Source organism: Lutra lutra, chromosome 1 (genome assembly GCF_902655055.1).
Source record: "Lutra lutra chromosome 1, mLutLut1.2, whole genome shotgun sequence".
Lineage (NCBI taxonomy): Eukaryota > Metazoa > Chordata > Mammalia > Carnivora > Mustelidae > Lutra > Lutra lutra.
The window spans coordinates 2189727-2322959 of NC_062278.1; the positions used below are offsets into that span (position 1 = coordinate 2189727).

At 57.7% G+C, this 133233-nt stretch overlaps 1 protein-coding gene and 1 pseudogene across 4 annotated transcripts; one reads left to right on the top strand and one right to left on the bottom strand.

The window, feature by feature from the left end:
- Nucleotides 1–16800: 16800 nt before the first annotated feature.
- Nucleotides 16801–99084, bottom strand: AGPAT3 (1-acylglycerol-3-phosphate O-acyltransferase 3). Of its 4 annotated transcripts, none has more exons than XM_047718864.1 (9): nucleotides 98932–99084; nucleotides 34789–35015; nucleotides 28517–28686; nucleotides 27824–27985; nucleotides 26815–26968; nucleotides 26142–26244; nucleotides 23696–23771; nucleotides 19368–19566; nucleotides 16801–18829 (listed from the first exon to the last, which is right to left on the bottom strand). In XM_047718864.1, the coding sequence occupies exons 2-9, from the start codon at nucleotides 34964–34966 to the stop codon at nucleotides 18741–18743; spliced, it is 1131 nt and encodes a 376-aa protein (XP_047574820.1). In that variant the 5' UTR covers nucleotides 34967–35015; nucleotides 98932–99084; the 3' UTR covers nucleotides 16801–18740. The 4 variants fall into 4 exon arrangements, with proteins under 4 accessions (XP_047574820.1, XP_047574847.1, XP_047574838.1 ...); XM_047718891.1 differs by lacking the exon at nucleotides 98932–99084 and adding an exon at nucleotides 80648–80907; XM_047718882.1 differs by lacking the exon at nucleotides 98932–99084 and adding an exon at nucleotides 56360–56508.
- LOC125093551 (uncharacterized) lies at nucleotides 60134–61172 on the top strand (annotated as a pseudogene).
- Nucleotides 99085–133233: the final 34149 nt, after the last annotated feature.

The window sequence follows — 133233 nt, forward strand, 5'->3', positions numbered from 1 at the left end:
ATGATTCGTTTGCTTTTTGAAAAAATGTTTAAGATTCGATTTAATTAACATAGAGCGTATTGTGAGTTTCAGAGGTGGAGTTCCGTGGTCCATCGGGGCGTGCGGCACCCAGGGCCCATTCCACTCTGTGCCCTCGCGCACACACTAACTGCCCCAGATACTTGCCCGACTCGGAGAGTCACACATACCAGACGCTTCATTGTGGACGTTGAGGACTTCATTGTTAGTAACAGAAAACCCAGCTTCTCCCCCTCGGCTTTTAAATGAATTTGGAGGACTGCATCCCTAAATGGCTGTGGTGTGCCCAGTCCAGTTCTGGTCGGCCCTAAGGCCTCCCTCCAGGGGATCGGCCGGCTGTCCCTGGCAGACCGGGCCAGAGCTCCAGATGGCTTTAGAACCTGCTGACAAGGTGTCCTGTTGGTGGGTGGCTCACTCTGGCCGGTTGCTCTCCCTGTGCCTCTTGCTCTCGGGCCCCGAGGGCTTCTTCCCAGAGGCCCGGCAGTCCCCACAGACCCCGGAGCCCTCCCCGTGCCCTCCTGTTTCTTCCTTTGCAGAGATCTCTGCAGACCCACACAACCAGGGGAGAGGGCGAGGGGAAGGAGGCAGACGATGTCCTGGCGATCCCAGCCCGAGCTCTTGTGCCTTTCTGGCTTCGGGGTGCAGGAAGGAGCTCCTTGATTATTTAAGGGGCGTTCCCATGTCCCATGGCGAGGGACGCAGAGAGAAAGGCTGACCTTGCTAATAGGAGGAACAGTCTAGTCCAAGGCAGAACCAGGACAAAAAGCGACAGTATTCAAGGCTGAACACTGATGAGTAAAGTGCTCGTGGGGAGACCCTTCCCACACAGCCACAGGGCACCTCTTCCCGGCGGGGGACGCGAAGCCGCGTTGACTGTCCACTGAGCCCCCGCGAGAGCCTCAGAGACTTTCCAAACTGAAAGAGTAATCCAGCCGCGTCTTCCGGTCGCGCGCGGCGGTACCGGAAATCGATGCCAAAACAAGGACACCCCGAGGCCTTTCTGCTTAGAATCTACACATTTTCTCAACACCTCTTGGGTCCAAGGGCAACTATCGGCCAGAAGGTACAACTCACCAGCACGCAAGACAGTGGGAGCACAGTGCTGCGGGCCCCTGGCTCACGCCTTGCGGCAAACGCGCAGCCTCGGATGCAAACATGCCAACGTGTTCACAAGGGAGAGCAAAAAGTGAACGCAGCACCGGCGTGGAAGGCTGCAAAACAAAACGTAAATCAATGGCAGGAGAGCAGACGTCACTGGTGGGGAGCCAGAGCCCGGGGACGCGTGGCCGGCGCGGCAGGAGCAGAGGACATGGGGAGAAGGTGCAAATACGCTGAGCGTAACCACAGAAACGAGGATGAGTGGCTGCAAGTGACTCGTCTGTACTGATTTAATTTAAACAACTATTTGTTTAAAATAAATCTTAGGGGCGCCTGGGTGGCTCAGTGGGTTAAGCCGCTGCCTTCGGCTCAGGTCATGATCTCGGAGTCCTGGGATCGAGCCCCGCATCGGGCTCTCTGCTCTCTCGGGGAGCCTGCTTCCTCCTCTCTCTCTGCCTGCCTCTCTGCCTGCTTGTGATCTCTCTGTCAAATTAAAAAAAAAAAAAATCTTAAAATAAATCTTAAAGTGGGATGAAATTTAATTTTCTTTTTTTTTTTAAGATTTTATTTATTTATTTGACAGATAGAGATCACAAGCAGGCAGAGAGGCAGGCAGAGAGAGAGGAGGAAGCAGGCTCCCTGCTGAGCAGAAAGCCCGATGCGGGGCTCGAACCCAGGACCTGGGATCATGACCTGAGCCGAAGGCAGCGGCTTAACCCACTGAGCCACCCAGGCACCCCTGAAATTTAATTTTCTAGGGAAAAAATGGAGTCCGGAAAATAAAGTCTAAACAGGTGATTTCCAAATCTTAGAGAAAGTTGTTAAAGCTCTTCCTCCCCCCAAAACAGCCCCTAACTCCGATGGCTTCCCAGGGAAAGTCCGCCCTCTCTAACCTACTCCCAAGCTGAGAAAAAGAGAGAGGGGGACCTGGGGGGCTCCATCGGTGAAGCGTCTGCCTTTGGCTCAGGTCATGATCTCAGGGTCCTGGGATCGAGCCCCTCATCAGGCTCCCCGCTCAGTGGGGAACGTGCTTCTCCCTCCCTCTGCCTGCCTCTCTGCCTGCTTGTGTGCACGCTCTCTCTCTCTGTCTCAAATAAATAAAATCTTTTTTAAAAAAAAAGAAAGAAAAAGAGGGAAAACTTACAACTCTTTTACATTAAGGAAGTATAGTATTAAAGCAAAACCTGATAGAGACTGCACAGAGAAAGAAACCCAGCAACCAAAATAACTTACAAGTATCAGTACGAGAGTCTTGCAACTATTAGTGAGTAGAACCCATCAGCATGTGAAGACCAGCGTGTTAGCAGATGGACTCTGCTGCCAAAGCAAACAGGCGAGTTAATGTTAGACAGTCTGCTCATGCGGCGCATCAGGGGAAGAGATCGAAGAGAAAACGCTATGATCGTCTCTGTGAATTCAGAAAAGGCATTTGCCAAACTCAACAATCATTTCTGATTTTTAAAAAATGCTTAATGAAATGACAACGATGGGTTCTTCCTCAATACATCAACATATGTAACGTTATAGTCATATAAATATCAGCGCAGGGTCAGCTCCATGCTTAACACCGAGGCTCTGGAGTTACTCCCTTAAAGGCAGAAACAAGACAGAGATCTTTGCATCACCAAGGCTGGGGAGGTGGGTGGACAGAGGGAGAAGCAGACTCCCTGCTGACCAAGGAGCCTGATGCGGGACTTGATCCCGGGACTCTGGGATCATGAACTGAGCCAAAGGCAGAGGCTTAACCAAATGAGCCATCCAGGTGCCCAAAGCATCCACTTTAAATAAGCACAAGTAATAAGAGGATTTAACAGGTTACCTATAATATTAATATTACTCCACATTAATTAATTAGTACCCTTCGTCTACGTCTACAGTGATTGATAGATAATGCGTGTGTGTGTGTGTGTGTGTGCGTGCACGTGCACACCATTCAAAAGATATGGGGGAGAGGACCCCATAAAGACAACAACCAAAAGAGAAAATGCTGGGGCATACGTGTAGCAAGTAATATGTAAAACACGTATGGGGAGAACCTTCAAAGACCCCAAAGTCAGCTTGCCCAGGTGAAAACATGACCCATGCTCTGGGCTGGGTTTGGACGGTCAACTCCCCCACCCTGGATTCTAAGTTTAATGCAATCCTTACAATCATTACTATCAACAGGCTAAGTTTTCCTCTGCCTAGAATGGCTAATTTCAGAAATGATATTAGAAATAAAGAAAGTGTAGCCAGGAAAATTCTAGGAAGGAGGAGTCATGCTCACACTCTACAAGGCAGCTCTCGCTGAGAGCTGAACAAGTTGGGGTCGTGTGGACAGTGTCCTGCCCGCAGGCCAGCAGAACGACATCATGAGTGAGAAACAGACCTGAGTACATGTGGGAATTTAGCATGTGATCAGGTTGGAACTTCAAGTCGAAGGTGAACGGGGACCTAAATGAAAGTCTTCGGGAAGTATTAGGAAAGCCCAGGACTGAGACGTTGAATAAAGAAGTAGAAGTTTTTTTCTGTTCTTTCTCGACTGTTTTCAGGAGTAGGGCCACATTGGTTCAACAGGACAAGACCTTTCTGCCCATTTATCCCCACCACCGCCCAGGCTCCCCACATAGCAAGACGCTTCTGTTACAGCACAGCAATGTAGCCGCCGGATCGAGTAGTGTTTCCATGTGCTTGCAGGTTTACACGTGTGTAGCTCGTTGAATCCCAGCTTATCCCCCACTTTACTGCTGTGGATCTCCTTATCAAACGGAATCGATGCTCATCTCACAGGGCTTTGGTGAGGCTTATCAGATATTTGAAAACAAGTCAACTCAAAGACAGGCATTAAATACATTCTGTTGGGACAACTCAGTATCCAACTGGAAGAAGATCCCGTTAAATCCATGCTCCTAACTCTGCCCCAGGATATGGTCCAGGGAGATCAAACATTTGCATGTAGAAAGCAAAGCCATGAAATTATTAGAAGAAAATACGGTGAACTCCTCTACCCCTGGAGTGGAGAAGGCCTTCCTATGATATGTCAAAATCCAGAGACCAAAGCATAAAAGAAGGACAAGTCTGACCATAAAAATAGAAACATATGCCAGGAGAAAAACATCATAAACAAAGTCAAAAAATAAACAGGTTAAAAAAAAGGGGGGGAGTATACATCACAAAGAATGAAATCTTTGTAATAAACAATATATAAAGAGTTACTGCAAATCAAGAAGAAAAAAACCAACCCAATAAGAATAGGTAAAGACGTGAGCCCCCCACCTGCGACTTCAGGTCAGATGCCAATCACCATCAGCAGGTCCCAGGGTTTCCTCCACTTCCAACCACCCGCTACAAATCAGGGCTCCCACGACCCCTCCTCAGGTCGGACCAATCTGCTAGAGCAACTCACAAATCTCAAGGAAACACATTTGTGGGTTTATCATATACTAAAGGATGTGATAAAGGGTGCAGGTGAACATCCAGATGGAGAGGTATATGGGGCGGGGCTGGGAGGGTCCCGAACACAGGAGCTTCTGTCCGGTGGAGTTGGAGTTCATCACCCTCTCCGTGGGGACCTGTGCAAGTTGCAGTGTGCCGCCACTGAGCGCATGTGTATCCCTGGGGGAGGGAGGAGTGGGACACCTGCAGACAGGCCGGATGTTGGGGTTTCTCCCTGTGTCCGGGGCTATGGGGTGAGTGTGTTAAGTACTCAGAGAAATGAAATGGGCTGTTGAACTCCTCCTGTCATTTGAGAACGCTCCTGGGAAAGGGGTGACTGTTCTCATTGGAACTTTATGCGGAAATATCCAAACTAAATAAAACCAGCCGAGTTTGAGGGTCTTTACAGTAAAGAGGTGCCTTCAGGACTTTCTTAAAACCAGGTAGGCCCTTTCCCTGGAGGTTGGGTCCCTGTGTCCCTGAGGGACGAGGCCTGAGGCTTGGAAACTATGGGAAGGGCTGCAAGCTGAGTCTTCTCAGGCCACAGTCCCTTGCACTTGGGGGTCCTGGGCGGTGGAAGCCCCTCGACTCCCTTGCGAGCCTGTTTGCTCTGGCCTCGGTTCTGCCACCGGAGGTCCAGCCCTGCGGGGCGGGGTGGGGGGTGCTGTAGCATGATCCGGAGTCAGCCGGCAGACATCCCTTCGCGGCCCTGGCCAGGGCCTCCCAAGGGGCGCCGGAAAGCAGGCACACACATTCCCATCCCCTGAGAGCCCGCGCTGTTTGCAGGATCATGTGCAGGCCCATGAGATGCAGGTGGCCGGCTCCGGGGCCAGACGGTGGCCGTGACCTTGTCAGCCTGCTGAGCCAAGTCGGAGTGGACTCCTGTCGCAGGAGAACACGACCCCCTACTCATCTGGGCCTCCGTTCCCAGAGTCTGCTGCGCGTTGCCCCGGCTGGACACCCAGACCCCGGAGAGTGGGCGTGGCTGGGAGCGGAGGGAGGCCCCGCTCTCCCGGGGTCCAGGCTCTGCGCCAGGCACTGGGGTGCCCACAGCGAGCGCTTCTGCGCGGGTCCCAGCGACATCCTGCGGGAGAGCAGACCCTGGGCAGCTGGGGCAGCCGGGGAGCGGGAGAGCCGGAGAACTCTCCTCCTGGGAGCTGTGGCCCCAAGTCCGCTCAGCGTCCCACACTCCGGGGCCCCTCGGGGTTGCAGGAGCCCAGTCCCGCGGTCTGAGCTGAGGCCGGCGCTGGCGCTCGTGGGGAGCCCCCTGGAGAGCGGGAGGCGGGACGCGCCCCCGCGTGGGTTACTGATGAGCAGAAAATGGGGAAACAGAGACCTGGGCCTTCCCAGCCGCGGGATTCGTCCTGATGCCAAAGGCCCGGTGCAGACCCAGCCTGCGACAAAGCCCCCCGCGCAGGGGAGGGGCAGACTGAAGGAGAAACTGACTCCAGGCCTCCCTGAGCCCTTCCAGAGAGATCTTGGGGATCGATCCTCCCGAGGCCGCTGAGGAGCTGGCAGGAGCCGTGGTTATGCATTTTTAAGTGGCCATTAGTTGGGGCCACCTTCTAAGTGGGTTATGTGGCCTTGGAGGCTCCGGCTGGGGGGCAGGAAGGCCCTGGGCTGGTGGGAGGTGGTTAGACCTCCACCGAGGATGGCCTCGGGGGCCGGATCCCCAGGTCCCTGCCAAGAACAGGACACTCTGCTTGCCTCACTCTGATACACGGTGTCCCCAAATGACTTCTCAGGCCCGGCTGGGGAGACTAGCCTGAGCGTCTCCATGAGCTGCGCTCGCGGCCTGGTGCCCTTGGGCCCCTAAACAGGATTTGACCTGGGGCCCCAAATGAACTGATCTCACTCCCTACACACTTGTGAATCTTAATTCTGCAATTTTAAAGTAAATTTTTAAAGTAAATTCTGCAAATTTAAAGTAAAGTAAATTTTAAAGATGCTACCGGTTGCTTTGTCTTGGGGTCCTCAAGTTCCCCTTATTTTAATAAAATTTTAATTACAAGATGTTTCTTGGATGTGAATGAAAATGGCTTCAGCCGGTCAAGGGTTTCAGGCCCAACACTGACAGGTGTGCCCTCGGCCCTCTCTCGGAGCCTGTCGCTGGGGCCTGCGTCACCCCGCAGCCACTGTGCTGGACGTCACGCCCAGGACCTGACTGTAAACGTGAGGGTCTCCCGGTTCACCCACGAGTAAGGGGTTTTGGGATGTGGGGACTCCAGGGCTAACACAGAGATGGTCTCGGGAAAACTGGATGATTGTTTACCTTAATTGAAAGGGAAGCAAGGGCGCCTGGGTGGCTCAGTGGGTTAAGCCTCTGCCTTCAGCTCAGGTCATGATCTCAGGGTCCTGGGATCGAGCCCCGCATCGGGCTCCCTGCTCAGTGGGGAGCCTGCTTCCTCCTCTCTCTCTCTGCCTGCCCCTCCTCCTGCTCATGCTCTCTCTCTTTCTCTCTCTCTCTGACAAATAAATAAATAAAACCTTAGGGAAAAAAATCAGAAGGGAAGGAGAGCTGCAACGGGCGGGAGTCCTGTGCTAAGGACAAGCCCTAATTAGAATCAAACGGGACCTGAGACTCGGGCGGTGGTGATGTTTACTAGATAAGCCTGAGGGTCTTGAAGTCCACAGCCCCCCGACCTGGGGGCCAACAGGAGCAGCCTCCCTCCCCCCCATAAGGGAGAGCATCCCCTCTTCCCTGGAGAGCCACAGAGACCTTCAGCTGGTCAGACGTCTCACGAGGCCCCCCATGCCACTGGCCTCCACACTCACAGAACTGTTGGGAGGAGAGTCGGGGCACAGGGTCCTGGGATTTTGGAGTGACGCTTCAGAGAGCTTAACGGCATGTGAAAGCAGCCCCTGAGTGCTCCTGGCTCCGGGTAGCTGCCGTGGGCCTTGCCAGGGAGCAGCAAGTACGATCGGAACCGGCGCTCCTGGGCGAGGTACGGCAAAGCCACTGGGCTGCAGTTGGGCAGGAGCGTGTCATGTGAGGGCAACGGGGCATCTGCGGTCAAGCAGGGACAGGCTGGAGACCCACAGACGGAGGTCCACACCTTCCATCGCCTGTGCCGCCCTCATGCCTGCCCCCCAGCGCACACCTTGGCCTCATGGTGTGCCCGGCGCACCTGTCCGCAGAAAGAGCCTCCAGGTCTGATTCACAAGAGGCTCCACTTCATAGGGTGGTGCCAGCCACGGGTCCCCTGCGTTGTACCCCAGCCCGATCCACGTGTGTCCCCAGAGGCCCCTGGGGCGAGGAGGCCCTCCCGTGGGCAGGGCTGGAGGGGATGGATATGGGGGAGAGCCACATGCGTGGTTTGGCTTACTGGTCACGTGTCTGGAAGCAGCAACACTGGAAGACTTTGGGGGAAAGGAGTGGCAGGACGTCTTTGGGGACATGAATCACTCTAGGGCTGGGGAAACACACATCAGAACCACAGTGAGACCCGACCTCACTCCAGTCAGGACGGCTGAAAGTGACCAGTCGGGAAACGACAGGTGCTGGCCAGGATGCGGAGAAAGGGGAGCCTCCTGTACCGTTGGTGGGAACACAAGCTGGTGCGGCCACTCTGGAGAACAGCGTGGAGGGTCCTCGGAAAGTTGAGAATAGAGCTGCCCTACGACCCAGCAATCGCACTACTGGGTATTTACCCTAACGATACAAACGTAGTGATCCGAAGGGGCACGTGCATCCGAATGTTTATAGCAGCAATGTCTACAATAGCCAAACTATGGAAAGAACCTAGATGTCCATCCACAGACGAATGGATAAAGAAGATGTGGTATATATACACAATGGAATACTATGCAGCCATCAAAAGAAATGAAATCTTGCCATTTGCGATGACGTGGATGGAACTAGAGGGTATCATGCTTAGCGAAATAAGTCAATCGGAGAAAGACAATTATCATATGATCTCCCTGATATGAGGAAGTGGAGATGCAACGTGGGGGGCTTGGGAGGGTAGGGAGGGAAAAATGAAACAAGATGGGATCGGGAGGGAGACAAAACATCAGAGACTCTTAATCTCACAAAACAAACTGAGGGTTGCCAAGGGGAGGGAGGTAGGAAGGATGGGGTGTCTGGGGGATGGACATTGGAGATGGTATGTGCTATGGAGAGTGCTGTGAAGTGTGTAAGCCTGACGATTCACACACCTGTACCCCTTGGGGCAAATAATACATTATATGTTAATTTTTAAAAAAGAAGAAAGAAAAAAAATTTCTTAAGAGAATTCTTATGAAGCAATAAGAAAAAGGCCACCACCACAGTGGGAAGCAGAGGGAAGCTACAGAGGGGACCCCAACACTCACATGCACCTGTCACCCTCCTGTCCCCCAGAGCAGACAGGAAGGCGAGGGCTGAAGCCATGTCCTCACTCAGTTTGGACATGGGAATGGCACACACATTTGAGGAAACAGAGGTAGGATCTCGGAGGCCCCCAGACCCCAGCCCTAAGCTCCCTCACAGAGCAGTTCGGATACAAGGTTCCCGGCTGCATGGCCCAGGGCGGCAGGCGTCCGGCAGGACTAGGGATGGACTCCACCACCATCACACCAAGAAACTATACGGCAGCAGGATGACATGCGTGAGTCCCACAGCGACTCTGGATCAGCCGTGGGCGGCGGGACGACCGGTCCATGTGCTTCCGTGTGTATCCCGGGACACGATCCAGGAGGATGGACTGAGGCTGCCGGGTGCCAGGCTGACCGGGGAAACTGAGTGCTCAGGCTTTCCTCCTGGGTTGTGATGACACTGAGCTAATGCCCAGAAGTGCCCAGAACGGCACGGGGCCAGCGACGTTACCACTGTCACTGCCCTTCAGGGATAAACACACCCGTGGGAGGGAGGATGGAGAGACGTGTGTGCGTGTCACATGGCAGGCCAGGGCGTGTGAGGCTTCAATGGCCTTGGGGATGGGCCCCTGGGGGTTTTTCTTACTATTTTTGTTTGAGACTTTATTCATTTGAGAGAGACGCACAGATAGAGCAGAGAGCAGGGGAGAGGCAGAGGGAGAGGGAGAAGCAGGCTCCCCACCGAGCCAGAGCCCGACATGGGGCTCGATCCCAGGACCCGGAGACCATGACCTGAGCGGAAGGCAGACACCATCTGAGCCCCAGCCGCCCCCTCACTAGCTGGACATCTCTGTGACTGCTCCAGGCACCAGAGTCCGTGGCTGCTCACGTGTGCTGCACCGCTTTCACTTTTTCCTCCGGAATGTTCCCCTTGGGGCGTCTTTCCAGCACCATCCCTGCCGCCCCACCTCGGCCTGGCCCTCTAGTCTTTAGGGGGACAGAACCCCCCCCAGTGGGGGGACGACCCCGGTCGAGTGTGCTGTCTGGGGATTTGGGTTTCACCACGACATTCCCCGCCCTTCCCTGTGCCGTGAACTTCCTAAGCCTGTTCTGGCAGCTTCCGTGCAGGTCGCCTTCCCTCCGTCCTCCGGTCCCCAGCTCAGAGTCCTGTGCACGGACCAAGCCATGGGGCACTCAGCGGGACACTGGAGGCAGAGAGGCCCAGGCCTTGTCCCCCTTGCCCCTAGGTGCCGGCCTGGGAGAACTTGCAGAAGGCTCCCGGGCATCGGGGACCCGTCCAGACGCCGCGCTGAGACGTTGCCAGACACAAGCTCAAGGCTGTGTGTCCAGGATGACCCAGTTCCTCCGGAAATGCTCAGGGCTGCACGGAGACTTACTGTGGTGCCCGCCGAAACCTGGGGTAGGCAGAGGGGGCCCTGGAGCCCCTCTCGGACCAATTCCCCAGAAAACTCTGTGTGTGTGTGTGTGTGTGTGTGTGTGCGCGTGCACGTGTGTGTGTGTGTGTGTGTGTGAGAGAGAGAGAGAGAGAGAGATAGGGAGGGAGGGAGATGAAAGTGTGAATGGGAGAACAACTGTCCTTCCAGGTGGCTGCCTGGGCATTTTACAGATGATAACCCGCTCGCAGGCGGAGTCTGGACAGTCAGATAAGGACTGGAGTTTACACTGCCCGCAGGTCCTGCTCTGGCTTTCCTGGGCACGTTTTAAAATGACCACTCAGGGGCCCCTGGGGGGCTCCACTGGATGAGCGTCCGAATCTTGGTTGCAGCCCAGGTCGTGTCTCAGGGTTGGAGGATCGAGCCCCACGCGGGGGCTCTGTGCTCAGGGGGAGCCTGCTGGAGATTCCCTCTCCCTCTGCCCCTCCCCCGCCTCAGCCACCTGGTGGGTAACAGGTGCTGGTCCTCTGCTGTCTGCCTCCTGCCCACGTGTGACCTGGGACCAAGGAGAGCCCTCCCCGGTTCATCTAGCGTCTGCGGCGGGGCTCTGTTTAAGGAATAAACCTGTGGCTCCACTTCCTTCGTGGGGCTGGACTGAAAGCGCCCATCCAGACAGTGGCCCGTGGGTCTCAGGTCCCCGAAGGCTGCCGAGGTCAGGGTCTGTGCTGCTCCTTCCACAGATCGTAATTCAACAGACCAGCTGCAGCCTCATAACACACCTTGCGATTCTAAACGCTTCTCTGCTCTTCGAGACGCCCTCCGTTCCCCGCCCAGAACTGGCCCCTCGAGGACCCGGGAGCAGCTGTGCCTCCCACCCTCGGGGCTCCCGCGCTCTCTTCCGGCCCCCCTGGGAGCGCAGGCTGGACCCCGAGCGCGCGGGCGCCTTGCTCCCAGTGCACCACGGCCTCTGCCCTGGGGGCCCAGAACTTGCTTTCTCCTCTGGGGGGTGGCAGGTAGCCAAGCCAGGTGGCCTGGTGGCACGGACCCCCTGCCCCGGCCCACACGCCGCCGTCTGTGCCTCTCCCCTGCACGCCCACCCCGGAGAGTCTCTGCCTCTGTTCCAGGGAGGCGGGGCTCGGGTCACCCTGGGGCTCCCCCTCCTGTGGCAGCTCTCCAGGACCAGCCTTCACCGCCTCAGCTGCCGGCCAGCTCTGCGGCTCTCCAGCAGTGGCCCCGGCTGGCTGCTCCTTGTCTCCTCCCTCTGCCGCCCCCCCTCCACCAGCCTGCCCTGTCCTGCGGGGAGCCGCTGGGTTGACTCTCTCCTGCTGGGAAGGGGCTAGAACCACAGCAGCCAGGGTGCCTCCCGCATGGCCAACTCCCTGCTTCTCTCTGAGCTGGGGGAGTGGGACAATGACCGGCTAGGCCAGGCGGCCTCAGCAGGTGCGCAGCACACAGGACCCAGGACCTGCTTGACGGCTGTCACCCGAGGTCTGTCTCCCATCCTGGCTTCCCACAGCCCAAGACAGACATCCCAGCTCAGCTGTGCTCTGAGGAAAGGGCGGCCTTTGCCCTTGGACTGTTTGCGCGCAGGGTGGGAGTGGGGAGCGGCAGGGGTGCGGCGTGTTCGGCTCACCCGTATTCCCTCCGTGACAGGACCCCCTTTGGGATTCTTCAGGCTAAGACCAAGCCATGATCTGTTTCTGCGGTTGTAAACAGAGGAAGAAACGCCTGCGCCAAGCCCCAGGAAAGGGGGCTCCCAAAAGTCAAAGCAGGGGACGCCTGGTGGCTCAGGCCATGCTCTCGGGGTCCAGGGATCAAGACGCTTGTCGGGCCTCAGCTGGGAGTCTGCTTGTCTGTCCCTCATGGCTGGAGTCCTTCACTGGGACACTGCGCACGTCTGAGGGCTGTGCGTGGGGCCAGGGTCCCCGGAGGCCCTCTGGTCCCGCACAGTCGTTGAGAGCCTGGCCAGGCGAGGTGCGCTCCGGCCGTGCAGCTCCCGGGAGTCCTTACGGGTCTCTGGGCCCGGTGTATGCGCTCCCCGCCCCCCTCCCGTGACGGAAGGAGAATCCCTCCCCCAAGATGCCCCCGAGGGACCCTTAGATCCTCAGTGGTTTCGCAAACAGCATGGAGCAGGCTATCCTCGCCCCCAACTCCAGTCTCAGTGTAAGGTCACTTAGCATGTGCTTGTCTATAAGGACCCCCCCCTCCCAGGCCCCCGCACACAGCAGCCAGCTCCGAGCACTCTGGGACCTCAGGGAGCCCCTCCCGCACCTGGCTAGGGCCTCCCCTGCCACACTCAGCCCTCGGGAAGGCCGTGTGCAGGCCTTACTGGACCCCGCAGGTGTGATCTTAGGGGGTCGGGCCCCCCTCCAGACAGTGGAGAGGATCCCTTCAACCACCTGCCAGATTCTCCTGGGGGCAGAGCTGAGAACGCCGTGCCCCTAACCCCCAGTCGTCCCACCTGCCGGACACCCCATGCATTCCTTCCGCCCACTGTCCCCAAAACGTGCTCCTCCTGGGGTGTTCCCATAGCTGCCGGGTTCTGCCCTGGAGTGGACAGGGCTGGAGCCGGACCTGATGACGTCACCCACTTCCTCGGAGACACCCTAGGACCGCTGGGGCTCTTCCCTGGGTTTTTAGCCTCCGGGGAGCACTTTTGTCAAGAGGAGCTTCTGTTTCCGGAAACTCCCCTACTGTGTGGGTTACCTGGACTGCTCAGCCGTCCTGGGCGTCCTGTGAAACATGAGGAGACGTGAAAAGAAGGATGATTTCCAGACCATAAAGTTGGGATTTCCTACCATTTCCTAGTGGGATTGCTCTTAGAGCAGCACCCCTGCTTCCTCTTACAGCCTGGGGTGTGTGTTGGTGTGTGGACATGTGTGCACCCTGGTGTGTCCGTGGACACACAGAACTGCATGAGCAAACACACGCGTGTACCTGTGTCTGCATGTGCTGGTGTGTTGCGTGTGTGTGTGTGTGTGTGTGTACATACGCCCCCCAGCTTCTTACATCAGGTGGCCAGGACCTGGTGCCGACGAACGGGGTCTCCCCCGCAGAGCCAAAGCAGAGGTGGGGTGTGTCCCCAGAGCAGGTGCGCCTCCTGATGAAGCATGGCCCACCCCCCGGGTGACCCAGATGTGCGCGAGACTCTGTGGAGTCTGAGGGTGCCTTCCACAGCTGCCCGTCTCTGCCAGTGGACAGTCGTGCTGCACCAGGACCCAGCACATGAGCAGAGCTGCGTGCGTAGGGGACGAGGGCCTGGCCCAAGCCTGCCATTCCCAAGCACCAAGAGGTACGGGGCCCTCGGGTTTTGTCTCCTGGGAAAAGAGCATCCCCTCACCCCAGATCCCACCCTCTGTGTGTGTGTGTGTGCGTGTGTGCTGGCACACGTGTGCTCTGAGGACCAATGTTTTTATTTTTTAGAGGTTTATTTATTATTTGAGAGAGAGCGAGCATGCGGGGGTGATGGGCAGAGAATCTCCAGCAGGCTCCCTGTTGAGCGTGGAGCCCAATGCGGGACTCCATCTCACGGCCTTGAGCTCATGACCTGAGCCGACACCTGGAATCAGAGGCTCAACCGACCGAGCCCCCCAAGCGCCCCTCTGAGGACAACATTTTTAAAAACAAGTCTAGACGTGAGACTTGAGGGAGAGCCTCTCTGAGCCTGGTCTCAGGTGGCCTGAGCGGAGCGTGGACGTGGCCCTGTCCCCACCGCCACGGCCACACGGGAGCAGAGCAGGAGGCACATCACGGGCGCTGCTCCCTGAGCACAGGTGACACCAGGGTTCTTTCAGCTCGATTTATTTCCACAAGACAGAAGTGAGAGCCTGGGATAGCTCTCGGTTCTAACAAGAGTTCTTTTCTTTATAAAGAAGAAAAATTGTCCCTTGATTTTCTCCACAGAATGAATTTGTTGTTACAAAAAAATAATTTTTGATATATACATGCCTACTTTGGAAAACCTTTTTGTTCTTGATGGCTTTTAAGACCCATGTTTAGGCAGAGGGCCACTGGGCACGTTCCCCGGCTGATTGTCCCCTTGCCCTTGCCGGATGGCCTCTCTCCTTTCCGATTTCCCCTTCCTAAAGCATCTTACATGAAATGGAGAAGCTTGGGAAGCGTGACCTGCAGGAGGCCCCCCGAGGGGGCAGTCCCTGTGGGCGGGTGGCCCGGGGGCCCCCGCTTCCCGGGGGGACGCGGGCACGCTGGAGACAACGTTTACCCTGTGGATGTTTCCTCCCTCTCGGCGACAGCAGCAATGTTAAGAGACACACATGGCGCCTGTAGCATTTTATCTAGAAAGTACCACTGTCAGGGCAGGTGCAGACACGCCCACGTACAAACCAATCGCCACAGAGCATGGCGGACACAGCCAGTTGTTCAGGACGCAGACTGGTAAAGTCTCAGGTAGCTCGCCCATCCCCACCCCACCCCCACAGGCTCCCATAGGCCAAAAATACCTCTATCCTGGACTACATAAAGCTTGTGAGTAGCAAAACTTGTAAAAATGAAGTGTACAAAAGGAAACGCCCATATAATACATTTGCACCCTGTAGAGAATTCATCACTCTTTGAAACGGGCCAACAGGCAGGCAGGACCGATCCATCAGTTCGGGAACGGAGCCCCGACGTCCATCACATGCACCGAGCTGGAGGTCCGCGTGGTTTTCCAAAGAGAGAGGCTCATTCACAGTTACAGTATTTGGAGACCTTCTCTGTGGTTCAGAAGCCAGTGGCATTTCCCGGCATCTAAGTGAGTCACATTTGATTGTCACAACGTACAAATCTCACAGGTCTGAGACAATACATACAGGCAGACCAGAAGCATTTCTTCGTGGCCTCAAGTAGCTCAGCTTAACTTAACACGGCTTAGTGCATTTCAGGGCCTTATCGTTCGACGTCTGTCCCATCACTTTTGAAACAGGAAGTTAAGAAACTGAAAAGTTGATGAGAAAAGAAAACTCCAGGAGGACGTGTCATTACAGAGCTTAAAAATGTTAAGCAATGCCATTGTCTTTGAAAAGAATATTTGGCTGCTGACCGGGCTGGCTGGTGTCCACCTCTCTGGCCATCTCCTAGGTCCCCTAAAAGTACTCTTGTCCTTAACGTCCCTGAGCAGCTCATGGGGATGCCACCAATTTCACGGAATTGGACGGCAGCAAATGCTCATGTTAAGACTGAGTTCATGTGTGTCCACCCCTCGGCCAAGCAGAACACAGCGTGCCATATTCTACCCCCACCCCTTCCCTGCGCTGGGGTGTCCTGGCCCTGACAGGCGAAGGTGTGGAACCCGCCCCGGGGCCCCGGGCGCTCACAGAGGCTCACTTTCCATCAGGAGCTCACTCGCTGGAGAAAGGAGCGGGCACCTGGGCCACGGACACGCCGTGTCCAGAGAGGAAGCGGGTAGGCACGCCAGGCCCACTGCTGTCACCCCAAGCCTGGTTAGACTGGGGAAGTGTTAGAAGCCACGGGACACCATGGGATGCCACGGGACACCGAGCCCTGCATGCTGGGAGAGCATGCAGTGGTCAGTGAGAACTTGGAAGCGTGAGCTGACGCACAAGCTTGGACAGCTCGGCTGAAGATGAGTGGGCTGGAAAGATTCTGCGTGGCTTGTCCTGTCCGTGTCCCAGCGGAGGAAGCGACATGGAGCGTGACAGCCCGGAGATTGCCCCGAACGGCGCGCCCCACTCTTGGCTCAGCTCAACTGCGATGCTAACTAAACGCGGGGAAGGAAAGGTTCCTGTGCCTTGGAGGGGGCATAGGAGGGACAGACGAGGGGAGACTCTAGGTGGATCGGGGACCGCGCGTGCGTTGTTTACAACTAAGTGTAGTTTACATTGTTGCTTTATGTTGCTGTTTGTGATTTGTACATTCGGAACTCCTCTCTTCCATTAGACTCTGTGCTTCTCGAGGACAGGGACTGTGGGGACACCTCAAGGAGGGCTGTGCTGCCACCAAGCACTGGATGGCCAGGGTCACTTCTTGCTTTGGATGAACTGCAAACGAGGACATGCTTTCTGACCAGCTAAGCCCTTCCCCAGCACCTCCTGGCCTGCCGGCAGTGGGGACAGTCGCATACACTGCTCTCTCGGAGTCCCCAGGTGCTGGTAGTGGCCACAGGCAGCTTTGAAGTCCCTGGCACTCCCCAGAGGGAGATTCACAAGCTGGGGCCCTCCCCCCAAGGGGTAGTGATGACCTGAACTGCACTGGCTGGGCAGGTCCGGGGTGCATGCGTGGGAGGTGTCTGGGGGCCCAGCATAGGTCTGAGCCGAGAGATGAGCACCAGCAGCCCCCAGGCTCCGAGCTCAGCCTATGGGGCACCCTCAGGGGATGCCCAGGGCCCGGTGCCTGAGTGCACCCCAACCACAGCCAGCCCGCACAATCCAAGCATTCGGCCTTAATTTGGACATTGACATCAGCAACAGAGAAGGCTCAGTTGTGGGGCATAAGGAGAAAAGAAAAGCACTATTCTGATTGATTTAAAAAAATTAAAGGAGTTCCCCTCTCTGTTTCCCTTCTGAGGTGGATGAAAAGCAATCCATCCCCCTCCAAAAACAAACAAAACCCCCAAGCATTCATGGTGTAGACTTTATTGCTCTCGAGGTCTTGGCACTAAGTGCGCAAGCTCATCTGTTAGATGGGAAGGGAATCGCTGAGATTTCACACCCACTGGCCCTGGTCTCCATGCCGGCGGGACTCTGCGCGGCTCGCTCAGCGACCCCGGTGGGCTCACCGGGTGCGCAGCAACCCCGAGGGCAGAGAACTCATCAAGAGCTAGGGGTTAACGGGTGGGAGATCTGAATCTGTGTCTTGCAGGTGATGCGTCTGGGCTCCGGGACATCCCAGGGGCTGGGGAGTTAGTGACACACACAGATGGGCACACTGCAGAAGGGAAAGCAGCCTAAGGCAGTCCCTCCCTGCAGTGCGGGGTCTGAGCGGGGAAGGAGGGGAGCTGTGCTTGAACACAGGGGGGCTGTCCTGCCTATGCCTCGTGGGGGCGGAGCCCCACCACGCCGTTCACCACAGCAACCACCCAGAATCCAGCAGCGTCCCCCTAGAGAGCATGTGCTGTCTCCAGAAACCCTCCCAAAACACAGACTTTGGTCCAATGCATAGGTACTCGCCTAATTTTGTTTCTATCGTTCCCACGCCTCTTTCCTCCACCTCCTCTCCTAGAAAATTCCACCCGCCTCTCTTGGGAATGCTGGTTCCAGGCCACCAGAGCCAACACCGCTAGTGTTCCTTCCCTTGCTAAACAGGGCAAGGTGAGCGTGACTTGGAAACAGCACGTCTGAGGCTTAGGAAGGAAGTCCCTCACGGGCGCGGCGGGCAGCCCCGGGATGCTTGAGCTGAGCCTGGGGAGCCGGCTGCGGGGGGCCCCCCACGCTCCTCTTTCCACCAGCCCAGCGGCCCTCGCCCCACGCCTCCGTCTGCGGAACACGCAGCTCCCCTGGGGCCACGGACCCACGACAGGTCACGGAGAGACACCCCATAGCAGGGGCGGGGCAGCTGAGGGTGAGCAGTACCCCCATGCCCCCGGGGTGACGCTGGCCACACGGGAGCAGGCCACCCCTGGGACCAGGGCCTGCTTGGGAAAGGGAGGCAGGCAGAGTGCGGGCGAGGCTCCCCACGGCTACTTCTCACCAGGGAGCCGAGAGCCGCCGATGGGCCGACTAAAAACAAAACCTCCAGAAGCTGAGGAGCTCCCAGTGAGCAGTCTGCAGCCAGAAGAGGTTTGCTGGTGGCCGCCCTGTACACCAGCATTCAAGGGCCCTGTGGGGTGCAGGGGTGCAGCCCCGTGGAGGCCGCATGGGGAAAGAGGGACGGGGGCTCCAGCAACCAGGGGAAGGGGCCCCTTAACTATAAAAACAGACGCAAGGTACCTGTGCACGGGGTTAGGGAGGAGGCGGGAAAGCAGGGGTCTGACCGCGAAATGGGGCTACCCGTCCATCCGACACTCGGTGTGCTCGGCCCCCGGAGCGCTCCGCGCACCCAGCTCGCGGGCGAGCGCGGACCAGCGGCGCTGGGCACTCTGGGGGCCTGGGACCTGCATGTCCCCCTTCCTGGGAGGACAGGGAAAGCTCTCTGAGGGGAGGGGAGGCGGCGAAGGGCCAGGGTGTGTTCCCAAAATAACCGATTGAAACAAAAATGGGATCTAAGTTTAAGCAGAGAAAGCGTCCAAAGGCCCCCTCTGGCGGCAGAATTCTCTCGAGATGACATCGGGGTGGGACCCGTGACCCGGGCGTGGCCACCCTCCGCCCCCGCACACACGCGGCCCCTGCGCCGGGCTCCGTGGTGGACTCGGCCCCCACGCAGGGGTGCGGCCGGAGTCTTCCTCTGCAGGGGCCTCCGTCGGCTTCGCTCTTGGCTCAAGGTTTCCTGGTCAATATTAGTCACCAGTTATTAAGAAAAATCGTTTCTAAGGGTCTTTTGTTCCGGTCTGTGTGTGTTGTTCTGTGTCTAATCGAGTTAATGGACACCACCGTCAGGTTACGTGTGCGCCATCACCGCTGGCAATTACTCCTTTTTCTTAAATTCCTGGTTTCCGTAGCTAGAGCCTTTTTCTATTTCAGTTACTCCTATCAGCCGGCGGACTCCAAAGGATGCTTTAAGACAGGAGAAAGGCAAGGTTAGACCGGCCACTTGGCCGTCCAGTCGGAAAACCGGACGGTGGGGTAGGGTGGTCCTGACCTTTTGCCTCTGACCTTTCGTGGGGTCAAGCCAGCCCTCTCCCTGCTCCCTCCCCGCTCCCACGCAGGGCCAGCCTGGTCTGGGGGGCACGGGGGGGGGGGGGGGGCCTGGTGGGAGAGAGCCTGAGTGCCCGACCATCGACCATCGACTAAGGCTCCAGGGGCATCCTGAGGGCCCAGAACTGTGCACAGGACTGTCAAGTAATGGCCTTGTCCTCAGAGACCCCCCAGACCGACCATCTTGCAGACCCAGGAGCCCGCCCCCAGCAGCAGCACACGATGCCACGAGAGCAGGTAGGCAGATGGCCCTGGGATGCACGACCCTGCGACGTAGCAGACAGAGGCCAGAAAGACTCTGGGGGGACCCCGCTCCCGACGGGCCGGCCACCTTGACGGCTCCCAGGCTCCAGCACAGAAGACCCCCAGCCCGAGCCGCGTCATTCACATGCGTTACCTGCCCCAACAAACCCCAGGAACATCAGGATCAGGAGGGGCGAGCCACTGGCAAAGACTCCCAAGACACAACTGAAGAGAGGAGACAGGAGGACTGTGGCCCAGGACAGGAAGTTCAGGAGCGTCCAGGGCCGGCGCGGGGGTTTGAACTGCTGTCCTGGGAACGTGCCCTTCTGGTTGTACATCTCTTGCAAGGCGTCCTGGAAGAGTCAGGAGAACGAGCTGCCACTGGCTCAGCCCCACGTCTACACCTGGGAGTGGTGGAAGGATCCTGCTCGCAGGTGCTGGGGAGGGTCCGGGAGGTGAGCTCAGCTCGCCCCCTGCCTTGAGGATGGACGTGCCACAGTGCCTACATGGGCTGTGGCTTCTTCCAGGCAGCAGCTCCGTACCCTTCAGAGCTGGGACCCAGGCCGGGAAGCGTAGCTGGTACACACACATGCGTCCACCCGGGACACACGGGGCTCGCGCACGCTCAGTCTGGCTCACTGAGAGGACACGCTGGGCCCAGCCTGCCGAGCGGCTCTCCCGGCTCTCAGAGCTCATGTCCTCTCCTTCTCCCAACTCCCCACCTGACCCACCTCCTCCCTCCCCTTGCAGGGCTCTGCTGGGACAGACAGGATCTCAGCCCCCAGCCTCCAGACCCCCAGCCGCATCCAGCCGGTGCTCCCTCCCTGAAGCCTGCCAGGCACTCGGTCACCATGGCCCAGGCTCACGTGGCCAGGGAGGAAGAGCCCTGGAGTGAGGACTCCATCCCGCTTCCCTCCCCGCCCCACTGCCCGCCACTCCCTGACTGTGCAGCGGGACAGAGAGCAAGAAGCCGGGAGGCCCGGGACGCCCCCACTGCCCAGCCCACACCCCCCACCGGTCCGCTCCCACATCTGCGGAACAGGGGAACCACACGGCTCGATCTCTGTGGTCCACTTCCAGGTTATGCCTGGCGCCAACGGGAGCCGTCGATGCGTCTCAGAAGCTGTCGCATCCGCTCAGAGCACTGAGTCTGGTTACAGCTGGGTCTGCACCTTGCCTGAGCCTGAGCACGAGCCCCGTGTTGGGGGTAAACTTTAAAGATTTTATTTATTTATTTGACAGAGAGAGATCACAAGTAGACGGAGAGGCAGGCAGAGAGAGAGAGAGGGAAGCAGGCTTCTTGCTGAGCAGAGAGCCCGATGTGGGACTCGATCCCAGGACCCTGAGATCATGACCTGAGCCGAAGGCAGCGGCTTAACCCACTGAGCCACCCAGGCGCCCCGGGGGTAGACTTTAGATTAAAAAATTAAGTTAAAAAACGTCTGGGGGGCTCAGTCGGTTAAGTGTCCAACTCCTGGTTTCAGCTCAGTCATGATCTCAGGGTGCTGGGATTGAGCCCCGCGTTGGGCTCCTTGCTGAGTGTGGAGCCTGCTTAGTAGTCTCTCTCGTCCGCTGCCCCTCCCTCCCTCCCTCTAAAAAAATAAATAAGTAACATTTTTAAAAAAGACCTTCTTAAAAAAACCTGAAAGGAGTGAATTAAACCTATTTATGTCGGTGTTGACAGATATAAACACGATAGTGGCTGACCAAAGAAAAAATAGAACACCTTGATGTCCTTAACGTAAATTAAACCGTAAGTGACACAAAAAAACGACTAAAACTGTTACCATGTATTTCAGTAGTATAGAAAAGCATGGCAAATAATAGAAAAACACGCCCCAGAAGTCATCTATGTCAAAGCTTGTCCCTTGCTACATCTGTGTTAGATGATTCTAGAAGGTGAACCTTAGGAACAGAGATGAGGCCCCTACTCCGGCACCTCCAGAGGCTGCTGGGTCCCGGCTGGGCCCTCTGTCCTCCCTCCCCCGACACGTTGCAGGTGCACCCAACAGGCGTGTGCGTGGGAACACAGTCCCCACGTGGCCCACACGCGCACCGCCGCCCGCTGTGTCGGCACACTGCGTCCGCACGATCTGGTTCTGCGGGCGAAACGCGGTGGTTCACTACGACTGCACCATCGCAGATGAACACACACACTGTCCTGTTTCCTAATAAGCGGTTACGTTATCCTCCCCTTCTGTTGAACAACACTGTTGCACACAATTGTCTATCATAAGCGTTTTAAACCCTCACAAGCTGCCTGGCTTCGGAGACGGACTGTCTTCTGCAGCTTCCTGTGGTCAAGATCTGTCTGCCTTTCTCTCTACCTACACGCGAATGCTTAATTTCTTTCCCAATAGGCTTTATTTCTCTTCTGGAGAGACTCATCTTGGAAATCAGACATTTTATCTGAGATTTCAAATGCAGGAACATGGAGTCAGTGATACTCCTCCCATGTCCCCTGCTCCTTGGCTGGCTTTTCTTTTCATTTCTGTGGATGCCGTCCCTCTTCTAACAGGACAGCCTTGCCCACCGTTTTCTACTTTGTTAGTATTTTTATTTTTATGTTCTTATTTTTATTTATTTTACTTTTTTATTTTGTTAGTATTTTTAAAGGAAAAACATTTGGTACAGTTGATAAACGCTTTTGTAGCTTTGCTTTCTGTTCAAATGATGAATGCTTTGTTTATTATCTTCTTTGTTCTATTCTCTCTGGGTTTACTCTATTTTTAATACGTGTATGCATACGTGCATGTCAGTGTGTGTGTGTGTGACTATTAGGATAAAACGTGTGTAAGGCATTTACAAGAGGTCCCAGCACATAGTAAGGTGTGTCTAATGTCAACTTCATAGTCATTCCATCGTGGGAATGACTTCTCTTCTCTCTGGTTATTCTAAGATCTCACAGTCTTTCGTGTTCTGCAATTTCACTGCTAAGTAGGGGGATGGATTTCTCTCTATTTCCCCCGTTCCAGACCTGTGTTTCTGGAACCCAATGGATTCCAGGAGCTCGAAGTCGTCATCTCTGACACCTGCACTCCACCGCTCTTGTCCCTTTCTGAACCTGCCAGTAGTCACAGAGCGGACCTCTCGGTCTATGCTCGGCGTCTGCTAAACTCCCTTTCCTGTTTGTGCTTCTGCCGTGCTACCTTCTGAGTAATCTCCTCTCATCTTCCAGGCCACTCTCTCTTCCACTGTACCAACCTGTCATTTAACCTACCGACATGTCACCGCCAGTGACTTGGTTTTGGCTGCCTGTAAATTCTACTTGGTTCTTCTCAAACCTTTTTCTCCGTGGGTGTTCCTCTTTTTGGGTCCTTCTTCATGCTCAGTCACTTCAAACGTACTGATTTTAGTCTCTGCGGATCCACTGACTAACGTTTTTGGGGACTTTACGTCCTCTGTTCTGTGTCTGTGCGGCGCGGCACACGTGCTCTGGCTCTGTGCTCATCTCCCACGGGATTTCACCCGCGGAAACCTGCGTTTACCTGCGTTTCTCCAGCCCTCTGTGTGCTTTTCTCGAGAACTCTGGAGTGGTTTGTCTAGAACCACTTGTTGACATTTTGGCTCTGCTCTCCCTGAACTATGTCGCTGGGATAAATTCGAACCCCAAACCCCTCTGAGCACCGACCTGTGATTACAAGTTATCGGGGAGACCTTGTTGAGACCAAGAGGAGAAAGGGGAGCGTCAAAGTCTTTTTCCTGTGCGGGCAGGTAGGTTTCTTTTAATTCACTGTGCGAGGGCAAAACTCTCGAAAGTTCCTGCCTAGAACGAGGTCAACCTTTATCTTCTGTTTCCGGGTGGGCATTCAAACTCAAGACTCCAGGGTAAGGTTAAGGGGACCAGCAAACGCCATTGGAGGGGTGGGGCATTCCCAAGTTCACAGGCTCACCACCTGGTTTTCAGCTCTACATTCTTTTTGGACTCTTAGAGATGTCCCTTATTTTCTTAAAAGCTCACCCGTGCCTTTAAAAGGGTATCTGTTGTATGTAGAAAGGTTCTTGTCGCTCTCTAAGCGCCCCCAATGCTGAAGATGAAGATATCGTGTCCTGTGTGTTCGTATGTATAAAACAAGCTGGTGGAAGTTTCAGGGCAGGGCGAGCTGCGGGGGGAGGGGAGAAGGATCTGTGCTTGGCACACGGATCTCTTCACGTTACCTACACTGCGTCTCTTGCGTAATAAATCACACACACACTATGTGCAGGCTGCAGATCTATCCACTTTTACGAGAAAACACGAAACCATGTGATAAAATGTTGCCAGCCACAGTCGTACGTCATCCTTTCTACTTTTCTCTAGTGTGCTGAGTTCTCACAAGTCAAGAAACATGCAAGATGCTGGAAAGAAGGTGGAAAGTGGTTGAGAGCCGCATGGTTCTCCCTCTCCAGACGTCCGCGTGCACGCCCCGCCTGCCCCCTGAGCCGCCCCTCCGAGACCTCTTCCCGAGACCCCCGGGGAAGAGGAGAGCCGCGTGCCTTTACCTTCTCCTGGTACAGTTTATGAAGCCACTGGGCCGCTTCCTTCTCATCCAGTGGGATCTCTTCCAGAGGAAACCGCCTGTTTGGGGAAGAAGATTGAAAGCCAAGTGGCCTACCCGTGGGGAGGATATCAAACAGGAGAGGGGTCGCCGCTGGATGGGGGTGGTATGCTGGCCCCGCCCTTCCTGGTCGCGCCTCACTCTCAAGTTCCAAGGTCACGAAGACAGCAAAGACATCCACCCCAGGCACAGAGGAACCAGGCCCTGCAGGACCACGGGGGCCACAGAGGGAGGGGTGCTCATGAGCACTGTAAGGGAACAGATCACGCCACTTCCACCGAGAAGGGTGCACATTTGTGAGCTGTGGCAGGACTTTTGGTCTTTCTTAATAGTTCATTCTTAGGAAATAATCAAATCTGACAGTGTCTTCCATCAGGCCAAGAGGACTGTGTTTCACCAATGAGATCTACTTGCTCTGAATATGAGAAGCAAGAGAGATTCAGAACTTTAATCTGAACTCACAAACAGTTGACTCCGGAGAAGACACAGTTTATTTATAACCCTAATCACCAGGGGATTACCGGCCCAGGAGCGCACGTGTCTTCCTGGGGGACAAGCGGGCGAGGGCAGGAAGGGCTGTCCACGGCAGCCACAGTCCCTGAGGCCGCCCGCGGGGGCGCGGGGGACACGTGTGAGGGGGAATGACCTTGGCGGTGTTCTTCCCGCAGGGCTGCCCACCCCTGGGAGCAAGGCTGGTGCCGCTCTCACGCAGCCTCTGGAGAGTGCTGGACGTCCACGGGGAGTGAGGGAAAGGCGGACACAAAAGTACACAAAAGTGCTCTAACTCCGCAGACCCACGGCGAGGAGACCAAGTCCGGAAGGGTGGTCTGCTGAGGGACGCAGCCCACAGGCTTCCCACCCAGCTGACCACACTCCTCTGGCTCCGGTCTGTGCCCCGCCCTGGCCACACCCAGGCTCTAGTGTCCGTCAGCCACGCGCAGAACAAAGGGTATAAATTAAGAATTTAAAAGCATGATACAAAACTAAACTATGAGCGTCTGTCTCCCGGAGCGGACTCGAGTCCCTTGAAGGATGCTGACCCCACACGAACTCGGGGAGCCTCAGGCCACCACCCCTGGATGCCCTTGGCCTTGCCCCCAGCGCAACTTCACCAGCAGGGGAATAGGAAAAGGACTCTAAAGAGGAAACTTCCATGAGCCCAAGGAAACTTTGGCTTGTTGATGAAAAGCATGTTCTGGACTCACTGGAATATTGCTTTCCTCAAAATTTCCCAAATGGTAAGTATCGCAAAACGGCACATTGACACTTTTAGACATTCTAAGAACATGTCTGTTAAAATAAGGTTAGGTAAAGTATAGTTTCAGGCTTTCCGCAACAAAGGGGGAAATGAACAGTAAGGCTCAGGTCTTCTCCTGCCGGAGGTGACGGTCTCTTGGAGGGGCAGTGCCACCGGTGGGGTGGCCGTGAACACAGGCCTGGAGCCGGATCAGGAGGGCTCCCCCAACCCTGCCACCTGCCGGCTAGGACCTGGGCCCCTCATCCCCCGAACACCCCGGGACCAGGGAGGGTGAGCACCGGCACAGAGCCCACCACGGCTGTCACTGTCCCGGACCACAGCATGTGCTCTCATCTGAACCACAGCCAGGGCTGGAGGCTGCCAGGACCAGCAGGTCCCAGGGAAGCTGCCCGGTCCCTGATGGCTCCAGAGAGCTAAGGGCAAGGACCCCGCCTCTGTCCCTCCTCTGAGCCGATCCACTGCAAGCTGCAGGAGGAAAAAGCCCCCTGGCTTATTCTTAACATTCACAAACTCACTCCTGCATTGGGGGGCGAAACTGCTTTAGATGGGGTCACGTGAGGAGGGCCTCTGAGAGCTCTGGGGGCCAGGCTGAGCGGGGCAGAGACCCAGTCAGAGCTGGTGGGTGACAGACAGGGGAGCTGACCCCACACGTGGTTTAGGCACACACCGGCCGGTCCTGCCTTCCTGCACACAGTGAAGGAACCTGGAGGGGCGGGGCTGGCAAGTTCAACTGAGCTGATCCGGACCAGAGGAGGACCTGGAGGGGCTGCCCACCATTATGCTTTGAGCTGAAGTCAAAGTCAAAACCCCCTACTATTAAGAACCCCAGGCGCAGGGCTGGGACAGCTCCCCCAGCTCCCACTTCTGCCTGTGGGAATCTGAGTTGTGGTCCAAGCTGGAGCCAAGCCCCTTTTAAGGGGCCTCTGTGCTCTCTGTGGCAAGAGAGGCTGCCCCTCCCTCGGGGCTTCCAGAACATTCTGCCTTCACCCCGCACACACCCCTTCCCCTTGTAGGAGAGCTAGTGCTTGTCGGGTCTGTCCCCGTGTGTGCAGTCCTGGGGCGCAGGCTGTCTCCAGGCTGCAAGGGAAGGGCCCGGTGCCAGGGGCTGGGGACGCGGGGAGGGGCGGCTCACCTCACACACATGTCGGCCTCGTACTTCTTCCCGTAGAGGATTCCCAGCAAAGACGGGTTCTTATTTCCTCGGAAGTTCAGCGTGACGTCGTAGACCGCTGCAACTGCAGGGATGGGGGGCGTCAGACCGGGGCCTGCGCCTGCACCCATGCCCGCACCTGCACCCTGCTCAGCCCTGCACCCGGCTTGGCCCTGTACCCGGCTCGGCCCCACACCTGCACAGGACTCAGCCCCGCACCCCGCTGGGCCCCACAGGCTCCTCTCTGCATATAGTATGCAAATGCTCAGTACTGCATTTACTGACATCTGTGTTCAGATTTAGGGTCTGGCTGCTTTCTGTTTGTTCCCCGTGTTCTATGTCCTATCTTTGATCTTGCCCCCTTTGACATTCATTAGATAGACGTATTTTTTTCCTTTATAATAAGGCTTTCACTTACATAACTTTTTCACTCCATTAATCTGTCACCTGTTCCATCAACCAGCCTTCTGTTGCCTCAGAGACGCCAGGGCCAGCCGACACACGGTCACTGTGCTCACCGGCTCCCCGTCCCAGCCCCTGCCACCCTCACTCTACGCAGCCCGGCCGTCTCTTGCGTAGCTTTGGACACATGACTTCCTGGTCTAGCTGCCCGCAGAGCCCAGAGCGCGCACAGCCGTCCCCGGCTCGCCCTCACCTGTCCCTCGCAGGCACTGGACCGCCGTGGTGAAGCCCTTGGTACGAGGCAGCAGGTGGTACTTGAGGACGGGGAGCCCCTTGGACAGGGCCACCTCCATGCTGACACGGTGCTTCTTCTCCGTGAAGCGTGTACCCTCACAGTACAGGAGAAACTGCCACACGAGAGGGGACAGGGTCACCCCAGGCGACGGGCTCACAGAGCACGTGCTGCTCAATTTGCAGCGAGGACGGAACACTCTAGTGACTGGTGGGGCATCAGGTACGAGACTTTATTTAGGGTGCGACCCACGCTCCAGCCACGCACCGCCCCTCGGGGAACAGCTGAGCCGTGACACTGATTCTCAAGGACCGAGAAAGACCACTTTCCGGAGGGAACGCAAACAGGAAGGTGTCCTGGGAGAGGAAAATCGGGTCTCTTATCCCTCTGCCTCCCGGTGGGAATTAGAAATGCCACTAAGTAGCCAGTTCTCAAAGACCTCCTGCCAGAGACCAGAAAGCTCAGAAAGCTCAGAAAGAGAAACAATGTTCAAACCAACCTACTGCCATTGTTTCCGATGGGGGGGGGGTGCGTCAGACTCCTGGAAGGGACTGGAAACACAGGCGGAAGCCCCCGCCCCAGGGGCCTGAGGGGTGCTTGTTCTGAAGGGCAGGCTAAGTCTTCTTTGAAGTACAAGTTGATCCCCAGAACCAGAGGGTCCCTGGAGTCTGCTCTGCAGCCTGGCTCCCCGGAAGCCCCCCCCTCCACCCAGCCAGGAGCTGGGCAGGTGTCCCAGGGTAGCGGATGCAGGAAGGAGGACTCGGTCCCTCTCCAGGTGGCTTCAGTGGGGCTCTGGGTCTGCACTGGGGCAGAGAGAAGCGGGTGAGCCGGGAGGGGCCCCCCAGCCTGCAAGCTCAGAGGGGGAGGGGCCCGGCCTCACTGTGGCCTTGCTCCCAGGGTTGGGTTCTCATGGGCTGCAGCGCAGGCGCATCACAGAGGCTGTGCGGGGTTGGGAGGCCAGAGCACTCACCCACATGTACTCGGGGTAGTCGGACAAGCGCTTCAGCCCCTCGATGACAGTGTCCCGGTCCTCCTCCCATTTCCGCTTGCAGAACACGATCTCCAGGAAGTACCACGTCCAGCCGATGAGGGGCACGTAAAGCAGCTCCCTCTTTGCGAGGACTTTGGAACTCTGGAGGGAGGAGGCAGGTGGTGAGAGTCAAGACCCTCGAAGGCACCCCTGGGACCGGCTTGGTGTTTGGTGACTGCGTCGTCAATGAGGCGGCCCTGCTCTGCACGTGCCTGCTGATTTCCGCATGACCCCAAGGGGCAGGCATGCCATCTGACAGACAAGGAAACTGAGGCACAGGCCTGGCGGAGGGAGGGGTTGCCCGCTCTGGCCGTGAGGACCAGGGCTCCCCAAGGGTGACCTGGGATGGCCCAGTATGGCTGCTTTGTCGGCAGTGCCTGCTCGGCCAGCCTCAGGAGGCCCTGCCATTTCCCTGCGACCGCCCGTCCGGCCAAGGGAGCTCTGGGCTCTCGATGCGCAAGGTTCGCTGGAGGAAGAGCAATAGCCTGAGCTCAGGACAAGCTCTGGAGAGCTGAGGGCTGACCTGACCTCAGACTCTGGGCTCAGAGGACTCAGGGGCTACACCAGAAGGGAAGAAAACCCCAGACCCCATGTCACTCACCCCCAAATCCCCCGGGACCCCACACTGCTCACCCCCAGCACGCCAAAGCGCTCACACATGGTCCACCCGCAGAGGAAGTCAATTTCGAAGTTGTGGTTGAGGATGATGACCACGTGCTCCTTGCCGAAACGGTCAACCGTGGCCTGGTCCGTGAACAGCGTGCATTCCGTACAGGACCACCACTCCAGCAGCATAACCAGCTCTGCAGACACGGGGGAGCGGGGTCAGCAGGTGTGGGGGGCTGGGCTCGGCTCCAGGCCCCCGCTGCAGGAGGCGCCGGCCAAGCCCGTGCTCAGGGGACTTTACAGGACGTTCATCCAGGGTGGGACTTCCGGCTACAAATGAGTTTTGATGGCTTATATTTCATAAATTTAATTTTAATTTTCCAAAGTTATAATGATCTTTTCTAAGCCCAAGTCAGGGAGAACACAAATGGAAAGCAGAAGTGGAGGAAAACCGTCATCTTAGATGGACGCCTTCCCGTCCTATTATGATTCCCACAGGTGCTGTGATTCGAGCGACAATCACATTTTATCCACAGAATGGGAGGACAGAGGTGGGTGCACACACACAGCCAGCCCCAGGGCCACTGTAGTCGGCAGTGTGGCAGTGCCCACCGTGGCCAGGCATCCCCAGAAAGGTGACCCCACAGACCGGGAAGCATGATCTTTGGGCTCAGGATCATTGCAGGGAAGCCCTGTTGTTTTTGTGCTGGACACCAGTCTACCCATCTTCTGATGGGACCGGCCCTCAGGGATGGAGGCCAGGACCTGGAGAGTGGGTTCCATGCCTGACTACCTGGGCCTCAGTTTCCCCATTTATGGAAAGGAGGAAATAGTGCTTCCTTACAGGGCCCCTGGACTGCACGGGCCACAGCTTGTGACATTAACATCCATGAACCAGAGGACTGGGGCGGGTCTCTCTTTCCCGATGGGCACCGCCACCAGCCCGGGCTGAGGACCAGCCTGGGCCCAGGTGAGGGCTGCCTGGGCTCTGTCCCCGACATGCTGCTTATCAAGGCTCCCACCTTTCTTGTCTGTGAGATGGGAGAGGGACGGAAGGTCTGTCCCAGACAGAAGGTCTGCCCCTCGATGATACCTTGACACTCACCAGTCCCTTCCACTCAGGGGAAGGCAGGGTCAGTGGAAAAGACCACCTGTCCAAGGCAAACTTGGCACCAATGACTCTGCTTAGCCTTGGATGATTTTATCCCGTGTTCTTGAGCCTGGAGAAAGGCTCAGGCGTGGGAGACAAACGCCCCTAACGGACACTTGTCCCACAAGCCCCGAGAAGATGCTCGGTACCATCAGTCATCAGGATGGGACCAAACCACAGTGGGACACCCCTCCCTGCTCCTCGGAAGGGCAGTCCCTGGCCACGGATGGGGGAGATGGCACACCGCCCGACACCACTGGGAATGCACGGCGGGATGGCTGCTGGGCACTTTCTCGGTACTGGGGGTCCACACGGTGCTTCTGGATGACCCAGCGATTCTACCCCAGATCCCTGTGGGGATCCATGTGGCCCGGAGCCATGCGGCAGCCAAACAGAAGAAACCACCCAAGTGTCCACAGAGTGATGCATGGCTGGGTGACCACTGTCCGGCCACACCGCACCATGTGACCCAGCCACGACCTGGGCCGGCCCGGTAAACAGTGTGCTCAGGGAGAGGCGGTCCTGAAAGACTGACCTCTAGGAACCGTATACTGTGAAGGGGTGAATTTACTCTCAGGAAAGCAGTTGAAAAGAGGAGGAAGGAAAGCAGAGGCCACAAGGCCGCTTGTGCATGTAGAAGTGCCCCCTGCTGACGGGGCCCCCGGCCACCTGCCCCAGCGAGACACGGAGACACGGAGACATGGCCGGCAAGGAGCCCTGCTCCCGCTCCCCCCCGCCCCCACTCTGGCTCTGGTTTAATTCAATGGCAGCAGCCGGGGCAGGGCCTGGGCAAAGTCACAGGGTCACAGGGGACCATGGGGGAGGCTGTTGCTCTGAAAGCGATTTGTGGGGAATGGGCCAAGGTTTTTTCCATTATTCTAGTACAAACACTTGTGACGCACCCTCTTAACACACCCTCAGTGCACAATCCTGTGCCGTTTCAGCTGGGCACAGGGCTGGACGGCATCACAAACCCTGTGGCTCTCCAGGTGTGGCCCATTTCAGGTCCCTTTGGACATGGAACAGGGCAGGACATGTCCTGGGACCAGCTCACCCATACAACATCCTGAGGTTTCGTCTGCATGATCCCAGGAGGCCGGAGTCCCTGTGTAAAGGCGGGATATTGCCCGCTGTAGGCTCGGACCGCGCTGTCTCTACGTGTTCATCCACTGGCGGACAGGTGTCCCCACCGCGGGCTCTTGGAACGATGCTGCCTCGGACAAGGGGAAGCTCTGCTTCCTCATCCCTTGTCTGAGAGGCCCCAGTAGGGCCTTGGCCTCCTGACTCAGGGCCACCAGGGGCAGGGGTACAGGCTGCTCGGCGGCCCCTCGCCCGCTGTGAAGCCCCACCTGGAAGAGGGACGTCTTGGCTCCCACCCTGTAGGAGATCCAGGGCCCGTCGGCCTTGCGGGCAACGCTGCGTGAACACGGGCTCTCCCAGCTGTGCTGGTGTCTCACCGAGGTGCCCAGAGACCACAGATGGAGGGAGGGAGAGACAGACAGATACCCTAGATGCCCTACAGACATTTTCACGAGGATGAGCCCGAGGGTCACCTGTGGGGAAGCTTGGTCTCCACTCGCAGAGGGGAGGACGGGCGGGGTGGCCCTGCCCATCTCACCAGAAGACCGGCAGCCTCCCTGTCCGTGGCGTGCGGTGACATGCAGCCGCTGACCTGTCTTCCATGCCTAGGGTCCTGGCCCAGCGGGGGGACATTCTGAACAAGGAGTTTGGCTGGCTCCTGGGCCCAGCGCTCATTTTTCCGTGGGGCTTCCTTCGTTCCGAATGAGCCGGTGCTCTCTCACAGCCTCTCACACGCTGCCTGCCGCCACTCTCAAACACCCCACGTTGACTCGGTCTGGACAGTGCGGCTGCAAGGGAGGCGATGCTCTTTTCCAGCCCGGAAGGTTCGGCATGGCCGGGTCAGTGGGAGCCCAGGGCCAGACGGGGGTCACACTGGGGATGCACTCAGGGCGCCAGCGGGGGCAAGTGGGGGGGACACGCCAGACCTCACAGCGTGAGAGCAAGAGCACGTGTCCCACTAGACACAGGACGCTGGCTCAGGGTCACTGAAACGCTGCTGTGATTGTCGCCTCACGGCCATCTGGGAAAGCCTTCCCCTCCGTCCTGGCCAGAGGGGACGCCTGTGCAGCACCCCCACTCCAGCGGGCCCCTGGGGGCTCCCCCAGCCTCGCGCTCAGCAAGGCCGGCGCTGCTTGGGCTCAGGGTCGCTCCCCGCATGAGGGCCGTGCTCCGGGCTGCTCACCGACCGCAAGTGCTTTTCCGTGCTTTCGCCCAGTTCGTTGTCTTTCTTATAAAAATGGATTTGTCTTTGGTTTTTTAACCCATCTTCCTCCGAGAGTTCTCCCGTCGGGCTGGTGCGTGTTTCCTACCCAGCTGTCGTCAGTGACATCTGACGGAGCGACGGTCACTCTCCTGGCCACACCGGAAGGAGAACCGGGACCAGTGGGGCTGGAACTCTCGCTCACCCCCCTCCCCCGCCCCACGCACCAGGCCTCCCCCACTTCCGCCTCACAGGCCAGCTTGGTTGTCACTTCATGGGCTCGCGTGGACATAGCTGCTCCCGCTTCCCCGATGACTATCCTCCCAGCACCTCAGACCCTGCCTTGATGATGCAGCTTCTGCTCTTCCTGAAGAACATTCTCGGGGCAGGAATGTCGGGTGTGCGTCCGTGGGCCGTGAGCGCCGCCACTCTGGGCCGGCGTCGGACTGCTCCTATGTTGCCCTCGATTGAAGGACCGCGGTCAGCCCATCTGTCCGTCCCACCGACACTCGGGCTTTCCTGTCTGGGCGCTTCGCACCTGCTCTGTGTCTCCGCGCTTTGTGGCCTCATGGGGCGGGTCCGAGCGTGCGTGTCGCTTGCTTTCCCTGCTGGGGACCCGCTGTCCTCTGGGAGTCACGGCACCACCACCTCGTCCCCCAGGGGGACCCTCTCCCGGTGCCACCTACCATATCCCCTCCACAGACCTGGCTGCTCCCCCTTCCTCCTTTCAGCCCCGCGTCACCTCCCCTCCTGGGTCTCGGCCGCACACTCGCATCGGCTGTGCCGGGTCTCCTGCCACGCCACGTTCATCCACATTCAGCAACTACAACTCTCCCTTAGGGAAGTGTTACTTGATTCTCCTTGTTGCCGTCCGGCAGTCTTTCGTCTATGTCTCCTGCACGTTCCTGTCCCCCGGCTATGGGCTCCTATTTGCTCTGTCTTCATCCGTGAGAGTCTCTGAGCCGAACATGGGAGGCGTCTCCCCCAGATCTGCGGACCCCAGGGGGCGCTGCTAACCTGCTCCCCCAGCCACGGCTCCGGGTCTGGGTTTCCATCCGGTCCCTTGCCCTGCAGCTGGTCCAGCCGGGCCCTGGAAGTCAAGCTCAAGGTTCTGTGCCAGTGCCCGGCTCTCTGCTGGGGGAAGGGGCAGGGCTGGGAGGCCCCCGTTATGAGCTGAGCCCCCAGCCAGGCACTAACAAGCCGGCCTCACCCAGGACCGAGCTGGCTGGAGTTTTCCCCTTATGACCCTGCTGCACGTGGAGGCCACAGTTTAGTTTTTGTTAATGAGTGTTGGCCCTTTTGGTGAGGTTTCATTTGACTCTGCTGTACTCATGAGCAGCTCATCGGACGTTCCACGCGACAGGAGTTTCAATTCTCCCTGCCCCACCCCTACAAAATCCTCTTTTATCTAAAACAGAAACCAGACCCTGGGAACTGAAGCTACTGCGCGTGTGAGACAAGCTGAAGCCCCGGGCCAGCTCGCTGCTCTCAGCCGAGGCCACGGGGAGTCATGGTGTCCAGCCTCCACGGCCATCCTCCCGTCTCCACCCCCGAAGCTGGGAGGCTAGGAGAGCCCCGTTTTCCATAGGCTCTAAAATGGGTGTTGTTTTCTCTTTATGATAAGGGAAACATGGTCTTATGCTAAGAAATGTAAACAGCACAAAGTCAGACATAATCATAAGTAAACGTAAATAATAAAAAGAATAAGAACCAAACAAGGAGTAAATTAGTGAAAGTAAAACATAAAAAAAGTGAGAAGTAGAAGTCCCTTGTTCCTCCACTCCCCAGGACTTTCAGTTTCCTGGCGACCCCTGGAGACCCTCCGAGCACAACCAGCCACAGACGGGTGCACACGTTGTCCGCAGAGAAAACAGGAGTTGCCGCGCGCTCTGCTGTGCTCTTGTCTTTCCGCTTAGGAACATACTTGTGGGCAGTTCTGTGTCGGTACAGAGAGGCCCTGGCTCATCCCGGCTGCGGGGCCACTGTCCCCTCACCGTACTTGGTCTCCGCTAAAGGGCGCCACGGTGGCTGCTGGTTTCATGCTAACGTGGAAGTGACAGAATGAGAACGTCCGTGCAGATAGGTACTTCCACGGTAACCGTCCAGGTACACTCTCGCTCTGTAGAATGACGGCTGACACAGATGGTGGGCTCTGGTGTGGAGAGCTGCTGGCAGGGGCCCTCCTCCTACAATGGCCCTGGAGCCCTGCGGGTGCGCCATAGCGGCAGTCTTCAGCTCTGGTGACAGTGGGCTTTGCCGTCAGGCACCGGCATCTCTGTCTACCTGGCAGGTGGAGACCGATTTCGTGTGCACACACACACCCAGGGGCGTATTGGCCACAGACACGCACGTCTACACACGTATGCAAAGGTGGGCGAGTCCTTGTCATTCACAGACAGACGGTCATGTGCGCACAGAGCGGACAGGCGCCTGCCGCTGCCTCGCCATGATCTGGCCCCTGGCTGGCCTGTGGGCTGGCAGCCGGCAAACCGACTTTACGTCTGTCCTCAAACTCCCAAAATACCTGAAATATACAGCCTTAAACTCCCGAAACACGCCAACCACGTGAAACCGCGTCCTCCGGGTTCCAGGTGGCCAACTGTCAGAACGTCACCTGGCTCAACCCTGCGGACAGCCTGGGGTTAGGCATCTAGCGGCATGTCTGCCGGCCGCTCCCGAGCAGCCCCTCTGGTCCTGGGGCACGGGGAGGGGGCGGGGGGGTCCCCTGCTGGACCCCGCCTGCCGGTCACGCCCTCAGGGACATGCCTACCCCTGGGGGCCCTGCTCATCAGGGAGCTGGTTCCTGGGGCACAAAGGATGTCCTCCCCACCTGCGACCCTCCCCCGCCCCGTGCGCGGCGGCACTCACGGCTCCACAGCGAGTAGGCGAGGCGGCAGTTCAGCCGGCGGTAGAGCTGTTTGTTGACAGGCCAGAGGACCAGCGTGCACAGCTGGACGAAGTTGATGACCAGCCCGCTGACCACGAACACGAACCCGATGAGCAGGTGCACCGCGAACTGGGTCTTCAGGTAGGCAAGCAGGCCCATGGCCGCTGCTCAGGAGCGGGCGCAGGGTCCTTCACTGAGAACAGCAGTCCTGGGGAGGACAGGGGCAGCGGTCAGCACGGGGCAGGACGGGCGCCCGGGGCCCTGGTGGCCACACACGGACGGTCCTCCTCGTGGCTCGCGGCACAGCCCGCCTGTGGCTCACCCGCGCCACGCCATGCTCCACGGTCCTCCTGGGAGTGACACGCAGGTCATGCGTGCGTCACTCACGCTCAGACCACACACACACACACACACACACACACACACACACACAGCCCCGGGCACACGAGGAAGGAAGAAAAGTCTAGCACTAATGCCCCCAAATATTAACCTACCACCTCGAGGAAAAAATATACAGATTGTTTTTATTTTAGCCTTTTTTAGCATCATTTATTATTATTTTTTAAAGATTTTATTTATTTATTTGACAGAGAGAGAGATCACAAGTAGGCAGAGAGGCAGGCAGAGAGAAGGGAGGAAGCAGGCTCCCCGGTGAGCAGAGAGCCTGACGCGGGCCTCGATCCCAGGACCCTGGGACCATGACCTGAGCCGAAGGCAGAGGCTTAACCCACTGAGCCACCCAGACACCCTTTTTTAGCATCATTTAAAAGACCAAACTGCACGTGAACTCCACGGAACAGACGCACAATCTACTATTCCACTCCCAAACCGTGGCGGCCCTGGAAGCCGACAGCCTCTGACTGGGCCCTAACGCAGCGCGGTGACTCACCCAGGGCCCTAACCGGTTTTTCTCCCCTTCTCACGAGCCTGTCTTACTTCCAACAGTGATGCCCGAGGCTCAGCTCACATTTCCCAGTTACACTCGTCCCCTGAGCCACCCTGTCACACCCTTCGTGGCAGAGACCAAGCAGGGAGCTGAGACCCCAGCTCAGGGCCGCCCGTGGCCGGTGCACATGCAGACCTGGTCCCGGGAGGGGCGCCCACACTCTCTGCGGAATGGGGCGTGGGGCTGGCTGAGACGGGCTCCCTGACTCTGTGGGGCGGGGCCTGCTTCACTTTACAAGCTGAGCACCCGGGGGGCGCAGGCCAGCCGCCCCGTCCGGGGACCACACCAACGGTGCTGGAAACCCAAAGCTCTGGCTTCTGAGGCTGAGCTGCAAACACAGTTCCTGTCCAGACCCTGGTCCTCACGGGGTCGCTCTGGGGGGAGCCAGCCGCCGTGGCTGGAGGACGGTTGAGCCGCAGGTCCTGGACGTGAAAGCTGGGTGTCCAGGCCTGGTCAGGCCTTTGGGGGCCCACAGCCCCGCAAGCAGCCCCGACCCACCAGCCCGTTGTGGCTTTAGTACCGATCCCGAGACCGGAGGGGAAGGACGGGCAGTGTTACCAGCACTGGGACGGTTTGTTACTAACTCATCACCCCACGGTTACTGTAACTGGCCCTCCGGACGTAAAGGACAGAAAACACACAGGGGACAGCAAAGATACTTCCTCCTGCATTGTTGGGTACACCGCCCTCCAAGCAGACAGAAGCATGACAGGTGACTTGGCGCGGTCCCACTGTGAATAGCAGGAGGACCAGATTCCACCACAGGTGGGGACACTGCGTCCACACTCCCTCCACGGGCAGGATGCTTCTAGAAAGCAGAGTCCCGAACATGCCAGGCCTGACGACGTCCTCCTTCCATGTATGAGAGGTAACGGCGCTGTCCGACCCAGCATCGCTGCCCATCCCCCGGCACCTCACTGGCACGCGGCACTCTCTCTGCTCCCCAAGGCCTGCCACACGGGCCAGAACCACCAGGGTCCCCAGAAGCCAGCGCAAAAATTGCCGTATCAGCCATGATCCTTTTAACAGCAGATCCCCCAGGTCCCAGCCAGCCACTGATTCCATCCCTGGGGCACGAGGTCCAGGTCCCACAAGGTACAGCTCACCCCAGCTCAGACGCACTCACTGGGACGCAGCGTGATGGCACCCGGAAAGCCACGGCCATGGTCAAGGCCATGGTCACGTCAGGGTGCTTTCCATCACCCCTGCCCAGGCAGCGCCCGGACCCTGGCAAGGCCACCGGGCTCTGGCACCGTGGATCCAGCTTCCTCTCCTCTAGGCTCACATGAGCAGAAGCACACGGGACCTGACGTGCAGCTTGGCACGCGTGTCCACCACCGTTCAGCCTGAACGCGGAGCGACCTTCCACGGCGCACGTCCCGTCTGCCGACCCGCCTGCCGATGGCTTCCAGCCCCGTGCAGGCTTTGCCGACCACACACGTCCAAGCACCGGTCTCTGTGTGAACACAGGCTCTCACCCAGGAATCTATTTCAGCCCCGAGGTGACAGAGTAGCCAGTCCTGGGCGCCTGAGCCTGATCTACGGGTCGGTCGCCAGGATGCCCTGCCGAGCTGCACCCGCCCTAGACACACGTTGCTCACACCCTCACCACCAACACCGCACCCTCCTGTCGGGAATGAGATGCCCGCGGTCCAGCTGGTTTCCCTGTCCCAGGCCCTGAAACTCATCTTCCCTGACGACAGCTGATGGACGTGGCCTGGGGCTGGTCTGGGTCGGAGTGTCATTCCGACTGCTAGCCTCCTTTATGACTCACATTCACGACCTGTCCTGTCCTCCCACGGTCACGGTGGGGGGTGGGAATCCCGCCTGCTGTCTGCCAGGCTCCTGGGACCTGAGGGTGAGCCTGACCCCGGCTCTCCTGAGACCGGCATCATCTGACCTGCCTGATCTGCCCTGCTGCTGGTCACCCGCCTGGGCTGTCAGTCTTTCACCCAGACGAACCAGAAGTGGGGTCCAAACACGACTTCATCGCTCCGTGTGGGCCAGACTCGCCCTAAGGAACATCAGCCACGGCAGTTCAGGGCTCCTCCCCGATGCTCATCTCACAAGAGCACCCTGTGCCGACCCTCTGCTTGGACGCTGCCCAGCTTGGCCTGCACGCCCCCAGCCTTGGTGGGCACAGCAGGAGTGTGGCAGGGGGGGCAGGTCTCAGGGTGCAGAGCGTGCTTGCAAATGTCTTACCTCTCACCAGACCAGTTCGAGTCGGGCTCTGCGCATTTGTGCGCACGCCGGCACACTGTCAAGTTTTACTTTTCAAACAGAGCCCCGGTCTGCTGCACGGAGCCCGTGGGTCTGAAGCCCGCAGTGCCCGCCGGCCGCCACCGCCGCCGCCGTCTGTGTCAGAGACATGCAGCTCGGCTGTAAAGTCAGGGAACGCCTCGTTCTATCCCCTGCGGTCCCCCTGCGGGACCTTATCCTGACGTCGTCAACGAGGCTCCGGCCTCCAACTCGCTAACAGGAATCCCTGTGAACACATGGGCAGAACACATGTCTGCCCAGCTCCGTCCTTGGTGACGCTCCAACCCCATCACCCCGTCTGCACGTCGTCTCTCGTCTCTGCCCCTTACGACCACGCGTGGGGCCTCCCAGGGCTGCTGCCCAATGTCAGGAGCTCAGGGACGCCCCGGGATCAGGACCCGCCGCACTGGGGCGTGCACATCTGACTTCTCCGGATGGTCCCGCCCTGTGCCCGCGTGGATGTCCCTTATGGCTGTTTCCTGATGGCACACGACACTTCCGTGGGACAGCGCCCATGCAGGCCAACCCCAGGGGTCACGGTATCACACAGCAATCTCCACTTGCATCTTCCGGATGGCTGGGAGGTTATGGTAAACCCCAGAAGGTGGGTTCCTGGAGTCTAGACCTACCTCCACGTTACAGGGGAGGAAACTGAGGCCCAGAGGCTTCAAGACCAGCTGCTCGGGATGGGGAAGCCAGAGCCGAGCCCCTGGCTGAGCCCTCGGCCACATGTGTGCATCTGACACATGGACAGGAGGAAAGCCCACAGCGTAGTCCCATTGCGCTGCCCAGACGACACCCGGAAGAGCCCCTGCACCCCGGCCTCGGAAGACGCCAGCTGCTCACAAGGGCCTGTCCCCCTCACGTGGCACTTTCTCATCAATGCTAGAGGCTGTTGCCCAACAGTGGGGAAGTCTGAGCCTGTCTCCATGCATCAGAGAACAGTCAGATTGCTCAAGAAGCCAGCATCTGCACAACTAGGTCCTGACGGTGAGGTGGCCGCCTCCTGGGTTTGTGGCCCTGGACGAGCTTCTCAGGGCAGGGATGTGCTGTGTGCTCAGCCTCTTGAAGTGGGGGTATGGGGTGTGCCAACCCTCAGGGCTAGAAGGCACAGGACTGAGAGCTGGCCAGTTGGAGAGGGCAGTGAGCAGCCCGCTGGGCCGGGCTAAGCTAAAGCTGTTCACAGAGCAGTAACACAGCCCCATGCGGTCCCCCGGCCATGGCAGGGACGCAGGCCCGGGCCTCTGCAGAAGCCAGCCAGCCTTCCGGTGGGGCCAGACCCTGCTCCCCGCACTAGCTCCCTGCCCCCTAAGAAGTGGGACCCTGTCCCTCCTGGGGCTCTCACTGCTGATCCCGAGCCCGTGGCCCCCGCCGCTGAGCGGTCTGTGGCTCGGGGCATGAGAGAGGCCTGGCCCCTCAGACCCCACGGGGCACCTCTCATTGTGGCTGAACTGGGTCCCCCAAAAGCTATGTTGGGGTCCTAACCGCCAGCCCCTGAGGAAGTGGCCATACCCGGAGGAAGGGCTGATGGTGTTACATGAGGCCATCGGGTCCTGACGCCGTCTGCCCGGTGTCCTCAGGAGAGAGACTGGGACACAGCCTCCCATGAGGGAGCCCGCGAAGACACAGGCCGAGATGTGGTCGGCAAACAGGTCCCTCCCCTGCAGCCCCCTCAAGGAACTGAGCCTGGCCTGCCCTTGATCTCGGACGTCAGTCCCGGCCAGGGAACGGCTGCTGCTGAAGCCGCTGGGTGTGACGTGCTCTGGCCGGATAGTCCCGCGCTGCGCCAGCGGCTGCCCCCGCAGAGGGACCAGCTCTTACAAAGACTTCGGCCTTGTTCTGGTCCCAGAATTCGGGAAGAGTGTGGACCAGCTCCCCTGTCCTGCCGTCCGCTTAGCACTGCCGCCCAGGGCCTCCCCGAGCTCAAGGGCAGACCCGTCCCCAGATGCCCGTGGACCCTCTCTCCTGGCACTGGTGCCTCTATCCCTCTGCTTCATGAACTAGCCAGTCCGGGGGTCTGACCTCCAGATATTCTCCCAGGCGCCCCCCAGCCCCCGTCTTGGTGGAAACCTCCATATTTCCAACAAAGCATTTGCATGGGAATAGAAACCGAGGTCACCCATCTGCCACCCTCTACACCGTCAGGGTGATGGCCAGTGACCGTGTGCAGAGGGGCTGCCTTTGGTGCCTCGGCCCCTCTTCCCCCCAGTATCCACGTCACGGTGGGAAAGCAGCAGGGGACCCTTCGATGGCGTCCAGTGGCCCCATGGCCATTTCTCCTGCATGGCTCCGTGCTGGTCTCTGTGGGTGACCCGTGCCCCCCCCCCACCGAGAGACCGGGACGAGCTACTGCCACGGGTCGGCCACTCCAACCACTGCCCAGTCCGAGCCGAGCTCCCAGCCCGTGGCCTCACCTGGCCCGTCCGAGGACTCTCTGAGCGTGAGTGTAACCACGGCCAGACGGGGGCTGGTGATGGCAGAAGACGCTTAGTAACACCAGAAACGTATCGTTCTTGATGCTCCGGGCGCGTGCCTTCCGCCACAGGCTGCGGACCGCTGCGCTCCATGCAGATGTCGGCCGTCCACACTCAAAGCCCATCATGTGGCCGAGCCAAGAGGTGGCCGCTAGCTTCCCGCCATCCCACCTCCCCGTCCGCTCCGCTGACCCATGTGGCATACAGAATGGCCCTGGCCTGCTCAGAGGCAGAAGAGGAAGGCCTGGCTGGTGGTACCGGGGCTTTACCGGGCCCGAGCCCTGGTGCTGGGTCTGCGTGCAGAGCCCCGAGGCCACACCGTGTGAACCAGACTGCTGGAAACCAGGAAGGAGATGGAGGGAATTTTCTCAAATATTCTTAAACTACCTCCCACAACGCAGGTGGGGACACAAACCGTCTGAAACGCAGCCCAGAACCAGGAACAGGCCTCCTGCCTCCCGAGCCACCAGCCCGGCCATCCCAGAAGCAAACACGTCTCACTCACACTAGGACTCCCCACTCCCCCGGGCTCCCGCTGTAGACGCGGCCTGGACGAGCGTGTCTAGGTGGTTCCCTGGCCCCCGGCCGATCTGATGTGAGCAGGGGGCCCCAGGGGCGCTGGCGGCAGACATCCTGCTGACGGCGACACGGCAGGACGGAGCCAGCACCTCCAAGGGCGCCCGCTGCAGGGAGTGGTGGGCACATCCTGCAGCCCCACGATGACATCATGGATGAAAACACAATGTGGCCACTGTTGTCTTCCTGGAGCTCACCACAATGACAGGGGAAAGGACTGTCTCCCGTCCCCTTGTTACTGAACGAGGCTGAGAAGTAGCAAAGGTATTTTGATGCGTCCCGCTACAATTTCAGACTAGACAGACACTATCGTATTGTTGAGGCTTTAAGGGGCTACTTTTAGTGCCTGAGTAAGTCCACGTACAGAGACCACCTTATCCTTCTATCGGCCGAAAAACAGGACATATTTCTTGGCTAATAATCCTCTGTGGCCCGTTCTACCTCATCCACATTGGGAACCGCCGAGGGAGGGAACTCCTCTAAGAGGAGGTGTAGAATCACGGCTGTCTGCGGGTGACAGGTCTGGATCCTGTAGACCCCGGAGAAGCCACCAGAACTGAAGCAGGACCATGACCAGGAACGGGTCGGTGGAGAGAGGAAACGCCACAGACAGAGATCTGCATTCTCGGAACGTCCGGTAGCAAGTTCTAACGGACATCACCCAAGGCACCAAGATGACAGAAAGGCGTGGTTGTTTCTGACTTGGTGGTTCCAGGACCCTGGCCCCTGGGGGTCATCTGAGACCCTGAGGCAACCTAGGAAGCCAGGCGCTGACAACAGGGGCTCCCAGCCGCTGGCAGCTCCGCAGTTCTAATTCTTGGTGTCCCAGGTCGCCACACGGTCTCGCCAGCCGGCAGAACAGCAAAGTCGAAGTCCAGGCAGGACTCGGGACGGCCCTAAAGCCGGTGGGGAGCCCGCTCATGGTCTAACACTCCGTGATGGCCTCGGGCCGTGTCCAGGCAGCCCAGTGGGCACACGTCCACAGGAGCGCGCACACGCAGACGGTCTGGCAGGAGACAAGGCCCGAGGATGCTGGCAGGGGAAGTGACAAGACGCCTAGGGGTGGCTCAGAAGAAAGAGATGGAGCCCGACAAGGAAAGCTCCGTGCAGCCAGAAAGGTGGGAAGTGGAGCTAAACACACTGAAAACTCGGTGTGGCAGATGCCGGCCGTCGGCCTCCCGTGCGTGCCCCCTCACAAGGCCGCCCACGGAGGTGAGGTCCGCTTCCTGGCTCTGGCACCCAGGCTAGCCTTGGGGCTCCCCCGACAGCCGAGGCCTTGCAGCCTCCCCACTGAGTGAGGGTGGACGGTGGAAGGTGGGCCCCACGGCTGCGGGCCCCCAGCACTGGGTGCCAGCCGGCTGCACCCACACCAATGACCCCAGCGGAGACCGGAAGTGGGACTGTCCCCCGGACCAGGGTGCGGAGCCACGGAACTACGGGCCAATAAGGTGGCGGCCACTCCGAGGGCTACATCCAGGCGGTTTCTTAGCGATGCCTGGATGCCACGCGAACCATTCTTTCTAAGCTCATTTATAAACGCACCTGAAGCCGAGTCAAAATACCAACAGGTCCCCCCACCCCTGCCGGGAGCCAGACGGCAGATCCCGCAGCTCTGGTGGAAAAGGAAACAGGAAGGAGAAGCCGAGGAACCCATGAGAAAGAGCCAGGGAGGAGCCTGCAGGGGACCCAGCGAGCACAGAGCCCCCACACGCAGGGCCCGAAGGCGGGCAGACCTGGCGGCCCAGGCACCCCACAGCCAGCGGCTGGCCCCGCGTGTGGACAGCCCGTCTCACACGGGCACTGACGTCCGGCTGTGCTTGTACTCGGGCCCGTCTGTCTTTTCATTGCATGCGAGGCTGTTACAATGGACAGAACACAAAAGTAACTTAAAGCCATTACCGGGCTCATGAGAATCTTAGCATCATGTAACTTCTCAATCAGTGGGTAAAAATGACCCAATTAAACGACATATGAAAACCCCACTCGGGGCCCATGTGTACCACGCAGCCTCTGTGGGCTCCCCCCACTGCATGACACCTGGTGGGAATCGAACCCCCAGAGGGCACCTCAGCCCCAGATCTAAGCCCTAAAGGAACCCATCTTTGACGGGCTGGTCTGGGGATGGTCAAGGGGCCCTGTTCCAGGTGGGGCATGTGGGAGGAGTCCACAGGAACTTTCAGGAAGGTGCCTGCTTTTGTAAGCTAAGGGATCCCTCTGGCAATGCCCTCTGGCCTCTGGCCTCTTTAGGCGAGGAAGAGTGTCCTGGGGCAGCAGCCTCCTTGGGAGCCAGAAGACTCACAGTGTGGGCAGCAGGAGGAAGCCCCCGGTCCTCTGAGGCCCGAGCCCACCTGGGCAGCTGCGCGCTGCGAGAGGCAGAGAGGACAGACTGGCAGGGTTTAAGTCCCGCCAGTGATTTAAGGATTTAAGTGACCACCACGTCCGTCACTGTACTCGTGCCGGTCTGCAGGGGCTCTGTCACTGCTCCGTCCCGGCTTGCTACAGATGGTGCATGTTGCCTGTGCACATCTGTGACCAGCACGGCTTCTTCATCTCGAGCCCCTCACACCCCATCATGCCGTGTCCGTGCAAAGGTTCCTGGAGGGATAATGCAACCAGAACCTCTCGAGTGCGTCCACCCAATGGTCACCACTGAGAGCCTCAAACCCTGGCCTGACCCGGACCAGCCGCAGGTCTCTGGGGAGCAGGTCCACAAAGCTCGCAGAAGCGGCTTGGGGCTCAGATGAAAGGGAGCCGCCAATGTCCCTGCAGGCACGGAGACCCTCTGGGCAAGAGGTTTCCAGAAGAGCCACATGGGTCAAAGGGACCCAGGCCCCCAGGCCACCCCCCAGTGTGGTGAGAGGTGTCCCAGCAGGTGCCGTCTGAGAAGGGGATGGGAGCCCCAGACCAAGGACAAGGACAGTAGGGCCGTCATTACCCCAGTGGTGGCAGCCGGGTCTGTTCCCGTGATGTCCGTAGGAGCCTGGCATGCAGGGGAGCCTGGAGCGGAGCGTGCACCACAGGTGCAGAGAGGGCAGAGAGGGCAGCTGCCGAAGGACCTGGGGGGCCCCGCCCTGCCCACCCACCCTCCCCAGCTCTGCAAGCTCCAGCCTCTTCTGTCCCTCCGAGGTGGTTTGGCTTGTTCTGCCGGCTGGAGCAGTGATGCCGGCTACGAGGCGGGAGGGATGGAGACGCTCCCACAGCCGAGCCTGGTGATGGCACAAGAGACCGTGACGGGTCCCGGGGCCTGCGGGACACTGCGGTGCTCCTCACACCAAGGTGGTCAGCGGCGCCGGCACAGAATTTTCTCCAGTGGGGACAGGTTGTCAACTGAGCTCCCGAACACGTGTGCACGCGCACACACAAGGCTCCTGGAGACACGTGTGTACATGTGCACATGCGTTTTCATGCATGCACAACCACACACGTGCTGTCACGCACACGTGGTGCACAGTGCTCTTGCACACGTGTACGCACACAATGCTCATACACAAAGGCGCACATGTTCTTATACACATGCACATGTGCATGTGTGCGACACTCCTTGTTCAGGCACATGCGTGCACATGTATGCACAGCATCTCACAACACAACACACACGTGCATGCAAGTACATGCTCTTGCACACATGTGCCTACACACACACATGCACACCCACGTGTTTACACGTGTTCACACGTACAAAAACAGTCATAGCGACGCTGACTTGTAATCTTGTGACCACGAACTGCCCGTCATAACAACGGCATTTTACTTTTAGAGAAAGACAAGGGTTTGCTCTGGAATTACTCAGGGGCTCGGTTTTAATGCACTTTCCTACGAGTACAACACATTTCACAAGGTGAAAACTTATACGGGGGCTCTGGTTTTCCCTGGGATGCAAAGAGCTCATCACTCCCGCCCTCACGACAAGACGAAAGCCAGATGAGTGGCACGTTCACAGCTTTCTTGGCCCCACCAGGGACTGGAGGTCACAGGACAGCCAACTGACAGGAAACCTAAGGCAAGATACAGACATGACCCCTCGGTTCCCTGAGGGTTCCCTGGGGCTTCCCTGGGGCAGACATGGGTTTCGGAAGAGGAGTTCAGCTGAAAAAGCAGACCTGGCGAGGCCGGGGACAGCATGAGGTCCCAGAGCTACAGGGGGACGGGGGTGCAGGGAGGGGCCTGCTCTTTCTCTGTGACCTCATCTCATTCCTAGCAGATGGCACAGGGGTGCCTGGGCAGAGTCCTGGGAAAGCTTTTCCAGTACGAACTCCAGAACACATGGGCATTTACGAGCGATTACTACCTAAGAACGCAAACCTTAAAGGATAAAACCATTGACAAAGATGAAAAAAATGTCACATTAGCCATGAAAGAGTCACCGTGTTTAAAAATTAGATTTAAGAGAGGTAGGGATTCTAAATGAGATAAGCGAAGTGGGTTTCAAGACCACCCTCCGTTCCCCTCACAGCTGTGGGAGAGCCCGCGGGTCCCTTCCGTCCCCGGACACAGGCGCAGTTTGGAGAAGGGCCCCCGTCACCCAGCCGCGGGCTCCCACTTGATCTTCCTGTCTGCGTATAAACCCAGAACATCTCCGATCTGCATGTTCTGTAGCGGTCTCCAAAACCATCACTGACGCTTATGAAACATGCGAAGTGGCAGGTGGCACGAAGACGTCCTCTGCCAAGTCCAGCATCCCGCCTTCCGGGGCGGCAGTGGCCACGGAGAGCAGGAGACCCACAGAGCGACGTGCCCAGAGCCTGCGCGGCCAGCACCGGGAGCCGCACCCTGCCCTTTCCTCCTCCCCTGCTGTCACCGTCCCCCAGACAGCAAAGCAGGAAGGGTCCGTGCCTTGGGTGCTCGCACACCACCTGCTCCGGCCCCCGGCTGCCCCACCCCCACCGAGTTTTGGGGACTGCACTCGCGAGGATGCGAGCCGAGCTTGTGCTTGACGTGGGCAACGAGGGTCCACACCCCCCGCGAGTGCTGGGAGCGGGCCTGGGCTCAGCTTCCCCAGCAGCCGGTGGACCCCGAGAGAAGCAGACGCTGCTCCCCTTTGTGCACACCCCCGGGAAAGCGTCCCAGTGTGAGGTCAAGTTTTCCAGGACAAACTGGGAGCTGCATGGGGTCCGGGGACATATTATGGGCAGTCACACCCTGTGGCCCTACTGGCCCTCCCACCATTCCTAAGTAGGCAGGGAAACTGAATTCTAGAGTTTTCTCCCTTGCTCTCTCTGAACACAGCCTCTTTCCCACACGTTCTCTTTTCTTCTGCTCTCCCCGGACCCCCAAGCGTTGACACCCAACCTGATTCATCCCCAACTTCTCCGTAGCAGCAGCCAAGGCCCACAGCAGCACCGTTCTTACGTGAATCCCAAATGACCGGTGCCCCCTGGGGCCAGTCCCCTCCCCATGGCCCTGCAGAGGGAGGCTGGGGTTGTAGGCATGGGAGCCAGAGAGGTTTCAACCCCAGGACGGGACAACTACAGGGTCGGGAGAAAGGTCTCTAACTGTCCCCCTGTCCCAGGGGCCCAGCCCCTCACCAGGCTCCCTCCCATCCTTCTGAACTGCTGCAAGAGCCATTTTCCTACATGCACAGAGGGGCCCTGATCCTACTTCCTCACGGAGAGAGAGCAGAGAGCACTCAGGTCTGGGACCCACCACCAAGCAATGCCACTCAGCGGCAGCAACCCCCACTGGGGAACCACAGCTCCCCGCGCCGGGTCTTCCTTCTCACCCAGCTCCTTGCCACCACACTGATGGCTCTACACTGTAACATCTCCAGCCACGGGCCTGCTGATGGGGCCAGGAGACACTGGGCATGCCTACCAGAAATCCCGTGTCAGCACTGCGGACAGCACCACTGCGGCCCCCCAGGTCACGGGGGACATTCCGGGAAGAACCCGTGGGTCACGAGCCATAGAACGCCACAGACTTTCCCCAGAACCTGATGCTTCGGCACAGTCCGAAATGTGGCCACTTTACAAATTTCGCAGAATTTTGATCCTGGAACCAAGAAAAGTCAACTTGGATTCCGTGATCCTTCTGCTTCTCCCGGACCCTCCCCGTCCCCACACATCGCTGCTGAAGTGAGCGACAGTGTTGCTGAGACTCGGGCCACTCGCGGTTTTCACCTTCTCGCCGCCGTCCCAACCTCCGCCGGCACCTAAGTGGATCCTTTATCCACTCCTCTTCCCTCCGAACCCCGATTCTTCTCTCCCAGAACCAGAGAGACACAAAGAATGAAGACAGAAACTACAGTGGCCTTGAACCAGGCAGTTTTCCGAAAATGAGACTCCTGTTTGTCCTTTGTGAAAAGATCACTTGAGGGTACAGTCCAGCAAGACGAGAAGGAATCTAACAGAGAAAGAACTCACCCGGTTATACAGTGACGGGAAATGTCACGATAACCACCCCGTGGGTGTGGCCCAGAAGGAGACTCTGCTCCAAGCCAGAATGGGAACTCTTCTGAGAAGAATGAATTTGTTCAACAAAGTATATGACTATGGGGGCGCCTGGGTGGCTCAGTCAGTGAAGCCTCTGCCTTTGGCTCAGGTCATGATCTCACAGTCCCAGGATCGAGTCTTGCATCAGGCTCCCTGCTCAGTGGGGAGCCTGCTTCTCCCTCTCCCCCTGCTCCTCCCCTACCCGGCTTGCTCTTTCTCACACACGTGCTCTCTCAGTCTCAACTAAAATCTTTAAAAATACATAATTAAGGGAAGATTTTTGGTATTAAACAAGGGATACATTTCCTTTCTCAAATATTAAAAGCAAAGCAACTGATATTTTTAAGCAACAAAAAAATGCTATTCTGGGAAACTGATCCGAACGTAGATCACGCTAACGTGGGGCATGAGTTTCTACCGCTGGTTTCACAGGGGACTTGGTCTTCCTCCTCCAAGCTTGCAAAGACCCACTGACAGTAACGGAAAATCTAGAGCAGGGCCTGCACAGGGCTGCTGCTCAGTGAACACCAGCCGGAGACCTGAGGGCGATTCATAAATTGAGGAACAGAGCACATCCCAACGGTGCAGGCCTGGAAGCAGGACAGCTTCTGAGCAGCTCTGCCTCGGGGAGCATCAGTGTGCACAGGGGAGAGGTGGGAGCTCACGTTCCTGGAAACCAGGGCATATTACTGTTCTAGAGAAATAAAAATATAAATATATTTATATAAATATAAATAAAAATATAAATATAAAAACATTTCAACACCTGAGTTAATGTTGATTATGAAATATCAACTTTAAAGAGGAACACAGATGTCACAAAAGTGACTTTTGTCACTTAGTCAAGTGACAACACTGATCTGGAGAAAGCTCGGCTAACACGCCAGCTGCCAGGAGGGTCCCCCACACCCGCCACATCTTCCCCACTGGCAGGAGGAGCTGGAAGAGAGCACATTGGGCCTGGGGCTCAGGAAACCATCCTTGTCCCAGGTCTGTGGCCTCCACACGTGACGTGATCATTCTGAATTTCAGTTTCTTCTTTGAAACTGAGGCTGACATAACCTTTCTTACCAGGACCACAGGGTGGCTCTGTTCGACACTTCTTGAAAAATCTCCAAGTTATAGGGTCCCTCCCTATTTTGCAAACACACAGATGTCTAAAAGGTCTTTGATAAGCCAACTTTTAATGGGTGTTTGGGTTCCCAAGCCAGCAAACCTGGGTGCCGTTTTCTGCACAACTGATACTCGAATCATTCTGAGCATCTGTAAAACCTCACAATTCAGACACTAATGCCGAGAAATGTCTTGCCACAAGAGGGTCTCCCGGTCCATTAGTTTGGGAAATCCTGCATCCCACATGCCCCACTCCGTGCTGGGATCCACACGGAAGACAGGGAAGACACGGTCTGACCCGTCACCGTCCCGAACTGTGTTCAGTGATGCTGGTATCGGACTTGTAAGTTCACGAATTCAGACCCACTTTCCCTCAGGCAGGCAATGTCAGTGAGATTTTTAACCCTCTGCACGCACATACATCTAGTTAGAAGTCACTACCTTTAAAATCAGCCACGGTGACAATTTCAAAGGGGGCTTTGGCACTGGTTTTTCTTTCCAGAAAGAACCCAGGGCGGTAACCAGACTTCAGCCACGGAAACGGGGAACTTGTCAACAAAGCAGCTTGGGGGCTACTGACAGGTGCTCGTGGTGAGGGGACCCGCGGGTGCCGAAAGCGCCCTGGGAGGGCGAGCGCCCCAGGCCTTTGCCAAACGTCTTCTCACTCTGCAGACAAGCTGCCAAAATGTGATTCTCCGATGAGCGTTGTGCTTAGCGGAGGAATTTTTACTCTAAAAATGAGGAAAATGCCTCAGCCGCCGTGTCCAATGGCATTTAGGCCAATGCCCTTGTGAGATAGTTGAGACCCGAGGGGAGAGCCGCACAGCTCTCCCCGATTCCTCCCCAGAGGCCGCGGGCTCCCGGACCACCCGCCAGCGCCCAGCCTCCCACACGCGACACCTTTCTCAGGAGTACGAAGGCGCCAAGTGGGTTTTACCAGGTTGTGCCCCGTGATAGGCATCCACAGGTGCCCCGAGACCATTCAACAGCTTAATGGAGCCCCAACAAGTCCACGTGCATTTCGTAGTGAGGCTTAAGAAGCTGCGACTTCTGAAGGCAGGTGCGTGTTGGGGGCGGGAGCCCACATGCCCCCAGCCCTCACCGTGGGTCCTGGAGGTCCTGCATCCAAATGTGATGGACCCCGCGCTCCCCACTCACCGGCCTGGGGCTCCGCACAAAGTCTTCTGGGACCCCACTGCTCCCCACCCTTCCGCACTCCAGCTCGGGGCGGTGACAGCCACTCCCCTGGCCACACTCTGGCCACACTCTGGCCCCTTCCGGCCCTCTGGCTCCTGACGGGCTCAGCCCTGGGCCCGCGGAGAAGCCTGGTCTGGACCAAGTCCTCCCTTGCAGGAGGGCAGCCAACAAAAAGGCCTCGTCCCGGACCCGGGGATGGCAAGGGGAGGGGCCGCGCAGCAGAGCCAAGCGGGGAACACGGGTCTCCGATGGCGTCTTGGGGCAAGAGTTACAGTGTCTGCAGGTGCAAACTCCCCACCAGAGGCCACAAGCCTTCTCCTGGATGTGCTTCCCAGTGCACGAGGCCAGAGGCCTCCCGGAAAGAAGGACGGCTCCTCTCCCAGCCCTCCCCTGGGCCGTGGGGGCGGCCACGCTGGGGAGGCCTCCTGCCACGCGGCCAAGCACTCGCCAGTCTGCAGCGGGACCCAGAGAAGGAAAAGCTCAATGTTTTCTCCCAGTTCCGAATGTGGGGGACAAGACAGGACAAGGGCCACCAAGCTCCTCCAGATAGGTCACAAAGAGCTGCAGAAGTGTCCTTCAGTCTGGATTCTATCCACGTGAGGATGGAGTGCTGAGTGGCTGGGACACGCATGGGCACCTGGCGGGGCGGGTGGTCCGTGTGCACGGTAGGTCAAGCCTGACGCCCCATGTGGCCCGTGGGCCGCCAGTCCTGAGTCACACAAGCTGCCTCCCCATTCCTGACCTGTACTCACCATCCACTATGGGGGTTCGGGGGGTAGAGGGACTTTTGCTCCTGAACACCGGGGCTGGCCGTCCCCCCACTCTCCAAAGCGTCCTGAAGTTTATGCCAAGTGTTGGTGATGGCTCCTCCCAGGGGGGCTCCACAGGGTCTGGAGAAACGCTTCACCCTCCCCGAGGCCCAGAACTACTCTAATGAGGGACAAAAGTCCTTCCATCCCTCCCTGAGCTCATTCTTCCCCTAAATCACGCATGTGTTTGTCTAAGTTCTATGATATTCACGTAAGAGCTAAAATGCAAAATCCCGCGGGCAGAAATTCATCCTAGAATGGTGCAGAGTTTGGGAGGAAGGAGCTTGCCGCTCCCGGGGACAGGAAAGGGCCGCCAGGGCCTGAGGACATGTCGTGCCCCGTCTGTGGCCGTGCTCGCTCCTCCTCCTGCGACATGGGAGAGGTGTTAATCGGATCCCAAGGAGAGGAAGCCTCCAGAGAGAATGCCTGAGCAGACGGCATGCGCACTGAAGGAAACAGAACTAACGGGCACAGAACCTTCACGAGAGCCTCTGTCTCCTCACCGCAAATCAGCCCCCTCTCAGCTCTGAGACATGAAGCTCGCCCCGGGCCTGGGCTTCTGGGTTTTCCCAGAGCCACCGGGTGGGAGAAACGCCGGGCCGTGAGGCTCAGGCCATCACCTGCTATGGCTGGTGTAGATGGTCTCGTGCAGACTGGGGAGACATGGTACCCACTTTACAGATGGGAATGGGTGGCCCGGAGCCCACGCCCCCTCCGCTATCACACCCCCACGCGGGTCGGGCTGGAGAAGCCCAGGCTCGTGTGGTCCACACCAGTAAGAACCTGTGCGCACGCGGTCCTGACGGCCAGAAAGGGTCACTGCCGATTCCCGGTAAACCAGCTCCACATGTACGGGCACAACAGGGTGGTGTCCCGCTGCTGGGAACGAGCACCTTCTGCTTCCTTCGCAGACCCCCGTACATCCCAGACACCCCTGCGCAGGGCAGGGTGGTACGAGTTGAGGGGCGGTGACGGCAGTCAGGGGCAAACTCCGCTCCCCCCCGAAGCCCCCCCAACCCCGAGCACCTGCAGGTGACAGGTGTGTCCCTGGAGCCGCCTTCTCCAGGAACGTCCCAAACACAGGAGCATTCCCTGGAGGGCGGATACCTCACCTGGTGAGGTGGGGATCACGCGGGCCAGGCTCGGCACACAACGTCCCTGCTGACCGCAAGGCCCCCGTCCCCAGCAGGGACGTCTGTGGCACATGGGGCACAGGGAACAGGAGGGCACAAGTGTGGCAGCCCTGGTGCTGGGATGGCCAGCGGACTCACCAGTAGAAGTAGTAGGTCAGGGCCACGGCCAGCAGGGCGGCGCAGAGCCCCGAGAAAAGGCAGGTGGAGTGGCCGGACAGCATCTTCAGGCAGGGACGTGCGCGAGGAGACCGGTGGCCTGAGCGGCTGTCAGCCTCCGGCCAGGGGGCAAGCAGGACAGATCACGTCCAGAGCTGTACTGCCTGCGTCCGACAAGACCGTCTGTGTGGCGGAAAGGGGAGCACACGCTTCCGGGGTGCCGCCTTCCGACGCAGTAGAGACCAGCTCAGACAGAACCAGGCTTCCCTGAAGCAGCCCCAACAGGTCAGCGTCCCCCCCTCCCGCCGTGGGGCCAGCCGGGCACCCACTAATCCAATAAGCTGCTTTGCCAGGAGCTGTAAACAGGCCACATCATGGGGCCCGGCCGGGCACCTGACCCGGGGACCGCAGACCCCACAGTGCGCACCCCGTCTCTCCCCGACCTCTCAGAAGCCAACAACAGCACGGCGACCCCAACACAGCGTGGCCGGGGGCAGGGCCAGGGGGTCAGCTAGTGGGGTGGGGCCCAGGCTTGGCCGTGGGACATCCAAGTGGTGGCCGGACAGCCTGTCCTTCGGGCCAGGACACAGTCTCATGGGTCCCAGCTGTGACACACAAGGGCTCCAGGACCACACGTACAACACCCGGGTCCCAGCTCCAGCCCCTTGCTCTCTGGTAAAGGACCGTGGGGGAGAGTCGCACGTTGTAGTCTTGGGGACGACAGTGCTGGAGAAACAGGCCATGAGCCAAGGAGGGAGGGGTATCCGTCTCCCCAGTCTCCTTGCCCGAGACTGCGGAGGTGAGATCAGGTGACCCAGGGACAGAAGGGCCAACTGCCAAACCCGCAGGCAGGGGGAGGGGAGATGTGATCGGGAGAGCACCCTGAGGGCCCCTCTGGCCAGCATACCTCCCTTTGGGGCTGTCACACTGTGTCGGGACAGAGTGAAGTTGCTGCTTGGGCACTGCACATGACACCTGACCCAGAAAACGGCCCCGAGCTCCTGTTCCACCTGGCGCGGCCGGCAAGGCCCAACCCACCCCCAGGACCCCGCAAGGAGTCTGCCGCGTGGCGCATCCCAGGGGACCCTGAGGCGGTGGTCCTGGTAGCCTCTGGACAGGCGATCACAAGGCTCTTTCTAGATGCTTCCGTCATCTGGCTTCTGGCCCGAGAAGAGAGGAGAGAAGGAGAGAAGGCGGTCGCCCGCCCTCCACTCTGTCCGCGGGCAGGGGCTCCGGGGGATCTCCGTGAGCGCCGTGCTGCTGGCCACGGCTTTCCGAGGTCTTACTCCCCACAGTGGCCGGAGGAGCTGCTGGCCGAGGAGGACCAGCTCCACAGTGTCTGTCCCCGTCCTCCCAGGAACGGCGGAGCCGCTGGAGGGGCCGAGGGCCCGGGCAGCAATCCTGCCCCAGCCAGGCATCCGGACGGCTGCCTTTCTAACGAACCATGAAGAGAAGACCGTCCTCTCAGAGAGGGCCACCCCGTGGGGCGCCTGTGTTGGTAACGCGTGCAGACCCCGGCCCAGGAGCTTGTGAAGCCCCATGGTCGAGCCGGGGTCCCCTGGCATGTCCTGCGAGGTGGCACTTGGAACCGACCTTTGCCCAGGGTCTTGTCCCACATGCAGACACCTGTGTAGGCTGTCTGAGGCCAGGCTAGCTGTGATCTCCCCGGAGCGGCTTTCTGGGGGCCGCTGGCTCCTGTCCGTACTCCGGCCCCCTCCTCCGCAGTGTTGCCAGAAAGACATGTCGACACCGGTTCCAACCCACCCCCAGCTGCCTCTGCCAGCCCCCCAACACTCCTGCCCAATTCCAGGCCCCTGTCCTGTCCTGTCCCCAGGCCCCTGCAATGCTCACAGCGTGGGCCGTGGGTTCCCGGACACCCCTGCACAGTTGCGGGGGCCTGGCGAGAGGGTGTGCAGCACAGCCTGGATTCCGATCACAGCTGAGCCTCAGTTTCCCCTACCGCGAGGCATGAGTGATAGTTACTCTGAGGGCGGGATGGACATTTAAGAGAGGAGCACAGGGAAAGCACTGGGTCCTTCCCGGCCCCCTTCCTGGGAACAACAAAGGCCACAGAGACAAAAAGAATTACCCAAGATTTCTCTCCAGGCTCCGAGCCAAACCAGAGCTAAGCCTCAAACCTGTTCCCGGTTATGCCCACTGCAGGTGACGCTGGACTAGGAACCGATCTTATCACGCTCTTTACATTGTGTGAAATCGAGAACGTTTCGATCTTGGCTGCATTTGTTTTGAAATAATGATGTCCCTGCGGCTGTGCTTCTACAGGAGGAAGCCCCCACCGGGCAGGCTCCTGACCCCTGAGCCCGGCCGCAGCGACCCGGGCCGAGGGCCGCCCCTGCTCCCGCCAGACGCACGGCTCCCACTCCGCACGCCATGTCGTCAAAGGCACAGGGAACGAGAGCAAACAGGGACATATTGCACAGGAAAACGTCACAGGAACATGACCTCAGGTTTATTTCCAGGGCCTGAAAATGAGTGACTTATACCAAAATAGAAGACCAGAGACGGTGTTGATAGAAATTCTTTGCAGGGTCCTCAGAGCAGCAACATAAAAGGGGTCTTTCAAAGCGATCTGACACTGTTTCTTCAGACTGAAGAGTGTCTCCCCAGGGGACTTCCCGCTCCCTCTCCCACCACTGACTGGGGGGTCTCGCGGTGACACCGGTGCGTCTTGCTTACCAAGCAGACGTCATCACCACCAGAGACACGGGCCAATGTGCGGTGACAAATGTGTTGTGGCAATTACTGTAGAGCTCCGAAGACAAGTTCTCGGTTTTCCCTGCTGACCCCCGCATCCCGTGGGGAGCCCCGTGATGACGACGAGTCCCCTAACGAGGGGCAGACACTTGCCTGTCCCAGGAAGCAAGGTGCCAACAAATGCCCAGATTTAAGGGAGCCTCTCAGAGTCACCCGCCAGAAAGTTCGTGGCGTGCCGCCATGGGGAGGGAGGGGGCAGGGGTGAGTGAGGGCCGGGGGTGCAGAGAAAGTCCCCGGGGGCCGGGGGCCGCGTTGGCCGCCAGTACCTCCAGGGTCTACAGAGTGAACAGCGTCTCTCCAGCCTTCAGGATGACGCCTCCAGGGGAGGGGCCCCGGGCTCCCTGCTCCCTCGGCCCGTCGCCCGGCCTCATGAGACCCCGTTCCCAGCCTGGTCTCTGTGCTCACCTCCGGTCCTGTGGTGGCTCCACAGAGCTCCGACCGTCCCTAGCCAGCCTGGCTGCACACAGACACGCCTGCCCTGACTCCCGCTTCTCCTGCGGTCCTGGCCCTCGGGGTGGACCCCCCACATCATCCCCGAGTCGGGCCGATGACCCGAGTCAAGGGGGAGGCCTCGTTAACACCTCGTGCAAGAGACGGGAAGCAGAGACAGACCACATGGGCCACGCCGGACATGCGGGTGGGAGGTTCCGGGGCCTTGTCCACACCCAGGAGGCCGCATGGAGACACACCGGTGACAGGACACGGTGGTCACACCCAGACACGTGGGTGACGCCAGGGCCACGAGAAGTGACGGATACAACATCCAAATCACACATTTAAGGGCCACAGCGGCTCATGGGGAGCACCGCCGGCTCCAAGTCCCCAGGTAAGGGGCAGTGCCAGCCTCTGAAACTAGACGTGGCCAACAGGGCCTCCGAGCCAGTCGCTGACCCCAGTGGGCCGGTTCCAGCCCAGGCCCCTAGGGGCAAATCCCGCCACTCCCCAGGGCGGGCGTCCCGGAGCTCCTCCCACATCAGCCTCTCAGATGCTTGCGACATCCCAGCCCATCCCTGTTCTGCAGGTTCCCCAGAGACACCGTGACTCCGAGGGGCTCAGAACTCGCTGCTAACCCGCAGCTGTGGGGCGGGGCGGCTGGCGGGGACGGAGCCTCCAGGAGGGGAGACGCGCTGGGAGCTGTTGCTCCGCGGCAAGCCTCTGGCTGCCGGACTCACAGACGCACGTGTCCTAGCAGCGAGATGCTCGCCCCACAAAGTCTCCCTGCACCTAGGAGGTTAACGAGACGCTGCCAGCCCACAGGGACGCCCGTGTCGCAGCCTGTTTATCCAGATTCAGCTCAGCCTCAGGACCGGGGAGAGCCTCCAGGGGCCACATGCGGCAGGACGAGCAGCGCGGAGGGAAGGGTCCGAAGCCGCCCTAACCCTCCCGGGAAGCCTCCCTGGGCCCCTTGGGTGGGCAGGGGCAGGACTCACACCTCGTCCTAGGCCCGGGGCCTCCCCCACTGACCACTCGGATGCAGAGCTCCTGGTGCTTGTCAGAGCCCTTCTCTGCACAGGCGAGGAGCTTCCCGAGCGCCTCCGTGGGTCCGAGGAAGGAGCAGGGAGGGGCAGGGAGAGGCCAGAGCCCAGGGGAGGCATCCTCCCGTCCCGGGCACGTCTAGGCTGCTCCGAGGACACGCTGAGGGTGCGCCCCGCTCTACAGGGACCTGGCCACCAATGCACGACGCACCTGTGGGAGGCGGGCGGGTCGGACTGACCCAGCCGGCAGCGTCGACGTCGACGGCTCGCCAAGTCAGGGAGGAACAGAAACCAAGCCGCGCTCCGGGAAAGCTCGCTGCTCGGACTCACTCTGGGGTAAACGAGACGGTGCTGGAGGCTGCAGGGCTGAGGCCGGCGCTCTCGGGGACGGCTGACACGATGCCCTTCAACCGGGATGCGCGGAGAACACGGGTTACCATGCAAACCAAACACGGGTAAACAGCCTGAGGTATGAGCTCAGGAAAACCAGCGGCCAAATCTCAAGTGCCTTGAAGCATCTTCGGAAACTCTCAGTTCCAGACGTTGTTTGTGTGGCTTGTCATTACCACGCGGCACAGACGCATGCCGGTCCGGACCACTGTACACCGTGGGGGTGGGGACGTCACAGCGGCAGGTGTCCGGGGAGAATGCTGCTACCACGGGGCAGGGCCTCACGTGCTCAGGGGGGCTGGAGATGACCGGCCACTCTCAGACACGAGGCCCACCTGCCACACTTCCCACGGACAGGTGACCCAGCTCTCCAGCCCGTGGCCACCTCAGGAACCGTGCAGCAGGGTAACAGGATGCACTCATATTTTTCAAGACTCCACACTTGGGACTGGCTGGCACCCACGTGTCGCACCTGCAGCTGCCGTCCGGGTGTGGACGGGAGGAGGACGTGCGCCATCCAAGTCAGGCGGCCCGGCGGTGTGTCCGGAGCTGACCCTCTGGCACCGCCCCCCAAGGAAGCCTGACACTGTGGCCAGGGCCCAGCGCCACCCGAGTGACGCTTGTCCCCAAACACACTCCTACCTGGAAAGCACTCTGTAAATTCTGTAAATGAAAGTGTCAGACCTGAGCTCTGAACATTAAATTCATTTCAATCAGCTGGTTCCTCATCATTTCAACTAAAAACCGTGATTCAAAGTTCTACGGAGGCTTCCAGCCTAGTGCCTGGCGTGCGGACAGCTGGGCGCTCCTGCTCCTGGGCAGGGGTGTATCTGACCCCCCAGAGGTCCCCACCCTGCTCTTCCCAATGTCTCCCTGAGAGCCATGGCACAGCCAGTGCTCAGCTGGAAGGCAGCCCCAGAGCACAGAACCGGGAGATGTGCCCGCAGCAGAGAGTGCCTAGGCGGGGGGCTCTGTCTGCCCCCAGACCGGCTGGTTGGTCTGACGCGCAGACATCACGCGGCACCCGGGAGCAGGTGGACAGAGCCCTGTTGTACTCGGTGACAGTGGCAGTGAGAACATGGTTGTGGTGAGGACCCCTGCTGTTCCTCACGGCAGCATGCCTGGTGGGGGGTGTCTCCCGGGGTGGGGACAGGAGGAAAAGCTGGGCTGCCCCCCCCCACAGGTGGCCAGGGGCTAGACAGGTGCAGAGCGAGCTATGGGCCCTCCCTCCCCAGCTTGCTCTGGGCCGCAGGCTGCAGGTTCAGGAGGGGCTGCCGCCCAAGGGAGTGCGGGAGGCTGCCATGCCGCGTGTCCAGTGGTGGACCTCTAGTCTCCTGCATGAGCTCCTGTGTGTCCTTCCCCCTTCCACACACGTATTCTCAGACAGGTGTGCTTTGCTGCAGTCCCGTGTCCCTCCCAGGAGTGTGGAGCCGCCAGGGGAACGCGTGGAGGGTCTGAGCCCGAGCCACCCCTCTCCTGCAAAGGGCCCTCCTCAAAGCTTCCTCAAAGTGCCCCACTAGCTGGACAGCGGCCCCCCATCCCCGACGGGAGCCTGAGTTCCAGAGCCACAGTCGAGAGGCTCTAACAGCTGGAGTTGGCGGCCCCACACGGGCGACCACTGTCTGACCCGCGGCGACACGATCACAGTCCCCTGCCATCCTGGCGGCCCCATGTGCATTGCTGGTGCAGCCCAAAGTCCCACGGCAGGAAAGAGCAGCGCCAGGACTCTCACCCGGGCCGTCTACCTGCAAAACCACCGCTGCCCTGAGCATGAGCTGGCTCCTGAGCGAGCAGGACGTCCAGCCAGGCAAAAACGCCCGCTCTCTCGTCCCACCGGAAGGCAGGTTCCCACGACGGCTGACCCGGGGCCTCCAGCTCACCAAGGGAGCAGCAGAGGCGCACCCGCAGGGACATTGCTCCAAGGCCCGTTCTCCGGCCAGCTTCCCAAATCAGGTCTGCACGTGGGAAAAACACGGAAGACCCGCCCTTCAGTCTGGGACGCGGGGATGTCACAGCCACCCCCGGGCGCCCAGTTCTCCTGCTCAAAGAAGACGTTCAAAGTAAAAACACCCCAGCTTTTGAGCCCTAATGAGATTTTGTAAATTAGTTGGGAGTACGACATTCTTGCTCTAAAAACGCGAAACGGTGCCGAAGCAGAGCAGGGAACGAAAGGTCAGCCATTGTCCTCACGATGCCCAGGCTGACCGCTGTTCCGTCTGTGGCTGCCAGACACTGGCGCACACCGGATACCGAGTGGTTTTTCTCACTCCGAGCCACTTGCCAGGGACTGAAGGTCTGCGCCCGCCAAGTTCACATGCTGGAACCTGATCCCCGAGTGACAGCATTAGGAGGCGGGGCCTCTGGAGGTGGTTAGAGGTCATGAGAGGGGAGCCCCCACGCTGGGACCAGTGCCCTTAGGGAAGAGACCCCAAGAGCGCCCTTGCCCTTCCTCCACATGAGGACCCAGTGAGAAGCCACCAGCTGTGAAGTAGGAAGGGGCCTCCCCGACCCCGAATCTGCTGGCACCTTGATCCTGGTCTCCCGGCCCCATGAAGCATTAAGAACTCCATGTGCATTGTCACCAGGCCTGTGGGATTCTGCCAGGGGGGATCCAGCGGTAGGTGTCACTGTCTGCTTTGTACCCAGAGTCTGCTAGCGTGGCAGGTGATGGCACAGATCACGGTGTAACAGCTGGCAGACGACAGGGACTTGCCTCTGCCCAGGTCTGCAGTGGCTGGTGCCCTACCCCTAGGGCCCCTGCTGGGCACCCCAACGCCCACAGCCATGGCAAGTGCGACTCCGGCCCCTCCCTGCTTCAGCAGCCCCGCTTGGGACACTGAGATGCAGCAGGGAACTGGGGAAAGAAATCTAACATCCTTTATTTTTAAAAACAAGTAGGGTTGATCTTATAATCTGTACAAGAGGTTATCACAGCCTGGCCTGGTCTGCCAAGCCCAGCAGCGCCCACCACCTAGTCCTTCTACAGGCCCCACACCTGGATTGACACAAAACGTGCTCACAGACGCCATCTGACCCGAATACACCAGCTGTGGACATGCAGACTGGGGCACAGCGCAAGGACCCTGGCGGTCTCGCCCGACCCCACCACCACCATACTCCATCACGGCCACCTCCGCTGGCACGGAGCTCAGGGGCTTTCTGGGGAGTGCCCTGACGGGGTCAGCTCTCCTCACCCACCTTGCCAGGACACAAGACGATCAGGAACCTTCTCTTGGGCACCAGGCACATTCCTGCTGACCTGTGCTTAGAAGACGTCCTCACGCACCCATGCACCAGACACAGCCCATGTACAGCTCCGTGATCCCATCGCTGGGGCTGACAGGCAAGCCTTCCAGCTCCCTCCTGACTAGGGGCCCTCAGCCCACGCTGGCACTTGCAGGTCTGATGCCCCAGCCTGTGAAGACATCCGGGAGATGGCACCTGGCCCTCTTGTCCCCTCCCAGGGCTGCCGGTCGCCACCATCCCCGGAGCCCTCAGTGGTCCTGCGCCCACCCCTCCTTCCTGGGACTGGCCTGTGGGGCGCCCGTGCTCTGACCCTCCTGCCGAGGGCCTGGGGGGCTGCGGTTGCCCATGTCGGCAGGCACGCCTATCTGACGCTGGGGTTTCGGATCGAGAAGCCACATGCTGCAGCAGGCTGGTGGCAAATCTTACTCTGTACCCCCATCTCTTGACACTGGACTCGCCTCTCCAACCCCAACCCCCGCCCAGAGAAGGTAACGAGGGGCCACCATGAGCCCCTCACCCCCGGCCAGGGTCGTGTCACGGCGGCAGCTGCACCTGGCTTGGACACCCCAAACAGCCTCCCCATCGGGGTTGTTCCGAACAGCTCCGGAGACCAGCATCATCTGGAGAGATGCACGGCTCTGGCTGCCATGTGCCCGGCCGGGTGTCAGACCTCTCAGGACCCTGACCTTGACGGGGCATCCACGCTGCTCTGTGGAGTCCCCAGGCAGCTGCCCCGCTGGCCGTTGGAGGGTTGGGGCTCTACCAGACATGGGACGCGGCTCGGGGCTCCCGCTGTGTTGCAATGTTGGGGATCGGGCTCAGACGGACGGCCCGCCAAGGCCCAGTGGTTCTCAAGGCCCAGTGGTTCTCAATGGCCAGAGGCTGTATCCTTCTCGTCCACCTGGCTCCCCTCAGCAGCAGACACCTGCACCAGCCCCCGGTTTCCAGCAGGGGCTGGCCATTGGGTCCAGTCTACCCCTCCCCACCCGTGGGACCCCCGGCCTCAGCCCTCCCGGGGGCTGCGGTCCGTTCCAGGGCCCTGGGGCTCTCTGCGACAGTCTGGCCTCACTCTGTTGCTTTGGTTTCCTCGGGCCGCCAGCCGAGTGTCTGGGTGCCCGTGTCCTCACTAACGCACCCCCTCCTGGGACCCTGGGGGCCACCCTCCAGCAGCAGCGCATTTGGGAAGAGACGGGTGTTAGCGCTCAGGCTCACTTGGGGCCACTGCTGGTGCCGCTGTACAGACGAGCCATGGAGGTGTCCCTGCAAAATAGGAAGCTCGAAGGGGTTGTTCTGACGGCCTCAGGCGGACTCCTCTGGACACGCCGGCAGGAGGGGAAGGGTCAGCGTGGGGAGGGAAGGACCAGAAGGTGTCGAGGCTCTGCTCCTAGTCCCCGGGCGCCGGGAGCGCTCACTCCACAGACAGGCCGGAGCTGGGGGCGGAGCGTGGGGCGGGTGACACGGACAATAGCTCCTCCATCGAGGTGGCCCCAGGGCAGATGCATGCTGACCGCCACAGGCCAGCCCCACACCCCGGGGTCCCTGCTCTGCTGCCTCGGCCCCCCACTTCCCAAGGACCCGCCCACAGCTCTGCGGCCCCGCCCATGCCGGGAGCAGGTGGCAACGGTCCCTGAACGTCTGATTGTGAAATGGACAGATCGATGGAAGGGAGCAGGCAACTTAATTCAGGAGCAAATGTTTCTGTCTCCTGCCTCCTGTGCCCGGCCGGGCCCTAGGCCAGAGCCTCTGCACCCCGAGCCGGGCTGTTCATCCGCCCGCCCCCGCCTCTCATGCGACTGCGGGCCGAGCTCCGGGCCGGCTCCCGACACACCACCTGGTCCCAGTCCATTCCCCCTCGCAGAGACTCACCCCAGGAAGACCACAGACACCGCTTCCCTCCTGACTGTCCAGGTACTTCTCTTGCAGCAAAGCCCTCCCCACCACCACCTAAGAACTCACTGTCCCCGTTTGTCTCCGTGCACACATGGTCCCTGTGTGCCCGTCCCCTGACAGATGGCAGCAGAGCCCAGCCTCAGGCATCCCCAATAGAGTCGTGCCCCTGGCCATCCCCCCAGAGCCGCATGTGCCCCCCTAGAGCCACGTGTGCCCCCCCAAAGCCGTGTGTGCCCCCCTAGAGCCACGGGCTCCTGTCCTGCACGTGGAACCTGCTGGTTAAAGAATCAGCTTGCCCAGCCCAGGAAAGCAGGACTCATAGCTGATCAGCCGTCTCTCCATCGGGAGCACGTAAGAATTCCCCAGATCTCACAACCGGTGGAGGGGGGAGTGAAGGCGCAAGGGGGTCACAGGTTAGCCCTCCGCAGGCCGGCCGAGGGCGGGGACGTGAGCGTGCAGGGACTTTACACATTCTCGTAGCTGCATTAACTTAATGATGTATTTAAGCCAATGTGACCAAAACAGCATCCTTTCACCGTACGGCATTAACGAGGTGAGCTGGGCACCTGGGGGTCTCCGTTGGTGAAGCATCTGCTGTGGGTGGGGTGATGGTCCCGGGGTCCTCGGATCGAGTCCTACATCGGGGTCCCTGCTCATCAGAGAGCCTGGTTCTCCCTCTCCCCCTGCCGCTCCCCTGTTTGTGCTCTCTCTCTCTCTCTCTCTCAAATAAATAAAATCTTAAAGAAAAAAACAGGCGCAGAGGACCCATTCATGCTGCTTTTCCCGCAGGTCCGTGGACACTGGGCACTAAGTCCCACCGCCCGATGCAGCCGCTCCCTTCCAAGGCCTCAACAGCCGTGTGTGGCTGTGGCCTCGGACATTGGACTCCCTGGACTGTCGGGCTCTGCCGGAGGTTACTCAAGTGACTCAGGCAGACAGCAGCCTCGGGCCCCTGAGCGGGGAGACCGTACAGACCCAGAACGCACAGATTCCAGCGAGGAGTTCCGAGCCCCAGAGACGGCCCTGGGACAGGTCCAGACACCATCTTATGGACCCAGAGGCTTCACCTTTGCTTTGGGGCCAGGGTGAGGATGCACGAGCCACGAGGGCTCTCCTGCAGGCGGAGCAAACGTGGGGGGTCCCTGGAAAGTGACCCAGCCCCGGCCTGCCCTCTGGGGAGCGCAGACGGTGCAGGCCAGCAGACGGTGGGGCCCCACATGCCCAGCCCGGCCGGCAGCTGCATGGGGCCTCCCGCTCACCCGGGGAGGCGGAAGGTTCTGCTGGAGAGACAGCGGCACGCCCTGCCCTTACCTGGGGGTTCCCTGGGCCAGGTGAGCCGGGCAGTCCCTTGAAAGCAACTGAGGGCACAAACCTGCTGGCTTTTATCCTGCCCTCAGCTCCTCCCTGGAGGAGAGGTGAGGAGGCGGGCTCTCCCGAGGTGTCCTTTTCACCCTTGACCTAAACCCTCTGCAACCAGGAGGCGGAAACAACGCCCACGCCCCGCTGCACCGGTCCTGGTCGGGGCTGGTGAGCGACGGGGAAACAGCTCTGGCAGACGGAGGTGGTGGCCCTTCTCCTCTTTATTTCCACAGAGGCTGAAAGCCAGGACCCGACATGCCCCCTGCCCTGAGAAACAGAAATGCAAGTCACCACGGCAGAGCCACCCCTGTGTGTGGGGCAGAGGGCGGCGGGAGACCCAAGGAGACGGGACAGGACACGCCTTCTAACACACTCGGGTCAGAGGTTCTGGAATACAGGCCCGTCTGCAACACGGTGGGAAGCGGGGGGCGGCCCACCCAGAGGCCACCGTCCCTCGCTTCTGTACCAACAGGACAGACGTCCTGTCTGTCACCCAAGCAGGGAAGGTCCCACTCCCACGCCACTGCCACCCAAGCAGGGAAGGTCCCAGTCCCCTGTGACCGGAGCAGCAGTGTCTGGCCTGGGAGACGAAAGCCACTAAGAAGTGGCCCAGACATGCCCTTCTCCTTCCTGCCTGGAATGCAGATGAAAGGGCCGGGGGGAAGCAGCCTTCCTGAGACCAGCAAGCCGTAGTCAGGGGGCAGAAGCTGCAGGCAGAGGAGGTCAGAGGGAGCCTGGCCCCTGTGGTCCACGGAGCTGCTGCCCGGCCTAGCCGCAGGCTTGCTGGGAACGGGAGAGAACCGGCTCCTTACAGACACGGAACCCTGCGGCACTTGTGTCTTGCGTCAGAGAAAACTGTCCTGAGCTGTGTAGCCCCCACCTCGGTCCACGACACAGATGCGCCCAGTCCCAGCTCTCGTCCTTGGCCGCAAGAGGATGAGGTTCACCCCGGCACAGGTCCCAGAGGGGAGCTTCTCTCCACAGACAGCCCAGGGCGCGGCGCCCCATCCCTCCTCAAAGCTCCGTGCTTTCCTGGCCCTTGTCTCCTTGTGCCAGTGGAAGGCCACCAGGCTGCCTGCCGGCTTTCTCGGGAACGCACCCCTGCATGCTGGGAGGCTGAGCGGGGGGGTCCCTCCCCGAGCAGGGCCCAGCTCAGAGGACCCTGAGTCCCGAGCCATGGGCCCCGCTGACAAGGGACAGGTTCCTCCATGTACGGCCCCCAAGGGCTGCACTCACCCTCTCGCAGCCCTGCTGGTCACACCAGAGCCCCCGCAGCCCCTTCCCCCACACAGAGGGCTCTGCCCCGGGACAGAGCGCTTAATGACGCCTTATAACGCCGTCTGCGGCACGGCTGCGTATTCTTACTTCGCAAAGTCACACAGAAACCGACACGCCCCACACCCGTGCACCTACCGCAGAGCCGAAACACGTGCCAAATTGTTCTGATCTTTGAGTCTGAAGAAAGCTCTGTGTGTATGTCGGTAGGTGTGCACGTGTGCGGTGGGTGTGTGTGTGTGTGTGTACACACATGTGCATGCATGTGGGTGCACGTGTGAGTATGACACACACGTGTGCGTCTCCGTGTGCACGCATGTGGGTGTGTGCACGCATGTGTCCACATACCTGTGCACGTGTCTCCATGTGCACACACGTGGGCTCACTGTGTGTAATGTGCACATGTGGTGCGCACAGGAGTGTGTCACGTGTGATTACGGGTGTGTGTAGGTGTGGCGCATGTACCACGGGCACATCCAGGAGGCACAGGAAGTACGCGTGGCAGCTCCCCTTCCTCCTGGATCTTCCCCGGAGCTCAGGACATCCTGGAGCTCCCGACATCTCTGAAGCCGGGGCCACCCCCATGTCCATCTGTCCACAGGAAAGGGGGCTCCGGCACAGCCTCCTGCCTTTGGCCTCAGGTCACACAGTGTCCAACTGGCCCCAGCCTGCAGGGACACGTGCCACGTACCTGTGCCCATCACCCCGAGCCTTGTGCCAGACTACAGCTGTCCACACCACGTCGTGGGGAGGTTAAGCCTAAATACCCCACTGACCACAGTGGCACCCTGTGGACAAGTGAGTCAGGGCTGGTAGCATGGCTGCTCACTGCCACAGAAACGCCGCCGTGTGCCCACTGGGCTCTCACGTACCCACCTGCTGGGCTCCCCCACCTCGGCCTCCCACTCCTCCTCCTCCTCCTCCTCCTCCTCCTCCTCCTCCTCCCTGTCTTCCCAGCACCAGATGTGCACACGACCCAGCCTTGGCCGTCCCTCCTCCGGCCTCTAGGACCTGTCGACTATGCCGTGCTGGGCAGTCGGGCGCTGGCACGCCCACTGTGGCCCCCGTGGACTGGCCCCTCTGCCCTCCCTGCAGCCGGGGGCACCCCCAGGAGTCCAAGGATGACAGTCCTGATTCCTTCCACATGCACATGTGCGCGCCACCCACATCACACACATGCCTCCCGCACACGCCCGGTCACACGTGCAAGCACACACCTGCACTCAGACCACGGCCGTCCCCTGCAATCCGCCAGGCTCTCTCCGCACCAGGAAGATCACGGAAATTCTGTTCACACCCATCACCTCCCCAACCACCTCCTGTAACACAGCCCTCACGTGTGTCGGGGTCACAACCCCCACAGCCTGTGTCCTCCACAGACCCTCTGCCCAGAGCGTCACCTCTGCCCAGAGGGGCGCCTGGCACATGGCAGACCCTCCACCCAAGTAAGCAGATTATTAAATGAGACCCACGCTACCTGATGGCGGGATGGGGTGGCCTGTCCTCTTCCCGACCATCTGGAGGCCTGACCTCCTGGGGTCGCTTCCCGGCAGGGGGTCCTTGGCAAGTCCACGGCCGTGGTGATCCAGGTCCCCTCACCAACAGACCACACCAGACACCACGGCTCCAAACCCCGAGATCAACAGAAACTTTCCAGCAAAGTCTCTTCACTTCAAAGCTCTCTGGGTCTTCAAAGCCTTAAGAGGCACAGTTCTTTATAAGCAGTTTGAGCTCCACAAAAGCCAGCACACGCCACTGGCCGTGTCCTTACCACGTGCGGCACTGAGTCACCCGGCAGAGAGAACTCCCCAGCGCTTCCTGGACGTCTCACCAGAACCAACAGTCAAAGCCTCCCGCCACCTGAGGGTCCCTCTCCTGCCACCGACGTCACCGCATTAAGGGGTTTAATTTACAAAAGGGGAAATCGTCATCGACAAAATTTAGCCCAAATAAAGAAGGCTACGTTCTCTCATAAACCTTTACAAAACAGCGTTGCAACCCAGGGAGATCTGGGTGTCCTACGCCCGCACGTGCTGCAGGTTGGCCATGAGCTCCCTGTCCCCGTGGCGTGTCCTCCAGCACACTCATCCCACGTGCGGGCCCGGCCCACCCCGACACTGGTGACACGGTGATGAACACGGCCCCAGAACACTTAGCTCCGAGAAGCAGGGGGAGTAATTACCGATCATCAACAGCACCGCCGTCATCCCCCGGTGTCTCGTTACCACCGAAAACAGTGGGTCAAGGACAAGAATAAGGCTTCTGAACTGGCTCGTTGCCCAGACAAAGCCCAGCGCATCCTCAAGAACTTGGCGTCCCTGTGCCGGGGCCAGCCCGCTGCTCAGCCTGGGTCCCGAGCTCATGCGGGGGGAGCTCGTGCACGCGAGCACCGAGCCTCCACGGTACAGCTGCCCACCAGGGGAAGGCTCCCCGCGCTTGGGGGTGCTGTTGGGGGGCGTGGTGAGGCGGCAATCGGTGTGGACTCAGCACACCCCCGGGCCATCTGTGGTCACAGCCACGTAACAGGATGCACACGTGTGGCCGTGCGTCCTGGGAGAGGTGGGCTTGCCAGGGATGAGCACCCAGGAAATGAGGGTCGGAAAACACCGTGGACCAAAGTCCTGTTCTCAGGTCTGTACACAATTTAGGAAGAAAGTAGGGATACCGATGAGCCTGAGCAAGGCCAGCCACACGTCCTGACGCAGCAAGGACGTCATCGCAACAGCGGGGAGACAGAGCCAACCGACATCAGCTCAGCGGAACACAGTACAGCAAGGGGCAAGGACGAAGGTGGCAGTGACAGCGGTGCGGGATGCCCGTGGGTCTCCGCGGTCATGACAAGGACGAACAGCAGGGGAGCCCAGCATCCGCGAGATGCGGAGACAGAGGCACGCAGACACTGAGTCACAGAAAAGACAGAAACTCAAGGCCACGGAAAGGACGCCTAGACAAGCACCCGCATAAGAAGGCCACGGTAACGAAGCAAGAGGGTAAAGCGGGCCTGAGGTGGGAGGTCCTGGAGAGACGGGCAGGGACTGTGCCCGAGCCACCAGGAAGGATGACCGCACACCAGGACAGGCAGGTAGCCGGGCGCGAGGCAGCCAGGAGGTGGAAGAGCACCTTCCTGGTGCTCAGGTCAGCACCAGCAAAACCAGAAACAAAACCAAACAGAAAACCCAATAAAGTAAAAAACAGGTACCACAGACAAAAAGATGTGTGTTTTGTGCACATGCCCACATTTTATCTGTAACTCTCAAAATACAACCCAAAATAACAACAGTACTGACCCAAACACGTGCGGACAGGACGAGACCACCTGCTGGAGGGGACAGTCTTCACGCCGGCTTACGAAATGAGACCTGCCTCTGCTGCATGGAGAGAGACGCCTCAGCCCAAGCAATCCAGCGGGGCTGAGAATAACGAATCTGAATGCAAAACATTAAAATCGGATTCAAAATTGTAGCGCTGGACCGCAGACGGTCAGCCCCGGTGAGATGAAACGAGATGAAGCGGAATATTTATGATGCTCGGAACTCAGATTCCTCAAGAAGCTCAAACGGTCTCGTCTCCGTGCACCAAGCAGCCCACAGCACTTTCCATAAAGCAGAAGTCCCAGGGGTGCGGAAGAACGAGTCCCAGCACGCTAGTGCCGGGACACGCGGACCCGTCTCTTCCAGTCCGAGGAAAGACAGCGGTCGAGGGACCCATGAGGCGGCAGGAGGTGGGTCTGAGGCTGCGGCGCTGATCCTGTCCCTGGTGACAAGCGCCACGCCTCCGTTCACCTGCCCGCGGGGACACGCACATATCGAGCAACAAAGAAATAATCGACAAATGCAAATTCGTATTTGAAGTGCAGACCATATTTGCTAGAAACTACAAACAAGATCAGGAAACATGGCCTTTTCCCAGACAGGGGACCACCCTCCTCAGACGGTCCTCTCCAGGGGACGTAGAAACCAAAACCACACGATTTCTAAAAAGCACAACGAAACTGCCACCATACTTAGAAGAAAAGTGATCACTTTAGATATTTAAGTCTTTAGGAACAAAGGCATGAAAACAAGAGAACCAAGCTTCTAACTGGAAAAGCTAAAAGAGAATTAGGGAGTCAGGAAGGAATTAATAAAAGTAAAAGCAAACTGAGTTTTAAAATTGTAATGTATAACTAAACTTGAAAGAAAATCAATAAAACAGTTAAGTCACCCAGAGCAATAAAAACTGAGAAAAAGCAGCATAAAAAACACATGAAAAAAGAAAACATTTTTTTTAAATCATGGAAATAGTTGCACATGTCTGTGCAAAGAAATCTGAAAGCCTAGATGAAATGCATATTTTCTAGAAGGAAAAATTTACAAAGAAAGTGGCCACGAAAAAGAAACTTCAAGCAGACCTATTTTTTTTCTAAAGATTTATTTATTTACTAGAGAGAGAGAGAGAGAGAGGATGCAAGCAGGAGGGGTCTAGAGAGGGGAAATCCCAAGCAGAGTCCCCACTAAGCACAGAACCCGAGATGCACTTGATCTCACGACCCTAAGACCATGACCTGAGCTGAAACCAGGACTCAGACCCTTAACCCACAGAGCCACCCAAGCGCCCCAGAGCAGATCTATTTTTATAGAATGAAAAGAGATCCGTCGGTTACTTCTCACAAAAGATGCCATACTCAGATGATTTTGGAAGGGAATTCTACCAACCCTCTCAGAGCAGATTATCTTCATAACACTTAACCTTTTCCAGAACGTAGAGGAAGATGGAAAAAGTCCAAGTGCCTCTTATGAAGACGGCACAGCACTGACTGCACATGGGAGAAGGAACGCAGCAGAAGGAAGCCCGTCACATCGATGGCTCCCATGTGTGTTGAGAGGACCCTGGGGTCCCCGAGCCTCCAGCAGGGGACACGGAAGTCCCCTGTCTTTCCAGGATGTCTCGAGGAGGCACAATTGTCTTTTTATATTTCAACCCAATGACACAGGCTGAATTTGGAAGCAGGGACTCCGGCTGCCTCCTCTGCTGCCAGACATGAAAGAGACTCATATAAATACAAAACTGTGTCACTCTCCTCACTCCCTGGTTCAGCTGTGGAAGACGTAGCTTTTCTTCATAAAAAAGAGTATTTATGTTAGTATGAAATCGGCTTATTGTTTCTATTTAAATAGACTATTAAATAAATACTTTTAAATGTTCTCAGGGTTAGTTTCTAAAGCAGCCTACACGGACAGTAGGATTTCTTGGCCATGGCACTGCTGAGATTCCAGAAGCCAGCCCAGGCACGGCAGGCTCTCTGCCAGCATCCCTGCCTGCCCGCTGCTTGTCAGGAACAACGCCCTGCACCCACAGCCCCGCTAACCAAAAACATCTCCTGACGTGCCCGAGTGTCCCCTTGCTGGTGACGGGGCAATCGCCCCCAGCTGAGACCCACAATAGATAGGACTCACACAGATGCGCAAAAATCTCTCTGTGACCCTCGGTACGTCAAAGGTGTAAAGAGAACAGAAGTTCGAGAACCACTACTCTTTGCTTACAAATATGAGTACAAAAATGGGTTAAAAAATTATTAGCAAACCAAATCTAATAGAGCGTTAAAAAGACAATACATCATGACCAAGTGGGGTTTGGTCCGTGAATGCAAGGATGGTTTGATATCAGGAAATCTATCCATAAAATTCTATCTCTTCAACAAGAATGGTAACAAAATTCTACCTCACTTCTGGACAAAAACACTCAATAAAGTAAGAGTCAATTTGAAATATCCTATGTACACATCACGTGCTTCCCTGCACGCTGATACTCTCTCCACTACAAAGCCAGCACCTGACGCAGTGGAGAAACACGTAGCAGCATCCCAGCCAACGCCAGGAACGCAACGAGTGGCCATGACCTCCTGGGCCAGGTGTGTGGATGTGGACAGGATGCTCACTATGGACGCACAGCAGCAAACCAGTTCTCACCACAATAGCACGAAAGCACAGAAACCATTGTGACCAAATCTGGTTTAGATCAGGACTGAGGAACGGCTTGCTCTAGAAAACCAGGGGCTCTAACTATTGACAATAAGAAGGAAAGGAAAAAACAACGTGAGTATTCCATGAGCTGGGACATGCTTCTGGGCCCTGGCACCCTTGCTTCCACATCTAGGGCTGGAGAGGGAAGCCCGGCCACCCAGCCTTGGTGCCCAAGTATCTGTGGGCACGCCTCCTGAGTTCGGTTCATGTGGAGGTGAGCAGGAGAGGCGCTCAGGCAATGCCAGGAGCCATGCCTGAGAAGGTGGCTTGTGTGACCCCCAGGCCACAGGTGACACTTCTCCTGGGCACCCTGCCCTCTACCCTTCTGTCTCAACTAGAAGCCGTAGGGTAAAGCTGAACCACTGGCCAGACCTGCGGTGTTCCCAGACTGCAGTTCTATTCAGCAAGGGGCGGGAGAGGCCCAGCAGAAAGTGCCCCCCAACACGGCGGCCGGGCAGTCAGCAGAGTCACCCAGAAGCCCCAGCCCCGTTTGGTCTGTGTGCACTGTCCTTCCCACGCGGGAAGGAATGCAGCTCCACTAAAGAACACCGTGAGCCCATGTATATATGCACGTGAGGGTGCACCATTCCTTACCTGTGTTCCAGCAGAAGGAATACAGCATGGAATGTTCCAGGAAACAGACACCTGCTCCGTGGAAAGGGAATCGCCCAGGTCACTGTCCATCTACAGCCTCCCGTCATCTTCGCAACTTACATACAGCACCAGCCGCAACGGACACGGAGTGCCTGAGCCAAAGCTGTGGGCGGTGCGGTCTACGGTCAAGGGGTTGGGGGGGCGTGGACACTGCAGAGCCCCGAGGCCCATCGTCCCCCTCCACGGACCCCCAGCCAGCCCCTCGACACGGGAACGAGCACTACGAGGCTTCTGGAGCTGTGTACCTCCAGTCTGGAAAGCTCTGGCTCTAATACACAGAAAACGGGGTGACTGTGCTCGGAAACGGTAACGCAGACATTCCGCGCAGCGTGTGGGCGCGGGTGCAGGTCTGTGTACACGCGTGCTCCTGAACCTGCATGAACAAGGAAGTCTTCAAAATGAAGCCAAGCCATGTGGCGTAAAAACTTCGGACCAAGTTACAATCATCCGCACAGACGCAGGCTACGACATAGAAATGTGTTTTTGAAAACTCTACGTGCGGGCATGTCTTTATATGTATTTTTACCAGTTCTGGAAGGATCAACCACCGCCAGGGAAGAGAGAGGGAGTCTCGGTTATGTCTTACGTTCGGTTGTGTTCCATTTTCACAAGCGTGCATTATTTTATAATTAAAATTAAAATGTTAAGGAAAAGGAATTATCTTGCTGGGTTCTTAAATCCTAACCTTTTGCCCCTGCGGGGGTGACAACGGCGGATCCAATTACCCTGAGCACTGATAAGATTTGTTTTCTCAGGAGAAAAGCTTCCCTTACAGGATAATTGCCTTCCCGAGACACAACCCGGCCGGGCAAAGTCTGGGCCCTTTGCTTGGCCCCTCATACCACCTGCAAGGTCCAGAGAACTCCTCGTGCAGCAGGAACCACACCCTGAGCCCCAGGTGCCCGGAGCCACAGGGACCCTGTCCTTCCACGCCACTGGCTTTCTTGGACAGCCGTGTGCGGGCTCAGCTAGGAAGGCGCCTCCCCGCCTTACCACCTTGGGTAAGGTTCACAGGACACGCAGGCCACAGCGGGTTGGAGGGACCAGTGAGGCCCTTCGCCCTCTCTGGGGCACCCGTCGCGCTCCTTGGTGGACCAGTGCCCTGTGGCGGCCTGGTGTCTGCAGCCCCGGCTCTGGGCAGACGGCACATCGGTGGCCTTTACTCCTTAGTTCTCTGATGACGGAACAAGTGGCACACCTGCTTCCCTGCGTTTACTGGGTATTGGGACATCGTTTAGAGGGGCCAGTCAAGTCACAAATGAATGCAATGCCTTATTTCGACCCTGAGGGTTATCAGTATGGATGGGGACACAGGGGTCGCCGTTACACGCCGCCTGTACTGTCTGCTTGGTTTTGCTCGGCCGTTCCCGTCTGTGGAACTTAAGAAACCAAGAGAAGAACAGAGGGAAGGGAAAATAAAGTAAGAAGAAAGCAGAGAGGGAGACAAACCATGAGACACTCTTAATCACAGGAGACAAACAGGGTCGCTGCGGGGGTGGGGTGGGGGATGGGGTGACTGGGGGACGGGCATTCAGGAGGGCACGTGATGGGATGAGAAGTGGGTGTTGTACGCAGCTGGTGACTCCCTGACCTCCACCCCTGAAACTTAAGAAAAGACCAAAGTGGCACCGTCGTGGGTATACACACAGCCAAACGACTCCGAGGTGGGAACGTTAATTGAATCCTCCGGGACGCTCGGTCATAAATCAGATCTGGGAAGGGCCCCGCAGCTACCACCAGTCCTGCAAAGCACCGTGCTGCCAGCCTGCCACTCCTCCTCCCCGTCCTCCTGCCGGCCCTCAAGAGCAACTTTGCAGTCCCCGTCCCCAAAAATGAGGGAAATCAAACCGATTTCCAGCTTCGATCTCCCCAAACCCCATGTTGCCAGGAGAGGTCTGGCTGATGGCTGGTGAACCTTGGCTGCTGTCCCCCAGCAACAAGCCATCATCGGGGTCACACGCCTGCCATGCACGAGACACGGCGCTTCCCGGACCAAAAGGCTCTCGGCTGCACGCGGGGGTCCCGCACTACTGGCCGGAGCCCCGAAGAGGGAGAAAAGCTCCCAGGCCTGAGCGAAGGACCCCACGGCCAGACTGTAACCAGAGGGAAGGCACGCCCAGGAGCGGCTCAGGAGGTCACGGTGTGGTTTGGTTTTCTTCTGCGGACACCAGGAGCTCGCAACAATTTCGCAGTCAGACCACAAGCACTGTTAGCAAATCAATGGCGAGTCACGAAAGGCAAATGACCTTTTGTCGATTTGGAGCACTGGGGACGAGCCGCTCAGAGCAGCAGTTAGCGGTACGCCCCGTCTAGAGTGGCGCTGAGCCGCGAGGGGACCGTCGAGGGATACATCACTCTACGGAGACCGTCGACAAAGTGACTTGAGTTCAACAGCTGAAGTGAGGACCGGTCAGCGTGCACTGTAGCATCTGTATTTTGTACAAACCACGACTCCCAGCGTGGAAAGTATGAGGCCAGCCCGGGCTCCATCAGCCCCGCTCAAACCCTAAAGGTTGTTTTTACCAAACGGTGGCTGTCATTACCACTGAGGCGGTTAAACTCCGCGCCCACAATGTCCAGGCCTCGTCTGTGCGGAAAGTTCTCGTAAAGGCAGAGGAGGCCCTGTGCTCACGGCTCGACTGATGGGAAGGGAACCGGTCACTTGCCACCCAGTGGCGGCGGAGTCCAGGAAGGAGCGAGGGCACAGGAGGGAACCCGAGAGGAGGGTCCCCACGAGCTGGGAGTTGGGACACAAAGGATGGGACAGAGGCCTGGGTCGCTGGGGGCCACCCTGACGCTCTGTCCTCAGACCCAGACGAACCAGCGTCCACCAGACCGGGTGCTCTCCACCAGCGCCGCTGGTTATCACTGGGGCTGCTTATCCTCGGGGGAGGCCCACAGGAGCAGACCGGCCCATGCAAACACGGGCTCCCCTCCCGGCAAACATGCCCCCTGGCCTCCAGGTCGCCCGCCCACCCACCCCTGGACGTCGAAGCCGCACGACCACCCCCCGTCTCCTGACAAACAGACTCCTGGCCTCTCAGGTCTGCTACCGAAGTCCGGGTGTGGCTCTGTGAGGGACGGCGGCTATTACGCCCCGATGGAAGGTCCTGGGCCAGGCCCTGCTCTCAGCGTGGCCCCGTTTCTCACTCCGTTCAGCCCTCCCAGGAAAGAACAGAAGGGGAAAGCCCGTTACCAGGTCACCAAAATCACTGGATTTGGGACAAACAGAGACTTGTCACAGGAAACCTTTAAGGTATATGCCTCCTTGAGAAAATCAGCCGACGATGCAGTGAGGCCTGCCTGGGCCCCCCACGATTTCCCCCACACCGCCGAGGCCGGACCGGCAGGTGTGTGCTCGCAGGTGGGCACCCACGTCTGCCAGCGAGAGCCCACTCCAGAGCCCAGGTGGACCCACTCCAGCACTACTGTGGGGAACGGGGTCACCGCACCCTCGCACACACGCGTGCACACACACACCCGCACCTCCATCTCCTGACTCACCGAGGCCCGGGGCAACAGAGCCAGCGGGACAATCATCCTCACGGTCTCCAAGGTGAAGGTCTACAAGTGAGAGGTACAAACACGACTCCTTATGCCGGGCGGGAAACCCCCCGCCGGCCAGAGCACCTGTGGTCGGCGCTGCACAGAACGGAGCACACCCAGAGCAGCCGAGGGCCGCGTGAGCACACGGCACGGACTCAGGCCCAACCAGGAATGCGGCCTATTTGGGGCCTCTCGAGGGCCAGTCCTCCCTCCCCGCTGCCTGGGATGGAGGCCCAACAGACGGCTCCAGAATGAGCAAACCCACAGAGACCCAGAGGTGACACGCTGGGAAAGACCAAAGCAATTTCCCCTCCCTTGCAGGTGCGGAGCAGCCAAAGGTGGCCGCCGCCGTGGAGTGGAGCAGAACAGCCTCCAGCCTCCGGCTCCCCCACACGCAGAGCCCCACTCATGGCACCCCTGCCGACCCCACGGGTGCAGCCCCTCTCTGGCCCCATGCTGGCCTGGGACCCACAAAGCGAAAAGCACAGGCTTACTGGCTAATCATGGTTTTTGTTTCCATTGGTTTTAAACCGTGGCAAAACCTACACAAATTTCACATCTTCACCATGTCTAAGTGTCCAGGTCAGTGGTGCTCGGAACATCCACACTGCTGTGCCACCATCCCCACCGTCCACGTGCAGGGCTCCTTCCACCTCCCTGGACAGGAGCTCCGTCCTCAGGAAATGCGGACGCCCCCTCCCCAGCCGCCCCACTGTGTCCCTGGGGCTCTCAGCGCCCTGGGGACGGCGTGTCAGTGCACTGACACAGGCTTCGTCCTCCCGTGTCTGGTTCCCGTCACTGAGCATGACATCATCAAGGCTCATCCGTGCCGTGGCGTGGGTCAGAACGTCGTTCCCAAGGCTGAACAACATTCCACTCTGTGCGGAGACCATACTCTCCTGTCGACCTTACGGCTTCACACTCAGGTCTGTGATCCGCTTTGAGTTCATTTGTCCAAATGGGATAAAGGAAGGTGCAGACTGGTTTCTGCATTTGGGGGTCCCAGAGTCCTGGCTCTGCCTCCATTGGGTCACGTTGGCACTTTCGTTGGAAATCAGCAGACTAGGAAGCTGTGGGTTTGCTTCTGGAGCCTTCGCTGTGCCGCTGATCTTCAGGTGTACGGTTCGGCCAGTTCCACGATGTCCGTAACGCTCAAGCAGGGGAGGAAGTCTCAAAATGGGTCGTCTTTTGTCTCTTCAAAATCATTCTGGCCCTTCTAGGTCACTGGATTTGTGTCTGACTTTTAGAATAGGCTTGGAGGGATGCCCGGGTGGCTCAGTGGGTTAAGCCTCTGCCTTCGGCTCAGGTCATGGTTTCAGGGTCCTGGGATCGAGCCCCGCATCGGGCTCTCTGCTCAGCGGGGAGCCTGCTTCCCACACCACCCTCCGCCTGCCTCTCTGCCTGCTTGTGATCTCTGTCTGTCAGATAAATAATTAAAAATCTTAAAAAAAAAAAAATAGAATAGGCTTGGAAGTTTCTACAAAATCCCTTGCCAGGATTTTGATTGTGATCACACTGAATCTACAGGTCAATTTTGGTAGAATTAACATTTCAATAACGTTGGCCTCCTGGCCAGTAACAGACGATGGGTCTCCTTGTTTAGTCTTTAATTTCTCAGCACATTTTTTGCTTATATCTATCCCTAAGAATTTCATATTTTTGAAGCTCTTATAAATGGTGTTTTATTACAGTTTGAGTTGTTCGATGATAGTATACAGAAATAATATTAATTTTGTCAGACTGAACTGTACCCTGTAAATTCACTAAATGCACCTATTCTAGTAGCTTTTTTAATAGATTTTTAAAGGATTTTCCACATAAGCCATCATGCCACCTGTGAATAAAGACAATTTTACTTCTTTTCCATTGTGGACATCCTTTATCTGTTTTTCTTGCCATACTTTTCTAGCATAATGTTGAGCAGAAGTGGTGAGAGAGACACCCTTGCCTTTCTCCCAATACGAGAAGGAAAACCCTGGTCTCCCACCATTACGTATGGTATTAGCTGCAGGCTTGCGCAGACGCCCTCTCTCAGACTTCGATGCCCACTTGTTAGACTGCTGAGAGCTTGTGGGGTTTTTTAGCATAAATGAGTATTAAAGTTTGTCAAAGGCTTTTTTTTTTTCCTTATTAGAATAGTTACATGGTTTTCTTTTTAGTCTGTTAATGCAGCGAATTACAGGAATTCATTTTAAATGTTAAACCAACCTTGCATTCCTGGGGAAACTCACCCTTGGTCACGATGCAGTGTCCATTTTACATGTTGTTGGACTTGACTTGTTAAGATGTTCCAACTCATTCGTTCACAAGGGATACTGGTCCACAGTGTTTGCCTGGATTACATACCAGGGCAATGCTGACCTCATGGAGTGGGCTGAGTACTCACCCTCTTCCAATGACTGAAGGACCTTGTGCAGCATTATTATTATTTCTTCCTTCAGTGTCTAATAGAATTCAATGAAGTCATCTGGACCAAGTGTTTTCTCTGTTGACAGACTTTTATATATAAATTCAATTTTTCAATAGATACAAGGTTATTTGGGTTATCGACTTGACCTGAGTACATTTCAGTGATTTGCATCTTTCCAGGGATTTGCCCATTTCATCCATGTTCTAAAATTTCCCCACACAAAGCTTTTCAGAATATTCCCTTGCCATCATTTTAACACCTATGAGATACGTAGTGATTTCTCATCTCTCGTTTCTGATTTTGGTAATTTTCTTCTCTTTCTTTTCTGATCAGTCTAACTAGGAGTTTATCAATTTTAATGATCGTTTCAAAGAACCAACTTTGGGGGTTTCTCTCCTATTGTTTTCTATTTCATGGATTTCAGCTCTTTGCTATCTCTTTCCTGTATTTGCTTTTTCTTAAGGTTGAAGCTTAAATCATTGACTTGAGAACTGCTTTATGTTCTAATATATTTAATGCTATAAATCTCCCTCTGAGCACAGTTTTACCTGCACCCCACAAATTCTGATACACGATGTGTCTACTTTCACTAAGTTCAAAACGGTGCCTAGTTTCCTTCATGATCTCCTCTTTGAACTGGGAATAACTATGCTTATTTTGTTCCCAAATATTTCGGGATTTTTCCAGATATCACTGAGACTTGTTCTATCGTCCAGAACATGGTCTGTCTCAGTGGACATTCTGCACGTGAGTTCCATTGTTGCCGCGAGCTGGGGTGCTGGTCTACAGACACAAGCAACACAAGGGGGGAGGCAGCATGGTTCAAGTCTTCTACATCTTTACTGATGTTGTGTCTACTTGTCCTATCAGTTATTGGGACAGGAGTGCTTAAGTCTCCAATGGTAACAGATCTGTAGGTCTCCTTTCAGTAGATCATTTTGTGCCACTTGTATTTTGAGGTTCTGTTATTAAGTGCATACCTATTCAATAGGTTATGCTTTCTTGATGAGCTTCCTGCCTTTACCAGGATAACGTATCATTCTTATTCCTGGAAATACTTCTGGTCCTGAAATCTAAGTTATGCGACTCAACCATCTTTAGACAAGTATTTGTGCAATACATGCCTTTCCAACGCTTTCCTTCAAACCACATCTTTAGGGACGCCTGGGTGGCTCAGTCAGTTAAGCGTCCAACTCTTGGTACATGTCTTTCCAACATTTTCCTTTAAACTGTGTCTTCAGGGGCGCCTGGGTGGCTCAGTCAGTTAAGCACCCAACTCTTGGTTTTGGCTCAGGTCGTGATCTCAGAGTACTGGGATCAAGTCCTGTGTTGGGCTCCCTGCTCAGCAGGACGTCTGCTTCTCCCTCTCCCTCTGCCCCTCCCACCCCCACTTGTGCCTACGCATGCACAGTCTCTCAAATAATGTTTTAAAAAATAAACTGTGTTTTATATTTAATGCAAATAGCACTTTCATTGAATCTTTTTGATCTGACAACCTCTGACAAAATGTCTCTTTTTTGGAGTTTTCAGATCATTTGCATCTGATGAGACTGTCAGTATGGTTGGGTTTAAATCCATCATCTTTCCATTTGTCCAAATTTCTTGGCTTCATTTTTTTTTTTTTTTTTACACTGTCTTCTTCTGGACTCGTGGTTTTTAAACAACTCAATTTGATCTTTACTAGAGCCTGTTACCAGCCCTCCCTGCCGTTTTGGAGGGCTGTCCCAGGGTTTACAGCAAACCCTCAGTACATCACTGCCTACCTTCCAATATTTTAACACTTCACGTTCATTTGAAGAACTTTATAACAGTTTCCATTTTGTTCCTCCTGGACTTTGCGCTACATTGTTGCAGACCTTTTTGCTTCCACTAACATTGCGAACTCTACAAATGTCATTATTATCTTCAAACTGTAAATCATCTGTTTGTTTTTTTAACACGAGGGGACACGTGGCTTTTCTACTTGTCTGCACTTCTGCGCTCCGTTCCTTCAGATCCAGATTTCTGGCTCCTCCCTGAAGAAGGCCCTTCACAGTCCCAGGGAGAGTCCTCTGGAGAGACATTCTTGCAGCTTTTAATCCGAAAAGTCTTTCTTTTATCTCCACTTCGGATCGATATTCTGTTGTCTGTAGGACTGTAGCTAGAAGATTTCCTCCCCTCAGGATTTGGAGGAGGCTCCATCTTCGGGATCGCGCGGCTTTGGACGGGAAGTGAGCTCTCATTTCGTCTTCGTTCCTCTGTGCATTGTAGGGTTTTGCCTCTGGCTCTTCTAGGATTTTTCTACTGTTAACATTTCCAGAAAGTTGGTTACGATGTGCCCTTGTGCGGTTTTCTTCCCATTTCTTCTGCCTGGAGTTTGCTGATCTTCCTAGAAACGAGCTTTCATCAGATGCAGAGAATTCTAACTACTATTTTCTTCAAATATCTCCCACCACACACACCTCTTCTCTGAATTCAACTTCACATGCGCTTCCACCCCATATGGTCCCCCCGCCCAACTCTGTTCCTTTTTTCCATCCCTGCTGTTTTCCAAGTTTCACTGGAGGAAGCTTCTAGGGTTATCTCTTCACAAATACCAATCTTGTCTCTACAAAGTCTGACCTAGTCTGAAGTCCAGTGCATTTTCTGGAAGACTCAGTGGGTCTTTCCCAAACCTTCCGCTTTCTCCTTGTTCACGTTTTTCCTGTGTCACCGACACAAGGCGCGTTTCTGCAACTGACATTTCAACAGCCTCGCCTGCTGATCCCACCGTCTGGACGGATCTCTTTCTCATTGTTGATTTCTCTCCTCTCCTGGGTTACATTGTCTCCCTTGCAGGGCACGTGATTTTTGATCGGCTCCAGACGTCTCAAACTTGCTGTTGTCAGAGCCCGTTTTTGATGTGGTCGTCCTGGTGAGGCCTTTCTCGAGGATGTAGTTCAATCACTCAGAATCAGTTGGACGCTTCAAGGCTTGCTGTCAGCTTTGTCAGCTGGGTCCTGAGCTGGCTGCGTCCGGGGCGAAGGCAATGAGCTCAGAGGACTCTACCCCACGCCCTTTGGACTGTGAGGTCTTCCCACGTGTCTGGTGAGAACACAGACTTCATTCCCCGGGTCAACCACAAAAACCTACTCACTCCGGCGCCTTCTGCCCTCATCTTGGTGGTACCTGCACACATACGCACGGACCAGCACTCACCCAAAGATCAGGAAGACCCCCTGGAGGTCCTCTCTAGAGCCCTGTCCCCATACAATCCCCTCAACTCCACTGTTTCCCCCACAAATTCTAGCCTCAGTGGAAACCCTTTGACGCCAAATTGTCTCCAGCTGGTCCTGGGCTCCCGCCCCTGGGCTCAACTAGACACTGTGGGCAAGATTTCGGGAGGCCAGGGGCCCCCTCGCAGGGACAGCTGCCCCGTGCCCAGCTGTGCAGCCTCTGACACCTACAGCCTTGCACACCTGTTGGCTTTCCTGCTCTTTCAGGCAGGATCTGAAACCCAGTCCCTGTCTCCCCATCTTGGCTACAAGTCAGGGATGAAACCTTGTAATCTTTTTTTTTGAAACCTTGTGTTTTTAATTCAATTTCCCACTGATCCCTCGTGCAAGACTCCGGTGCACTTAAACGGTGTATCCCATTGGAGCCGCACCGAGCTGTACGTCAGCCTAAAGCAGGGCTTCCGTCACCAGGACGGGCCCGACCACCGCGCAGCTCACTACAGCCAGCCCTCGGAAAGAACAAAGGCATTTACCTCTCTCTGGTCTCAGCTCTCCCCTCTCAATGGAAGCATCTCATCAGAAGCGCGTCTGCTATTTCAGAAGGAACGCTGGGGTTGCGCGCTGCTCCTGGGAACCGGGAACGGCGAGCCTGCGGCCAATTAGCCTAAAGAGAAGCCCGGCCCGAAGACACACCGAGCGCTGAAAACACCTGGACCCGCTCACGGCCCTTCTCCTCAATCCACCATCGCTTCCCGATTTATTCAGTGAGGTCAGGGGCATCGCTGACGTCCTGTCCCGAGTAGCTCACCAGCCAAGGTCACCTTCCTCCTGACACGGCGCTGGGGCTGAGGCAGACACTCCGGAGGTCAGGAGGTGTCTGAGAAGTCTCCAGACCAGCGGCTGAAGCTCCAGGATGTGGGGCTGGGGGGGCGCGGGAGCAGCAGCTCAGGGGAAGGCGTGTCTTGGGGCGCCGGCGGGGCCTTGCCGCAGGGGCAGTGGGACCCCCTCCTCCTCGCCCCTTCCCGGCGTTCACAAAGCCGAGGGCCCAGTCCCGGACTCGTCAGAGGCGGGCAAGTCCTTTGTCAAGCATGTGACCTGAAAATATCTTCTCCTAGCCCGCGGGTCATCTTTTTGCTTTCCTGGTGGCGTCCTGTGAAGCACAAAGGTTTTTCATTTTGATCTTAAAAGCAGCCCCAGAAAAGACAGATTACCTTCAAAAACAGGGAGCCCGGCAATGGTTTCTTAGCGTACAAAGGATGGCAAAGGCCGGTGCACAGATCCCCAACGACAAGAAGGACCCCCCACGACCCGAGAAGCCCCCAGAGGGGCAGGGAAGCCTTTCAGGGACACAGAAGCAGGAAGCATCGGACGGAAGGAGTCGCTAACACACACGTGCTTCGAGCGGAAGTGTTCTCACGTGGAAAACCGGAGACGCAAATCGGAATAAAAAGCCAAGGAAGTGGCAAATACGCCTACAAACCTGAACCAAGAAGTAACACAGCAGAGTGTCTGGTGAGGTTAAAAAACCACTAAACACACAACACGTGGGTCGGGAAGGGGCACGAGCCGAGTCCCTGGACCAGCCCCGAGAGTAAGAACGGCTTAACGTCGGATAACGGACAGCTACGGATGTTCTAAATTCCGGAAAAACCATCGAAAGCAGAGTCTATAACTTCCAAAGTGCTAGAGAGCATAAAGATGAAAAGATCAGTAATTATCTTAAAAAAACAAACAAACAAAAAAAGCAGGAGGGAGAAGGATGGGGGAAACACGGCACAGATAAAACAGTGAGCAAAATGCAAGGTCACAGGAGTGCCTGGGTGGCTCAGTGGGTTAAGCCTCTGCCGTCAGCTCCTGTCATGATCCCAGGGTCCTGGGATCGAGCCCCACATCGGGCTCTCTGCTCACCGGGGAGCCTGCTTCCTCCTCTCTCTCTGCCTGCCTCTCTGCCTGCTTGTGATCTCTGTCTGTCAAATAAAATAAAATAAAATCTTTTTAAAAAAATGCGAGGTGACAGACTGAAACTCTGTGCATCAGTAATCACGTTTAAAGGAGCCTGTATAAAGGCTCCAGTTAAAAAAATGTTTTTTGATTGATCGTCAGACTTTGAAAAAACAAATGCCAAACTTTAATTTAAAAGAACTTTAATCATATGCTACTTCTGAGGCACATCTATGACACGAAGAGACAGAAAGGTTAAAAGCAGGAGAAGCATGGAGGCACCTGCTAAGCCGTGGGCGCTGGTTCCGCGTGTGATTTCAGAGCAGCGTAAAGCCCAGAGCATCACAGCGGGAAAGGCCACGTCTTCGTCCTCGTAGCAGACGCTCCAGCCACGAGGAGGATACAATAATTCAGAAACCGTCTCGCTAATAACACAGCCCTCGAACACATAAAGCGAGTGGGTGTCAGTGCAAGGATAAGGTAAATCCGAGGATGTGACGGGACCGGTTCTCCGACAGAGCAGGGACACCTAAGAAAGAAACCAACAAGGACAAGGACTCATACGCATGTTCTGGGAGGGGCCAGACCAGAAACACCAAACGGTCTTTACCACAACCGCTCAACTCTGTCCTCCTGCAAAGCAGCCACGAACGACACGGAAACCAATGAGTGTCTCTGGGACCCCATAAAACTTTATTTATAGAAACAGGTGCTGGGTGCCTGGGTGGCTCAGTTAGTTAAACGCCTGCCCTCGGCTCAGGTCATGATCCCAAGGTCCTGGGATTGAGCCCTGCATCGGGCTCTCTGCTCAGCACAAACCCTGCTTCTCCTTCTCCTCCTCCTTCTGCCCCTCCGCGCTGTTCTGCTCTCTCTCTCGAATAAATAAAATCCTAAAAAAAAAAAAAAGAAGAAGAAGAAGAAGAAAAGAAGAGGTGTCAAGCCAGATTTGGCCAATGGGCTTTAGTTTGCCAACCTGACATAGGTTTGAATACCGGGATGCATAAACTTTATGCACCTATACAGAACACGCCCCCACCAACGGCAGAATGTCATCTTTTCAAGGACACAGAGGACATTCCCAAAACTGAACCAGATGCTGGGCCATAAAGCAAGTCTCAACAAATTTCCAAAGACAAGCACCAGTCAGAGCATAATCTTTGACCACAGTTCCCTGAAGCTAAAAACAATAATAATTTCATTTGTTTTTTTAAAGATTTTACTTATTTGACAGATGGAGATCACAAGTAGGCAGAGAGGCAGGCAGAGAGAGAGGGAGGGAAGCAGGCTCCCTGCTGAGCAGAGAGACCGATGTGGGGCTCGATCCCAGGACCCTGAGATCATGACCTGAGCCCAAGGCAGAGGCTTAACCCACTGAGCCCCCAGGCGCCCCAAAATAATAATAATTTTAAAAGGCAACAAAAAGATGTTTGGGAAAATCTCCATATGTTTAGAAATGCAAAATAGTTATCAATGGTGAAAAAAATGTACGTATTTAAAAATCCACTGAATGGAAGAGTAACAAAGGATTTCCTGTCACAACTTATAAAGGCTTGAACAGTCCAGATCATCATCATCATGGAGGGGTGACACCTAAGTGCACAGCAGGAAATTGTAAGAGGCTGAAAACAAAGGAGACAAAATACAACTCACAAAGTTAGAGAAACAAAAAGCACAGGAAAAAGGAAATAATTTAAAAAGCAGAAATTAATGAACTAAAAACTGTACAGAAAGGCAGGAAGTTAGCTCCTTGAAAGGATCGCTGAAACTGATGGAGTTCGGACAAGAGGGACAAGACTGAGAAGGAGACGCATGAATAATGGGAAAAGAGCCCAGTGCTGCGGGGTTTCTGAGACCCCGGGGGCTTGAGGAGTAGCTGTCGGGGAACCGACTTCCAACGAAGCCGAAAGGACAAGTCCTGGAAAGAATGATTGACAAGAAGCTTAAGGAGACGAAAACCCAAACAGCCACAGCCAGGACGGCCACCTCTGCGTGCGGCGGGCGACTGGGCAGCGGCTGCGGAACCGGACAGCACGTCTCCATCCAAATCAGTGGCACCAGACAGCAGCCCGCGAGCGTGGGAGAGACACGGGGCAGGATGTTAGTGATTCTGCAGGTGCCCGGGAGGTGGGGGCCGCTGGTCCTGCCCGGAGGCCACCCACCGGGGACATTGGCACCCCTGTGCCAGGCTCTGGTGACTTGGGTTGTGAAGGGGACAGGGGAGGGGAGGGCAGATGCGGGAATGAGAGAGATGGCGCACACGGTCAGCGCAGCAGGGTGTCCACGGTCCAGGTGGGACCTCAGCCGGGGGGCAGTGACCACACAGGACACGTGGCCACACAGGCTCGCTTAGACCGGGAAGCGCAGGTGCTTCTCCCAGAGGGGCAGCAAGAATGCAGGGGCAGCCGGAGGGGCCGGGGTCCCGCACCACGGTGTGTTCTCCAGCTGGAAGCGTAATTGCTGACAAAGGCCACTACCTACATCGCCTGCCCTCAAACGTTCCCATGACAGAGAGGGGGGGGAAGGACAGGGTGGGGGAGGGGAAGGAGGGACGGAGGGGGTCACCAACTGTACTTGGGGCCTGGTCCCCAGCCCTGGAGACTATTTGGGGAGGTTCATGAAGGCTCTGATCAGGGTCACAGATGCCTGGGGACAGTGGTGACCAATGGGTCAGAGGTGCCTCTTCTAGGAGACAGAGCCAAAGGCTGCTGGGGGGAAGTCCCCAGGACCCAGCTGGCCCTCCTGCAGGTGGCTTGCAGAGACTCCAGAACCAGGCCGGCGGGGTCCCAGGGACCTCCGACCATCAGCTTGTGGTCTGCTGGCCATGCTGTCCTGGGGCCGTCTGACCGGGGACGCCCAGGACTCCAGGGTCCCAGCACCTGCAGGAGGCAGAGCCACCGGCCAGGAGGGAAGAAGATATGACCTCCTTTGTGTCACGGGTGCCCAGTCCAGTGCAAGTCAGGGCTTCTCCCCACAGACACCACCACAGCGGGGGCCGGCTGGCCCTTCATGCCTCTGGGGCCTTCGTGCGGGTGTGGCTCCCGGGGCCAGCGTCAGCCCCTGGCTGGCCCCACGGCCACTCGGTGTCTGCTCCCGTGGCACAGACACACATGGTCTGTGCGACAAGGGAGAGCCTGTGTCCAGGGCCCGGGCCTGGGAGGCAGCTTGGCGGCCGGCCTGCCATCCCCAAGGCCCCAAGGCTGGAGGTGACAGGAGGAGCTGGGGGGCAGCTTCCCGAAGCCCAGCCCAAGCACGGGCGGAGGCGGCTTGGACCACCGCACACCTGTGGCCGGAGAAACCCGCTGGCCCTCTGCAAAGGAGGTGCCCACCCAGAACGTTCCAGGAGCGCAGCCGCCCACGAGATGCGCCTGGGAAGACGCGGTGTGCCTTGTCAACCCAGCGCAACCCCGGGGAGGCGTGGGGCTCCCACCCGGCCTCTCTCAGGCGCACCTGCCACAGGCAAGCACGGCCCCCTCTGTCTCCTAGTGTAGACGCACCCCAGCATTTCCACAGTGGAAGACAGACACAGCCTTTAAAATTCTGGGTGTGGACTCGCTCCACGGTCCCCGTCTACACGGTGTGGGAACCGCCATAGGATACTTTACGAAGAAGAGCGAACCCACTGGGCGGTCGGTATCGGCCAGACCCGCTGCGAGCACTTCCCGTGGAACAGGCCCGCCTGCACGAGGACGCACAGGGTCCGGCGGGCGGACACACACGAGCCTCGCCCCCTCGCTCTGGGGCTGCGGGTCTCAGAGAGGAGGGGCCGCCCGCCCCCGCCCCGGGAAGCTCCCGGGAACCAGGACCAGCGCCGTCTAGCAGGAACAGGACGTGCGCCGCAGAGGCAAGGCCCTTCAATTTCACATTCTCCCGCGGCCACATTAAAAAAGCCACAAGAAACAGGCAAAAATCATGTAGTCACAGTTTATTTAACCCAAATAGTCCAAAATAGTGTCATTTCAACCTCTGATCAATATAAAAGAACATGACGGAGACATTTCACATCCCTTTTTTTTGTACTAAGTCTTCGAATGGATGCACCTTTCACGGTGAGAACACATCGAAATCAGAGTGGGCCGCCTCCAGCGTGACCCCGTGGGACGTGACCCCCGTGGGACGTGGCCCCCAGGGGACGTGGCCTCGGGCACTACCTCAGGCAGCATGAGGTCAGATATGACGCACTCTTAGGATCGTCTTCCGCCCACTTCCCTTTTCCATGTATGTGGTTTTTAGAAGCTTTTAGTTTCCCTAGTTCTCTCGCTTCGACTGTGTCTGTGATGAGTTCTTTCCTCCGCTGGTTCGTAGGCTCAGGGGGTTCGATGTTTTATGTGTTTTCTTTTCCTAATCATTTCCTAATTTAAAAAAAAGCCAACTCATTCTTGGAAATACAATATAATCACAAGTTACGGAATTAGATAAAATTATTAAACACTTCCAATTTCCTTGTTCTTCTATAAAACTTGGGAGAAGAGAAAACCAATCTCTTACTGGAAATAAATGCGTAATAAACAACAAAGAATAAAGGACGAGTAATCATCATTGGTCCCTTTTCAAGTTCCTTCTTTTCCTAAAACTGTTCCTGTTTCGGCCGGGCGTTCCACCACTGGCCACGGCCTGGACCCTGTGAGGCGCCACTGCCCAGGGAGCGTGTCCCCAGGGATGCGGCATTCAGTGACTTCCGTGGGAGGTGGGATGCAAGGAGGTGAACCAAGGCAGGATCCCTCGTGGACAGCAGGCTCGGCTGTAGCCTGTCTGACCCCGGAGGGTCCCTGGACCCCACCAGCACGGACACCGCCGCTGAGGGAGGAGGGACACGCGCTTTCCAGGATTACGCTCCCACATGAGCTCAGAGGCTGGGGGCCACGCACAGGCCGCCCCAGCAGCGTGCACCCGGCACGACAGGTCTCGCCCAGAACGCGCCTCGCCGTACACGGCCGAACGGTTCCCTCCTAATCCACCCAAATCCCGGCAGTAATCAGGGCTTTACAAGAGCTCCTGGCAAATAAAGATAGCTCATGCTTACGGGTGGAATCGCGTCCTCCCCGGATTCACACGCGGAGGACCTGCCCCCCAGGGCCTCAGAAGGATCCACATCCAGAAACAGGGTCAGAGCAGACGTCGCTTGTGAAGATGAGGTCACCAGGGCGGGCCCTGATCTCAGGACACAGAAACACACTTGTGGGAAGGGCACCACGTGGACAGAAATGGGGAAGACGGTCGCCAGCCACACAAGGACAGACACCAGGACACAACCTCCCTCCTGGCCCCCAGAGGAAACCGACCCCACAAACGTCTTGGTTTTGGACTTCCAGCCTCCAGAACTGTGACCAAATACTGCTGTCACTTGAGCCACTAGATTACACAGCCCTCAACAGGCCAGCAGGCCTACGTGACAAACCATCGCATTTACAAGCAGCCTCTTTCTCATTTCCGTTCTCTCGCCCCGTGTGCCCCCCACCACCCCACCAGCCCCGGAACAACCCTTCCAGCTGCGCACATACAACACCCTGCTAAGTGTCACGTGGGTCACACCCAACATGTGTGGGTGGCCGCCACCCGTTCCCCGTGTCTGCACACGAGGGAGGCCTGGTGCCTCTTGCTCCCACAGGCCCACTGCCCCCCTTCCCTGGTGCAGGTTTGACAGGAATTAAAGCCCCAGTGTTCCATAAACTGTCCTGCCATCTGCATGATTGCGAATTTTGAGGTTCATCTTCAAAAGGCCACAGGCGTAGGTGTGACCCCCACACACCCACAATAAGCAAACTTGTGACAAAAGGGAACCATGCACACGGCGAGAAGGCTGCAGCCCCAGAGGCTTGGGGTCTACATGGCCTCACAGCTCCCACTCGCACCCGAGAGGCAGCAGCAGAATCGCACGAGCGCAGAGGGACAGGTGCCCTACCTGTCCCCTCCCAGCAGCCATGCAGCTGCCCCACGGGAGCTCGTCCGCGCGCAGGCCAGGCTACTACGGTCCGGCCACTGGCTTTCCGAGAGAAGAGACGCTGCTCTGGGATGTGCTGAGCCAGGAAATGATTCCGCAGCAGGGAAAATCAAAAGTTGGCACGGCCACGTCGCCCTGCTCTGGGGTGACATGCAGACACCCTGTTTTGGTGCGGGCTGGCGGAACAGCTCTGCCGTGCTCCAGAGACCTGCCAGGCCCCGGTGAGACACTCCATGGTAATGCCAACACACTCCCCCAGCCACGGACAAAAGCCACCCTCATCCCCCACTCTACCAGGGGCAAAGCAGGGAGAAGCCGGCGCCGGGGGACAGACACGCTGGGGTGCTGGTGACCCGGCCCGGCTGGAACGCGCCCGTCCGGAGCTCAGGCCTGGCTTCTAGTTTCTACTTTCACTCTCCCTTCCCGACGAGGCACCCACCAGCCTGAGTCACCTTCCACGTGCTCTGGTCCAGGGGCAGCCCAGCCACGACCACGGCACAACGCCCCGGGTGACGCTGCTTCTCCGACACACGCGTGGTGTGATGCAGGCACATCTCTTCCCGGAGCGCTTCGGCCGCGCGTGCCCGCGGCACAGCCCGTGGGGTCAAGGGCAGCCCTCGCCGTCTTCACCAGCGACAAGGGCAAACGGCACGGTCAGCGGTCCAGTGTGAGCTAAAGACGGGGCCACAGAGACCGTGTGCAGGGTGTGACCGTGTGTTAGAAGCACGTGTGTGCGTCCTAACTCAGACGCGGGGTCGGGGAGCCACCGCGAGGACAGGAGCAGAGCGCAGCAGGGAGGCCTTCGGGCTACGCGAGTAAATCCGCGGCAGCGACCCCGAGCGGCCTGCCGAGGGGGTTGGCAGCGGGGGTTCCCCAGTGAGTGGCTGGGGGAGGGCGAGGTTCGCAGGGGAAAGCGGGTCCCCAGCAGGGCCTGGGGGGATGGAGAGAGGGCCGGGGGTGCCGCTGGAACGGACCGGAAAGGGCCCGCTAAGCCCCGGCACACACCCGCGAGGCGATGTGGAAAGTGCGGGGCTGAGAACCAGAGCCGGGCGGGGTCTCCACACAGCACGAAGACAGCCTCAGACGAGCCTGGAAATAACCCCGTTCTAGGTGCCAAACAGGCTTTCCTCTCGCTTCGATTCCAGTCCCCAAACCCACACGAGGGATCCACCCCCCCCCGTGGACGTCGGCGTCGTCTGTCTTAAAACGCCAGCTGACCCCATGGGCACCATGACCCACGTGCGGATGGCAGCCTTCAGCGGGCCTACACCCCCCGACCCCCGGATCACAGCCGTCCACCGGGGACTCTGCTGGCTCTCAGACAGCAGAGATCACCTCACCGCGTGGACGGCACAGGCGCCAACAGAGAGCCGGGTCGCGGAGGACAAATCTGTCACATTTTGCAGCTGCGTCTGAAACGCGTCACAGCGCTTGACAAGGGTGAGCTGGGGGGGGGGGGGGGGGTCGTTTCAGCTTAGACCCCAGAGAGCACAGGGGTCTTCCCGGGTGATCTCAGTCGTCAGGTGCACCTAAGTCTGCCACGTTCTCTCTCGTCCCGCTGTTAGCGAACCTTCTCCTTGGTCAGTGACACCTTTAGAAGTCCCTGTTTGAGTCCAGAAAATTAACCCAGGGGCACCTGGGGGCCTCCGTCGGTTGAGCGTCTGACTCCTGGTTTCGGCTCAGGTCAGGATCTCAGGGTCCTGAGCTCAAACCCACTGTCAGGCTCCACAGGGAGCCTGCCTGACCCCCCAGCTCTGGTTCTGATTCTCTCTCTGCCTGCTGCTCCCTCGCGGCGCACTCCCTCTCCCTCTCTCTCGAATAAATAAATAAGTCTTCTATTTTTTTTATTTATTTTTTTTAGACTTTTATTTATTTATTTGACAGACAGAGACCACAAGCAGGCAGAGAGGCAGGTAGAGAGAGAGGAGGAAGCAGGCTCCCCGCTGAGCAGAGAGCCCGACGCGGGACTCGATCCCAGGACCCCGGGATCATGACCCGAGCCGAAGGCAGAGGCTTAACCCACTGAGCCACCCAGGCGCCCCAATAAATAAGTCTTTTAAAAGAAAGAAAAATTGACCTCACACAGCGCCCCCAGATCAGTCCCACTCCGGGGCTCCGGGCAGCCAAGCCTCCCCAGGGAGATTTGCAGGAACCCACAGACACAGCCCCCCAGAACTATCCAAATTTGCACACGAGACGGCAGAAAAGCAGTGGGATGCAACCCACCAGCAACGCAGACTTTGGTATCCGTGCGACTGTCACGATCGTATCATCGCTACTGTTGGTTGGTGCTGTTAGTGGCCGTGTGCAAAGTGTTTGGCACTAACAGAGGACACTGAAGTCCACGCAAGCAACAGACACTGAGCGAGAAAGCAGCAGATTTGGAAGGAACAGAGAATGTTCTTTTTTAAAGATTTACTTACCAGAGCGAGAGAGAGCGTGTGCACACGTCACACTAGTGGGAGGAGGCGGGGGGGGGGGGGGGTGGAGGGAGAAAGACGATCCCCGGCAGACTCCGCACCCAGCGCAGAGCCAGACGTGGGGCTCGATCTCACGACCCCGAGATCATGACCTGAGCCGAAACCAGGAGTCGGGTGCCTGACCGACCAAACCATCCAGATGCCCCGAAGAAAATGAAAAGTTCCAGGAGCTGGTGCCACAGCAGACAAGGAGAGGACAAAGGCAGAGCGGGGGCCTGAAGAAACCACCCAGGAGGCAGCACAAAATGACAGAGAGAGAAGCGGCTCGAGCAAGGACGAAGGGGCTGGAGGCTCGGGGGGGTCGTCGGGCAGTGCTCGACAAACCAACAGCTGGAATTTCTCCCAAATTCTAGAAGGACACAACCCTTTATCTCCAGGAAGCAGGATGAGTGGGAAGAAAGCCCCTGCGGGTTGGATGGAAGGGGGCCAGAGGGAGGGAGCACAGAGCGGCTGGAGAGAACCGGACACGGGCACGGGAGGCCAGCTGGCAGGACGGCCAGCTCCCCGGGGCACAAAGGTGACCTGAAATCGCCGCGCTCAGAAGCGAAAGCCCCTCTGCTTCACTCATGGGTGTCACTCCCGGGTCACAGGAGAACCAGGACCCTGGAAAGTGCTCAGACTGGGCAGGGACAGGACCGCAGCCCAAACACAGGGCACACAGCACACGGCACAGCAGAGCGGGGACAGGGGGAGCCTGAAGTCTGAGGACAGAAATCAAGAAGCTATGCTCGGAGAAGGAATAAAGAATTGTAAAAAGTAATAACAAGACAACTCAGTAACCTGGAAAGAGACACTGGATGAACCCCAAGGAGCATGTCAGACAGGAAGGCACCGCACCCGGGGACCGGAGCCGCCAGACCCAGGCTCCTCACCAACCGCAGGACAGGACCAGAGAGAAACCTGTGCTACGAGGAGGCAAGGAAACAGAAAAGCGAAAATAGCTTTAAAAATGAAAGGGAACTTCACGTCCCATCGAGATCTGAAAACCGAGAAAATACCAGGACCTTTGCACCAAGAAGCAGAGAACATGAATGAAACAAACCACGTTCAGACGGGATTGGAAACTGACGGATCCGGGCCTCGTGAAGACACAGAACCAGGACGTCACCACGGGTCCACACAGACGCCCTGCCGGGACCAGAAGCGACATAAAACACACACAATCTCGGTCTCACGGAAGCTCCACCACACAGCACGGAGAGAGGCCACACCACCCGACTCAACGTCAGGAGACGGGCATCGTCCACACGCCAGAGCTCTCGGGGACAGGGTGTGATAAAGGACGATTATGAGCCAAAGCCACTTTGGACACAGGAGCAGACAATTCCCCACAAATTAGCACAAACCGACCCAACGCAGTAACGTAGCAAGAAATAACAGAGCCCGGCCACGCTGGGATATCTCCAGGGAGGCAGGGTAAGACCCACGTACCTCACCGAGTTAACAGACAAATGGAAAAACCGTGCATGATCCCCTCAATACATGTGGAAAAAAAGGCTTCGTAAAACATTTTCAGCAAAATATTCTTAGAAACAAGACAACTGGGGCGCCTGGGTGGCTCCGTGGGTTAAGCTTCTGCCTTCGGCTCAGGTTATGACCCCAGGGTCCTGGGATCAAGCCCCGCATAGGGCTCTCTGCTCAGCGGGGAGCCTGCTTCCCTTCCTCTCTCTCTGCCTGCCTCTCTGCCTACTTGTGATCTCTCTCTGTCAAATAAATAAATAAAATCTTAAAAAAAAAAAAAAAAGGGGACAGAAGTCGTTAAGGCAGGCTGAGGGACATGGGGGAGCCCGCCGGGAGGCCAGGGGAGGCCTGCAGTGACAGAGACTCAGGCCAGAACCACAGCAGGAAGACCAGCCCCTGACGGCGGAAAAGTCCTCCCAGCTCCTCTCCACGGTCCGTGCCCTTTCTGTCGAAATCCAGACAGTTTTCCACCAGGCCTCAGAGGCCGGCTTTAAGCCCTAACCCAGAGCCTCGACCGGCAGGGATGGCCAGCTGCTCCCGAGGCCCCGAGGGGAGGCCAAGCAGACGCAGCGACCAGAGGGACGGAGAACCAGACAGAAGGCGCCCGGACACGTGGCCGCAGTGCCACCAGGTGGGCCAGGAAAGACGGCCGCGCTGAGGATGGTGTGGACAAGCGGGGCTCCCGGGGGGACAGAAGAGCACTGGGCTCCCCGCTTCTCACCTACAAAGTCAGCTCTGGGGGAGGCAGGGCCTCCGGGTGGAGGGCCCCAGGGTGGGGAAGGACTGCTCAGCACCTTGGGAAAGCCCCCGCCTGTGGGTGGAGCCCCAGGAGAGCCCAGGAGAGCCGGCCTTTCTAGTCGTCTGTAAGGGAGAAGGCCTTGCCGAGGCATGCATGCATGTGAGCGCACGAGAAAACAATGGGAGGTGCAGGACCCCAGGTAAGGCACAGGTAAGGTCTGCAGGGAAGGACCTCAGAGGGGAACGCGGGCGGGCGGTCCGTGCAGGGAGGTGCTCAGCGGCATCCAGCAGGAAATGCAAACAAGGTCACGACCAGACAGGACGCAGTGCATCCGTTCAGGACAGCCTCAAGGGCTTGAGAGCAGGAGGGCCCCCGTCCAGCGGCCGGTGCAGCGTGGGACGTGCATGCGGAAAACAGCCAGGGCTGCGGGGAGGCTCCGGGGCCAGAGCCTCGCCTCCTGGTGGCTGCACCTGCAGCCGGAGGGGTTCGGCGGACACCGGTCCGGGGTCAAGAGTGCCATCTGGCCTCGGGCACATTCTGTAAACATCCTTCGCAGACCGTCTCCGCACAGACTTGAGGAGGGCCCCCCCCCCCACGCACGTGTAGACGCTCGGAGTTCCCGTCTTTCCCCCGGAGACGGACTCTCGGTGCCGTGTTCTCTCCCCCTCCCTGTGCCGTCAGAGAACCCCCACCCTGTTTCCAGCAGCCGTGCCTGAGATGGACAACAATATTTGGGGTTTTCATCGGCACGTGATGGATTTCCGTCCCCCGGAGTTTTTGCTTCTCGTGCATTTTGTCCTCGTTTCATGAGCTCCGTTACTTTATGTCAAAAATTAAACCAATGTCTTAGACCAGATGTCGTAAGAATTGCCACCTGTGAGCTGATTTGGGCGCAACATTTTTTATTCGGCGTGCACTTTGTTAGAAATAAATAACTGCCTATAAAAACCCAGATTCCTGCCTCGTCCTAGCAGAACAAAAATCTGCTTCCACGTCCTGCATCTACCTGGCCACGTCGGCTGGGGGTCATGCTGCCTGGGGGTCAATGGCCGGGGCGAGTGCTCAGCGCTGGGGGTCAGCGCTGGGGTCAATGGCCAGGGGTGAGTGCTCAGTGCTGGGGGTCAGTGCTAGGGGGGTCAGTGCTGGGGGTCCAGCGAGCACACCCAAGAGAAGAGGCCTCGGCCGTCACTCTTGTCCCCGTAGCCGTCCCCCTCTGTCTCACACCTGCCCTTCCCCTGGCTCTCCTTGCTGCCTGGCCTGTCAGACTCTATATTCACAACTTTATGCAGTTTTATTTACCGAAAAAGAAATGTTTGTACCCAAGAACTCCCTGCACTATAAGGAAAAGCAGTGAGGGGCACACAGCTATTGGAGCCCCGGGAAAACGCTGCACTCGCCCAGGCCAGGGTGACCTGCGGCTGTCAGGCGTTTTTGAACACGTTTGCTAGAACCTGGGTTGACAGCCCACCCCTTGACTCACACCTGAAAATAGTGATTAACGTGTGCCAACCTCCACGAAACACGTGCGTGTGCTCAGACCTCCACGACCATCTGGAAGCCCTTGGTTCCTTCCTAGCCCCGGACACTGCGTTGCCGGGTCCCAGCTCACCGCCAGGCCTGGCGGAGGAGACCCGCGGTAGCCACACGGCTTTTTCTAAAACTAAAACAAACACCACCCGGCCGGGAGTTATCAACGCTAGAGGACTGTTCACCGCGTCCTTCCACTTTTGTGGAAGTCACTGAACGCTGCCTGGGAGGCAGTCATGGGGCCCGGACACTCGGACCCCTTCGAGGGAGAACCTGCCAGACGGCAGCAATGGGCCCTCCACGGGGGGCTGGGCCTGAGGGACCCCGGGCTCCTGGGTGGGGGCAGTCCCGGCTGGAGGACCCCAGCGAGACTTTCTCAGAGCGGCAGGAGAGGTCCCCCCTCGCCAGGCCTCCGCCATCTGGCTCCTCTCACCGCATCAGACCAGCATGGTGGCCCCAGGGCCCCCCAGCACCCCCCCTGTACCCCTCAGCCCCCACAGCCTCTCTCCCAGCCAACCTCCTGCACCTCTCTTTTTGGCACCTGCCTTCTACATCCCTAAACCAATGCACTCCCCACGTAAGAATTGCCTTCTGGCTCCTTTCGGCAAAAACGGCTTCGCCAGGTAGACCAGCTGACGGACCTCACTGAACGTGGGGGTTACGTCTCTTCCTAGGAAAAGGCACGTTCATTCAACAGCTCTCGTCAGACTTGGACAGTGGTCTCCAGTCGAAACCAGTCCATGGGACACTGGACCAACACCGGTGCACTCCCGACACGCGGCGCAGCACAGCCCTTCATCTCGCTCCCACCAAGCGCACAAGGCAGCGGAGCTCGCACGGATTTACATGACCTGACCTTCCCCAGTGCAACATCATATCTAGCATGTATCTGTTCCCACCCTCTCAGATGGGGATTTCTGGTCCCCGGTCCACCAAGGGCAGCCTCCCAGAAGTAAGAAAGGTTTTAAATGACTACTTACATGACACCAACCACTTAGTTTCAGAAATGTACATTTTTCACACACTGAGTTTTCTGAGCGTCGAAGTGCTCTGGGTTCCAGAAGCCCTTTGAAGTCTACATTGGTCACCTGCTAGCCGAGCGGCCTCAGCAAGCCCTTCCCCTGCTCGGTTTCTTCATCCGTGTAACGGGGAGAGGCCGCTGTCCTCACAGGGCTTTTCCCAGAAGCGAACAACCTAATCTGCTCATGAAACCCCTCACAGAGTGGCCATCACTGTAGCTGCTGTCACAGGACCATCTGCAAAGCCTCAGTGAGGAGGCAGGGGACACTTTTAAAGACCGCGTACGATTATAAAGTCTTCAGGTCAGCCGACAACGCGAGGAAGGAAAAGGCTCCAGAGCTGAGCAGACCCAGCAGGCACTCACCATCCGCGCACCCGAGTCGCCGCTGAGCACCACGTCCGGCTGAAGGTACTTCTGGCAGCACGCGGCGTTTTACTACTGGTCCCGGCAGGATTCACTACCATGGCTCGCTATTGCTGATCTCACCCCCCACCCACTTTCAGAAAGGAATCGAGAAGGTCCACATTAATAATGCATGGCCTCCCCGAGGCGCCTGGGGACAGGCCTCTTGGCCACTGGCACGCTGCTCCCACCACGCGCCCAGCCTCGGTGCCGAGTCCTATGGAAGAATGCCTCCTGTCACACATCCATCCGCCCACGCCAGCACCCAGGATATACCCTACCTGCGACCCCTCCAGCTACGCTCGGGAAGGGACAGCGATCAGACCACAGTGTCCACAGCCAGTGAGACTTTACCCTGCAGGGGAACAGGGGCCGGCCTCCCCCAACCCCTCCCGCCACCTCCCAAACGGTCACACAGATGCCCTCCCAAGATGACCACCTCTCAGACTTTGCTCCACAAAGATAATCCAAACACGGCAAATCCTGATAACTGAAAGGAAGGCTGGCCAAGGACGAACCACTCACGTGTTTGCAGTAACTGGCGATTAATGTTAAGATCATTCTGAAGGAGTTTTAGGAAGGGCAGATTAAGTCACAGACATTTTGCTTTACAACTCGAAACAACTCACTTAAAGCCTCAGACATTCTTAGGTTAACCAAAAGTAAAACCCATGAAATTTCTGAGAAATTGCTTTACAAAGTTCAGCCCAACCTTACTGCAACAGCAATTTCTCAGTTAGACTGAGCAACTGAAGTCTTACCTTCTACAAATCATTTAAAAGGAAACAGACAAATGTAGCCACTCAGGTCCTTTGCTCTATAAATATTAATCAGCCACAACTTCTACCACTAAACTCTCAGTTCTGACAAGGCCAGGGAGGGAGGAGAGGACTGGAGGTGGACGCTACCGCTTTTGCCAGATTTTGACGGTGACAGGGGGCTGCCGCTACCCGGTGAGGGGCTCCTGGTCTACCCCTTAAGCACGCCCTCGCCTGTCTCCTGAGTAAAGTCAGGCTGGAAGTCAACAGAAGGTGTGCAATTCAAGTTAACCAGACAAGTTAACCGGACCCCTCCCCAGCACCACAAAAAAAAGAAAAGAAAAGAAAAGAAAAAATAAATAAATCTGGCTCTTCTCAACATAACTTCTGTTTTTTATTTTCCCTGTTTACAAGGATTTCAGTATTTCTCTCCTCCCTCTGATCTGACCCCAGATGAAAACGTCCAGACTTTTAGCAGATGGTGGGGTCTCAGAAGATGGGAGCCTCCGGTTCTCAGCCGGAATCTGGCCCCACCGCTCTGTGACCTAACCTACAGCAGGCAGCCAGACCTCTGTTCTCCCAGGCCACTCTTTCCCAAGTTTGCAGCGTGATCAGAGAGAACACAGGCCATGGCTACGTATCAGGGTGAACTCAGTTAACATGGGAAGCAGGAGTAAAAACGGACACACCAGATCACCTTGGTGGATACACATTTTCTACCTTTCAAAATACAACACCTGCTTTGTCTGTTTCCTGGGCGCTGGCCCCACAGACCTGTGTTTGGGCGGGGAGGGGGGGCACTCGTGCAGGCGCTGAGCCCACCACGTGGGCCAGCCCAGGCCCGAGGGCACCGGCTGAAGGATCCTTCCTGTGCCTTCCCTGACCATCATACAACCCTGTCTCTCCCCCTGCTCTCGCACATGCCTGTTTATTTCGAAGACACAAACCTCTTGGTAGAGATTTCCCAGCTGGGCCCCCCCCGCCCCTGGGTGGCATGAACAGCAAACTCTGGCCAAACATGGCCACTATGCATGCACATGGCACCAAGGCGGCTACCTTCCAGGGCCAAGAAGAGGCCCTTCCCATCCTGACTGTCAACCCCACGTAGCCTCTCTTTCAAACAATGTAATCATGGAGATCCCTCCGGGTGACAGAAATGGATACAGAAGTGAGCCATAACAATCTGATTGTAAAACCTTGAGAGGGCCCCGTAGTCATGATGCTCGAGTGGGGGGAGGGGGCAACAGGAAGTGATCAAATTAGAGAATGTTCAGAACCTCACTGAGAACCCCTATGAAGCTTTGCAACAGGGAATCGTGGACCAGTAACCCCTAAAGGAGTCTGGGCCTGCAGGGGGGCAACCGGGAGCATGAGGGGGAGGGACCTTTGGGTGTGGTCCTCACACCAGCGCCCTGAGCACCAGACCAGCAGTGGTGGACTTGGGCTCCCTGGAACAGCAGTGGTGGACTTGGGCTGCCTGGGATGACTGTCACTTCTTGGGTGGGTGGCTGCTTCCCATCCCAGACTCTCCGAAGGCCGGCGGTCCTCATTTCTCCTTCTGTTAAGATTATATTTCCTACAAAAAGGAACTTACCTGCTCAAGTGTTCCCTTAGACAAGACTGTTAATATTGTGCTTAAAAAAAAAAAAAGGCCCAGGAAGCCATTTATAACAGCATTTTCCCTACTGCACTGAACTTCTCTCAAAGTTTAAAAAAAAAAAAAACCTGCCCAATTTGTCAAGGTGGCTTCGAGTGCTAATAATAACCCTTCTTTCTTTCCGGGGTCCTGCGGTGGGCCCCGGCGGTGAGGGGGGCTCTGCCGCGGAGAGCGCTGCGATCACCGACTGACCCCATCCCTCCACCAGCGGTGGAAATTCACAGTGGGCCTTGGTCCAAACGCCAAAGTCAAATCCGAAAACTCGGCGCCCGCCGCCCCCGGCGCGCCCCACCGGCAGCCCCCCCCTCCCTTGGACCGGCAAAAAGTGAAACTAAGCCTGGGCCGCGGCCTGAGAGGTCAGGGGCGAAGCGCGGGGTCCCCAGCGCCCCCAGGCCAGGCAGGGGGCCCGTCGCGTCCGCGGGGTGGGGGGGAGCAAAGGGGGCCCCCACAGCAGAGTCCGCGGCGGGAGGGTCGTGCCCTCCCTCAGCCCCGGCCCCGGCCCCTCCAGGGGCGCCCCCTCCCCCGGCGGCGCCCCCTCCTCCCCGCACCCCGGGCCCCCTCCCCTGGAGGCTGCAGCGGCCTGAGCAGTGCGGACGGGGAGGTATCCTGGGCCTCGGCCCGGACGGGGCACCGGGGAGGATGGGGGGGTGCGGGAGGACCCGGGCCCGCGGACCAGCCCCAGCGCCCCCCACCCCGGTCCTCCCGCAGGCCCCAAGCCGGGCGGAGCGCAGCGGGCCCACTGCGGCGCGGGGCCAGCGGGGCCCGGGCCGGCCTCGGGTGGGGGCAGACCTCGGGCGGAGGAGCGACCTCGGGCGGCGGGGGGCGGGGGAAGGGGGAAGCGACCTCGGGCGGCAGGAGGGGGGCCCGACCTCGGCGGGGGCCGCGCCGCTCACCTGCAGCCGCCGCCACCTGCTCGTCGCGCGCGCGGCCTCGGCGTCGCCTCCGCGGCCACTCCGGCCGCTGCGCTCCGGCCCTGGGCGCGCCCGGCCCTGCGTCGGGCCTCAGTGAGTGCGGCGCCCGCCGCCCCCGGCCCCCATCCCGCCCCGCCCGGCCCGCCGCCCTCCGCCCTCGGCCGCGCCGCCCCGCCACTTCCTGTGCGCGGCGATCCCACAGTTCCGCCGGCGCGCGGGGAGGGGGGGACACGCGGGGGGGACACGCGGGGACACGCGGGGGGGCGCGCGGGGGGGCGCGGGGGGACACGCGGGGTTGACTCGGGGGGACACGTGGGGGATGGGGGCACGTGGGGGGTGCGCGGGACAACGGGGGTCCTGGCCGGGGGAGGTGGGGACACGTTGGGGCGCGGGCGGGGAAGGGGCCCTGGCAGAGGTCGCGGAACGGACGCGCGTGAATCCGGGGCGGGGACCGGAGCCGGCGGGGCACGTGGGTTGCAGGACCAGCCAGGCAGGTCAGGGGGCGGGACTGACGCGGGGAGGGGATGGGGGGCGCAGTAGGTGGGGGGGCGGGGAGACAGCACCGTGGGTCCCGCGACCCTCGAGCCCCCCATCTCCCCCGCGTCCCCCCACCCCCGCGGGCACTGGCTCGTTTCCGGGCGTGAGCTCCTCCCCTAGTCCGGGTCACAGCTTGGGGGGGGTTGCCGCCGCCGCAGGGGGGGTGGATCGCGCGACGGTCCTGGGTCCAGAGAGCCGGGGCTCTGCGGGAGGATAGATTTCAGACCCACGTGCGGCGCCCTTTGACTTATTTATAGTTGGCACCGGGCTGGCAACGTTGTATCGATTTGACCGTGAAGGAAGCTTCCCGGAACTTGGTGGGGCCGCGGGCGGTCGCCTGGACCCCGCCTCGCTGGTGTGCCCGCTCCCGGGTCACTGACCGCTCTCCCCACTTGCCTGAGGAGCGCCCGAGCTGACCAGGGTTGCCTGAGTTCCCGGGAGCACCAGCTGGTGGCTGGAGCCTGGAAACCGCCCCAGGAGCGCAGCCAGGCCAGTGGACGTCAGCACCCTCCTTTCCCCACCGGGTGTTCGCCTGACCCGCTGCCTGCTCAGGTCCTCAGGTCGAGCCAGACCTCCTGAACTCGGACTGGTTTCACTGGAAACGATTTAAAACTGCAGACGCTCTTACACTCAGCTGCGTCTTATTTTAAACCTCCTCCCATTATTTCAGAAAACTCTTGGGCTAAAATAAACTAAAATACACATTCATGCACCTGTTCTACTCACAACTCCCTTATCCCTGAGAAAGAAGTTGGGGTTTGCAGTGGTGGTGGAAACGCCCCTGGTGAAACCGGGCAGCCCACGCCGCCTCTCCTGGCAGTCGGTCCTACATAGGTAAATTCCCACGGGCGCCTGAGCACCCGCACAGAAGCGTGTCCTGACCCACGGCCCGTAATTAACAAAAATCTGAAGACAATGCACAGACACCTGGTTCCAGCATATTCGTTTAATAATATTTTTAATTTAGAACATTAAAAAATTAACGTGGTGGGTCTGCACAGGCTGATAGTACACAATCTCCAAGATCTGTTCAGTTAGAACAGACAGCGAGAAAAGCCGCAGGGTCGGGCGGACACAAGGTTCCCCTCCTGTACTGAGAAGCAGCCTGCGCGTCTGTGCGTCCAGAAAACCTCTGGAAGGATAAACGGGAGGTGTTTGTCCGAGGCTGTGATGGGCTGGGCAGGGGTAAGCAACTTTATGGTTTCTAGGTAGTAACCTTTAAATCTGTCGAATCCACACATTTTGTAAATACTTCTGAAAAAGGAATGAAATGTACCTCCTCCTTTAGACACTTGACGGCCACTTAATAGTTACGTTGAACCTTTAGATCAAAATACCGTATTTGTCCCAGCGGAGTGAAGCATCATCAATGTAATCTAATCTATATTCAGATAGAATCTGTGATCCTTCCCATCTAAGCCGGCAGGAATTTGCGTCTGGAAAAGCTCAGCGGAGCCCAGGAGCAGAGCAAACATTTAAACAGAACTTGGAAGTCAGCCAACCAGCCCTTAGCTCCGTACTGGGCCCTGGGCAGAGCCCATGCTCCGGTGGCTGGGAAACATGGTCCGCACTAAGATTTACCGAGCTGATGACCCGTGTGCATCATTTCACCTGCTTCTCCAAACGGCCGGGAACTGGACGGCGCCGGCATCTATTTCCCATTTGGAGAGACTGAGGCCCCGCGAAGCTCGGGTCTCAGCTGCTGGTCCTGTCTGCAGCCGAGCGGCAGCCTGGCCCCCGACCTTGACTCAGCCACGGTGTGGGGCTTCCACGTGGCCCCAAGAACGATGGTTTCTGTGTTGGGAGAAGGACACGGGGCCCCAGCCTCCTAAGTTAAACTGAGGAAAGGGCAAATCTTACCCAGAGCGTTAGCGGGCACACATATGCAGAGAGAGGGCCTTTCTGCGTGACTAAGGAGAGGGGAGTGGTGTCTGAGTGCCCTCCGAAGTGTGAGGTAGGTCCTGGGAGAGAACCCCCATTCCTTATTCGCGCTCCATCTCCGAACTAACTTGCTTGGTCCCATTCCACAGGTAAGTAAACCGCAGCCAGGAGGCGGTCCTGAGATCAAAGGGCAGACAGTGCCTGGAACCAGTCTTTCCAGTTTGGAGATTCTCATTAGGTCAAGCCCTGCCCAAGGCGTGCTCAGTGCTCAAGGGCACGGAGGGGCAGTGTGGGCTCCAGATGGCTCCCTGCTGAGGAAGGCTTCCCGGGGCAGTCAGGTTGTTGTCACTCCCCGGGGAACTGAGAGCCAAGGCTGGAAGCTCAGCCTGTGACCTTGGTCAAGGACATGACCCATTTGGGTCTTGATTCCCTTTCCTATAAAGCAAGGAGGCTCCCATCCCAGACTTCCCTGATTCCCGGGAGAGTGCCAGGAGAGCCGTGGCTGGGGGGCTAACTCAGGCATTTCTGAAAGTCTAAAGTTTATATTTACCAAAAATGTAAACACTTACCAAAAGTAAAGATCGTGACTTTCCTAGAAATTATCTCCAGCACGCTAGCCCTAGCCTAAAACGGACAGATTGTCTTAAATTAATACATAGCAGGAAAACAAGGGTTACACATGCAAGTTTTACAGAGACAAATTATTATCATTGTTGTTGATTTAAGTGAGCTCCACGCTGGGCATGGACCCCAACACAGGGCTTGAACTCACAACCCGAGATCCAGACCTGAACTGAGATCAGGAAGTCAGACGCTTAACCAGCAGAGCCACCCAGGAGCCGCGCAGGAGACAAATTGTTTTAAAAATGGGCTTCTCGGGGTGCCTGGGTGGCTCAGTGGGTTAAGCATCTGCCTTCAGCTCAGGTCATGATCTCAGCGTCCTGGGATCGAGTCTCGCATCAGGCTCTCTGCTCAGCAGGGAGTCTGCTTCCCCCTCTCTCTCTGCCTGCCTCTCTGCCCACTTGTGATCTCTGTCTGTCAAATAAATAAATAAAATCTTTAAAAAAAAATGGGCTTTTCCAGGGGCAAGCACCCTAAAAGGGAATTTCCATGGCAGAGAGACTGGGAACCCCAGTGCGCACTATGACCCCTCCCCAAAGTGGTGTCGTGACTGTTGAGAAATGGCCTTCAGCCCGGAGGGCCAGTCACACGAGACGTCTAGTGTCAGTGGAGAATGTTACGTGGAGGCCCGCCCTGGGTGGTGGCAGCCTGGCCGGAGCAGCCTGGAGGTCAGAGTCAAGGTCACAGGAGTGGGGGAAGCCAGTGCCTTGTGAGGACAGACCTCGGGCAAACATGCCTCCCATGGGGAGGCCCTCAGTGCAGGGATAAGGCCCGGGTTTGAATCCGGGCTCATCGTAGCTATGAAAGTGGGTGTCCCACTCCGCCACGTGGGGATAAAAGTGACCGAGCTGTGCGCACCGAGGACCTGTGACCTGAGGGCGGGGCCTGTTCTGATGAGAGCCGCCCAGCGGGGAGCCACGGACTGTCCACAGCATCGCTTAGTGAGTCCCTGGATAGAGTCACAGCGCAGAGAGGGAGGGCGGCTGGGTCAGAGGGGGGGCAGGGAGCAAAGGCAGCCCAGCCCGTGGGAGCGGGTGGGGTCCCGCTGGAGCGGGTAGGGTACCCCAGTGCCTCTGCCAGGGCCTGGTGCCTCCAACAGGCGCTCTGGGCTCTGAGCCTTGGGCAGCTGCGTGGAGGTCTGAGACTCTGGCTGCCCAGTCCTGGCCCCTTTATCTTTTGCAGGCATCACCACACTCCTCAAGCCCCTTGTGCCCTAAACCAGGAGGCCCCACCTGCTGACACAGACCAGCACTTACGAGAGACCTCCCCGCCCCTCAGAAATGCTGCCTGACCAGGGCACGCCCCGCCCTAGAGGCTGCAGCCACTCTGCAAGCAAGGGGGGGTGCTTTTGTGCACGTGCAGATCCTGCCCCGAAGGCCCCCAGGTCTCTATCTCGGTAACGTGGCCCAGGCTCCTAGAAAGGCAGGAGCCACCGCCCTGGGCTCGCTCTGTCCACAGGGTGGGTGGGCATGAAACACAGTAAGTGTGATCTCGCCCAAAGGAAGCTCTCCCTCCCACCCCCACCGCGACACACAAAAACTGTCCTTTTTTGCTTTGCACCAAATCAGCTTCCAGATTGTTCTTTGGCATTTGGAAAAAAAAAAAAAAGTACATGCTATTTACCTGTTGAGACACAGCATTTCTGGTGCCAGTGGGAGAGCCTGGGCCAGCTCACAGACCGACCGCGCCTCCTAATTCCTGCGGAGTGAGAAGGGGAGCCAGCGAGCACTGCGCCGTGGGCCCCAGGAAACGCTTCCAGAATAAGCCGGCCAGTGTGTCAGCACAGAAGGAGCAGAACCTCCAGCGGTCATCTCCTGCCTTAGGCACGGGCACAGAGGATGACACGGTGTGATGGGGATAAAATGCTCTAGAAACCCACACACTCGGAATAACGGAGGAAGGGTTGTTTCTGGAAGAAGGGGCCCGGGGCTGTTCCCCCGGACTGCACTTTGCTGGCCCCAGGAGGGACTGGCCTGCACGGCGGCAGGGGCATTAAGCGCAAGCGCACAGGGGGCAGAGGGTCGTGACGGCCACGACGTGACAGGGGACGGCTGTGGATGCGAACGCTGTAGTCTGAAGCGAGCGTGTGCACTGCCGTGTCCTCGGGGCCGGGCTGAGCTTGTGGGTGGAGGCCAGGCTGGCAGGTGCCCCCCGCCCTGTGCAACAGAATGACTTTGAGCGTCTGGACCCAGAACTGGTGGGAGTGGTCGTCCCTGACAGAGGGACCCTTGGACTTGCTGTCACTGGGCTGGTTCAGTGGGGGGCGGGGGCAGGGTTCTGGCCTGGCTCAGCAGATCTTCTCCCTGATCTGAGCCTCTGCTCCCCGTGCGGTCCTGGGGGCGTGATGTGGCCCCACCTGCCACGCGAGGCCTGTGGGAGGACCAGCTGAAGGTGCGTGGGGAAAGCCACGCTGGAGGTTTCTCTGACATCCCTCCCAGGGGCCCTCCCCGCCTGCCGCCTCCCAGTATCCCCGCAGCATCCTTGTGTCCTCGTGGCCCCTGTTGCTGTCTGACCTCGCCTGGAACCCCCCAGGGCCCGGGCCCGGGTGCTTTGTGAAAACAGCGCCCCACCCAGCCCCGCGGCCCCCCGGCCCCTGGACACTGTTGGCAGGACCGGCGCAGACCCGCTTTCACACCCAGAGGCTCAGCTGCCCCCAGAGGCTCAGCTGCCCCCAGGCCATCCCTGGAGACGCTGGAGGGTCCCCAGGGACAAGCAGTCTCCTCGCCGCCCACAGGGAAGGAGTCTGTGGGGCCACACGGGCACAGTCCCACAGGGCGCCCAACTCAGATCGCAGCCCCCTCTCATCTGGAGTCTGGGAGTCCAAGGTCACCGTGTCTGCGGCACTGGCTCCTGCCGAGGCCTCTCTCCGGGACATGCCGGCGCTGCCTTCTCCAGCGTCCTCACATGGTCGTCCCCGGGGTGTGTGTCTGTCCTCATCTCCCCTTCTTTTTTTTTTTTTTTAAGATTTTATTTACTTATTTGACAGATCACAAGCAGGCAGAGAGGCAGGCAGAGAGGGGGGGGGGAGCAGGCTCCCTGCTGAGCAGAGAGCCCGATGCGGGGCTCGATCCCAGGACCCTGAGATCATGACCTGAGCCGAAGGCAGAAGCTTAACCCACTGAGTCCCCTAGGTGCCCCTCATCTCCTCTTCTTACAAGGACACCAGTTCTGCTACATTGGGCCACCTAGTGACCTCCTGAAAGACCCCTTCCCAAATACAGTACATTTAACACACGTCGATTACAAACCTTAACATGAATTTGGGGGTGACAGTCCCCAAACGCTCAGCCCATACATACGTAGTCTCTCTCCTTATGTTTATTTTTTGCGATAAACATGTGTTACTTACGTGACGCTGGAAAGCGTTCTGAAGTGCTCTGAGTCTTACCCATTCAAGGGTGCCGGGCAGGAGAGCTGTGAGTGCGGTTGGGGACAGAGCAGCGGGCTCTCACAGGCTCTCACAGGCTCTCACGGGCTCTCAGGGAGGGACAGAGCTGCCCTCAGGTCGGGAGGCGCCTCTGCTCTGCTCCTTCTGTCCCTGCCTCCCCCCTCGGCCGCGGCTCAGCCGGGACTCCCAGCTTTGGGGAACACGTTCTAAAGGGGACCTGGAATTCGGCAGGAAGGAGAAGCATGAGCAAAAGTCACGGCCGACCCGGAATCTTCCTCAGGACGGAGTCTCGGCACCCACGACCCAGCAATCAGGACTGGGGCCAGGAAGAGCAAGGGAGCGGTAACAGGATGACGACGGCGGTGACAGGAGCCAGCACCTGCAGCCGCCCTCCATGCGCCATGCTGTTCTAACAGCTCTGTGACCGAGGGATCGTCGTCCCGCCACCAAGGGAGGAAACTGAGGCACAGAGAGGCTTGCCCGAGGTCACATAGCCTGGGAGTATGAAGCCCCAGTCCCTCTGGCCGGAGAGCGTCTTTGCCCAACTCCTCGGGAGGAACTTGAGTAAAGTAGGAGGTAAGGACCCTCCATCCCTTGGCAGATAAGACGTCCCCCGAACGCTGGCCAGGCACTTGTCATTCACGGGGAATTTGGGCAGAAAGCCACTGCAGAGTTGGGGACAGGAGCAGGCACTCCCAGCAGGTAGGAGGGTGGCCTGGTGGTCTGCACCCCCGGGCCTCGCAGCTGCGACTGACTCTTTCCTGGGGTGTCGGCACAAAGCCTACTTGGGGCGCAGGGCTGACCCACCTGTGACCCTCTCTCCTGGCCACATATAGGTTTCTGGCCCTTTCTGCAGCACCCCAGACTCCCCAGCATGACCAGATCCCTTCCGACTCCCACCTTTACAGCTTGTGACCTCCGCCCGTGTGACCTCTGAACAACACAGGGACCAGAATTCCCGGTGTAAAGTTGTCTTCTGGGTGAAATGAGAGGTTAGGTGTGACACAAACGCCACAGTCCCTACCGAGAGACCTGAGCACACACGGTGCCCTCCCCTCTCTGCCTTGGGGGGTCCCCATGCCCTCCTCAAATGGAGGTGGACTGGCTGTCTGCAAAGGAAGCTCCCTTGCGGGGCCCCACCAGCCCCGGGTGCACACCAGGGCCCCACAGGCCCCGCTCCAACAGCAGACGACCGGGAATCACCGTCCCGTGCACTGACTAGCGGGTGGGTGGCTGAGAGCTGGGCCTTCTCGCGGCAAAGCCATAGTCCTTGCTTCTGCAGCCTGGGTCAGGGATGCGTTGTGGTCCCAAGGACATTTGTGCCCTGTTGAAAAAGACTGGGTTTAAATTTGTAAGATCTCCCCGTGCCCCGGGGAGTGTGAACTGCCCACGAGGTAGGCCTCTTAAGTCCACGGCGGGGGACACACTCAACCCCCACTCTGACCCCTGCCTGACTTCCGGGGGTATCTGCTCAGCGGCCGCCTTCTGCCCACCGCCTTCCACTCACTCAGCCCTTCCTGGGCTTTTGCGATCAGCTTCGACTGTCATTATTTACGAAACCACCAGCTGAACAGACACTTCTCCGAAGAAGACATCCAGATGGCGAAGGGACACACAAAAAGCGGCTCAAAGTCCCTCGTTCTCAGGGAAATGGGGATCCAGACCGTAGCAACGTACAACCTCACACCTGTCAGGACAGCTGAAATCACACACTCGCACACACACATGCACACACAGGAAACGACAGGTGTCAGCGAGGATGCGGAGAGAAAGGGGAGCCTCGTGCACTGCTGGTGGGAACGCAAGCTGGGGCAGCTGCTCTGGAGAACAGCACGGAGGGTCCTCAAAGAATTAAAATATTTTTAGTTTTTTTTTTTTATTTGCCCAAAGAAAACGCAAACACTAATTTGCAGAGACACGCGACGTTTCCAGCGGCAGTGTCGCCGGCAGCCGGGATACGGAAGCTGCGCGAGTGTCCGCGGAGCGACGAAGGCATAAGGGACATGCGGTTCACACACCAAATGGACCGTTACGCAGCCATCAAAAGAACGACATCTTGCCGTTTGCGAGGACGTGGACGGGACTGGAGGGGATTGCGCTGAGCGAAATAAGTCAATCAGAGAAACAATTACATGTGGTCTCACTCCTACGGGAAATGTGAAAAACGAACAAAACCAGGACCAGACACACACACAGAGGACGAAGCGGCTGGCGGAGGGGATGGGGACAGGGAAGAGGAGAGGGGTGAGGAGGCCCAGACTCCGGGGATAAAACAAGCCATGGGGATGAGCAGGGCAGCGAGGGGAGCTCAGTCAACAGCCCCGCACCGACGTGTGCCGGCCGGGCCCTGGCCGATGCGGACGGCGCGCTCAGCTCACGGTGCTGTGCCCGGAACGACAGCGCACGGCGGCTCAGCGGCGGCAGCGACGGCCGGCGTCCATCCAGGGTCAAGGAAGCATCTGCTCCCAGACGGCCCGGGGCGCCCCTCCGAGCTCCAGGCCCCTACCTTCGCCTGGATGGGCCAGTTCCCGGGACGCAGGTGTAAGGTCCGCGCCTCCAGACGCTGGCTGAAGCCCCCGTGGCCGAGTGCCCGCCCGCCCCTGCCCGCAGCACCCCTGCGCCTGCTGCCTGGGCCCTGCACACACACATTCACTCACAGGCCACACGTCTCACGCACACACAAATCAGACTCTGACACATCTCACACACACACACACACACACACACACACACACACACCCCTCCTGCAGAAGGCAAGAAACAGGCCCAGAGCCAAAGCCGTAGGCACTGTCTGGTCACCGTCAAGGTGAGTCCTAGACCGTCACGGACCAGCACAACCCCAGCGGTAGCGGCCGTGCTGGGCGCAGGTGATACCCCGGGTCCCCTGCCAGCTCCCAGCCCTGCCCGCGCCTCCCCCGTGCCCATCTCACAGGTGGGAGGCCAACAAGCACGTCCCCGAACCCACAGCCAAGAACCGGACTGGAGACCTCCTTGGAGGCATGTGCTCTCTGACGCGCCGGCAGGAAACCCCGAGTCCCACCGTCTAAGCTGAGAGTCCCGGGCGGCCACCAGCCGCCTGACTGTGCACACACCACAGTGGGCTCGGGGACCCACGGGATCCTTCCCGCCCCTTCACCAGCCCCACCCTGCCAGCTGCCACCTTGAGTCTCCCTCCTGTCTCTGCATACCGGCTCTCGGCGCTCATGACCCGCCACCCGGAGGAACCACCTCCCTTCCCACCCTCTCTGGTCCACATGGGGGCCTCGCTCACCAGTTCTTGGGGCCGCACGGCCAAGAAGTGACCAGTGACCATGGGAAGGCAGGGAGCCTGTGCCCCACCGCCTGCTGAGCTGCCCGTGCTTCGTGAGCACACCCCGAGCTCCGCAGCCCCCATGGTCAAGCCAAGTTCTCTTGGAGGCAGTGGTCTGGGGACTGTGGGGGTCTGTGTCCAGACCACGGGGAGGACTTCAAGGGCGTGGGACAGAGGAGGCCGGCTATCTCTCCCGAGCACCTCCCCACGGCCGACATGGCTCCATGGGACACCCAGTCACTGTGGGTCCCCTTCCCCCCACTGCCTCTTTAGGCCAGAGGACAGCAGCTTAGAGCCCCGTCCCCTGCACACAGCTGGACGAAGGAGGAGGCAGTGTGAGCAGGTTGGTCTGCTGGGAACTTCTCTAAAGATAAGCTTCCCCCAGCTGATGCTGGCCCTCGAGGTGCACCAGAGGCTGTCCCGGTCTGAGGGCCACAGAGCAAGGAGTGGCCCCAGGACTCCGGGATGGCCTGGGCAGTCTGCTCAACACACGTCTGAGATTAGCACAGGCCCTTCCTTCTGTTCACGTGGTAGATCCCAGGCTCTCCCCCTGCACAGCGCCTCCCACCCGCCCTCTGTCCCCTCCCGGTGGCCAGCGCTCCCACCTGGTTTCTGTAAAGTCCATCAGGTCCCCCTGTGCCATGCACTCCGATGGTCAGTGTCCCCCCCGTGCGCTGCTGCCGCCGAAGAGGGGGCTGGCTGTGTCTGCGGACCTCAACAGTGACCCTACGGCCTGCTGGAGGGGAAGCCCCCAGCCCGGGCACCAGAGCTCCTACCGGTCATGCCGGAGGCCCCAGAAGGTGAAAGCTGGGGGAGGCTTGAGCCCCGGGTTTATCCGGGAGTTTCCATCCCAGGGCAGCTGGAAGGAGGGAAGAGACAGGCCAGGAGGGGTGGGGAGTGGGGGTGGCGGGGAGTGGGGACACGGGAGGACAAGGCAAAGGGGAAGTGGTAGGGGGACAGGAGGGACAGGGGGACAGGGAACAAACAGGTGGGACAGAAGGGCTGGGGGACGGGGGGACAAGAGAGATGGGGTCAGGGAGACAGGAAGGGCAGGGGGGCAGGGAGCAGGAGCAGGAAGAACGTGGGGTACAGCCCACGCTGGGTGCTCTGTTCCAGCTCCTGGCTGTCCGTGAGGCGGGGAGCAGAGGAATTTGCTCCCCGGGCTCCTCCCTGTTCCCCAAAGCCGTGGGGGTCACCTCAGCCACAGACAACAGTCCCTCCATGGGGGGCGAGCGCAGGAGGCAGCCATCCCGAGGGCGGGGGGAGGTGGTAGCGTCCGCACATCCAGGAGTCCATGCATCCTGGCCAGGCTCCGTCTCCGACTTTAGCCCCCAGAGCAGGAGGGCGGAATGTCCGCTGTCGGGCCCAGCGGCGGGATTCTGGTCGGCACACGTCTGTGGGGCCGTCCGTCCTCCGCCCTGGCAGCCCCGCGGGTCCTGCGCCCCGGCTCTGCCCCCAGCCGCGCAGCCCGCCTTCCCTCCGCAGCCGTGCGTGGGGACGCCCCCACGGCCTGTCCCTCCCGACTCCTCTGAGCTCCTGCGTCCTGGGCGGCTCCCGGGAGCCGGACCCTCTCGGACTCTGCGGGCCCCCGGCCGGGCTTGCTGGCCCCGGTCACCGGACGGTGTAGCAGGTGCGGATTAATAGAGAACAGCGGCGGAGGGAATCCGGGGGCCACTCAAGGCCTATTTTCAAGCAACTAAGAAGCAGTCGTCCCCCAGAGACTGAACTGCTGATTATAAATAATAACGATGTATTTACTAAGACGATCAACACCATTACACCGGTCTGAGCTTCCGCTGGTGTCTGAAGTAAGACATCCACGTTCTTCGGAAGCCCGCGGAGCACAGAGCCGCCCCGGCTCCCTGCTGACCCGCCCGGCTCACAAGCTCTTCCACGCCTGGGCCCTGTCTCCTCCGCCCTCCCGGCTGGGCCCCCCCGGAACGAACGAACGTGCACCCCTCTGAGCCTGCGCAGACACGTCTGGCAACCCGCCTCCATCCTCGCTGGGCCCCCTCCTGGGCTCCAATTCCAGCTCTGCTGCTTTCAGCTGTGTGACCTTAGGCAGGTTTCTTAACCTCGCTGTGCCTCCGTTTCCCCGCGTCAAGGACCACCCCTGGGAGTGTTGGGAGGATGGGTAGGTATCAGCTCACGGGGCCTGGCAGGGTGCCGGGCGTGGGTGCTAGACACAGGCAGCAGCGAGGCAGGCTCATGGCAGGCGGGGCGGGGTGGGGCCCGACGATCACCTGATCAGCTCCCCCCCTCCTCCTTTAGGGAAAGCTGGGGATTAATCTTTATGATTCAAACTACTTTCGCAGTTACCTGTTAGCTCCAGAGGCAGTCACCCTAGGACCGTGACCGAGGACCGAGGACCTGCCCCGGGTGACGGAGCTTCAGGAAGGCAGTTTCCTGAACTCACCCCAAACCTGCCAAATCATCACCTCGGGGACAGACCCCGAGATCTGGGTCCTAACAAGCTCCCGGGGGACTCAGACACACGCTGAGTCTGAGAACGCTGCTAGAGGGGCTTGTCTTTAAAAATCAATCAGAATAAATCCACCAACCCAGGCTGCAGGGGCGCCCGAGGACAGGAGCCTTCTCTTCCCGCGCCGAACATGGTCCCGTATTTCTTACCCCAAGGGCGCGCTCAGCCCTGCTCGGACGCTGAGCCCCAACCCACCCGGGGTGCATGTCCGGGGGACGTCACCGCCGAGTACAGACGAGGTGGGGGGCAGGGCACCAGGAGTCCAAGGTCGAGGCGCTGGTGGCCGTGGTCTCCCCTGGGGATGCCTGCAGGTGATTCGGCCCAGGCCCCCTCCTAACTCCTGGGGTTGCCCGCAATCCATGCCCTTCCTCGGCCGGTTGTCCAGACTCTCGGGCCCCGTTGCTGAGCGCAACGCTCATACTGCCCCACGGAGAAGGGCTCCCTCTCCCGGGCCTGGGGTCAAGCCCCGCGTGCTATCCCCCGGCTTCACCCAGGCACGGGGCCCGGAGCGTGCTGCCCTCCGTCCCCTCTCGGCTATCCCGGGAGCAGGTCACCGCACACACACCCACCTTGTGGGGCCACCCCCTAACTCAGGGTGCACCTGCCCCCGGCTCCTGCCCCCGGGCCTCCCGCAGCCCACGGGGAGAGGATGCCGTCCCTGCGGGAGGACACGTCTCATTCCATCAGGGAGTCTGATAGGAAAATGGGGTTGGTTCTCTAGGACTTCAAATCCAAACAGTTTACTCACTGCCTTTGGCAAAATAAAATCATAGCAAATAAAATCATATTTGCTCTCGCCAACATCATTGTCTTTAAAGGGACAAATGTCGCTTGTGGAATCCAGTACGGAAGAAACTCGCCCACGTCCCCCCACGGCTGTGCCCCACCCGGCGCCTCGATAAAACATCTGGGTTAAGGGAGAAGACGGCTCTGCTCGCAGGCCTGTGTACGCTCCTGGCCCCTGCGGGTGTGCATGGCAGGAGGGAGCAGCGGGAGGGAGTGCCTGCCTCGTGCTGGCCATTCCTGATGCCTGCTGGACGTGAGCTCGGCTGGGCTGTCCTGGGACTGGGTCAGGCCCGTGGCCCGTGAAGGGGGAGGGGGCCGAGCTGCTCTCCCACCCCAGGGTCTGTTTCAGGAGGGAAGAGGCCGGGTTCACAGGCTCACGGGGAGGGGTGCTCCCTTAGCTAGGGCGAGGCACCCCCTCACTGTTCCGGGTTGACTCTGCCTCCCCTTACCCACACCTGCAGACCACATGCCCCTGCCTCCCTCCCAGGGCCATCCCAAGGGACCTAAGCCTTGGCCCCACCGTGGGAGACCTCGCAGGGCCCGGCCCATCTTCGGGCACACAGCGCGCCCACCTCAAGGCCGAGGCCGACATGGCCCAGGTAGGCCTCCGCTTTGTGCCGGCGGGGCCAACACCCAACCCAAGACGACCCAGGGCAGGGTCAGCACTTGGCTTTGATGGGGTCCCGGGGCACTGGGGGAAAGATGGCAGGCAGCCCCTCAGCCCTCAGACAGCCCCGAGCGGGGGCTGGGCCTGCCAGGCTTCCAGGAGCTTCATGTGACACACAGAGTGGAGAGGGGTCCGTGGGGTCCCAGCCCACATGAGCAAGGCTCAGTGCTCCCCGTGCAGGAGGCCTCAGGAGCCCCGTAGCCGATGCGGGGAGGAAGGTCTCCACAGGACCCGTTCTGCTGGGATGTGTTTATGTCTACACTGCCGGCCTCCGACTTCCTCAGCTGTTTCCAGGGCCCTCTGTGTAGATCCCAGCGGCCCTGGGTAAGGACAGGTTTCTGGGATGTGCTCATCCGGTCCCTCTCCATTCCCAGGAGTGTTTGGGGGATGGGGACAGGCTCAGGATATAGCCAGGAAAGCCATTTCCACGAGACAAATCACCTGAGCTACGAGTTTCCTGGGGCCGCTGGACAAACGCACGCACACGGGCAGACCAGAACAACGAGGCCTGTCCTCCGGCATTCCGGACGCCGGATGTCTCGGATCAAGGCCACATGGGGCCCTGCCTGTTCTGAAGGCTCTGGGGGAGACCTGTCCTGCCTCGTCCATCTCCGGGGTCTCCAGGGTCCCTGGCTTGTGTCACAAGGGACCGTGCTGTGTCTCCATCGTCAAGTGGCTCCTCCCTGTGTCTCCACTCGGCCTCCACGTAAGGACGCAGCTGCTGGGTTAGGACTCGGCCCGCTCCAGCCTGAAATCGTCTTAACTCATTACGTCCGCAATGACCCAGTCTCCAAACAAGGTCCCATTTGCGGGAACTGGGGGTTGGGGCTCTCATGTATTTGGGCGCCACAACTCAACCCAAAACACCCGGCAAATCACAGACTCAGCCCCTGCCTGGGCTTGGTCAAAAGACGCAGGTTCGGTGAGCAGAGACAGCCCGCGAGCGCCAGCCAGACCGCACACACGACCACGCACACCTTGGGGCCCAGAGGGACACAGCAGCGGCCGGACGGGCCAGGCCGTCCATGAGGCCCTCGGTCTTCAACCCTGAATCTCGCAGTAAGCATCCGCTTGCTCCCGCAGGTCGCTGGGTCTCGGCACTGCTCCCGGATCCAAGGAAACTCATGGATTTAGCCAGAATTCCCGTCTCCAGATAGCATGATCCCGCAGGAAGGCACACGGGGCGACAAGCAGAGGAGCCGGGCTGCCGGGTGACAGCCCCCGGGCAGCCCCCACCTGTGTTTACAGGGGCGGGGCTGGGGGGCAGTGACTCCACATTAAACCACTTCAAACATCACAATTTATGATATTTGACGTTTCGCAAGATCTCCCAGGCCCGAGGTCGAATGCAAGGACGACTAGAACACGGGCTGTGCTGTGTGCGGACACCTCCGGGGAGGTCCCAAGCTGACGGCCGCCACGTATTCCGCTCATCTCCAGGGGCCCGGGGGGCGTGGGGCCTGCAATGCGGCCATGAAGGGTCCGGAGGTGGCTCTGGGCCTGTGGGCGCCTCTCCCTGTGGACCCCCAGCGGGGCAGGGACACGGACGAGGCCCGGAGGGGCCCGAGTGGGCAGCTGGGGCACGTGTGCCGTCACCAACCCAGAAGCCCCTGATCCGTGGTTTTTCTTTCTTTCTTTTTTTTTTAAAGATGTTATTTATTTATTTGACACAGAGAGAGAGAGAGAGCACAAGCAGGGGGAACGGCAGGCAGAGGGAGAAGCAGGCTTCCCGCTGAGCTGGGGCTCGATCCCAGGACCCCAGGATCATGACCTGAGCCGAAGGCAGACGCTTCACCGACAGAGCCCCCGGGTGCTCTTGTTTTTAACTTTTTACGAGAAGAATCCATTTCTGTATTAATTACTCGGGTAATTAAAAAATCGGTTTTGTTTTTAAAGCCACAGCGTTTTCAACAGCACAAGAAACTGAGAAACACAAAACCAAAAAGGAGGGCGGGGAGATGCGCACAGAGGAGAGTTCCTGTGAGGCGCAAGGAACCGCATTGACAGGGTCGGGCGTGGATGTAGCTGTTTCCTGGCCGTGGAGGGAGAAAGGCTGCGCGGGTCCGGGCTCTCCGTGCACGAGGGAAACACACTCATCTAGGGAGGGAAACAACGCTTTTCTTCCGGAGTTGAAGCAGCAAGCACTGATCGCGGGCGTCCTGGATGCAGGTGACGGGGACCATGGCCGCTTCTCCCTCGGCCCGGCCCGCTGTGACAGCAGGAGGCTCAGGACACGACCGCCAGGGTGGGCGCGGCTGAGGCCCCGTCCCCGCACGTGCAGCGGGACACGCGCCTCAAGCAGGATCGCCAGGGGTAGACGCTCTCGGGTTGTTACCATCGCATCCCGTTTTACACGTGAGGAAACCAAGGCTCAGAAAGTTCACGTAACTTCCTATGACCTCGGGTGCGTGAGTGGCGAGACCAGGAGCACCTGAACCCAAGGTTCAGGAGGTTTTCCCACGAATGCACCTGCACCCCCCAAGGGTCTCCTCCCTGCCCCAGGTGCTCGGGACCTCCGGGGGACCCCCCACTGCAGGGCACAAGGAGCGGTGTGCGCTCACGGGGGGCCTGCCCCGGAAGGCTCCCGCGACAACTACAGGAGAAACCCCTGAAGGGGCAAACCCATGCCGGCAGCTTCTCACATCCCAGGGGGCGGGTCCCAGAGGGGGTTCTTCCCCCCCAGGGAGGCACCGCCATGCCTTGTCCCCCTCTGCCCCTCCCCACCTCGGCCTCGTTGCCAGGAGTAGGGGACGCGGCAAATAAATGTGGGGCGTGAGCAGGACAGCTACCCGGAGCCCAGGGACAGTGTTAATGGTGTGAATGAACTACGTGGGACATTTGCCACGTGACTCATGTTGAGGCATGAGGGTCAGTGGTGCCCGAGCGCTCCAGGGCCGAGCAAACGTCCTCTCCCTCCTGCCCTCGGTCCTTGGCAGGTGCCCCTGGCCCCCCCCCACCCCCGCCCCCATGTGCCGGCTTGTCCCGCACAAGTCACGAGAGCGACACTGCACGAGGCATAAAGTCCTGGAGGTCCATGCACGTCCTTTTCAGGGACAAGTGCTTGTCCCTGGTGCGGCTGGAGCCCAGCGGGCTGTTCCATCGGTCTGTCCGTGGACATGGACACGCAGGTTGTTTCCACCTTTGGGGCGTCGAGAATGGGGCTGCAGAGCCCGGGCACGGAGAGCTTCTGCCTGGACACCTGTGTCCGGGTCTCTGGGGCACGTGGCAGGGATGGCGTAGCCAGGTCGTCTGGTGGCTCCGTGCCTGCCTTGTTGGGAAGCCACAAGGGAAGCTGCAGCAGGTGCCCCATACCAGCTCCCAGCCCCCCAGGTGCAGAACTTTCTGGTAAACACAGGCCTCACCCTCTCGCGGGGCCCACACCCCTGACTCGGGAGGCCAACCCTTCCCAGAGCGGGACCATGGTTTATAAGGTCACCCTGCCTGTGACCCCAGGTGGTGACCTTGAGCCAGCTGGTGCCCCGGGTTCCCCATGTGTGCTTGTCTGTCCTGAGGACAACCGCGCTCCCAACCAAACCTGCTCTCATGTTTGCTCAGGGTTGACCTCCCCAGCACCCCCACACCCCCAGCCGCCTGCTGATGTCCCGTGACAGTGATTCAGGCCACGGGTCCCGGTGGAGGTACGTGACAGCCTGTTCTAGAAAGAAAACCTCCACAGACTCCACAGGCCGGGGCTGGTTCTCCCCACACTAGAGGCCACTGTCCCCAGGGTCCTGTTGTCGCCAGGAGCCATCTCCACCCAGCGAGAAAGACGTTACAGGGTTCCCGGAATAAAACCCGCCCCGTGCTCGAGCTCTTGAGTGCTCACATGTTCCTGTGTGTGCACATTTCCGTGTTCCTGTGTGCGCTCCTGTGTGTGCACGTGTGTTCTGTGCACACGTTTCCATGTGTGCATGTGCGTTTCCGTGTGCGCATGCGTTTTTCTGTGTGCACATGTGTCCCTGTGTGTGCACACATATTTCCGTGTGTATTTCTGCGTGCACGCATGTTTCTGTGTGTGCGCACACGTGTGTGCGTTCGTGTGTGTACATATACCTGTGAATCCCAGCGCCCTTGACGAAAGGCAAGTGAAACCCACCCAACAACAGTAGCGGTGGTTCCAGAACAACTGGCATCAGGGCCCCCCATGGACAGCGCACAGACCGCTTCTCGCTGGGACCCCGGGGAACGGCCCAGGAGCCTTCTCCTCTGTAACTCCCTGTGGGGGTGTTGGGTCTCATCCCAGGATGCTCTCCCTCAGGCCAGCCCACCCCCATCCCTGCTGGTGCTGTGTTTGGATCCTGGGACATGGGGCTCTGTCCCTGGGGCCGACTCCGTCCCTGGGCCAGCAGCCAGCACCGCAGGGTGAAGGCAGCCCCCAGCCAGTGTCACACGCGGGCTCCTCGGGGCCTTGCTCTGCTGCCTGCGGGCTGGGGGGCTGCGCGCTTCTCTCCTCGAGCTGCATTGTGGGCTCGGAGGTCTGGGACAGGAGCCCCTCATGGTTCCAGCCACTTGGGTGCGGTCCCCTGCTTTCCCAGGGACGGGAGCTCCCTGCTCTTGCTGCAGCACAACACGCTGCCCCACCGGACTCCGCACACGGCTTGATTTTTGAAACCACGACGAGTCAAGCAATAATTTCATAATGGAAATATTTTGTTGTTAACAAGAGTAATACCAGATTATTAAAAAAAAAATCCTGCCAAAGATACACGAAAGCTGACACTAGTGACTAGTTACAGAGACGGATTTTATTTGTAATTCCCAGTAACGATGCAATTTCAGGAGAGCTGAGTGCACTGGCTTTGCCCAGAGGCCAGAGCAGTGGAGTTGCCAAGGAACAAGAAGGGAGGAGGGAGGAGGGGACCGCCAGGCTGGGACTCTGCTCCCTCTGCAGGGCTCCATGCAAAGGAAGAGCCTTCAGGTACTCCACAAAGGGGCCTGGCCTGCAGGACACCGGTACACGACATCTCAGCAGGATAGTTACAGATGTGAGCCCGCTCAGTGATGCTCTGAGGAGGGAGGGCGGGGGCTCTCTGGGTAGGAACCCACAGGGGCCGGGTGGTCCTGGGGTGTGGCCCAAGCTGCTGGGGCCTGAGCCAGGGCTGGCCATGTCCCTCGGTGCAGGGGACCAAGTGGAGCTGCGCAGAGCCCCCGCTGCTCTCAATTCCAACCCAGGAACTCGGGGGTGCATGCAGTAACTGTCTCCCCATAACCAACCCCGACACGTAACCGCTGTTCGCACGTTGGTGGCTGGGACTCTGTTGGTGGCTCTGAGCCTTCGGAGCACTCAGATGCTAATTCACATGTACTGTGTCTTTCACATCAATAGCATCATCCTGTGCCTGTCCCTTTGCTGGTCTGACAACGCAGTGTGGACTGCTCTCACGGCCACGTCTCTCCCCGGGGAGAGATACTCCCTCGCATGACATCCCGCAACACAGAGCAGTTCCTGGGACCGGAGATCGGCCGGCCTGCTGTTCTGCCGGCCGCTGCACACGGTGACCTCTAGCCTGAGGGAACGGAATCTTGCGAAGACGGGTCGGCCCTCCTGTGGAAGGTGGACACCAGGCATCGCTCCTCCTTCTCTGTCCACAGGAGCCCTAGGAAGGCTGGCTTAGGCCACGGGGGAGCCGGGCCCCTGGGGCAGGCAGGTGGCCTGGGGAGCGCTGAGCAGGCAGGACCATCTGACATGGGCCCAAGAGGCTCCTGGGCGGAGGGGGTCAGGGCTGTACCGTGCCCCGCTGAGACATTAGCCCACATTAGCTTTGGCCCCAGGCAGGCGTGGTCCCGGCCAGGCTGCCGCCCGGAGGGCTCAAGGCAGACGGCATCTGGACTGAGGTCTGGATGTTTGGGGGGGGTGTGGCTCTGACCCAGGGAGCACACAAGAGGGACCCTTCGGCACCCAGGGACAGCGTCCATGGACACAAACTGTGGTCTGGAGGCCAAGCATCACTTCGGAGGACCTGAGCCCTGAGCCGAAGGGTACAGCTCGGCGGGGTGGGGCAGACACCCCCAGAGTGTGAGATACATGGTCCAGCCGCGCATATCAAGGTGGGCCTGGTGCTGGGGATAGGACCGACCTCGAGGGCCTGATGGAACACCCAGGATCCTAGACGGGTCAGAGAGGAGGACCTATAACCTCACAAAGGAGGTCCAGACTTCCTCTTGACACCGATGGGGTGGGGGTGCCCCGAGTGGGTGAAGCACACGCACCTGCGCACACGCACCTGCGCACACGCACCTGCACACACGCACCTGCCCACACGCACCTGCGCACACGCACCTGCCCACACGCACCTGCCCACACGCACCTGCCCACACCTTCGAGCACTTGCCTGTTGCTCCCATTGGCTATTTCCAGAAAAAGAACTTTCAGATTGAAGAATAAGGACATTGGAAGCCGGATGTCTACTTCAAGATTGCTCTCCGGAAGCATGAACTCATGCAAAGGCAGGCAGAGGCCCAGCTGCACGCCCTCAGTCCCCCGAATGCCCAACTTGACATGGGGGGCAGTTCCAGGCCATGCTGTCTGGTGAGGTGGGAGGCTGGACTGCTGCTCTCAGAGGGCCACCAGCCCTGAGCCACAAAGGTCCCCGATAGGGCAGATGTCACCTTCCTGTTCAGCAGAAGCACCTTCCTGGTGGCCAGGGGGTGGGTGGGGGGGTGCGCGCTGGGGAGCAGGTCTGGGCAGACTCAGCATGAGCCCTTCCTCGAGGACCCAGTTTGCAATCCATGTTCGTTGCCGTCCCCTTCACTTCTCAGGAGCTCCTGAAACAAAGAGGCCCACTGGCTCCGGGGAAAGAAAATGTCCCCAGCTCAGCACGCTACCTCTGCCCAGGGGTGGGAGGACTGTGCAGGTCACAGCCAGCATGGAAGGGACACAAGAGCCTGGGCTCCCCCAGGCCCCATCTGCCCCCAAGACGCCACCCCCACCACCCATCCACCCCACTGCTCGCCTGTCACTGCCCCAAGATAAAATCCAACACTGGCCCTGGGGAGCCAGGATGCTGGGGCTCTGTCCCCACGAGCCCGCACAGCAGCTCCCGGTTTGACCTCCCACCCGGGCAGAGGTCGGCCAAGGACAGGAGCCCCGAGGGTAGGAAGCTCCAAGGCAAGCCGCCCCCACCTCAGGGACCAGGACTCATGTTTTAGCTGCAGATACCTGGGGGGCCAGTCCTCGTGAGAAGCCCACACGGGGACAAGCCAGGGGCACGGGCCCAGTTAGTCTGTGTCCTCGAACAATTCCTATGTTAACTCCTCTCCCCATGTGATGGTATTAGGGGTGGGGGCTCTGGGAGCTGAGTAGGTCAGCAGGGTGGGCCTCCTGGAGGGGGTTCCTTAGGAAAGGGGCCCAGAGAGCTCCATTACCCCTTCTGCCCCGGAGGACTCAGTCTATGACTTGGAAGGAGGCCTTGCCAGACCACGCTGGTACCCTCCAGAACGGGGCAAGCATCCTCATGGGCGTCTGGGGAAGAGAGAGGGACACCCCCCACCCCGAATGTCCCTCGCACAGCGGGCTCGCCAAGATGGCAGCACTCACGCTGTCTGGATGATGGAAGATCCCAGAACACGCGTGAAAGGGGAAGGCTCCCCCACGCCTCTCCGGTGTAGGCGGTGCCGCTGGCCCCCACACACAAGGAAGTCTGTCCTCAGCCCGGTCCCGTGAGGTCAGCAAGAAGGCCCTGACCTCGAGGGCCCCGCAGGACAGCCCGTCTCCCCCATTTCCTGGCCGTGTGCGGTCCCATTAAGACACTCTCCCCAGCTCTGCCGTGGGCTTGAGAGGCCGAGGTTGGGAGACTGACTCCTTGAGGCTGTGGGGGGGGGGAACTGAACCTTCCATTGGCACTCCCCACGGGCCTTCTGGACACCCCGAGTCCCTGCCGGCGGCACCGAGTAAGCTGAAGCCTTCAGCCAGAACCAAGGGTTCCACTCTGGGACCTGGATCCAGAGACAAACCGTCCCAGCCCACCCAGGCCTGTGGGGTCTCTAGGACACGGGCATTTCAGGGCGGGGGCTGGCTGGAGTTCATCACCCCATATCAGAGCACCGCCAGGGACGAGTCCCCTCGTCTCCCGGGGGCACACAGCAGGCTGGGCCCCGCACGGAGCTTGGGGCTGGGGACCCAGTACTGAGTTCTGTGTGACTCTGGCCGTGGCGGGCTGCCTGGTGGCCCCAGAGACCCATACGCATGTCTGAACCCAAACCTGAGTGTGGCCTTAGTTGGGAAAGGGTCTGTGCAGGGCCCCAAACCCAGCGACAGGTGTCGTGAGGAGACACCAGAGAAGACGCAGACACAGAGGGAGGACAGCCGTGTGAGCACGGGGGTCACAGCCAGGAGAGCCCGCAGCCAGGAGCTGGACACGGTGACCTCAGGGTGCCCCACCGACACCTCAGGCTTCAGCATCTGGCCCCTGGAGCCAGGAGGACACATTTTTCTGCTGTTTGTGCCACCATCCCATGGGGACTTGTCATGGCTGTCCCAGGAGGCTCAACGGCCGGGCAAGTGGCTTAGCCTTCATCGGCGGGGGTAGAGCAACGGCCCCTCACATGGCTGGACAGAAGCCGGCATGAGCCCCCTGCACCCCGCCGCACTGCAGAGGCTCCACCCGTGGCAGCCGTGTAGAGGTGTCATCTGGGGGTGCTATTGCCCCCGTGGAGCCTGTCTGGAGCCGCCCTATAGGTTGCAGGCGATGACAGGGCTGCGAAGGATGTGGCCAAGTGGTAGGGACGTGGGTAGGAGGGGAAGGTGACAGCTATGGTCAAGACTAACTTTCCCGGGGCCAGACACAGCTGTCTAAAGACCTTTGGGCTAATGGACCCGCTCTGCACAGCACCCAGCCCCGGGGCTACGGCAGTGAGCAAAGACTGCAGACCTGAGCCCCGGCCGGAGGAGCCGAGCCTCCCCGGGGAAGGAGAGTGGGCTGAGAAACACATACGCAAGTAAAATACAGAAAACATCACGTAGCTATTAGCTTTCCAGAGAGCAGTGTCCGCTGGGGAGGTGGGCGTGTCCCTGGTAAGTTCGAGGAGCAGCAACGGGGCCAGCGTGGTGGCCCAGGCGAGGTCGCAGGTGTGCAGGGCCTCGTGGGTCAGGAAGAGCCTCTGGCCTTTACAGGGAGGAGCCAGGAGCTGCTGGAAGGTTCTGAGCTGTAGAACGATCTGGGTTAAATCTCTGAAGACACACATCAGCACACCCCCAGCTGAGGGTCCCCTAAATCCGTCCCTGTCATCAGTCATTCCTTTCCCACATGAAAGGCTGTGGGCCCGCTGCACACAGGAGGCCACACGCTGCGCAAGTCCACTCACAGCGGACGTCCGGAACATTCGATCCGCAGAAACAGAGAGTGGTTCTGGGGTCTCCTGGGGGGGCTGCTGGTGAGGGGGAAGGACAGGGAGTTCCACAGCTGAGATGTATGAGGATCCTTTTTTATTCCTTGAAAATTTCCCCCTTTATTTCTCTATTTCGTCCTTACCACCTCCAAATATGACCGTGTTTTTTAGTAACATGAAAAGATACGGGATCTTTACACGCCTAACCCTTTCAAACACAAGTCAGACGCTGAAAACGTCTGCTGCTTGTGCGCAGAAGCGTTTGTTCCGCAGGTAGTGGAAACGTTGTAAGACGGACAGAGAGCGGGCGCTTACACGGCTCCATGAAGAGATGAAAACCCCTGGAATTGTACACATTGAACTGACAATCATGTGGCCAATAAAGCCATTTTTATTTTTTGGTTATTTTTTAAAGACTTATTTATTTATTTATTTATTTACTTATTTATTCGAGAGAGACAGACAGCTGGCACGATCGGGGGAAGGGGGGAAGGGGGGAAGGGGAAGGGAGAGAGAGGGAGAAGCGGACTCCCCACTGAGCAGGGAACCTGACAATCTGGGGCTCGATCCCAGCACCCCGGGATCATGACTGAGCTGAAGGCAGATGTTTAACCCATTAAGCCCCCCAGGTTCTCAATAAAGCCATGAAAATTTGGGGCATATTTTAATGATCAAAGCTGCGGAGTTAAAATCCGAGCTCCTCAGACACGCTGTGACTTTCTGTCTCTCCCTTGACTGTGGTTCTGGCCTCGGGTCAAGGCCCCACCTGGCTCCCTCCCAGTGGGCCCAGGACAAGACTAAGCAAAAGGCATCACTCTCAGTCCTGGGAGACCCCCCAGGAGAGGTTGATTCCTGGTGTGAGGCAAGGGGTCCGCTGACCGCTGCCCCCTAGGCTCAAGGCACAACAGAAATGACTCCATATGACAAAATAGATTTTATGGCTGCTTTACACTGTATCCTCCCTTTCATTCGATCCTTTATAATTCAGCAGGCTTGGAAAATCAGGTGTCAGGAAAACGGGGTGCTTCTAAACTGTTCCCTCAATTACTGTGTAACTCAGAAAAGTTTAACTAGTTTAGTTAATTCCACGTGATGCTCTGCACGCCTTGACGGAAAGCTGGGAAGGGGCTATTTAAATCCAAGGTCTAATTTTTGTCCTCATCTGAAAGCAGCAGCTGTGAGTGGTACCTCCCTCAGACAGCGGCTGGTAAATTTAATTGTTTTCCTGTAGCGAGATCTGGTGCCAGCGCTTGTGATGTAAGTAAATATGTAACACCTACCAGGATGTCAGCAGGAGGGAAGAAGACAAGGCTCCAATCTACTGACAGCTTCCTCGGGGCTGAAAACATTCGCAGTGTCTTCTTGTTCCTGGCCTGGTCCAGCACCGTCCTGCTGCGGAAGTTACCGCACTCTGTGGCTCTCAGCCACCCACCCTACTGGAGCCCTGGTCTTCAGCACCATGGCCAGCTCTGGACACGCACATTTCCAAAGGAAGCTTCTTCCCAGCTCAACCCAGATTTTTTTGTTCCATTCCCATGTCTTTATTTTTTTTAAGATTTTATTTATTTATTTATTTGACAGAGAGAGATCACAAGCAGGCAGAAAGAGAGCAGGGAGCCCCCCCACCAAGCAGAGAGACCAACGTGGGGCTCGATCCCAGGACCCTGAATCATGACGTGACCCGAAGGCAGAGGCTCGACCCACTGAGCCACCCAGGCGCCCCTCCCATACCTTTTCTAACTCACACTCTTAGATCCTGGCCCAACCACATTCTTGTGGGCTCCCACATGACCACTGTCCACCAACTGAGGTGACACAGCCAGGAGGTGCCAGAAGAACCCATGGCTTCTAGACACACAGTCTGTCCATGGGTCGTTTTCCTTCCTGGGCCTCTGAACCCCAAACCCACCAGAATGACCATCACTGGTTACACAGATGTGAGGGTTTAGCACCCTGCTGGAACTGGACCAGTGACAGGGAAAGCCAGCCACACATCAAAATTAGAGAGAGAGAGAGAAAGACAGAGACAATATTTTAGACAGAATTTAATATTGTGTTTGATGTTTGAAAAGAAAAAGCTTCAGGGATAGCCACTTTCAGAATACAGGATGAGGACCTCCAAAAGTCTGTTTCTCCATAAAAGCAATGAGAACATTGGCAAAATTTATTAAGATTAATTTTCTAAACTCTGGAATTTAACCAAAGGCTTGCAACAAGAAACTTGAGAAATTCAAGAAAAACAGCAAAATCTCAAAAAGAATAATGATTATGAGGTCATTTTAGCTTGCTCCATTCCCATCCACCTCTTCATTTCTGCAGTGGTCTTGAAAGCCAGCAGCTTCACAACCCCAGGAACCATAAAAACCAGCAGCCTAGCACCCACTGGAGGGATCAGAATGTTTTGGGGGCTTGCCAAAAGCCCCATCACTTGATAATTGTCATTATTTGGCCTCTCCAGTAGCTCCCTGGAAACCCAGAAATAAAGACAAGCAGGGATTATCTTTATTTGACCTGACTTAAGCCTTACTTCTTGTGAACAGCGTTTTCCCTAAGATGATTGTTGAAAACAATCAGTAGCAACTGTTTAACATCCCAGCTGCCTGAGGCAGTGTTACCTCAAGTTGACCAAAAACTTAAAAGGAAAAGCTGAGGAATGAAATGTTCACAGGGGGCTCGAAACACCTTCACGTTCTTCTGGGAATCTAGAAATTAGAAATCATTAATAGAAAGAAATTTGGGAAACTCACAAATAATGTGAAAATTAAACAACCCATTCTTAAATCATGAAGGGGTCAAAGAAGAAATACAAGATGAATTGGAAGATACTTTAAGATAAATGAAAATGAAAATACGACATGCCAAAATTTAGGAGATACAGTGAAGTAGTGCTTGAAGGGGAATTTATGACTGTAAATACCTACCTTAGGGGCACCTGGGTGGCTCAGTTGGTTAAAGCCTCTGCCTTCCACTCAGGTCATGATCTCAGGATCCTGGGATTGAGCCCTGCATCGGGCTCTCTGCTCAGCGGGGAGCCTGCTTCCTCCTCTCTCTCTGCCTGCCTCTCTGCCTACTTGTGATCTCTGTCTGTCAAATAAATAAATTTTAAAAATCTTAAAAAAAAATACCTACCTTAAAGAAGAAAGATCTCAAATCAGTAACCTAAGTTTCACCTTAGGAAATAAGAAATAGAAGAGCAAACTAAACCCAAAGGAAGCAAAAGGAGAAAATGATAAATAGTAGAGCAGAAATAAATGAAATAAAGAATAATAAAATAATACAGAAAATCAGTGAAACCAAAAGTTAACCCCTTAAAAAGATTATAATTAGACTAAGACAAAAAAAAAAGATTCAAATTACTAGAATAAGAAAGAGGAGATATTCCTACTGGCCTTATAGAAACAAAAAGGATTATAAGGAGACCATGAACAACTGTATACCAGAAAGTCCAATAACCTAGTTGAAATGAAAAATTCTTTAAAAGACAAACTACCAGGGGCATCTGGGTGGCTCAGTGGGTTAAAGTCTCTGCCTTCGGCTCAGGTCATGATCTCAGGGCCCTGGGATCGAGCCCCACATCGGGCTCTCCGCTTAGCGGGGAGCCTGCTTCCCCCCTCCTCTCTCTCTGCCTGCCTCTCTACTTTTGATCTTTGTCTGTCAAATAAATAAATAAAATCTTAAAAAAAAAAAAAAAGACAAACTACCAAAAATGACTCAAGAAGAAAGAAAATTTCGATAGACTTGTAACAAGTAAAGATACTGAACTGGTAACTTTTTAAAAAACTACCCTCCCCCCTGCAAAAACCAGGCCAAGATCACTATATTGGTAAATTCTATCAAACATTTAAGGAAAAATGAGCATCAGTCCCTTATGAACTCTTCCAAAATATGGAAGAGAAGTAAACACTTTCCAGGTCATTCTATGAAACCAGTTGTACCCTGAAGTCAAGCCGGGCAAAGACATCACAATCAAAGAAAACTACAGACTAATATCCCTTAAAAATATACACATAAAAATCCTCAACAAAATACTAGTGCACCAAATCCTGCAACATATAAAAAGATTCTATACCACGACCAAGTGGCATTTATTCCGGGAATTCATGTTCAGTTCAAACTATGGAAATCAACCAGTGTAAGGCACCATACTAATAGAAAATGTGATCTTCTCAATAGATGGAGGAAAGGCATTTGACTAAATTTAACTCTTTTTCATACAAAAACTCTTAAGGAACCACGAATAGAACTTCCTCAATATGACAATGTACATCTGTGAAAACTCACAGCCAAGATCATATTTAACGATGCAAGACTGACTGCTTCCTCCCTAAGATCAGGAATAAGGCAAGGATGTCCACGGTCAACAATCCTATTCAGCACTATACTAGCGATTCTAGCCATGGCAATTAGGTAAGAAGAAAATAAAAAGCACTTATTTGAGATTATATGATCTTATATATTGACAATCCTAAGAAATCCACAAAAAACTATTATAACTAATAAACAAGTTCAGCAGAGTTTCAAGATACAACATCAATACACAAAAATCAATGGTACGTGTATGTGCTAGCAATGAAGAGTCAGAAAAGAAAATTAAGGGTACAATTCCATTTATAATAGGATCAAAAAGAATAAAATAGGAATAAATTTAACAAAAGACATGTAAGATTTATACACTGAAAACTATAAAGTATTAGTGAAAGGAATTAAATAAGTGGAAAGATATCCCTGTTCATGGATCAAAGGACTTAATATCATTAAGACGGCAATATTCCCCAAACTGACCTACAGGTTCAATTCAATCCCTATCAAAATCCCAGTTGTCTTTTTGTGCATAAATTAACAAGCTGAACCTAAAATTATATGGAAATCCAAAGGACTCAGAATAGCCAAAAGATCTTGAAAAAGAAAAACAAACCTAGGGGGCTCGTGTCTCTTGATTTCAAAACTTACTCCAAGCTACAATAACCAAAATGGTATATTTGGGCATAGGGATCGACAGATGAATCAAAAGAAGAGAATCGAAAGTCCAGAAATAAACTTAGATTTATGGTCAATTGATTTTCAAAAAGTGTTTCCAGTCCATTCAATTAGAGTCGTCTTTTTAACAAAAGGTGGTGAGACCATTTAATATCCACATGCAAAAGGATACAGTTGGATCCCTACCTCACACCATTTACAGAACTTTACTTGATAGGGATGAGAGCCCTAGCTGTAAGAGCTAAAACTATAACATTTTAAGAAGGAAACACAGGTGCAAATATTCATAACTTTGGATTATGTAATGCTTTCTTAGATATGACACCAAGAGCACAAGCAATCAAAGAAAAATTAATTGGACTTTATTAAAAACCTTTGCCCTTCAAAGGACACCATCAAAAAAGTCCAAAGACAACCTGCAGAATAAGAGAAAATACCTGCCAGTCATACATCTGATGAGGGACTTGTATCCAGAACATACAAGTCAACAATAAAAGGACAAACACTGCCATAAAAAATGGGCTAAGGATAGAAATACACATTTCTCCAAAAAAGACATGAGTGGCCCAGAATCACATGAAAATATGTTCAACATCAGAAGGGAAATGCAAATCAAAACCATGATAAGATTTCATTTCACACCCACTCGATGGTTATAATAAAAAAGACAGACGTCCTTAAGCAACACAGACACAAGTGTTGGTTAAGGATGGAGAAAATCAGAACTCTCATTCACTGCTGCTGGCACGATTAAATGGTACAACCACTTTGGAAAATAGATCGGCAATTTCTCCAAAGATTCAGGGCAGCATTACCATATGGCCCAGTTCCACTCCTGGGGACATACACCCAAAGGGAATGAACACACGTTCACAAAACACTTGTGCGTGAGTATTCTTGGCAGTGCCGCTCACGATAGCCAAAAAGCAGAAACGGGTCAGATGCCTACCATCTGGCGAACAGATAACAAAGCCCCAGCATATGTGCCAAGGACCATGACTCCACCATGGAAGGAATGGAGTCCTGACACGTGCAGCAAAGTGGCAGAAAGGGGAGCCCAGCTCGGACAGGCCACGTCGTTGGACAAGGCCAGCTGGGTGGGCGAGCAGCAGGTGGGGGGTGGGGAGGGTCTTTCTACAGAACATAACCTACTCTCCTGAGAGCTGATCGGAGGTGAGGTCCCCTGCATCCCATTCCCACTAGAGAGGCAGGCGTGAGCTCCAGGTCTCAGCCAGGACATGGTGGGCTCCGTGAGGGTACCTCATCTCTGTCCTGCCCCGGGCGAAGGCTCAGGACACTCATTCCCTGAGCAAGGAGCCTCGCATGTGCAGACTGGCCCTGGCCCTCTTGGTGGCTGCTTTTGGGGAGACTGTGGTTTGTCTGCAGCCTGGAGGCAGAAGGTCTGTGTGGAGGATGCAGGCACACTACTGTAGAGCAGGGGAGACACTCAGTGAGCCCGGCGCTGGGGAGGGGACATGCGTGCCCACAAAGACACTGAAGGAGATGTGAAGGTCAGCCAATCTTGAGGGACGTGCCCTCTAGGCCTGATCTTCCAGAATGGGAGCATGGCCTGGCACAGCCTCCGGGGGCCAGGCTACCCCAGGGACCATCTGTGGCCCTGCTCTGCCCCCAGAGACATGCACAATGGCCCAGTTCTGTAGGCTGGCCCCAGCACCCCGAGAGACGGTCCAGCATCCCAGGCCTGGCCGCTCATGCATATCTCCAAAGGAAGGACACACACGGCGGCACACACATGCATGCACACTTATACACAGACACATCGAAAAACTGAGTTATTGCCATGAAATTCACATGACACAAAACTAACCGCTTCTTGGTGAACGACCAGTTTTCACGTTGCCCGTGCACCATGTTGTACAACCACCGGCACCGCTGGGGGCCCCATCTCCGTCCCTCCAGGCTGCACCCCAACCCGCTAGCAGTTTCTCCCTGCCCCTCCCCAGCCCCTGACAGTCACCAGCCTGCCTGCTGTTTCTGTGGAGGTGCCCATTCTGGACGGTTCCTGTCAGGGGAATCGTACGTATGTCCTTCCATGTCTGGCTTCCTTGGCTCGGTACGATGCGCCACAGAGCGTGCGTCGTGCTTCGGTCCTGTCCACGGTACAGGAATATTCCTCACTGTATGCCTGTGCGCACTGTTTATCCCTCGACCCAGCGGTGCACGCTTGGGCTCTGGCCACTGTGAACAGGGCTGCTGGGAACGCCCGTGGGCAGGCATCTACTGGAGTCTCTGGTGTTGGTTCTTCGGGCACATAGCTAGGAGTGGGGCTACAGGGTCATATGGAAACTCTGTCAAATTCTTTGAGAAAATGAAAGAAAAAAAATTTAAGCAACCCATGATCTGATACCCTTAAGCAAACAGTGAAACAGTTACCATGGAAAGCTCAGAAAAGCATGAGTAGGGGGGGAGGCGGACAGCAGCCACCTAGGGCCGGTTGGGTGGAGAGGGAGGACTGAGCTCCCCCCGGGTCGCTGGGAAGCCACTGGAAGGTTGCAGAGAGGGTGAGCTGAGCTGAGCTGTGTTTTGCAGGATCCCTCTGGCCTTGTGTGGCAGTGGGCTGTCGGGCTGCATGGGTCAGACCTGGCCCGGGGAAGGGAAGTCATTCGTGTGTGTCAGGGAGAAGAGCCACAGGGGAAGCCAGGGAGCGGGGGTGGCCCTTGAGCACCCACTCTGCAACCTCGGGGCATCCATGCCATCGGGACTCCCCGGGAACCATCCCCAGCTTTGCACCTTGTGCCTTCCCTTGCCTGCACAGCCTCTGGGAGCCAGGCCACGGTCTCCCACATCACTAGCCACTGCCTTGCCGGTGGTGGATGGGACCCAGGGAGACGTGGCCTCGGCTCCTCCTTTGCAAAGTCACAGCACTGCTCAGGCGCCGTCTACACAAGGAACAAGGGGGGGCGGTCTGTGCAGGCCACGGCCAGGGAGGGCACGGCCATGTGTGGGAATGTCCTCCCCGCTGGGGCTGGCGCCCCCTGCTGACAGGTAACCTGTGGGGGCGGAGGGCAAGGGAAAGAGAAGAATCTGGGGTTTCATCACGAATGCCAAAAGCAAAATCTAGAGCAGTTCCAAAAGTCCAAAAGATCACCCCACGTTGGAAACCGTGGCTCTGTTTCAGGTGCCCCAGAGGCCAAGTCATACGGCACAGTTGGAAGAAAGCCTTAAAAACAAAAGCATGTGACCCCGGATAACCCAGAAGGTTCTGTGGCTGGAAGGACTGGTGAGAGGGAGGCAGAGTGGCCGCAGAGCACGGTGGGCGGCCCCGTCCCATGCCCGGCCCCACGTGAGGGCATGAGGGCTTGGCGGAGCTCGAGAGGAGAGGGGGATGGTCCCAGGGCAGCGGCAGGGGGAGTCCGGGCGGGCCTGGCAGGGGACACGGGGCTGGCGTGGGGGCTCCTTCTAGCCAAACCTGGGTCTTAAGAAGGAGCAGGGGGTGATGTCGACGAGACAACACCGAGTGACAGCCCGTGAGTCCACAGTGACACTGACAAGAGAGGGACGGAGAGGAGGCAAGTGTCCTTTGTCACCGGGAGGTGACGGACGTGCAGACGCCTCACCCTGCAGACTGGCATTTAAAAGGCAGAGACCACCCTTCTTCTTGCCCTTTCCTTGATGACGAGGAACAGCACAGGAGTGTAGGAAAGCCGTCAGCCCGCACGCTCTAACGGCGCGGCTGAGTCAGACGGGGCCCGGTGGCCGCGATTCGTCCTGAGTGACACCCAGGACTTCAACAGCCCCGTTGTGATGTGCAAAGCCCCGTGATCTCACACGGTGTTAGAGTCCCGGGCACACGCGTGCCGTTGTGGTTTGCCGCTTCTGTCCATCCTTCGCAGAGGAGCTGGACGTCCGCTGATGTCCTCGGGCTTCTCCAAAGGCAGTTCCGACACGTTTCTTGCATCTCTGCCTGAGGGTGGCTCTGGGTCTGGGGCCTGCGTGGGGAGATAGCCCTGGGGAGCCACAGAGCTCTGCTGCCTGGCTCCTTCGTGGGGGAGTTTTGAGGGGTCCCTCGGGTTCCTCGTAGCCTCTCCAGGTTCCCACCCGGCTTCCTGCTCCCCAGACAAAGCAGTCTGCTCCCCTCCCTTACCCCCTTCCTGTCTCACACCCCAAAGGGACGCATCACCTCTAGGCCTTGGGTTGGACCTGGCGGGAACCCCCACTAAGACACAGGCCCCTCCCCACCCAGTTATCGTAATCCTTTGGAAAATTGTGATTCGTGGCGTAAGATCCCATCCAATACGTTCACGGCGGCTTTCTCAAGCCTTCCCTCTTTCTGGTGAGCTCTCGACTCTCGGAGAAGTGCCATAAAGACCCAAAGCCATGCGTGGTGCGTTCCTGTGTCTGGAGTCAGTTTCTGCAGGATCATCTCCCAGAACAGGAATTTTTTAAGACTGAATTTATGCTGCCAAAACGCTCTTCTGGAAGAATTAAACCAATTTAGAGTCCTTCCTGCAGGATATATTTTATCATATGCTAAGTGGCCCATATTTCCTAAGAGGAATTAGCATGCACTCTTAGTTTCTGTAGTGGGAAAATAAATCTGAGTGATTTTTTTCCATTTCAGGAAAAAAACAAAAATCTTCCCCTTGGGGAAAAAACAGGCACGCCGCCGATTTTCACGGGGTCCCTCCAGGTTTCTCCTGCGCGGCGAGTCGCACTTACTTCTATCAGAAAAGGCCGATCGGAGCCCGCCCACGGAAGGGGAGGCTTCGGCGTCCACGAGAGAAGTTTCTGGGACACGAGCTGGGTCTGTCCTATATTTGGAACGGCTCAAGAACACTTCACTGACGGCCAGGATTTGAGAGCAAATTGCTTTCTCGTTTTCAAGGTTTTTTTCGTTTGGCGGAAGAAATATAATAAGGGGAGTGGGCGTGTGCGGGTCAGAAACGTGGCTAATGAAAAATACGTTCTGAAAACGCTGCTTTTCCTCTTGGTGTCCAAGTGAGTCCACCAGGACGCCTGCCCCCAGGACCGCAAGGACACAGGTGTGTGTGCTAGCGGAGCGGCAGGAAGCCAACGGTCACTTCCGCTCTCATCCGCTGATCAGAGACCCTCGCAAGCCCTTCTCCACGGGGAAATCGCCTGCACACACACCGCTTTCTTCAAGTGTCCACCTATAATAACTGATATTTAGATAAATCAGCCAGCTCCCCAAGGCTGCAGCTCTGCAGAACCTGACCAGGGTCTGCTGACCCAGGACAGTCCGTGCCGTCTGTGGAGACCCGGGGCAGCAGCTGCGGGGCTGGGGATAAGTCCTGGTGCCAGGTGGTGACAGCTAGCCAAGCCTAGAAGAGAAGTTGACTCTATTTTGGATTAGATTTACATAAAATGGGCATCTTTACTAAACTGCCCACGAAGTCGCTTGCGGGGGCATCACTCGTGCAACAGGCCTGCGCCACGTGTCGGTGGACGCAGACGACGCCCCTCCCAGATGGCCGTCCACACAGACACCTGCCCGCCCGCTCCCCTCGGGAGGAGGAGAGAGGATCACGAACACGGGGACGCGGCCCTTCAATGGACCTCAACACGGTCTCATGCCCGCGAGGTCGTGTTTGCCAGAAACGTCCACTCTTAATTCCAAGTTTAATGCCTTTAAACTTCCGGTAAACCGACATTAAGTGCCTACTGTGTACTAGGTGTGTAAGTCCCGATTCCTTCCACCTTGGGGCCATTCAGGCGAGACTGGAACACGGGTCACACCAACAATCCCATGACCTCCTGTGTTCTTTTCTTTAAAACATAGGCTTTAAGTTGCTGTGCGGTCCTGTCCCTTGTGCCCCATACCTATATCCACACCGACACAGGTGAACGTTCCCTGTCCTTTCACTGCCGTGTCAGGGCAAGCCACCGCTGGTGTCGCCACTCCTGACCCCGGGCACCCCGTTCCGCTCGGGGCTGCCCCAGGTGTCCCTGAGCGTGTCGTCACCCCTGACGTCGGACGGTGCCCGCCTGCAAAGCAGCTGCGTCCAAGCGAGGTCGCTCCCTCGTCCCTGGGTCTGCTTTAATGTTCCCTCTTGGCCGTTTGCTTGTAGGCTACGGGACCCATCTCTCCCACGGTCCTTGGCGTTTCCAGAGCTTTTCTTCCTTTTGTACCAATTCTGGCAAATCGTCAGTCTTAGATTTTTAGGAACTGGTCTTTCGTCCAAGTTTTTAATGCATTGGTTGTTCATAAAGTTCTCTTGATGCTTGTCTGCTAAGTATCTATCTTGGTTCATATCGTTTACTCAAAATTTGGGGGGCTTTTTTGTTCGGTCATTGTTGCCAAAGGATGACCCTTTTTTCTTGAGTGG

Excerpts from the sequence above, each read along its gene's own strand:
- AGPAT3 (XM_047718864.1), bottom strand. The coding sequence starts at position 34,966 with ATGGGCCTGCTTGCCTACCTGAAGACCCAGTTCGCGGTGCACCTGCTC. Across the intron at positions 27,986-28,516 it reads AGCGCTTTGGCGTGCTGGGG|AGTTCCAAAGTCCTCGCAAA; the intron begins GTGAGCAGTGTG and ends TCCTCCCTCCAG. Across the intron at positions 19,567-23,695 it reads ATAAACTGTACCAGGAGAAG|GACGCCTTGCAAGAGATGTA; the intron begins GTAAAGGCACGC and ends TGACTCTTCCAG.